Genomic DNA, 144,179 nt, shown 5'->3' with positions numbered 1-144,179 from the left:
GAAATGAGACGCTAAATGTAGGTACTTGATTATTATTTAGCCGCTACGTGTACCTGAATGAGCTTTACTAGTACGACCCCAGACTCACACTCCTAGATCACAATTACAACGTTGTTGAAATTTCTTCTATGAATTTTGAATGGTGTCGGATTTGTGCATTTTTAAAAGATTGATTTCACCCTGCAATGCGCCTGTTAATGACTTAAGTTCTCGTTCATGTCACGAAACTTTTTATTTTGTAGGAAACACAGTTAAACAATCAGGAAATTCAGTTTCAAAGGCTAATAGCTGAACGCAATAGTGTGACTATACGTCTTACTTGTACTGTGCGTCGCATGCTGTTTTATGTATCCGTGCTACGAATCAAAGAACTAAGAGCTCAGAAATGCCAAAGTTTCTCATTATTCAAATAAGCAACGAGCGATGTTTACTTATCGCGGAGCTGCCGACAGCTTTGCATGTCAGATGAAGTGATGTTCAGGCCTCGGTTCCCAGACAAACTTTGCTATTCATTGAATTGTGCGTCTCTATTTGCAAATTGAATTTACTGCTCCTGGAAAACGAGATGGTTGTTTTCGATCGATCATTTGATCATGGGTGCTCCGTCTGAAATCTAAATAATGCTTTATTTTTGGAAGAATTAACTTTTCTCTTATCACCTTAATTACTAATGCGGCTAAGATACGTGCGGTTAAAAACGCTTACTGCTAAAAACTTGCTTCAATTTACTTGAGTACAAAAATTTAAATTTTGAGTGTAAATACTTTTTTCATTTCTAATTTCATTACTCTCAGCCTTAGGTTATACATTACTACAATTTACCACTTTAAGAACCTCATAAGATAAATTGAATCAAGTCAGCATACTTGAAGAATCTGACTCCTTATTGAATGAATAAAATTAAGATGAATTTCGTGATTGCTTTGCCACACCATCACAATCACAGTTTCTCGCTCTGACAAACCCACGATCAGTGCAATCCACTCCTCGCCCGTTCGCACCCCATCACACATGGAACACTCCTTTACATCCTCCTGAATGTGAGAATTCACGTCCTGTCCTTCTGCCCTCACTCCAGGCCACAGGTCCCATCGCTGTCACCCTCATACATACATTCATACTCTGTCATTTCACTTCCAGAATGAGATACCACAGGTAATATAATACTGCGTAGGGATGGGAACAAAAGCAAGTTGATCCAGCATTAATTTCGCGCATTTGGAGGTTTTATGCCCTGCAGCATTGTAACGAGGAACTGAAGCTGAAATGCACTAGAATAAAATGTATGATTCCATCCCGATTTAAAATTTCTCCACTAAGTAACCAAGCCAAGCTAATGCCAAGGTATCTACTTCAACTAATAATGTCTGTCTATTGATATACTTTTTGATATTTCTCTCTTATTTTGAAATATTATGTAATAATGACTTCTTTGAAACTTTTACATATTTATATTTAAGATAAGACAATCTTAAAATAAAGTGGATAGATTTACCTTTTTTTACGAATCCAATGATTCTTCCTATGAAATGAAAACCTGTATGTATAAGTGCTGAATGCATCCTATGTGGAAATTAAATGTCAATGTAGAACAAACGTGAATTTTTTTGATGTGAAATTTTTGTGTTTGCAGATACAGCTTTGTGGAAAAATCGTTCGTTGTCTTTAAATTGATGAATTATTATATTTACGTATTGTTTGATCACAACTTATATTGATGGCAAATCAGAACGTGAACTATTATTTGAATTCAATGAGCTACTTGAAAAAACTATTCTCATTTCTGTGTTAGAGCAGCGCTTACTCAATGTTTCATCCTTTGTTTTAACCTGAATATTTCAAGTATAAATTTACATGAAGTTGTTTGTACTGCTTTGCCTATAAATATCATTAGGTTTCATTCAATTCTTGCATCCGAACAGTAAGATTACAAATCGGAACTATTGCATTTAAGTAAGCTTCACAATTATATTTGTTGTTATCACTGCGACATATAATTTGTTTATTTTATATCAACCTTCTTTTAAAATATTCGTAATCTTTATTATGTTCAAATAAAATAGCTTCCTCTCATTGGAGTAATAATTTGTCGTGAAGTATTATTATTCTCTATATGCAAAAGTACTTTCATCTCTAGGTTTACGTTTTTACCAGATTTTATTCTCTTCGCATTCTTTAGTTTGTTCTATGCAAGAATGTTATTTTTTCACTACGACTGTGTGGTGCTTGCCAAAGTTGCCTTTGCATTGCTTTCCCTGCTTGGAAAATTGTTTTTATATAGCTGTTCAATCTTTTGTTGTAGAATTATTCACCTTTCCCAAAATAGGTGTTCCTTCCGTGACCCATATTTTTCTATCACATTAATTTTTATATATAGACGCATTCGATATTTCATAGTTCTAGTCTCTTATTATTGCTCAGTCTACAAACATGCCCATTGCTCTATCTTTATTGTCTTCGAGTAATTCCGTGCGAGTTCGTCTTTCCTCACTATATACATACCCCCCATCCGTGCCCCAAGCAGCATCACTCATCCCCCTGGTGTGGATGATTGCGCTCCAGGCCTCCAGAATTTCTCCGAGAATATGCCTGATTTTTGCTCTCATTTTAGCGGCAGTGCTGACTCTGGTGCCCGGGGGATGCTGAGTTAGCAGTTTGTTGATAATATAGCGTCGTTCTCGCAGCGCGATGTGTTATCTCATTGGGAAGAAATGCCGAAGGTTTCGTCTAGCATAGCTTTAATATTTATGAAAATAGGCTAAAGATTGCAATTGGCATAGACAAGGGAGCTAAATTGTCTGTTTGTCTCGATATGTAGAGAATTTGACTACATAAATAAGTTTTTATGCGTACATTAAAAAATTGCGAGTGACTCTAGATACTTTAATGTTCGTTTTAAATTCCGTAGATTTACGTCTTATAGTAATTTTCACGGAATGCACATAAATTCATTCAAACTAAAAATTCTGTGAATTTGTGAATTTTATAGGGTGCACTTTCATTTCTTCTTCTTTATTTATTTTCTTTAAAAAAAATTACTTTCTTTCTTTCTTTTTTTACTTCTGAATTAAAAAACTACAAAACCACCTAGAGTGCGGTCCTGCGCACCTTTTTATTGCTTTTTGTAACACTTTGTAACTTTAGTTTGGCATGGAGGACCGGCGCTTGTTTTCCAAGGCTTAGGGAAATTTCTCCCCATAATCTAGGGGAAGTTCCGTGCTCGTAAATAGAACGATTGGTCGTGCCAAATCCGGCGCGAACGCCACGCGACATTCCTGTTATTCGAAGGCAGCGTCCGGGCGTTTTCCGCTTGTGGCGTTTATCCGAGAGACAGAGCTTTTTCTGAATTCCATTGTCCGGATTTAAGACGAGTTTCGGCATGTTGGAAGAGTTATACGTGAATTGGTTAGTTCAGAAAATGGATCCCTATATTTGTGAGCTGAAAAATGGACGAGCATGGCAGACATTCATGAGATACGACGCTCTAAATATAAGCGGAAGTCTTAGGCCGACCCCGATAGACCATAACTCGTGCACGAAATAGCGCGGGGGAGTGAGTGTAGATTTGTTCTATGGCTTTAATATATAAAACTTGGGACGCTTCTATTTGCCGAAGCAATCAAGAGGAGAATGGAAGGGGGAAACCAGCGTGGTAGACTGGGTACCCGCCAGAACCAACTCTCGTAAAGCTCACTGATGGAGGCTTTGACTGTCGTAAAGCTGGCGCTCTGCAGGGCTACGCCTCGTCTTATTGTTCTTGAGCGTCTTGTTGGGCGAGACTACTACTGATATCCGCCTGAAATATAATGGGATTTGAGTTTTTTACAGTTTAGGTAAAATTATTAAATATTTAACATAAATCCTCTTCTCGGTCAAGAATTCCTCAAATAATGGACTAATAATATAATGAAAGATGTAATTTTTCGTGATGACTCGGGTAATACCACCAAAGATATCTCTACATATTCAGAACTAGTATATATTTTCCTGCTTGAATATTATCAATTACGTTAATTATTATTATTATATATATCTTCACCGTGAATTAATATTTTATGTTTAAATGAAATTACTTCTTTCTTATATTGAATGAATATCCAGAAGCGTACTCAAAACCGAAATGCCAAATTTTATGACGTGCCCATTTCTTGTTTAAATTATTTATGCGTGCAAAATAAAATCCTTAGTTTTTCCTCTAAACGTTATATATGTACTTCTATCTTGCCACTGTCAACAAGGCAACAAGTTCGACCATTAGATGAACGGACTTCGTTCCCTGCCAGTCGTGTGCAGGGGCTTTGTTTCTTTATGAAAACTTAGCAGTAGTTCCATCGTGTCTCCAGTCCTCACCTCGAAGTTTTGTCAGGACCGTCTCTTACTTTCAAGAAAACCTCGCTTCTCACTTCAACGAAAGCTCTCGGAGTTCCAGATTTGTCTCGAAAAATCTAACGCTTGATACTAACTTTTTATTTGAAATTCACTAATTGAAATTCAGTAATCTCTTCCCCCTTCAATTCAAAGTTGAGATTCTCACTTCTAGATGTTTGTTCAGAATTGTACAATACTAGTAAGCCTAATTAATGCAATCGGAACTCTAATTGCTATCTATGAAAGCCAAAGAGTAACGTCAACACGAGCCGTCCCACTTGATTAAGTGAGACTGCTCGTGTTGACGTTTAATTGCTTTTGTTTGATGTTGCGTAAACAACAGATTTTCGTCATTAAATATCCTTCAATGCGCTCGTAAGAATCGCCTAACTAAATGTTCCGACTCGCGGCCACAGATTGGCGTCTTCTTTATTCTGCACTCTTCGTGCCCGTTTTTTATTCTACTGAAACAATTCAATACACAAAACATTCATAGACCAAATTATTTTCATCTTACTGAAGCATAATATCGTTATTGCGAACGAAAAACATAATTGGAGAAGCGCTCTGATTGTCGCGTAAGATTTTTTTCCTTGTTCAAAGAGCATCTTTTTCTAAATATGACTCACGGCATTAACGGGAAATTAACTCATGCCAAAACCCTAATAATGGCTGCTAAGGTCGACTGTGATGAATCTTTAATTTCAAAATTTTTTTCTATCGTTTCTTTGAATGAATTATAATGAAAATATAATATATTTTCCAGTAGGTGGGTACAGCTATCTATAGTCTTTACACGCCATCAACAAAATATCATAACTTTTAGAAAGAGTTAACATTATAATAATACGTTTAAGTTGCATCTGTTTTTAAAATGAATTATTGATTTAACTCAATACAAAAATTAATATTAAATAAAAAACCGACTCTCATTTTCTTGGTGATATCTCAAAAATGCTACTGTTGGTATTTTTTCTTTAAATTCTAATTATGAATTAAGCATGATTAAGGCATGTAGAAGTTCTTATTACCTGAAACCATTTGTATGTGTAGCTATGGAACGTTTAGCTCGTTACATGCCAGCTGCAGGCGTTGGCCCAGCGTTCGTGTGATGCGTTCATGCTTCGTTGGCCCAGAAATTCTGGCTGATGGATGCTTGGAGGGCTGCCCTGCACGACACCAGGCCTAATTTCACCCTTCTTTTCACCCTCACCCTTCACACCTTCTTTCTTCCTTTATCTCACCAAAGTTATTAATGTTGCTCTAGAATACTTAGTATCGTTAGAAATTGAAAGTTTAACTGTTCAAAGTAAGCAACCTAAAATGAATCTTATTTCCTACCCGCTTGTTATGAATACGTAAAAATGATTTCCTAATTGTATTCTAAGCTCCGATTCCTTCTACTAATCATCTTGAAATTAAAGTAAACTTCTGTAAGTCCTTCATACCAGGCAAATGGGTCTTAAATGACTTCGATTTAGAGTTGGCTATGTTGAAACAACTCGCAATCAAGTTTATTTCAACGTCAGATGACTGATAAGCGTTTTCTTATTTCTATCTCAATTCAATCTTCATCATTCCTGATTTTTTTCAATAACTTTCCCCCTGCGCAGTTCATCTTTCCTCTGGGATGGGGCCCAACACAGTACCCGCATTACGGCTACTCGAGGCACGAATGCATCCATCTTACTTTTGAAGTGAATTTTCATCAACAAATATGGCCCTCGAATGGAGCCAAGGTGCACCCGCATTGCGCGTCGACTCAATCACGTCCCACGAGACTCCGATAACTTACAGCGTTGATCGAACGACGCGGTCTCGACACGCCAGTCTTTTACGACTGCTCTCGAGACTGCGATAAATTATCATCGGCAAAACTTGCCTCGAGCAAGCCATCAGTCGAGACGCCAAACTTGGCTCCTCGTTATGATATCGCTGTCAAAATAAGAAGGAGATTTCTCCTGCAAGGAGAAAGCTCCTTATTAACTTCACTGCGGCAAAGCTTTACTAGGTACTGGTAATTCGACGAAGAAAAAACTTTTCGTATTCCTTTGAAATTATCACTTGGGATATTAATTGTTCTCTTCTCACACATTTCCAGCCTCACCATCCGATTTTTTTTAGCATTTTCAAAATATCATTCTTAATGAGATCAACATTCTTAATTCCGCATTATTATTTTTTCAAAACAGAGAGAACATCTGCTATTGTGATTTGATAATTGTTCAAACATCAACTCAATGAAAATCGACGCTCAGCAAAGGCAAACCATCATTCCTGCTCCTTAATGCCCCTCTCTCTTCCACCTCTCTTTCCCTTTATTTTGTGGAGCAGGCATTACAGCCGATGCCATTTCTAAATTTTCTTTCAAATATTGTAAACTTACTGTTGCATCCATATTCATTCGAAGCAGATATTCCCCGCCCATAGCTGAGCAGATTCCCACGAAAATCACTTGTGTGTTTGATGATTTTAAATGTAAGTTCTGTGCATTTTTTATTTTATTTGCTGAGAATTGCGGAAACACACCAGAAAATCACAGTACACATGTCTAATCCAGCGAATATACATAGTTGTACATAATTGTACAGTACAGCATACATAATTCTACATAAACATAATTTACGTGCAATATTATTTCATCAAATCTGGCTTGTTAAAATTTTAAGACACAAGTTCACTGAATAAAAAAAGTGCGACAAGAAATAAAACTCGCGTAAAATTTTATACTCATAAAACAAACTTCTATCAAAACTTCTATCAACGTTTTGCAGTGCTTGCAAAGAGCGTGGAAATACAAACTGAGGAATTATTTAAAAAAAAGCCTTGTTTACGAAACATCCATGAAAAATCTGGTATCTGTACGAGAAACGTATGAAAAAATGAAAAAGTAAAGGCTTCAAACACTCATACAAACGCAAAACGCTAGGAATTATCATATTGATAATTGTCTACTAATTCTCGGCCAGCTGATAGCCCCGAAATACACTTAAACTACTAATTTAATGGATAAGTGTGCTCCAGCTTGCGCCCCTCGATGCACTGTAAAAGTGCAATTTGGAAAGCGCTGTCTGCGCGTTGGATCCAAGTTTTCCTTCTCTTTGAAGTCATCAAAGCAGAAGCGCTCGTGAAAATATCCCCTTGCATTTCACGTGAATTTATCTACAGACAATAACTCCACTACCTATAGATTAAATTGCCATTTGTTCTTAACGGCGTCTTAATTATTTTAGGTTCACATGGGTTGAGCCGTGCTCTCCTCAAGTTTACTTCTTATAATAAATAAAACTATCTGATTTGCTTACAAATACAGTTTAATTCTTCTAAGTAAAAATATAATAAAAACTTGTTATATTTATTTCAACGGAATTTCTTGACTTAGCGCTAGCCTGCCTCAAAATTAAATTATCCAAAGTTTCGAGCTAAAAACTATCAAGCTTGTAAAATAAAGTGGAGAACAAGTTGAAGTCACCGCTTTTAGACCTTTAAAATACCTTTTTCCAATCTGCTCCGTGAAGTTTATGGATTACTACCATTCTTACAAAATAATTTTTTGCCAATTTTTTCTTATCTATTCACTATAGATGTATTAGGTCAAGGAAACAAGCCTCCTCAGTGGCTGCCTTTGAGTCTACATGTCATGCCAGTGTTGCCCCAACATCGCAGTTTATGAGCATCCTATCTTGTGTTTACGACCAATCTTGCGCTCATGCTTCGCGTCCTCTACGTCGCCAGCGCATCATATTTAAGCCACAAATGCCCGATAAGATAATTTCTACTATTTGGCATCTGCGCTTCAGATTTAAAAAACGGGTGCGGCTTGTAAAGCGCTTTCCGATTCCGTTTTAATTAAGTTTACTTGCAGAATAATGCGGGTTGATTTGTGGTTTTGTTTGGGTATCTGTGAGCATTGAACAGAAGACACTAAGTACTCGTCAATTCAAAAAGTTATGCTTAGGGACGCCAAAGTTTCTGCTTACTGTGGCTGAGTTCTGTTCTCAGAATCCCGACGTAGAGCGGCGTTCGCAACTAATGTCAGCATTTGCGGACCAGACCAAAGTTCCGGAATTTCATTGTGCGCTTCTGGAGGGTTCTGACGTCCATAAAAGTGCTTCCGGGACGACATTTCAAGATGCGACCCAACCTCTGCACTCATTTGCGCGATACTTAGAATTCTTGATGTCGTCTATTCTGAGATGCGTTTGTGTGCGTAGATAAACAGAGAAGCTAACTTGGATAGAGGAGATTCAAGAAAGGAATTTGCCTAAAAGCAAGGAAAAAGACTAAATTTTTTAGTTAGAAGAAAGAATTCGCCTGAAAATGTGTTTAAATTGTTGTTTGAAGACGTGGAACTCGTGTACAATTTTCCTTTTTGTTCCGAAAATATTACTCGATGTGTTTGCAAAGGTTCATGGTTTTGGTTTTATACTTGCTTAAAAGAATCGTGAAAAATGTATTGTTTTTTTTTTCTTTATATTTCATTGCGTTTCTTAACTTATAGGACTGGTATTTATACAACAAAAGAACAACGTTCCATAAATTGAAGTTTAGACCAATTTTGAAATTTATGGGATAAATTTTTTTTTAAATGTTATAATTATCTATTTCACTGTTTCCCTGTAGATTTTTTCACGAGCCTACAATAATCTTTCTAAATCTGCCCCATGTGTGGCAGCTCTTTGAGGTTTCGAATAACATTTTTCTTATTGCTGCACACTCATCCCTTTCACCCAATCTACCGAACTCTAGTTCTTCAAATGATAACTGAATATCAAGTTTTCTGTCTTTTTGAGTGTTATGTAATTGAAAATCAGCCGGAGCGACAGCGCAACCAAATACTCGAACTTTGTGAAACTCAAGTTTTAGAATAATTTCTAATACGCTTCATGCCTTTGTGATACTTGAGCTGTTGGAGAATTTCGTAACAATCTATCATAACTTACTTTTCTTGGATAGATTTCCAAATGCACGCATTATTTGTCTTCTTCACTATTCCCCGATGTAAATGCCACACAATTCTCGATACACCTAGGGCTTTATTCCTCAAGCAACACTCTCCATCGATCAAAGCGTCACCCAATACTCGGTCTTTGTTGGGCTTTAGACCGCGAGCAACACTCCGGATCAAAGCAACTCTTCCCTCAATCTAACTTTGTCGCGCTTCCAAATCCCCGCTCAATGATGAGAGCTTTGCGGCGAACGAGTGAGTGGCCGCTTCAGATTCCCGCGGCTGTGCAATAAAGACCGTTCTTTCACCTTTATGCAAGAGGGGCGCTGCTCCTAATCTCTCAGAAAAATTTTCTTTGTGTATTAAGATAATTGTGGTCTAGTATAATTGCTCATTTATCATAACATCAACTAATGAATTCTCCTTCATTATTCAGCGCACATGACGATTGGTTTTAACTTGCCTTGTGATCATGTTATTGATATTAGCTTCTTGTCGCCTTCAATACTTGATTCTCTTAGCTTCTTGTCGCCTTCAATGCATCACTAAGATAGCGGTGTACTCCACAGGCACAGCGGCCGCGGTGCCCGCAGAGTGCCGGGGCTGAACAGTGCGTGCGACATCATCTCGGTCACCAGAGAGCCCCCGGATAAGTCCATTGGTCGCACCACCTCTCCCAGGTACTTCATCAAATTTTCCGTACCTACCTGCTGAATCTCCCACTTTTTGTATTTGTTCATTCTGCCAATTTAATTTTATTTATTTCGTCACTTTTGCTTTGTAAAGGACTATTTTTCTCGTTTAAGTAGTTTTTTTGCGCATATCGTCAAGGGTCTTCTGAACATAGGTTGCAAAATAAAAGACGCAGGTAAACGTGTAATTACCCTGGTGTACGAAAATTAATGAGCTAAACTTTTGATTAAATTGAAAAATGAGCTAAACTTTTGATTAAATTGAAAAATGAGCTAAACTTTTGTATAAGATGATTTTAATTTACCCGTAAATTTACTAATAATTTTTCAGACAAGTTCATCCGGTTGAGCAAACGCAATTTGTGCCTTACGACCCAAACGACCGATGCAACGGATGTTCCGTCACCACCGACTCTCCATCCTCAACCTTAGACCCAAACTCGAACAGCAAACCTGGGGCGGAACGTTTCATCAGGAACAACGTAAACTCGTCCCTGAGACGAGACCAAAAAGATGGCTTACCTAGCAGAGGAAACTGTGATTCTGTTCATCCAGGATACCCAGCTAGAAGAGCTCAGGAACTTGCTGGTCATATTGGCTACTTGAGCATGGGGAGAGGCTATCCCACCACACCTAACCTTGTCATGAAGCACGGCAAGGTTGAAATACTGGGACAAGGTAATACATACACTGCTCCAGTTTTACCACACACATTTCCCTTGTGTGCTAGCTGCAAAGCAGTGGCTGTGGAAGTTTTATTGTCGTTGCGTAATTCAAATTTTGGTTCATAACATTCCTTCCATGTAGTTATATCAAAATTTGTTGTGTAAAACTTTAATGGTAAACACCAGCGTAAATTTTTTTTCACTAGTTTGCATTAAGTTTTGAATTTTTTCAAGTTTTTAAGGAATTATTGAGCTAATTTGAAGAAAACATTACAGCTCTATTTCCATAACTCGTATCCTATGTATTTTGAGCCTTATGCCAAGGACATTGAGATTTTCGATTGTTTGATTTATTAGGATTTTTTCGAGTATATTTCTTGGTGTTTTTGTAGTCTCTGAACTAATAACATTATAACTGTTGCCAATTTCTTGCTCTATTAATTTTGCAGGGCCTCCTGAACACAATTACGGGTACGAACTACAAAAGAATTTGCTCAATATTTTACCTCCTAACCAGCTGCGGCAAGAACAGACTCGGCATCCAATAATCACAACGGATTTGCAAGATCACATGAATGTCTCGGTGGGTGAAAAATGCCGAAGTCATTTTTGCATAGATTTTTATAACCAACTTCAAAGTTGTTCTCAGATAAATCTCTATCTTTGAAAACTCATCATTTCGAATTTATGATGTACTTTTTAAAGACATTACGGTTTTTTTCAAATTTTTATGTTATGTCGTCCTGATTGCTCGCATACAGAATAAACAATTCTTCAATAGCAAACAAAAATGCTATGAATTCTCCGAATTTTACCGTCCGCCGTTGTTTAACCATTAATAGTTGGGTCTCAGCCACTTTCTCTCCTGAAAAACTCTAATGTTAAATGGGTTAATCCCATTCAACTCGCATAGTTAAATGGGAAGCAGCGTGAAAGAGATGGAGGGGTAGGGAAGTGGCATGGTGCAGACGACGTTGTTTACTACAGTCACTGTGTGAGAGGGCGCTAGATGGCGCTCAGCGTTTGGCTGGGCTGGTTAGTGGTGTTTTCATTGCTGGGGGCTTGGCTCTATATTGGAAGTTTGGTAAGTCACATTTTTGTTAGTCTTGTCGTTCATTGGGTATTTGCTTGAGCATTATTTTTTGCTTAAAGTTTTCTCTTTGATCGTGTTAAAGTTATGAATCGGTGAACAATGATATTGTGTGCAGCAGCAGCAGCTGAGTTACTGGGCGTATCCTCTCTGCTGAGCAGCTGAGGCATGCCACTTGTAATCGAGCATTTCCGAAGCTATGTTGCTAGGGGCAATGGCTTTCATTCGGATTCACTGTTCGCATTGATACTTTTCACGTGTATTTTCCTCGGATTGACTTGACTGGATAAATTTTATTTATATTTATTATCGTATGTTTGCGAGTGCGGCGATGTTCGACGCCGGCGTGAGCCGTGAAAATCTATATTATACTATATAACACGCTTTGAAGCATTTGCCATTTGTAATTGAAACCAGAGGTTTTCTGATTGCAACGCTTCCATAGAATCAGATATGTGCAGCTCTCTGCGGACTATCTTTATGGAAACGGGATTCTGTAGATATCCATTGAGATCTGCAGTAATTTTAACTGTTTTCGATTGTCCTTCAACTGGTCTTTCGATAGTCCCTCAAAATTTGATTTAGCTTTTTTAGGTATAGACGGTCTCTCTCAGACAACTTGGAATTTCAGCTGTGCCTGTGCTTTGCTGAGTATGTTTTTCTTTCTCTTTCAAAAGCAGTCATTAATTTAGAGACAGTAGGTACCTCCAAAAACGTCGAGCATTCGGGAAATTTCTGTCACACAAGTACCTGTCATACGGGCATCAACAATTTGACCTCTTTGAAAGTCAGAGAGGTTTATTATTTATAAGTTACAGTTAGGGTATAGACACAAATATTTGCCAAAAAATATGTGCTAGGATAAAATATCAATTAACAGCAATATTAATCTATTAAACATAAAATATGTCACGTTTTCATTGTTTATAACATGTGCAATATTCTGTGTTTCCCTTACTATATTGTCCAACCCTTGTAAATAATTCCGTATGTTTCATAGTACTGAGCTTCTTCATTGAGATTTCACACCTATTTTTCGCATTTGCCTTCACCTTTTTTGAAAATTCCTTTCTCGATCGTAGTCTTAATTTTTCTTGCTTAACTACCTATTACTAAATAATATTATTTTGACAGAGTACAAGTGAACAAATGAAAACGGATAGATCAAGCTTCGACATTCCTGACCAAAGCAATGAAGCGGTGCTCCGCAACTCATCAGATGTAAAGCCTAACTTCAGCAGTAGCAGCAACAGCAGCACTCTGCCCAGCATTATTTACAGACCCAGTGGAAGGGAGCCATACATGAAGCATGCTAATGACCAGTCATACATTTCTGATGATTTTGATTCAACTCCAATCGTAAGTGTTCTTGATGTAGCAAGCATTATTTTACTGCATATTGACCGACGTTTATATTGAATTTCAACTTCTCAACTTGCTCTTTTCATCCTAAAGACTTGGTTGAAATTTGAACTTTTTCCTGAAAAAATATAAAGCTTTTATTCACTCGATCTTTTTCCGGTGTTGAAATAACCCATATTTATACCCAAAGTTTCAAATTATCGATAATTCCATGAACTTTCAACACTGGATCATTTTTTCTTTTAGAGCTTGAGCTTTATGTCTTTTATATTTCGACTTGGATTTTTCAGAAGATGAAAAAGCCTGCGCTCCGTAATAATGTAAGGGAGCCACTGAGAAGAGCAGCAGGAGACAGGTATATATTTGTACTGTTGACTCAAGATATATTTCGTGATTTATTCTTACATATTATTTCAAATGAAGTACTGAAATTTAAGATCGATGCAATCCCGTTTTTATCTTTGAAGAGCACTATGTGGAATCGCTCAGCTGACAGAAAAGAATTTAATAACCATAAGCAAGACCATCATTTCGATAACCAATTTTCATTGATATCTTTTGTCCTAAATCTTTTTTTTTATGTGCTCATGAATGTTCCACTTGAGCTTTCAAAATGATTTATCACATAAATTAAGGAAACAAAATTTTTTCATCTTGACTCTTGAGCCGTATTGTAAGATTTAGCGGTATTTTAAGGTGCATTTCATCTTGAACTCTGTTTTAAGGTACCTATATTATTTTCTGCCAAACAGCCTCTCTAGTGACTCGTCGGAAGACTGCGGTGAAGAGACAGACGATACCGCCGACCATCGCCGGCCTCATCACTTCCCTGGACGCATGCCTAACAAGAGGCGAGCACCGCAGCCGCCTGCAACTCCAAGAAGTAATGCCTCGAATGCCAGAAACGTGCCTTCACATAGAACGAGGTAATTTCCGCCACTTGCTTGGATCTTAAAAAGTGCGTATGTCGCTAGTTAGTCACAATTCTACGCGATAAACTATTTAAACTATGAATTCATTTATAATTTCATTTTCCATTTGAAAATCAGAAAGACTACCTGCATCAACTTGATCATTCTCCACATTCCATTTTTTTGGATTGAGGAAATTTTGGATTATGGAAGTCTTTCATGTATTTTTCTTTTTTATATAAGCGTATATTGGAGAAGACTTGTTGGGACTTCTGGCAATGAGCTCTAGTTGAACTTCTCAGCAGGACTATGAGAATATATAGATGTATGAAAATATGTTATATGTATATCTTCTAATAATGTATTCTACAAGGTTCTTTCCAAAACAATTTGGATTAAAAACTGTGTTTTTTTCAAAAACAGTTTTAAGGAAAATCAATTTTTTATTATTTATTAGGTTTTTACCTTCTGTACATCGTATCAATACTCAAAATAATACATTTTTTCCTGTTTGAAATAAAAAATTAGGTATTTATGTAATAAATCTACTGTTATCCCCAGAACCACGTTAAAAAGTACAATTTCAAGTCCGAGACGCGCTGTGAGCAACCAGCCGTCGTCGCGCAACACCACAGGCCGCAGCACGAACTGTGAGGAGAACGCCTCCAATGGACTCCTCATTCGGTCACCGTCCTACTATGAGAGCTACGCTCAGATGATGCACATCATTAGCCTTAATGTCGAGAATAAGGTGAGATGACACTGTATTGATTATGTAAATCATAGACAATAATGTTAAAAATCTTATGCACCACTGTTGCTACTGGTACATGCTTTTTAATATGATGCTATATATTCTAGTTACCTAGCTTGATTTCCACTTGCTATCTGATAGCTTAAATTTCTTTGTATCATGATTGGTTTTATTCATGAACTGTATTTACTATTATGCGACTTGCAGGTGTTGACAAATTTCTCTGATTTTGTTTCTCAGGACTTGCCACAGGATGATAAAGACGTATGTGGTTACTAATACTTGCATTTTTGTGTTACATTTGTGCACGTGCTTGTCAGTTTATATGTTGCAAATTTACTTGAATTTCATATTGGCTCGTGAATTTGCCACCTCTCGCTAACGTAACCGTTTCATTGTAGCTGATGACTTCATTCATCTTCATTCTAAAACCAGTATATATTTTTCTCGCAAATTTCCTAGGAAAATATGTAAATAATCAAAGATTGTGCATAGGATTGCACATAAGGCTCGCTAAATCGTTCTCAACGAATGAAATTTAAAATTTGTGGCTATCTAATTTATTAACAGAAGCAGCATCAGCAGCTGAATGCTGTGAGTCGAATCAATCAAGAACTGCTGGCTGATCTGAAAGCTCAACACGATTCTTTTGCATCATCTCTGGACACAATCATGGAGTCTCTTGTGGCCGGCATTATCAACAAAGAGGTTCCAGTATTTTTTATTCGTTTGCTGACTAATAATTTGATTTCACTAAGCACAATTGTAACTTCTAGGATTTGATAATGCTACTCCAATACCTACCTGGTAACTTTAATATGTTAATTTGTTTAAATATCTTGGCCTTTAATTGTTAATTTGTGTAGGTTTGTGTGCTGTTTCATTACTTGTGTTTGAAAATATATCAAATTGAAAATTTTTCATTCAACGAATGATCTTGATTAACTTTGAAAAGTAACTTTCAAAAATATTATCCTTTTTATTCATCATTGTTTTTTTTCTTTCAGCAATTGCGCAGCATGGTAACTGACCTACAAAAGAAAATGGCTCGTCTCAAGGCTAAGAACCAGGAAATTCCGCATTGCTCGGACTCTTGCTACTCTTCACTGCCACACAATCACTCGTCAGTCTCGAGCGCTCCTTGCACAGGATCTTTGCCTCTCATTCAGCCCAAGCACAGCAAGATGTTGTGTTCTTTCAAAGGCCCCAATTCAGATTTACCTGCGCCTCAAGAATCCTGTGAAACTACTTCTGGGGACCTCAACTACAAAATGACTCAACGAACATTACAATTTGAATGCACGGAATTACCTCAGAGATGCAAAGAGATTAAAAGTTGTGGACGTTTGCTAAGTTCCTCGGCTTCTTTGCCACAGCTCAATGCCATAAGTCTTCGAATGAGCGCTATGGCTGTTCGTGGCGATGAAGGCTACTGGACCATGGGTAGTCAAGTCCCTGGTTCCGAATCTAGATCAACGCTGCCCAGAACATCTAAAGTTCTTAACTCTAGTCACACTCATCAAGTCGTTGCGTCATCTAAAGTTCCAGACGCTACTGCCCTCCGTAGCTTAAGTTTTGTAAATAATTCTCGTACCTTGAAAACAGAGCCTCTTGATTCAATTAGGCTTTCAGAAGCGCCTGTTACCTCAGTCAATACGTCCAAGTGTGCGGGCGCCAAGTGGAGCACTGTCCCGCGTTTCTCAAGTGCCTCTCCATCCAAGTACCCACTGCCACCTAGCAAAACTCATCAGTCGATATGTCTGTCAGGAACCAAGTATCTGTCACCCATGGCATGCGATGGATTAGAACGCATCATCACTGATATCATTAAAGATATCTATGTTAAGCTTGTTCCGGAAACTGATACTCGTGCGAATATGGAGCTCTTGAATAAGGAGAAGTTTCCCATTAGATTATCATTTGTGGGGTCTCCTGAGGAGGCTTTGAAGGGACTCGCCAGAGGTGTTTATAACCTCAACTTCACACCTTGTGGAAATAACCAATGCTCAGTTTGCTCGGACATGGTCAGTCATGGCTCTTCCATTTTCGAGGTATTTTGGCCATGTCCTGAAGGTCGACGTTTACAACTTTTGCATATGACCAGAACTGATAATCGTACGCACTACATTCCTAGCCTTAATGATTCCGAGTCAGGCGACACAAGCACTTGTTCTCAAGGCACCGAGACCAGCACCACCACACTGGTGCCTAGCTTACCGTTCAATAAATGTGCATCTTCCGTAGATTCTCCTAGACTAAAATCGAGGGCTAGTGGCCCTATGCCTATGAACCGTATCGATGGTAGGTCTAACGTGTCTTTCACTTGCGAATCTGAAGCGTCGGGCAGTGTTGTACCACCAGGATATGACCCCGACTTCGTCGTGCCTGAAATGGAATGGTGTGGTGGCAGCTTCCAGCACCCAGACAAGTACTGGAGGGAGGTCAACGAGTTCTTGCCTGCCTCGGGAGTATCTCGTGAGTCACCGAGGTCGGGCTGCAGTGATCAACTTGCACTTTACCCCAACGATCTATCCTGTGGTTCGTTAAGAGGCAACATTTCTTCTAATTCTTCGAGAATCACCGATCTGGATTATCTGTCTGACCGTCTATCTGATCGCTTCCTTGATTTCCGGACAGGTTCTTGTCCAGACCTAACAAGCGACGGCTGCAGTGATCTATTGATGCCTGAAGGCGATATGGCAAGTCTGGAAAGTTGCAGTGAAGGGGACCTCATGTCTTTAGATTCAAGATTCGCCCAGTCTAGTCGAGCTTATTATTCTATCGTAGAGGTTGATGTAGATATGTTCAGCCCCACTCAACAACAAGGTGTTCTTCCGTCCCTACAATCTCTTTGTTATGGCCCCGCCTCTACCATGCTGGCTCATGACTCGCCACCTCCTTCCACTTCTCCTTTGCCTCCTCATCCTGAAGTCTCAGAGTCTATTTCCTGCTCTGAGTCATGCGACGATTTTCCCGACCCACCGTTCCCGGATCCCCCTGTAGAACAGCAAGCGCAGCCCGACGGCCAAAATGAGTATTTTTACGGACACACAGATATTTTTGCACCTACAAATCAAAGTACTCACTCCACTCGAGAAGTAGGTAAAGTACAATGCAATGGTTTTGTCGGGATTGACAGCTCTGAGCAGCCTTCTCCTAAGGAAACTACTGCTGAATCTTCTGCAGTGAAGACACCTTGCACAAAGCAAGCGAATTCATCAATAACCAAAGATGTCGGTCAGTGTGTGTACCCTCTACCACTAGGACCTTCAGTTCCCCCTCACTGTCACCCTGTAGATTCGCCAAGCATTCCAAAACGCGTGACGAGCCGCCCCCTGCCTAGCCTGCCACCACCCGGTGAAGTGATCGGTAGCGTTGGTTCTCCGACTGCTCAACAGCAAGCGGAATCTTCTGGCCAGGCAGTGTGTCAGTTGGCGGACTACACGATAGCTGAGCTTATCGAGTCTCCTTGTAGTTCTCCTCCACCGCCGGCATTGCCCATACGTGGAGGATGTACTCCTCTCCGCCCTAACGCTAGACTTGCTAACGGTAATCGCACCCTTCCCCAGGCGTGTGGTCACACAACCAGTGTGACTCGCTCTCCAACCATGAACCACTGCGTCCCAGCATTGCCGCCCGTCCTTATGCCTAATCTTCCACACATTTTACCTGCTATTGCCACACCTCCTCGTGCTCCACGACGATCCTCCTCACTCCTATGCAGCCGCAGTCGCCCTGTGAGCAGCGTCGACTACCAGTACTACGCTCAGCAACAATTTCAATTTGCTGCTGACGCCAATGACAATAAGAGAGATGGATGTGGGCCTTCAAGCAGTAACAGCAGCAGCCCGCAAGAAGGCTTAGAAAGCAGCTGGGTTCGACTCAACTCGGACGCCTTCAAAAACGTAAGCCTTTAATTACTGGCTAGATAGTCGTTGAGACGTGCAATTTCACAATGCAATAAAATGAAAATTTACCTCAAACCTCACATTTTAAACCTCTTAATTAAATTAATTTTAATTGAATTATGGTTCTACTGAGTGCGAATACTACATATATTGCTAATTCATCAGAACTAATGCGTCGAAAACATATTTTTGTTTTAAGTTTTTTATTTTGAGCGCCATGCAATTGCTGACATTTGATTCGCGTCACAGGGCGGCACGAGGGGCATGGGCTCTCCGGGCAGCGGAGAAGACAGCGCCAGCCTTCCCACCGGCACCACAACGCGGAAGATTAAAAAGGATAAAAAAGGTACATCTTCTTAGTGCATAGCTATTTGAAACAAACTTTTCCTGAGCATTAACCAGAACCAATAATAATAGCGATAGTGTTCGGCCTTATCGATGACAAAAGCACTTCATGGTAAAAACTGTTCTGTCAAAGTTTAATTTTTAGTCACACTCTTAATAGAAAATATGCCGCCACTTATTCTTTTAGCTCTTTCTTCTGTTTAACAGTTATTTTTAATATTTTACTCCGCAACGAAATGGATTTTAGGTATAGCGATGATACCCATACGCACTCACTCATTCAATAATAAACCTTAAATCACATCAATTTTTTATTGATAAAGTGTAGCTTCTAAAATATCAATAATTCATGTCTTCCTCATGTTTCTCTCTCCCTGGTACTGCGACCGCTTGATTTCGGGTTCATCTATGTACAGGTCGACATCAAGGCAACTGGTAAGAAATAGTATCTCTAATTTTCTAACTTTCATATGATAAATATATTAAAATCAACCAGATTTTTCCACCTTATTTGAGGAGACCCTGTATCGAAATCTTTGAACATTCTCACTCATAGTTATTAACGAGGAATCTTGCCACTTAACAATAATACGTGACTCCTTTGTTGGATTTTTTTTTATTTGAAAACCTTAAGATCGATCGATTCACTTGATTATACGATGAACGCAATGATATATAAATATGCATGGGGCATGATATTCTGAATTGTTGCTCTCTTTTCCAGCATATCGAGCATTCAGTGAAGAAAGGATCCGAATTTCTAGTGTGCCTTCTAGCAGTGGATAAATCTGCCTGTGCGCCGAGCTTCAGTCACGTCAACGTTAAATTTAATGCCAATGATTTTATACGTGAATACTTTCGACCTAAACTCAGTTCGATCTTAATATTCAAGAAAGGGTCGACTGCAAGTATATGCATGCTTTTTATGAGCTACATTTTGTGGTTTTCACACGACTTAGTGCAATTCTTTTAACACGAGAAGAGTTTCTATTACTACATTTTCGATTTTATTTTTTGTACTTTTATTTTATTGTTACTTCTTAAAAATTGTAACAGAGGCAACTTTCTTTCGATTGTGATGTTATATTTTCTGCATCCTTCTTAAAGAAAAGTATTGATGAACTGGAGATAATTCTAAAACTTGTAAATTCAAGCATTTTATTTATCAGACTATTTACTTTGAAAATGTTCAAAAACGTTACTCTGTAAAAAAAGAAACATTCGGATAGAGCGGAAAACTTAACAAACCCCGAGTTGTGCTATTTTCTCTTGATCACAAGTATCATAAGTAGCAAATTCTGTTTGTACCGTTGTGTGTTAAATTTTTGGTACAAGTTTTCTTAATATTTAAATTTAAATTTCAGCTGAAGGAAACGGATCTACGCTTTCGTGTTTTCAATCACATCGGCTAGAAAATTTGTAACTCTCCTTTATGTCGCACGAGGCTCTGAATCATAATACATGCGTTCATCTTATATTCAGAAAAGTTTACTCGAGTATAAACTCAAACTTGTAACTTTCAGTCCTCGAGATAAAATAATCTCGTCTAGTTTACTCTATTTAATGCGTCCATTTATATTACATAATTAGTGCGTAGATAATGCAATTCTTAAGTTATGTTTTGTGAACTTGGTATGGGATGCGAGACTGAGATAGTAACGTGCTTCAAATTTATGACTATGCCAAGATTTTCAATATCAATCATTACCTCAGTAGAAAAAATAACATTCCTGCCAAGTTTCAAGTCATGAAAATAGAAGTAGCGGTGGTGTGTTGAGTCCTGTATTTCGTATTGCAGTTCGCCTTATCGTTGTAGAGACATTCACTTGTTCGATTCCGTTATTCAGTTGGTCACGTTTGCTTTTCAACGGCGTTAACAAGCTGAGTGCATTGTCATGGATTATTTTTGTATCTGGGTCAGAACTGACGCACCAGCTGGCATTACTTTTAACGGCCATGAACTATTTCGGTGTCTCCTTTGTACTTTTCCTCGTCTTTCACCGGGGTTGAATTCCTGCCCATTAAACTTACATGTTGCTTTTTCCGTCCATCTCTATACTGGATACAAACCTTCGTATAAGTTTCGCAACTTGCAGTTTATCGCAGTTTTTTCATATACTACATTTACTACCATCAAATGAGCATACATTCATAGTTATTTTTTCACAACCTCCACATGCAAGAAAATTTCTGGTTTCATTTTTTTTTTGCCTTGAGAGTTTCTCACCAAGAAACATTGTCACATTAGTCAGAAACACTGCAATTCTGCATACAAACAACATTCATTTTCAGTGCTACATCGAAGAAAGATGGTTTACGGTTTGACTTCTAAAACTGTGATTTTTTGCCCTGTAATTCGAACATCGAATAACTCGGTTCAGTATCTTCATTTCATTTGTGTATTATAAAGTTTCGTGAACTGTGAATACGTTAGACTAGGAATCCAAGCTTCGAATTCCTCCAAGTTAAAGCTATATTGCTGATTTTTGCATTCCGCCCATGGAGATTTTTAAGATAAGGATAACACCTAAGCTATTGTGTATTGGGATTAACGGGATTTTGTTTGTACTGCCTGAATGTTGGGCACATGGATAGTTCTGAATGAATTATCAAGCTTTTATTACCTAGACTGCTATGCAACTCGTCATTTTCACTTAATCTCTGGAATATTTTGCCTATAAAATTCCTCGTCCATGATGAAACAAAATTATTTAAGAATGCTACATTTTATGTTCCGGGAAAGGAGGACCGTTTCTCTGCGATTTTTCCTGTACTCTTTTTGGCTTCTATGGCCTCACCGAGAACGCAACAAGGATTTCCTTCCGTGAGACTGAGGAAAATTCAGTCGTCCTACTTCCTATGTAGTGTAAACTGTGCGGGGCAATTCGAGTTTCCTATTTGCGGAGTAATGAAGTGCGTTAGTTGATTACCAAATAGCGCATGAGGAGCTTGATCATAGTTGACCTGATAGAGCTTTGGTGTGGAATAATGACGGTAGCTTCTTCAGTTTATGGAGCCTATCTCGTTTAGATATGGTTCAGAAAAAAGGGTGCTATGGTAATTTAAGATCAGTAGAAGGTGAAACTTAATCGTGAGGCGTCACTTCAGGATATTATCGTTTAAATTTGAAGAATTAACATTAGTATAACTTCTAAATCTCCAACCTGTTTGTCTTGAAATAATTCGTGTTCCTTGGCACTGCATAAGTCTTCTGCCATACCCATCCGTCTTTTCAATAATGCCGAAGCGTGTCAGAATATTTTGAGAACTCCAATCTGGCCAACAGTGGCGTCATTTACTTACTGAATCATACGTCCCAAGTTCCACTATTATTTCCACGCACAATAATTTCTTGAAACAATTATGTGTGCAAATAACTCAGTTCAAAGTAAGAGTTCAAATTAAGCTGCACAAGTTACTTCTACCTAGCATTCATTCATCAAGCTGGCTTGTTTTTTTTTTTAATTGAGCAGAAGGACGTATACTTCGTAGTCGACGTCTAGCTAGCATAAAATTTAGCTCGTATGCCTTTTGTATAGCATAACTTGTTTGCTCAGGTTGTCAGGATGTTCGCCTATACTCCAGGTGGTTTCCATTTCACTGTCATTAGTAATATATCAGTTTATATCCATTATTATGGAAGTCTGTGTTACCATACGAATTGAACCTTATCAGGCAGCTTTTGAAAAAGCTATATTTGTATTTTCAGTAGCGTATCTATTCAGTTAATATTGGCATTTTTCGATTGAACTTTTTTTCCAACTGCTTCTCTTGCCCTTCCGTCTTTTCTAACTCTTCATCGATTCAAAATATTCTAGGATTGCTTTGTATGGATTAGTTTGCAATTCTTTAAATATAATAAGATGATATTCTACTATTACTGGAACTCCCAATGTGTACGTGTTATTTATTTGTAGATAACTTGTCTAGCCATTAGAGTATCACCTTAAATAGATTTCGACAGTTTCCAATTGACTTTTATTTGCGGAATTGACTTTGTGAGAGAGAACGAATGAAGAGAAATCAAATTTTATATATTATGCATACAGTTATGACATTCATCGAAACGTAACACCAATCCTACACGAGAATTGTACCATGGTTTTGACATAATCCGATCAACTTTTCCATGGTAAATGACAGGTTTGCATGACACTGCCAGTAAAGAGGAAATTAAATGTCCTGATTAGCTGTATGTTCGGAGCGCGGAAACTGTTTGAACATCTCTAAATCGCCTCTCGAAGAGGAACAATCATTCGTAGCGTTCAACCGAAATTTATGAAGAAACAACGTGCGTATTACCAAAAAATTAGCTGTAAAAAATGATAGCTGTATGTTCTAAAGATTAGTTTGGAACCAATAGTTTTGGAAAATGAAAGTACGAAATTTATAGAACTCATCATTCTCTTTACTCATCAAACGAGGTCACCGATAATACAGTAGGCGGATTTCCTCGCAATGTCAGTCGTTCACTGCAGCACCTGAGGAGAAGGCGATCCATGCCTTAGTATTGAGGTCCTAGTACACAATATATATATCCACATCCAGACGAGGAGCCATCTATTGCGAACAATTGTCCAACATTCAGCCTACTGGCCAATTTTAAAAAAATTTTCACCAACACATTTTGCCTCATATACAATTTCACTTTCAGAAGTTATCTTAACTAGCCGCTTAACTTAACAAAAGTTATATCCATTTCTACTCGTTTTGTATTCATCAGCAATAAAGAATTTAGTGCACGTGCAGCGGCAGTCACACACCCGAAGTTTTGTTTCTGACAAACACAAAAGAAAGCATCGTCGCAATCACCTGTAGCTGCAGCAGCCAGTCAAGAGCATCTCCACAGCGCCAGCAGCAGCCAGTTAGAAGCCTCTAGGCACCACCTCCATCAGTGGTCGCAGTTTGCCAGGAATAACAGTTCACCATCAGCGCAACTTCGTCACGAGCATCTTCTCACAGTCTCGCATCCCATGTAAGAAACCGCATCCTACATGGGTGAAATAACAAAACTAGGAAATTGCAAACTAGATGAGCTCACAAAATGGTTCCCATATGACGCTTCTGACAATGAATCTGTAATTCTAATCCGAGAACAACCAGAAGAATTAATTCAGTTGAGCCAAATTTATTGACAAACGAAGCTACGTGTTTTCACTCCACGGCTGAAATTGCGACTTCTACGTTTCTAATATCTCACCTGTTAAGAAATTTTCGTTGCAGATAACCAGTGTAGAATGCATCGTTTTCCCTCTGAACTTGAGCCGCATTACTAGCAGGTGATCCTTCATCGCGCATCATCTGGTAGGTATATGTAATGACATGCAAATTAACAATAATAAAATTGATAATAAAAAAACTACACTGCTGCCATTTACACAGTTCGCGTTCATACATCGATCATTTCAAATTTCACGTCATTGAAATTAATGCTATGATATTGAGCAATTACGAAACGTTCAGCTGTGTTTTCCAAACGTCGTCACTGGCACCAGTTAAAATAGACTGCAGCAGGAAGAGCACTTCTAGATGGTTGAAGCGACGATGGCACGACTTCGAACTGCATAATAAGAAACTCGAAAAAAATTGTTCAACAGTAATTAAGCGACCCAGACTTCAACGGAATGGCGATGGTAGAAGACGTAATATGAATTAAAGTCCCAATACTTTGAAAACAGGAGCAACGATATCGTTACAAAAAAAAAAATGATTATTTCAAGGTTTACAATTGGAAATTCGTCGTTAAATGTTCAGCCATGGAAGAGTGCTGAAGATGAGCAGCTACAGTATAGAATACTTGAGACGAAAAATTTTTTACACGTCCGGTGAGAGTTCAGCGATGAGTGTCCGAAACATGATTAAGAGAAAGCTCTTCCGATTAGCTTCAGTTTCATGAAAGACGATTAATGTTAAATTTCTCGTTGTAAGCGTGACAGTCCTGAACACAGCGCAGCCCAGTGTTACCAGACAAGCAACACACAATTTCAGTCCTTTTGACGTGCGCAACGATTTCTGCGAAAGGGAAAAGGACAGGAGAAACAGAATCAAATGCAGTTATTAGCTATCGATATAGAGGCAACTTCTAAGCTAGCAAAGAAAGGTAAGCTAGCAACCGGATATGACAAACAAAAATATTTTTTATTGTATCAATATCTGAGAGGAAAAACTTCCTGGAAACTTTTGTAGCCGTTGCGATTCTAGATGCTTGCGCAGCCAACGACCAGTCCTGATTATGGAATACGACCAGACCACAATAGCCTGCTAATGTCTATCTTCAATGATAATCGGCGAAGTCGACGTTGCTGGACACCAAAATAGTTTTTTTTTTTTTCAAAGCAAGAGATGCAAACGGGTCATTCGGAGCCTCCAATAACGTACTCGGAGTTCGAAGCCGCATTATTCCTGAAGAGCAAAGTAACGAACTTCATAAAAATAGGTACGGCAATGCGAGAAAAAAAATCGCAACCCGTAGCAGATACGACTACAAGTCCATAGTTGTTACATTAACTAACAGTCACTGCCACATTACGGTACAACGGGTTTATATTTGAAAAAAATCGGATGCCTATGCAACAGAGAGATATAACGATAAAATCTTGTCAGACCATTGTTAAAGCATGTGATTTTACACTTAAACCCCTCCACATATGCAATTAACAATTTCAATACGTTGAAATAAACTATTTTCTTCAAGTTAGGTTCCATTATTAGGATTGATGCAGGAATATCAAACCACGGCAGCCAATGATACTAAGCTGACTGTGCGAGATGTAGACACTGCGATCTTGACATCATTGAAGAACCAATGCGGAGTGCGGAGATTGTAGAGGTTTGCTGACGAGTTCCGTCTACAAGGAGTAAGTCGCTTCAAAGCGTCATGTGGGGGACGCATCAGTTGCATGTGATGGAAAATTATTTTCATTCGCGCCAAGGCGCAAATCTTGCGTGACAACCGAATGCACTGCCATAACCTGTGAATAAGTCAACGGCCCAAGAAAGAATACATGGGAAAATTTATTGAAAATTTACAATATTATTTCATTGCACGTCATAACTTTATAGAAACTTTGTACTTTATCTCACAACACTGAGCTCACTAGGTTCAAGTAAGTTCCAGGAAGCGCTAAACTCAAAATAATCTCAGAGATACTGTAAATACTCAGCGGAAACCGAGATTATTTGGAGAAAAGTATCCCATCACACGCTATCCCACAACGCGAGTGAGATGAGAAAATCGTTGATAGAAGAAAATATTTAAAAACTGAGTACGCGTCAGGACATGTGCTGAGAGACGAGTCGTTCGATATCGATTTCCAATAGCGACAGATTCCCTCCACGGATAACTCGCCGCAGCGAGCGATATGCACAAGGTCAAACCGAGAAGCATGCCAGAGCTACCGGTGAGTGATCTGAGGAGCAAGTAGCACAGATTAAATTACACCGCTTCACTCAATTGTCTTGGACGAAGCAACAAACATAAGTACAATTTATTCCACCCATCAAGTTTGATGCTATATTTTCGGCTAGTTTTGAAACGAACACGACAAAAAGTTTAAATGTATGACAATTAGTATAATAAAACTGAACCTAGCAATCGTAGAAATGACGATGCAGAGTAAATAACAATTTATTCAAGTAGGCAAGTATTGATTCGCCATTACGGTCGGTCACGCATATGAGCAAATGCAATCTTCGACGATACAGAATATGATATGCCGTATACTTGGTGAGCGGACTGTGGCCGACTGCAATGGCATCCCAAACCTCCATAACCAGAGTCTGGAAGGTGCGCCGCAACCCAGACGTCCGCACCGGAGACTGGAAGGCGCGCTGCAACCAAGACGTCCGCACCGGAGTCTGGAAGGCGCGCTGCAACCAAGACGTCCGCACCGGAGTCTGGAAGGCACGCCGCAACCCAGACGTCCGCACCGGAATCTGGAAGGCGCGCCGCAACCCAGACGTCCGCACCGAAGTCTGGAAGGCGCGCCGCAACCCAGACGTTAAGACGTCCGCACCGGAGTCTGGAAGGCGCGCCGCAACCCAGACGTCCGCATCGGAGTCTGAAAGGCGCGCCGCAACCCAGACGTCCGCACCGGAGACTGGAAGCCGCGCTGCAACCAAGACGTCCGCACCTGAGTCTGGAAGGCACGCCGCAACCCAGACGTCCGCACCGGAGTCTGGAAGGCGCGCCGCAACCCAGACGTCCGCACAGGAGGCTGGAAGGCGCGCCGCAACCCAGACGTCCGCACAGGAGGCTGGAAGGCGCGCAGCAACCCAGACGTCCGCACCGGAGTCTGGAAGGCGCGTAGCATCCCAGACGTCCGCACCGGAGTCTGGAAGGCGCGCAGCAACCCAGACGTCCGCACCGGAGTCTGGAAGGCGCGCCGCAACCCAGACGTCCGCACCTGAGTCTGGAAGGCGCGCCGCAACCCAGACGTCCGCACCGGTATCTAGAAGGCGCGCCGAAACCCAGACATCTGCACCGGAGTCTGGAAGGCAGGCCGAAACCCAGACGTCCGCACCGGAGTCTGGAAGGCGCGCAGCAACCCAGACGTCCGCACCGGAGTCTGGAAGGCGCGCCGCAACCCAGACGTCCGCACGGAGTCTGGAAGGCGCGCCGCAACCCAGACGTCCGCACCGGAGACTGGAAGGCGCGCTGCAACCCAGACGTCCGCACAGGAGGCTGGAAGGCGCGCAGCAACACAGATGTCCGCACAGGAGGCTGGAAGGCGCGCAGCAACACAGATGTCAGCACCGGAGGCTGGAAGGCGCGCAGCCACCCAAACGTCTGCACCGGAGTCTGGAAGGCGCACCGCAACCCAGTTGTCCGCGCATGGGTCTAGGAGTAACGCTGTCTAAACAGCCTATCATCTGCAACGTCCATAAAGGGAACCGCAAAGAGAAGCTGACACTTGCCAGCGGTCCAGCAATCAAGAAAGAGCTAATAATGTAACTAATCACGCTACAGCAAAGTACTCGAGAAAAGAGAGCATATCATGCTAATGAGTATTAAAACGCGGGGCAAATTTCAAGAATTTGCAAAAAATAAAAACCAAGTGCAATAGCTAAGATTCGAGCCAAAATAATTAAGCAGGAGGTATATATCATCAATAATATCTGTTTGAACATATACGTTTTGTTTGAAAATACAAGACTGCAATAAGTTAAAGTCATAATTCAGATAAAAAAAAAACGTTTTGTTGGAAAGTTCTCAGAGCGTGCTGTCGAGATGAGCAATATGGTAAGTAGAATGCAGCACAACTAAAGGTCACCAGTTTGCACAATCTCCACTTTGATGCCGGAGTTTGCAGCTGTCGAGGCGAATACAGTCAACATCCGTAGCAGCACGCGATCAAACGGATGCAAATAACGAAGAATCGTGCTGCAGGGCCAAGAAAAGAAAACAGGAAATGCAATGCCTATATCCAAAGCCTAAAACCGAACGTGGAATACGTTAATGCTAAACGACTCCAATCACGTATGAACGCCCGTCAATATTTTCTTATCATCAACTATCTGCAATTTTATAAGTAAAATAATCAAGAATGAAGCAGCAACGCCAACATACCACCAAATCTGATATCAGAATCATATGACAAGTTGACTGTGCAATGTTGTAAAATTGGATGGTAAAAATTAAACCAATTGCGGCTATTTTAGGGGGGCGAATTAAAGCTTGGGCGATTCGTAGCAGCATCGTGATATGCAGATCTGATCTGCCGAGACGTTCTGGTGACAAACCATGACGCTGACTTCAACTCTAGTGGTATTCAGGCATGGCTGCGATCGTCACACTTCCTGTAGGTAAACCAGCACTACAACAGAAGGCAAGATCAATGCGGAATTTTAACCAATTTAAGCACGCTAGGAGGCAAACTACCTAAATATTAATAAAAGACATCGATTACGTAATATAACGACTATGGTAATACGATATAACAAAAAGTCTTATTATAACACTCTTGTGTCACGCCAAGAACAAAGCCACATAAAACCAATATTGCCTGATACCGGTCGACGTCTTGCATCCCCAACAGGGCTGCGCTGAGATTTGGCAAACCAACCGTCCTTTGCGACGGAGACGCGAACGCAATGCTCGAAATCTGGTCACAAAGATCCAAGAAGGGCAATCGAAGGAACCGTTGGAAGTTGTGCCAGACCGGGGACCAAGGCAGGCAGGCCGCATGCGTTCTCTGGAAGGCGCAGCAGGCAGGTCTCAGCCCGCACGCGTCGTTTCGAAGGCGCAGCAGGCAGGTCTCAGCCCGCACGCGTCGTCTCGAANCGTCGTCTGGAAGGCGCTGCAGCCATGCAGCCACGCGTGTCGTCTGCAAAACGCTGCAGCCATGCAGCCACGCGTGTCGTCTGGAAGGCGCTGCAGCCATGCAGCCATGCGTGTCGTTTGGAGACTTGAAAGCACTGCAGCCAGGCAACCCGCACGAGGAGTCTCGAAGGCGCGACAGAAATCTAAGTTCCACATATTTTTTTCAGTCGGGGGTTTCGCTTTAGCTCGAAACGAATGCAATATAACAGCAAATTTAGCATAATCATTTTAATGCATAAACCAAAAAACATTGTTCTAATCCGAAGAAATTGAGGCCCTCTTTGAAATGTGTTCATATAATCAATGCACAATTGATAGTGATTTATAAAAGTTAAACGCAGATAAAATAAAGAACGCTGTACCGGCATTAACGCAAAAGGTTATTTTTATTAGTCAAGAAGCACTGCGATTCAAACAAGCTGATAACGTCATATCATAAAAAATCAATGTCACACCACAAGCATGTATGGGAAGTTGCAGAATATCTATTAAAACCATATCTTAAAAAGAATTCATAAGACAAGGACGTTCACTTCACAAGGAAATACCAGAGAGTCTGCAGATTAGACGGCAGCTGAGGCATGGTGGCAAGGTACGTTGGTCTCGCTCGGGTGGCACAAACCTTCGTCATCAACTCCTGAAGAGCATCATAGGATCCGCGCACAAAGCAAATTGTAGACGAAGAGTATTGACAGAACAACATTATCTTGCACTAAACTTCGAATCGTGCAGTTTCGTAATTCAACGAGCTTTATTTCAAAGCTAGACTACATTATTGCGCAACAATGTGATAATTTCAATCTTGAAACACACATTTCATAAAAACGGTGATAGTAATCAGTCGCAAAAAATTAAATATATCAAATCAATCAAATCTACTAATGTGCATCCTGAGCTGCATTTGATCAAGTAGATAGTGTGAGTAGCGCTTCTGATGCGCTGCAACAATTCCAGGACACTTCATCCGGGATTCTGAGCCGGAGAGCTGCCCCGCTTTTGTGGAAAACACTCAAGACTCTCGCCAACCCTAGGCTTCGAACTGCAACAGCGCCACGATAATGCACTTTATTCAGGATCTATCGATCATAAAGTTTAACACAGTCAAACACAAAATTTTTCGTTAATACAGAGTATACGACAATGAATGTAAATAAAAACTAATATAATCAAATTTTCCATCATTTGATTGATTACAGAACCCTAATAAAATAACATGATTAAAACTGTGGACCCGAATCACCATACCGAGTAAACCAAATGCCATGCCATTGTAACAAACCCAAGCGAAGAGAAAAATCGCACAGCACACAGCGTAGATGATGCGCAGCTCCGTCAATGCGGACATCTTATCCGTCATTCCTTAGGCCTGTCAAAATTGTATGGAAACGCGCGCATAGACGTGACATTCGTAATAAATCAATAAGCTTTCAGCTCTGCTCAATTATGTAAGCTAAGTTGTTATGTACGCAAGGTCGGTCACAATTACTTAATTCATGGACAACAAACAATACCTGGAGCGATTCGGATCTCGGGAGTGATGGGAAGGTCGTCGCCGTTTCGATCCAGATCACTAGCTTATAGAGACAGCAGACACCTAGAACAAAGTCTACACGCGGGGTCCCTTAGTTTACGCGGAGCAATTCCAACGAAGGAACCACTATAGCCAATTGGAATCGAACAAAATAACAAATAGAATCGATTCTAAAGCGAAGACAATTGACTGCACGGTGGAGCACTGCCATAAGTAAGTGCAAGTCAAAGTATGTAACAACAAACTTCAAGATAATCGCACTTTAAGCAGAAGGTAGGTAAAGAAATTATACAACCTGCTGCAATAGACTTACAATTGAGGAACAGAAATGCATTATAACATGAATACTTGGATATTGATATTTATTTGATAATATAAAAGGTATCGTGCAGGCTAGTGTAACATTGGAACTAGCTCATCACGATCCAACTAAGCTTAGCCCACCGACGATGAAGTGGCGGCGCTGAGATCGCTTTTGGCGGGATGAATTGCTGGTCCTGGAAGCCAAATCCCCGCCAGCGCTCAAGGGAGGGCAAAGTATAATCGCAACGCAAGAGTAGACCGCTTTACGGACGCGATTATTTTCTAGCGGACGCGATGAGCCGTAGAGAATAAACGCGCATCTGTCGGTATTGGGGTTAGCACATACGCACCAATTATGAGTCTCAAAAAGAATTACTGGTTATGAATATAACAAAAGGTTCCCACGTTTTACAATTTTTAATTTAGAACAGTGGACATTAATATATGTAACACTCAAAAAATTCCATTCACTACTGCACGAAATCAAAATACTTTTTGATACCAGGAATTGCGACATGAACGTAATAATTATATATATTGCATATGAAATTGTGATATGAACGTAAATATTGCACTATAGAAGATTCAACATCAAAACGGTTACGGTGACGAATACGAATAAGAATTTTCATCTGGGCGACAGAGGGGGCAGTATTCGTGCAGCAAATGAAGGAAGACCAGAAAGCATGGCTTGCAGTCCTCGCCAGGAGTGGGCACCTCACGGCCAAGTGTAGCGCACAAACCTGCACCACAAACGCTCTCTCCGCGCATTCATGGCTTTAACACCATGAACATAACTAAAATCAACGACATCACGTGTCACGGTGAATATAATCTAAATTTAAGATGGGAGTAAATACAAATCAAAAGGTATCAGTAAAAGCAACATGAACGACGAAAAGTGGACAAAATCTTTTCGCTAAGTACCAACTGGCAGAATTCTAGTGAATGACAATTTTTTTTCGCCAAAACGAAGATTAAAATTTACCTCCACTAGCAGAAATTTCCGCGCCTCCTTTCTCGAAATTCATTTAGTGAAAGCGAGGTTCTTCCAGGTAGCAAAGTCAAATTAAAGCGCTTACAGATCTGAGCAAGTCGAAAAAAATAATGACAGATGAAGAGTTAGGCCACACTCAAGCACAGCCCAGAGATGTAGCGAGTATTCAAGATAGGCAGGAAAATGAAGTCACGCTTCAATGCCGCCGTGCCAGCTCGACAGCCCTGTAGGGCCCAGCTCTGTCAAAATTAGAGAAAGATCACCAGCACAACAAGAACTAAATGTCAATTAGCGATCACGACACAATAGATTGAAGACAGGAGATCCTATCGAATTACTGCAGGAGAAAGTTGGCTTCCATTGTGGTCCCAATGTATAAAGAATATTCAAAGATTTTTTTCCGATTTGGTATAGGTCTATGATCCGTATCCCAAGTCACAACTTAAATCACAGAGCAAACACTTCTGGTATGGTCAACTGATGAAAATAAAGTTGCTCCCTAGCAAAATTTTTAAAATTCCTCAAGAGAACGCGTTACAAGTATAAAACCTGTGTCAGCGACGTCATAGTCTCCACAGAGAATGGAATTCGATGGCGTCAACCGCAGCATACGCAGGAGCAGAATGTGGCACGCTGCTTCACACCAACCCACCTAGCAAGGAATCGTACGTGCTAGACGTTTCACTGGCAAAAATTAGATAGCTAGTCTCCTCAATCGCTGCAGCCATGCAGCCACGCGTGTCGTCTGGAAGGCGCTGCAGCCATGCAGCCACGCGTGTCGTCTGGAGACTAGAAAGCACTGCAGCCAGGCAACCCGCACGAGGAGTCTCAAAGGCGCGACAGAAATCTAGTTCTACATGTTTTTCTCGATTTTAGGGGTTTTGCTTTAGCTCGAAAAGAATGCAATATAACAGCAAATTTAGCATAATCATTCAAGTGCATAAACCAACAGACATTCCAATCCGAAAAAACCCTCTTTGAAATGAGTTCATGTAATCAATGCACAATTGATACAGTGATTTAGAAACGTTAAACACAGATAAAAGAACAAAGAACACTGTACCGGCAATAACGCGAAAGGTTTCAAGTTTACAGAAGCTCTACAGAGCTCTAAGAAACGAGTACTATTCTGATGGCAATTTATGCTGAAAATTCATTACAGTCAAGAAGCATTGCGATTCAAACTAGTTAATAACGTCATATCATAAAAAATCAGTTTGTCACACCACCATCTTTGTAAATTTACGGAGATGAATGATCTTACACGCATGGGAAGCTGCAGACTATTAAAACCATATCTTCAAAAGAACTTATCAGACGAGGACGTTCATGTCATAAGGAAATACCAGTGAATCTGCAGATTAGACGGCAGCTGAGGCATGGTGGCAAGGCACGTTGGTCTCGCTCGGGTGGCACAAACCTTCGTCATCAACTCCTGAAGAGCATCATAGGATCCGCGCACAAGACAAATTGTGGATAAAGAGTATTGACAGAACAACATTATCTTACACTAAACTTCGAATCGTGCTGTTTCGTAATTTAACGAGCTTTATTTCAAAGCTAGACTACACTATTGCACAACAATGTGATAATTTCAATCTTGAAACACACATTTCATAAATACGGTGATAGAAATCAGTCGCAAAAAAATTAGATATATCAAATCAATCAAATCTACTAATGTGCACCCTGAGCTGCATTTGATCAAGTAGATAGTGAGAGTAGCGCTTCTGATGCCCTGCAAGAATTCCAGGACACTTCATCCGGGATTCTGAGCCGGAGAGCTGCCCCGCTTTTCTGGAAAACACGCAAGACTCTCGCCAACCCTAGGCTTCGAACTGCAACAGCGCCACGATAATGCGCTTTATTCAGGATCTATCGATCATAAAGTTTAACAGATTCAGACACAAAATTTTCCGTTAATACAGAGTATACGACAATGAATGTAAATAATTACTAATATAATCAAATTTTCCATCATTTGATTGATTACAGAACCCTAATTAATAACATGATTAAAACTGTAGACCCGAATCACCATACCGAGAAAACCAAATGCCATGCCATTGTCACAAACCCAAGCGAAGAGCAAAATCGCAGAGCACACAGCGTAGATGATGCGCAGCTCCGTCAATGCGGCCATCTTATCCGTCATTCCTTAGGCCTGTCAAAATTGTAGGGAAACGCGCGCATAGACGCGACATTCGTAATAAATCAAGAAGCTTTCAGCTCAATTATGAAAGGTAAGTCGTTATGTACGCAAGGTCGGTCACAATTACCAAATTCATGGACAACAAACAATACCTGGAGCGATTCAGATCTCGGGAGTGATGGAAGGTCGTCGCTGTTTCGATCCAGATCACTAGCTTTTAGAGACAGCAGACCCCTAAAACAAAGTCTACCACTATAGCCAATTGGAATCAAACAAAATATCAACAAATCGAATCGATTCTAAAGCGAAGACAATTGACTGCACGGGAAAGCACTGTCCTAAATAAGTGCAAGTGTAAGTATGTAACAACAAACTTCAAGATAATCGCACTTTAAGCAGAAGGTAGGTAAAGAAAGTATACAACCTGCTCCAATAGACTTACAATTGAAGAACAGAAATGCATTATAACATGAATACTTGGATATTCATATTTATTCGATAATATAAAAGATATCGTACAGGCTAGTGTAACATTATAATTAGCTCATCACGATCCAACTAAGCTTAGTCCACCGACGATGAAGTAGAGGTGCTGAGATCGCTTTTGGCGGGATGAATTGCTGGTCCTGGAAGCCAAATCCCCGCCACCGGTCAAGGGAGGGCAAAGTATAATCGCAACGCAAGAGTAGACCGCTTTACGGACGCGATGAAAGAGCCGTAGAGAATAAACGCGCATCTGTCGGTATTGGGGATAGCACATACGCACCAATTATGACAGTCTCAAAAAGAATTACTACCGTAGTTATGAATCTAACAAAGATTCCCACGTTTTACAATTATAAATTTAGAACAGTGGACATTAAAATATGTAAAACGCAAAAATTTCATCCAGTACTGAACGAAATCAAAATATTTTTTGATACCAAGAATTGTGATATGAACGTAAATATTGCACTATAGAATATTCAATATCAAAACGGTTATGGTGTCGAATACGCATAAGAATTCTTATCTGGGCGACAAAGGGGGCAGTATTCGTGCAGCAAATGAAGGAAGCCCAGAAAGCATGGCTTGCAGTCCTCTTGTTGTTGTTGTAATTGCCCATCCTGGTAGTGGCGACTAGGGAGGGGGGGTGGTAGGTCAGTTTTTCCGGGCACTCGGTGCCACTGGTTGTTCTACGACCATCACTGGCTCGCTGACCCGCCAGAACCATTTTATTGCATTGCAGTACTCGCCAGGAGTGGGCACCTCAGGGCCAACTGTAGCGCACAAAACTGCACCACAAACGCTCTCTCCGCGCATTCATGGCTATTTTCACCTTGAACATAACTAAAATGAACGACATCACACATCACGATGAATATCATCTAAATTTCAAATGGGAGTAAAGACAAATCAGAAGGTATCAGTAGTCGGAGACATGAACGACGATAAGTGGACAAAATCTTTTTGCTAAGTACCAACTCGCAGAATTCAAGTGAATGACAATTTTTTCGCCTGAACGAAGATTAAAATTTACCTCCACTAGCAGAACTTTCCGCGCCTCCTTACTCGAAATTTATTGAGTTAAGGCGAGGTTCGTCCAGGTAGCAAAGTCAAATCAAACAGTTTACAGATCTGAGCAAGTCGAAAAAATAATGACAGCTGAAGAGGTATGCCTCACTCGAGGACAGCCCAGAGATGTAGCGAGCATTCAAGATAGGCAGGAAAATGGAGTCACGCTTCAATACCGCCGTGCCAGCTCGACAGCCCTGTAGGACCCAGCTCTGTCAAAATTAGAAAAAGAACGCCAGCACAACATGAACTAAATGTCAATTAGCGATCATGACACAATAAATTGAAGACAGAAGATCCAAGAGAATTAATGTAGGAGCTTGCGACTTTCATTGTGGTCCAAATGTATGGAGAATTTTCGTAGAATGTTTTTTTTCGATTATAGGCCAATGATCCGTTTCCCAAGTCACAAGTTACTTCACAGAGCAAACACTTGATATTGGTCAACTGATGAAAATAAAGTTGCTCCTCTAACAAGATTTTCAAAATTCCTTAAGAGTACGCGTTACAAGTATAAAACCTGTGTCAGCGACGTCATAGTCTCCACAGAGAATGGAATTCGATGGCGTCAACCGCAGCAAACGCAGGAGTAGAATGTGGCACGCTGCTTCACACCAACCCACCTAGCAAGGAATCGTACGTGCTAGACGTTTCACTGGCAAAAATTAGATAGCTAGTCTCCTCAATGCCGGTACGTCACACGCCTTGGAGCACACGATCAGCTCTCTGAGACAAACACGGGGCGAACAAGCGTACATGTCATCACACATTACATTTTTTCTCCAACAGTGTGACAGCAACAGATGGTTTTTAAATGATTCAGTGATTCACTCAATTGTGTTTGACAATGCAGCAACTATTATGTCTACAATTCATTTCACCTAAGAAGTAAGTTGCTATATCGAAGACCAGGTTTGACTAGAACACAACAAACTAAATAAACAAATGAAAACGGGTACAAAAAAACAAACCGAACAATCATAAACATGACGATGCTCAAAAATATAAAACAATTCATTACAGGTTCATTCTTGGCATTTTATTAAAGGCAAGTATTGATTCGCCGATTCGGCCTCCAGCAAAGATACAAAGCAGTTCATATCCTCGACGATACTGAAAACGAAATGCCATAGCCCAGATGAGAGGAATGTGCCCAACAACCAAGACATTCTCCACGCCTTAGCCGCAGAGGCGCGTTGCAGCCAAGACGCCCACGCCGGAGTCAGGAAGGCTCGCAGCAACCCAGACGTCTGCACCCGAGTCAGGAAGGCGCACGGCAAAACAGACGTCCGCACCGGAGTCTGGAAGGCGCGCAGCAACCCAGACGTCCGCACCCGAGTCAGGAAGGCGCACGGCAAAACAGACGTCCGCACCGGAGTCTAGAAGGCGCGCAGCAACCTCCGCACCGGACTCTGGAAGGCGCGCAGCAACCCAGACGTCCGCACCGTAGTCTGGAAGGCGCGCCGCAACCCAGACGTCCGCACCGGAGTCTGGAAGGCGCGCAGCAACCCAGACGTCCGCACCGGAGTCTGGAAGGCGCGCCGCAACCCAGACGTCCGCACCGGAGTCTGGAAGGCGCGCCGCAACCCAGATGTCCGCACCGGACTCTGGAAGGCGCGCAGCAACCCAGACGTCCGCACCGGAGTCTGGAAGGCACGCAGCAATCCCAGACGTCCACACCGGAGTCTGGAAGGCGCACCACAACCCAGACGTCCGCACCGGAGGCAGGAGAGCGCGCAGCAACCCAGACGTCCGCACCGGAGGCTGGAAGGCGCAGCAACTACGCAAGCCGCACGCGAAGTCGGCGGGCGCTGCAGGCAGGCTGTCAGCACGCAGTCTCGAAGGCACCACAGCAAGCTAGTTTAGAGGGATTTTACCAGTCTCCTATCTCGCCATGCAATTAACGGGCGCAATATAGCATATCACGAAACGATATTGTAAAACACATTAATAGAAACCAGCGACACCAATTATAAAAAGTTAATAACGGAAAAAAGAACGCTGGTCAAAAAGCTTTGATAGAACGACAGCCTTAATTGTGCCATTGCTGAAGCTCCACAGAACTTCAGGCGACTTGAAAAAACCATTTTAAGAACTAACGTCTGACCATGAACAACAGGTTCGTCGTAACAAGATTAGTAAATTTAAGACTTCCAATGAATGGGCATCAACGTAAACTGCTTTCCACTAAATCAAGTGCATGGGTAGTAGCAAAAGACATACCATCTTAAAAAATACTTATGAACACAAGGATGTTCAATTCGTTCCACTAAAAGTTTAAAATACCAGTCAATCCGAAGTTCAGCCGAGAGCTGGAGACACTGTGGCAATGCACGCTGGTCGAGCTCGATTTGCACGAACATTCATTAACTCCTGAAAAATATCACAGGATCTACGCAAATAGTAAATTGTGGATAAAGGGAATTGTAGGAAGAACTAGTGTTTTATTAAACTTCGAACGATGCAATTTCGTAACTTGATGAGCTTTCTAACTAGAAGAAATCTTTGAGCAACAATGAGAGAAGCACTTGTTTCTAGAAGCCCTCATTACGTCAATACGATGAAAATAGTCGCAAAAAACATTACAGATATTTCATCAATTAAATCTACTCATCACGTTCTTCATGACGAGCTGCATTCGATCAATTGATGGTGCAAGTAGCGCATGTTGTAAGCCACAATTCCAGCACACTTCCGTCCGGAACTCTGCCTCGAAGCGCTGTGCTGCATTTCTGGAAAAAAAACGCTAGAATATCGCCTAACCTAAGTAAGAGTATTTTAACTGCAGCAGCGCATGGACACGTGCATAATTCACAATCTATCGATCATAAATTTGAACTGTGACACAGTTCCATCCGTTACCACCGAGGAATAAAAAAGCAAGATCAAATTTTACATTACTCCAATCGACTACAGAACCTTAATAAATCCTAACTAGAGTAAAACTACTGAAAAATAGGCATACCAAGTGAAGTGTAAACCAAAAGCCATGTCATTGTGAAGACAAACTCAAGCGAAGAGCAAAATCGCAGAGTACGCAGTGCGCAGATGATGTACCGCTTCATCAATGCGGTCTGCAACTTATCGGTTATTCCTTAGGCCTGTCAAAAATGTAAACACGCTCAGATACACTACATTACGCAGCAAATCAAGAAGCAACCATCAATGTCATGTTTGCAAGCAAAGTTATAATGTATGCACGGTCCTGTATAATTCATTAATTCAATTGACAACAAACTATACTTGGAGCGATTCAGGTCTCGAAGAGTGATGGGAAGGATGTTGCAGCTGCGATCCAGAGCACTAGCTTTCATCGACAGTAGATGCATACAACACGACCATACGAGCAGCAGCCGTAGCATTATGCGATTTCGCTCGACAAGAAGTTTACAAAGATTAAAGAGCGGAGTAACTTCCGTCCACAGGGAGCGGGGACTATACAACTGACGGTAGTACATGGATGAATTTGCATACGCTTCGGTGAACTGGTGGCTCAATTCTCTTCTGGCTCAAGGGAAATTCACACGTAAGCCCACGCTGTAGATGAAAGGTAATGCAGGAGGTACATCACGTCCGTTGTAGCACACGATCAGCTCTGAGAGACAAACAAGGAGGGCAAACAACCGTACATATCACACATTGAATTTTTCATCATTCAAGTACTATCATAAATGGTTTCCATACAAGTCTACAACTGCACTCTGAAATAGTGATGCAACTAATGCCATATATCATTCTAGACACCGGCTTGATAACTATAGATACCATATTTCGAGCAAGTTGAACCCGTGTCGATAGTAGCGTTTAGTGACTCCAGCTTCATTCCTCATCTCTTAGAATAACTTAGGAAGGGGGGCGAAAATAGGGAACTTGAGCATTAGAAAACGTATTTCTTGACAAACCAAAATCCAGCACCATTAAAATGAGTATAGTTGAGCAGCAAATATCTTACGCTCCACTACAAGGACGGTGCGAATGAGCGCATGGCAATTGAACCCACCAAGAGAGTGAAGGTGTGTCACTAGTTAACCCTCTACCGCCGTGTGGCACTCCAGGAATATAACCTGCAACTTAAATTATATGTAAACTATTGCGAGTAGCAACCTGATGACGTTTATACGCAACAGAGACCATTTTGAAGTTGTCGTACGTGGCGCAACCATTAGTGAGTCATTTTGCGCTCACTAGCGATGTATCCTTTGTGGATAAGCTTGTGTGACAATATTGCTCCGGTTACTCATGTCAGGCGGTAGAGGGTTAAGTTCAAGATAATTCTGACGGACGACGAGCATCCAGTTCCGAGAATTTTCACAACTGTTATCTGCTGACCATGTGCTGGAGGGAAGGCCTGTGTTTACAAACTGCAGCAAGCGTTGCTTGATGCAGCTGTCGCTCCGCTCTACAGTTGGTAGAACTAGACCTGCCGCATTATAATAAATTTATGTACATTGATCTGACAACGGACAATGATCTTACACACGGGCTCTGTTCAAAGAGTTGTATACAAATACACATTTCAATGACGGTTTATGGAGATGCTGTATATATTCCAGGAAAATTTCCTCAGAATTCCAAGTAATTCAGTAATTTCATGTTCATATTGGTCTATAAAATTTTGGTTTTTGCATGCACAACTCGTTTTTCTCATCAAAACTGATATCCTTAGTCAGTACTCCGAATCCTGCAATTTCTCGAGCGAAGTAGATATTATCGTCGTCCCAAATCCGATAGCAAGGCTCGCTCGCACTGGACTCCACAAGTGATGATGCGCAGGCTGCCTGTCGATAAATAAATGAACCACACAAATTTTCCTCATGAGTCCAAACTCGGAACAGAGCACGACCCGAGTAAATATTCTAGCGAACTAAAAAAGGGCAGATTTAAAAAATGACAATATTCTGAGTAATACACAAAACAAAAATCTATGCCTTAACAAAAATACGGCACCATCAACGGGTTTGTAAATAATATCAATTAGGAACGCAGATGAATGGCAAGAATTTTCGTAGGAAGCTTTGCAGTAAGTAATCAACTTTCTATCGCTATTTCGCGGCCTGAAATAAGGCCAATTCGGCACTATAAATCAACGGGTACTTTTTTCAATACAATTACCACCCGAAGCACAGGATAGGGACCGCTCTTGACAGCATGTCTGTAGGCCATCGCAATCCTGCCGAGGGATACTTATAGTAATAACGAAACGCTCCTGAACTCGTGCATACACGACTGGAATTGTCTACATATCGCTTACGTTCTTCAGTATAACTGCACGACTGACGTCTTCAGACATTTTATCCAAACCTGAAATCAACATCAAACCGAATAGTGATGTGCTGTGTTGCTCCTCGCGTTCGGGAATTACAAACCGTGCTGAATTTTTCGATTGGGGATGAATCGTGAAGTTCCGGAGAAGACAAACATTTGGCCTCACCATGTCACAAACTTCAGTTTCCAAACCATATGCTGGGTACTTCTACTTTTATGACGGACTTTAAAATTTCGACAACGAATTTGGGGTCAATTGCAGTAAGATGATGAACGCAACTTGGAGCTCTGTGCAAAATGGTGAAAGCAGGTATTCATTTCAAATTAAATCCCATTGAACAGCAAAATTTCGAAAGTCAACATATGCACAAAAAAGCATGAGCAAATTATTATGGGTACCTGGACCTGGTATCCGTTGGCACGGTTTGCGATTCGCTCATGGCGTTTTTGTTGCCTTCCTTCCTTTTGAAACTTGAGAAATTTCAATAATTCGTGCTCAAGCCAAGGTTTTGTGAAATATATCCAAATGATCAAATTAGTGTCGATACGGTGACGTTTATGAATCAAATAATTCTTGTTTATACATTGCCGCTACCGAAAACAGTTGAGATCACATTTAAATTGAGAACATTTCAAATTTTCCAATATTTTCGATTTATGGTCATGGGGGAAAAAGACTAGTTGCAGGTAACACCACTAGCGCTACCAGATTACTTATCTGCACCGCTTGATAACGTGACTGGTGGTCAACGGTTACTCGATAATACAATAGCTGTCAGCTGAAGTAGCAGCAGGATAATTACAGGCTGTCTGTAGCTCAGCCAAACACCTGTTGAAAGAGATACAGTAATATCGACGGACAACTAAGTCAATTCTTTTTTTTTTATATTTTCCCAAGTACGTAACTTTACCACATATCAAGTATTCGCTGACAGTGACAAGAAACTTTGAATTAGCAGAAGTTTTAGCATAAATAGATTCTCCCTTTAACTGCAGATGAAAATGTTGCGCTGTCGAATAAGAAGACTGATGCTCGTGATACGTAGTTCTTTCTCGACATTCTTTCCCCAAGATCTCAAACGTCAACAGCAGAATTGCCTGCGGATGAGTAAAGATCCATTTCTGAAAGATTTCTAGATTTGATCAAGCGGACTCAATTCGGTCGAGAAATTAATTAGCATTTTTATCGAATATTCTTCAGGCTCCTAAGCAAACCCATCACGGTGGCTGTTTCGATATTCTCGAAAAGATGCTGGTTCGGACTAGGCGGAAGGAAGTTCGTTTTGCTTGGTATGGCACAGCAATGGTGGAGATGTTATGCTTTAAGGTGGAGTGTGGATGGACGCCGCAGGGGGCAGAAATCTAATTGACCATGGCACAGCTGCCGCCTGTTAGGGATTTAATCAACAAGATGAATACGAAAATTTTCATATATTTTGAAAAAAGCTCACAAAAAAATACTTGACACGAGAGGCGGAAAAAGCCAAATATAATTGCACGACGTTTTTATCAAAGGAATTAACAAAATCAACATGGCCAAACAAGGCCATCGGATCTTTAATGACTTATAGGGACAAAGAACAATATTACTTTCTAAAATATGCATTTATCACGACAAAAAAAATCACCTCTTTAAAAGTTACCACCTTACAACGACAGCATATCTGGCGTCATAGCATAACCTCGAGTCTACATCCAGAAGACGGCACAAGGCATGAAGCAACTCCAGCAGCCAACAGGGCGAGGAGCTGGGTGCTAAAGAGAAGCGAGGCAAGCCATCTCGGGACATGGTGAAAGTTGAGGGAATTTTTCGAGAAAAATTCGTGGACTCCGTAAAACATTTGGCTCGCATGTAAGTAATTCAGAAAAAAATGAAGCTAAGGGACAAATTGCGCACAGAACTAAGCCAGAACGACCCTTAGATAGCTATGGTTGCATGCAATGGCAACGTCAAGCGATTAGAATGAAGAGCGATCAGGGACGAGTGATATCTTAATCCAAATAAATCTCCATATTTTGAGTTTAAACATATCCATTACAAAAAGCACGATAGCAGACGTATGATCATATATCATAACATACTGACATGAAGAAAAGTGTTACCCCCAGAACATGGGTAGCAGCAGCTGCACGGCAGTCTTGCAGGCATGTGCATGGCAGGTCAGCGTATCAGCAAACCGGCCACCTTAACTTTACCCCAGCTGGCACGGGAGAGGCACAATGGGTCAGATACACATCACAACCATTCATACAGAAAATGGCCATAAGAAGGACATAACAATTGGATTTAGAAATCAAAACCAACAATATTCAAAATCCATCACTTTCAACAACCGATATTAATGTAAAAGTCAATCAAGCTGGTGATTCTCGGAGCCCAGGCAACCAGGTTTCTTGTTACTCCCTCGGTAATAGCGCATCTCCGATCGGTGAGATGCGTGGGACACGATTCATGGAGATGCGCCAAGACACGATTTTCTGTGAAAGCGTCACACCAACCTGCAAGATAAATTTTATTAGTTTTACAATGAACTAAGATTATGTGAAAATTGTGCACAACTATCAATGGGAACATTGATAGTTGTGCATTTCAAAAATTACTGACCACACCAATCATGCACAAGGACTTGTGTTCTTCCAGTTTACTATTAACTACACAATATTTCAACATTTTATTCAAGAAAAAAATGTCAGGAGACATCAACTATGTATATGTTCATCTAATGCATGCTAATTATTAACAAATCGTGTATGCTATAAATGTTATGATATATATTAACACATAGGAATGAATGAAAACAGGTTAACAACATTCAGGTTTTAGTTTTTTTTTTTTTTTTGTTTTTCATTGAAGATGCAACCATCAAGTATAATCAGAAACGTGTGTATTGAGATTTAATGAAAGTTGATATCTCAGCTGCTTAAGGAGAGCTTATAAAAAAAAACTTATTTACGGACGTGGCATTTTGAAACTTCAATAAAACTTGAAATAATAGAAAACAGCCAAAAAAAAAAAAGAGGGAGACGCAAAAAACAATCTCCTCCTTGGATTTTCAAGCTACAACATGGAGAGACGTATCATTTGATGCCATTTGATGCTTTGATGCCATTTGATGCGCAAGACCATATCTAAAGATACTCCTGTAATTTTTTTATTTTTTTTTTTTCAATTTTGACCCCTCCCCCATTTTTTCTATCGATATTCATAACGAAAAATAATCGAAAAAAATGTCTGGAGGATCTCTGGATAATTTTTTGTACAAATTGAATGGTATGCCTCTCAATGCTGTATTATTTATAAATCATAGGACGAGATAGGTTTTTAAGATGAAAATCCCAACTTTTCAGGAGAACAAAAAAATGAAATTTGAGATCATTGAAGGTATAAATTCAACTTGCGCTTACATGGCTCTCCTGATCTCCTGAACGAACAAATAAACACACAAACATGGCTTTGGGCTCTTTAGATGCGCAGTTTCTGAACCTTTACAAGAGCCTAAAAAACTGCAAAATTTTCTATTTCTGGCCAAGACACTCCCTTTAAAGAATAAATTGAAATGAGAATGATATTAAACTAAGTGTTGTTCTTATACGTACTCAAACAGCAGGTCCTTTTTACTTGGCAACATACAGAAAGAATTTGTGATATCAGAACGTTTTACATGATTTGAGCAAAAGCCTAAGTTCAGGCTTTCTAATCATACAACCTCATAATAAAATTGTATGTATACTTTCCAAAAATAGATATGAATCTATACTACACTTCTATTAACCCAACAAAGTTTCAAATTGCTTTTGCAGGTAATGTACTTCTGACATTAAGATTTTTTTTTCACACACAAAAGAAAAGCAGGTGAAGCCTGTGCAATTGAAGTTTAAATGGTTTTCGTACATATGATCTCATGAAATGTATGTAGATGACATCACATCATCTGAATCAAGTTTGTATAACAAAAAAAAAAACTACAGTAAGTCTTAAGACAAGCAAAATAAAGAAAATTAAAAAATAAAGAATATTTTAATCATGAAATGAAGTCTCACCATGTGAACTGGGTTAAATTCCAACAGCCTGAGATGGACTCATTTCACTTCTTGCTTGAAGATTGGAGGCCCAGGTGAAAGGAATTTTCCATTGTAATTGGCATCATTGCAGACTTCATATACATTGTATTCAGGACCCATCATCAAAAACTTGGGCAAACCTTGCCGTGTAATAATAAATTTTCACAAACTCCATCTGCAAGATCCATGAATTCATCATTAGATTAAATGCATCGAAACCATCTACAAGTTTTATGCAGCAATCTCTCAATTTGCAATGTTACATCACAAAATAAAAATATCTCAAAGGGAAAGACTAGTGTGCTCAGAGCTGCAGACCTGAACCACAGACTACACACAGGACCTCAGTCCACCCTAGACTAGTTCTAGACTAGAAAAACTGGTCATTAAGACACTAAACACTCTGGCCCACCCATGAATGGGAATAATGTCCAGGCTTATGGAAAATTTCAGCCAGTTATATACAATTGTACAATTATATAACGGTTTATTTAGTCACAAGGGGAGTGATTATTTCAATAAGCTTATTTTAATATTATGCTGAACATGTCAGACTGACCTTACTCAACAATTTTGGTAAAGGTCAGTTTCAATTTCAAACATTGAATGAAAGAAATTACCTACTGCAATTGTGATAGGGTGTAACAAGCTTTAAAAAATAGAAATTCACATCTTGATACCATTTCAACTGAACAATACAACTTCTACAAGTAAATGAGTTATAAGGCTATTGGCTAATGACCAGTTCAATGACTTCTAATTTCTTCACAATTATTTACATTAAAGTGGCTGAACTTTATAGAAAAATCATACTTGTATAATCAACCTGCTCCAAATTATCTACAATGTCAAACAATTAACAATTGTTGGTAATTTAAAAAATGGAAATCTATTTCTAGCATCATCAAACCAAAAGATGCCAAACCAGAATTTTGTAGAATCAGTTCATTTGTACAATGCTTCTCTTTAACTTTAATTCTGGTTTGGTTGTTTGTCTGCCACAAATCTTTTAATCAATATTTAATGCACTTTTAGGTTCTTTCTGTCCAATCTAATCTGAAATTTTGCACACTTGAGTAAAGTTCAAGACAATGATTGAATCAATTGACAGAATAAATAGTTTAAAAAATGAAAAATTAATTAGTGAAAAATGGAAAATATATAGGTATATAGCCTAGTTTTTAAACATTTAAAGATAAAAATCATAAAATAAATTCATTTTACATGTGTAACATCAGAGACAATTTACATGTGTAACATTAGACAAAGGCCTCTTCAGAAGTGTTAAAAAGTAATTTATATAAATTTAATCTTTTTCAACACACATCTACTAGTTCTACCTAGTACCTAGCCTACCTGTCCAATCAGGCAATTCAGGCTCACAGGCTGCTGATGAGCTGATCAATTTCTAACCACAATCCTAGGCATAGTGGCAAAGCATAGAGTTTTTTAGACTCTCCCTCAAGTTCATTTTTGAGTCCTATAAGTAGGCTAGACCAGTAAAGTATCATGGATACCAGCATTATCATACATAAGAAATTAGTTTAAATCTTAGGTAGGCTAAATGAGGAAATTGAAAATGAACTGATTCTAAAAAATCTCTGGTTTGTCACTATGATCCTAGGTAGGTATCAGCTTTTCTCATTCAATAAAGTTCATCTAATTTTCAGTCTCAGGAAGCTGAGATAAGCGATAAGGTTACATACGTTACTGGCTACAGGCCTACAGCTGAAAAATAAGATTCTAATGGGCCAAGGCAAATAAGTGTACTTGATAGGCTAATTGAATTAAGAATCAACACCAGCTGCATTTAATGATTTTAGGATTAGGTACACAAGTTGAAGTGTGCTCAAGAGTTACGACAGCATTAAATTCACTATCTAAGGAAAATGCAAATAGCTACATACAATTTGACTTTTCAGATTTGATTATAAATGCAAATCCTAATTTTGAAATTCTTTTTCAATAAAACAAACTACATACCAATGATACCATTTCCGATGCCCGATGGTCAACCGACAATTTAACGAAAGAATAGGTAATTCTTGTTTTTATTTAGTGCAAACTTGCAAGGAGCAGTAGAGCACCTACACCTAATTGAGAAAAATGTAATAAATAGTAGGCCTAATTGGCAATTGCCTCTTAACTTTAGTCCTAAGGTTTTGCCTATGACGCAATTTCAGTCCTAAAATTTCTCATTGCATCGCACAAAGAGCACACAAGATGGCGACTGCCCACCGCCACCCGTGACTCATAGGCTAGCTCAACTTCTCAAGCGAAGTCTCAATAAGTAGTGACTGTAGCGTATACCACTACAGTAATTAAATCAAAAACATTATGTTAATTTAAATAACTTGTATATACTTAAGGTTAAATAGCGTTAACGAACGCGAAAAAAAAGTACTAAACTCACCATCATTTCCTGGCGATCCGTCTCCTTTGAAATCAACTTCCCGAATGAGGCCAGGAAGGCCGAACTGCCGAAGAGAAGGGATTCAGCCTTCTCACGTAGTGATCTCAGCGCGAGCGGAAATTGACGCCCGTGCGAGGCTAGATGAGAATATAATACCTTCAGAAAGAAACGTCATTCAGTCTATGCATAATTATTTTCTCGTAATATATTCACTATTGATGAAATTAAAAGCAAGTGTGAACGGTTTAAAAGTTTCAGGTATGCAGTAAACACGTTTTGCAGATAAAATTGGGCAAACATTGCTGGAACAAAGACACAATTTTCTTGTACTGAAGTCTCTAAAAAAATATCTGCAAGATTTCCATGCCTCTTTGTTTTTTTATTCAATATGTCTATTATTTCTTAAACTTTTCAATTGTTAACTTTTTCAATTGTTAGTCAAATAAGCGGGCGTTGTAAAGTCTTAATAATTCCTGTAATTTTATAATCCAAACATATATATATATGTATAAATTTTGCGTCCTATATATTAAATGTATACATAATGATTGCACCTACGCATTCAAGGTATCAGCCTCAGGCTTCAGACACACCCACAAACAACACAAATTCTGAAAAATATAAATAAGGTGAACAAACTATTGATTGAGTGAGTTGGGAATCTGGTTCATATTTCCCTCTACATCACTCTTTAATTTCATACTATATCACAGGAGAGGTTGAGCCGTGATGCGAATGTTGATAATTCCACGGTTTACATACTCGTTCTTGGTTGCCTTCTTTCACTTCCGTCAACCAAACTTTGTTCATTATTTTTCAATCGTTCTTAGTTGCGCTTCCTTCCTCTGTCAAGCTAAACTTTCCATTCGCTGCAGAATCTAAGTGGCATCTCCTCTTATTTACACACGAAAAAATTCCCCTTATTTACTTGACATACAAACATTTTCAAGTCGTATTCAGCCTTAAATTTTCTACAGTGCAAGACAGATTTATCTTGTACGTTTGTATAATTGTTATTTGTTACTATATCCTGACTTTAATTGATCAACAATTTTAAATCTCTATCGACTTCAAACTTCACAGAAGCTATGTTTTATATCATAATATTAAGTCGAGGTACGATTACCTATGCACTACTCCGATCCAACCGGTCGGACAAAAGCGCGTGGGCGTTAGTGTGGGTTACAGCGTGGGCCAGCCCGGCCCTGAACCTGCCCTACACCTACTCTCCCTTTAGCCACGTTTTATTCCCTCAATTCGTAACCAATAATTATGAAATTTTTACAACACTTCTCTTTAACTTCACTTCTTGTTTGTTTGTCTGTCTGTCTGTCTGCTACAAATCTTATTTTCGAAATTTAACACATTTATACTTATCCTATTGATCTGAAATTTTGCACACTTGAATAAAGTTGAAGACAATGCAAGAATCAAATGACCAAACAAATGATTTTGATAATTAATTTTTTTATGTTAAAAAATTGAAAAAATAATCTTGTTAGCTACAAATCTTATAACTGATATTTGACACATTTTTACCTGTCCAATTAATCTGAAATTTTACACACTTGTGCGAAGTCGGAGGCAATGCATGAATCAACTGACAAAATAAATAACTTTGAAAAATTTTTTAAATATTAAAAAAATCGAGAAATTAATTTTTTATTATTAGAAAATAAAATAAGAAATTCATTGTACGGTACATCTTTAACATTGGAGACGCTGGATTCTTTAGAAGTGTTGTCTTTAAAAAGTAATTTTCAAATGTATATTATTATTATTACAAGACTTCTCTTTAACTTCACTTCTTGTTTGTCTGTCTGTCTGTCTGCTACAAATCTTATAATCGATATTTAACACACTTCTACCTGTCCAATCGAACTGAAATTTTGCACACTTGCGTAAAGTTGGAGACAATGCATGAATCAATTTACAGAATAAATAATTTTATAAATTAAATTTCTTTTTCTTATTATTAAAAAAAAATTAAAAATAATTTCGTCTGCCACAAATCTTATAATCCATATATGACACAATTTGACCTGTCGAATTGATCTGAAATTTGGCACAATTGCATAAAGTTAGAGACAATGCATGAATCAATTGACAGAATAAATAATTTTGAAATTTACAAAATTTTGATATCATAAAAGAATTTTGAAGCTCCACATTTAAGTTTCCTAACGTTTGATCGTGTTCACAAGCAGAAATTGCTTGCTTTCAGTTGAAGACTATAGTAATATGCCCAGTAATTTTTTATTTATTCTAGAGTATAATATATTTAAAGCTCCTATCGTTTGATCGCGCTTACTAGAAAATATCGCTTGTGTTCAGTTTAAGATTATAGTAATAAGCGCAGTAACTTTTTTTGCATTCTAAGGTGTAATATATTTATGTCTTCAAACGTTTGATCGTGTTCACAAGCAGAAATTGCTTGTGTACGGTTCATGACTATAGTAAAATGCCCGGTCATTTTTGATTTATTGTAGGGAATAATATATTCAAGTCTCCTATTGTTTGATCACGTTAACTAGAAGATATCACTTGTGTTCAGTTTAAGATTATATTAATAAGCTCAGTAAATTTGTTCAAATTCTAAGGTATAATATATTTAAGTCTCCTAACGTTTGATCGTGTTCACAAGCAGAAATTGTTTGTGTTCAGTTAAAGACTATAAAAATATGCCCAGTAATTTTTATTTATTCTAGGGTATAGTATATTTAAGTCTCCTATCGTTTGATCGCGTTAACTAGAAAAATTCGTTTGTGTTCAGTTTATAATTATAGTAATAAGCTCAGTAACTCTTTCATATTCTCAGTTATAATATATATAAGTCTCCTATCGTTTGATCGTGTTCACAAGCAGAAATTGCTTGTGTTCAGTTCAAGACTTTAGTAATATGCCCAGTAATTTTTTATTTATTCTAAGGTAAATTATTTATGGGTCTCCTATCGTTTGATCGCGTTAAGTAAAAGACATCGCTTGTGTTCAGTTTAAGATTATAGTAATAACCTCAGTAACTTTTTTATATTCTAAGGTATAATATATTTTAGTCTCCTCACGTTTTCTCGTGTTCACAAGCAGAAATTGCTTATGTTCAGTTCAAGACTATAGTAATATGCCCAGTAATTTTTCATTTATTCTAGGGTATAATATATTTAAGTCTCCTATCGTTTGATCGCGCTAACTGGAAAATATCGCTTGTGTTCAGTTTAAGATTATAGTAATAAGTTCAGTAACTTTTTATATTCTAAGGTATAATATATTTAAGTCTCCCATCGTTTGATCGTGTTCACAAGCAGAAATTGCTTGTCTCAGCAATATTTTTATATTCTATGGTATAATATATTTGAGTCTCCTAACGTTTGATCGTGTTCACAAGCAGAAATTGCTTGTGTTCAGTTGAAGACTGTAGTAAAATGCCCAGTAATTTTTTATTTATTCTGGGGTATAATATAATTAAGACTCCTATCGTTTGATCGCGTTAACTAGAAGAAATGGTTTGTGTTCAGTTTCAGATTATAGTAATTAGCTCAGTAACTTTCTTACAAGACTTCTCTTTAACTTCACTTCTTGTTTGTTTGTCTGTCTGTCTGCTACAAATCTTATGATCGATATTTAACACACTTCTACCTGTCCAATCGATCTGAAATTTGGAACACTTGCGTAAAGTTGGAGACAATGCATGATTCAATTGACAGAATAAATAATCTTGGAAATCTACTAAATTTTTATATCTTAAAAAATTTTGAAATATAATTTTTCTTTTCAATATTTGAAAATAAAATTAGAAATTCATTGTACACATGTAACATCCAAGACACTGGATTGTTCAGAAGTGTTGTCTATAAAAAGTAATTTTTAAACGCATATTATTATTCATTTTTAGCCTCATCTCCTTTGCAAATAAAACGGTAAAACGGCTACAAACGGGTGAATTCAGTCAGGTAGCCACGTTTTATTTCCTCATCGAGGGACCTCAAGGTTAAGTCAGCAAAGTTCTTTTTTTACTGAAAAAAGAACTTGGTAGACTTAACCTAACCTGCGAAGACCTCGACTTCAAAATCGTCGTTTATGAATTTTTAATGACCGGGCCCACGATCTGGTATTATTCTGGTATGGGCCCAGTCTGGTATTCTACCAGAAATGAATTGGTTTGGTATGCTCGTATGAACCCTTATGGTACTGCCTTCTTATGTAAAAATGTAAAAAAATGATCGCGACTGCGCAATAAGCATGTGACTCCATGTATTTAATTTCATAATTATTGGTTACGAATTGAGGGAATAAAACGTTGCTACGGGACTGAATTCGCCCGTTTTACCGTTTTATTTGCAAGGGAGATGAGTTTAAAAAAATAAAAGAAATCGTCGCGACTGCGCAATAAGCATGTGGAACCATATATTCAATTTCATTATTATTTATTACGGATTGAGGGAATAAAACGTGGCTAAAGGGAGCAGGAGTAGGGCAGGTTCAGGGCCGGGCTGGCCCTTGTCCCGATTCATACAAGTTCACAAGTCTTGTCCCGGTCTGTTGTATAATTGTTACTATATCCTGGCTTTAATTGCCAAACAATTTTAAATCTCCGTCAACTTCAAACTTCACAGAGATTCAGTATTTTAACAAACAACAGCTTACCAGTGAATTTTCTAAAACGTAGCACTTATCAACCAAATGAAGAATAAATCAACCAGAATGCGTTTTGGGCTTCTATTCATGACTGCCACAAAACTGACTACCTTTACTGGCCTCTTATGAATGTAGCTCATTTGAACGAAAGTTGTAGTGGCTGCAACAGCAACGTATCAATTTGTTATAAGTTGTTGCAGAATTTATTAGTTGTGGTTTTCAGTTTTGAGCTGAAAGACCATTGTAGCTGATCTAAGACTAATAAATAGCTGATCGTCTACGCAGGAGCTCGTAGTCGTTAGACTAGAGGAATGAAGTTGTACATGTATATGAAAAGCGTTCTGTAAATTTGGGCCAAAAAATTATTAATGACAACCCAATTGCATATTGTTTATTCATGATGTTGATTAAACAATTGCATATTTTTCAGTCATGATGTCGTTTTTTTCAACTCTTCTTCGAAGCATTCGAAATGTGAACTGGTGGCGCTTCACTTATGAAGGACAAATTCTCAGAACTCTATCCGCAAAACTTAGGTCCTTGCCTAATTTTATGGTTTCTGGGCTGACTGCAGAGTGAGAGTGCAATCCCGACTCCCGAGGCCTAATTTCGTAATTTATCCTTCAATTTGATAAATGAAGTTGAGGACTGAGGAGGAAATAACATATCTATCTTTTTGAGAGTCTAAAGGGCCGCAGGTTAGGGCCCGAAATTTAACATCTTCAAGTTGAACTTTTGGCAGGCTCACAGGCTGCAAGAACAGCCGAACAGGATCAATGTTCAAGCATGAAAAATGTCAATCTCTCATCTGAAATCTGAATTATCTGATAAACTATTGCTTCAAATTTTAAAATCATCCTGTAGATATTATCATATTCATAGCTCATTCTTATTCCACCCACAAACTGCACATTGTCAAGCTCAAGTTGCAAGTTGCAACTTTAATCTTGTTCTTGCTAAGTTATCAGACTCAAAATGAACTCGATACTGATAGAGAGTCTAAAATAACTCTGCTTTGCCACTATGCTGAAATGTGTTAATAGACATTAGCTCATAGTGGCAAAGCAGAGAGTTTTTTAGACTCTCCCTCAAGTTCATTTTTGAGTCCTATATGTAGACCAGTAAAGTATTCTGGATACCTGCATTATCACACGTAAGAAATTGGTTTAAATTGTGAGTAAATGAGGAAATTAAAAATGAACTGATTCCAAAAAATCTGTGGTTTGTCACTATGCATTAGCTAATACTACCTATATTACCTTAGGCATAGTGACAAAGCAGAGAGTTTTTTAGACTCTCCCTCAAGTTCATTTTTGAGTCCTATAAGTAGACCAGTAAAGTATCATGGATACCAGCATTATCATACTTAAGAAATTGGTTTAAATCTTGAGTTTTAGGAAAATTAAAAATGAACTGATTCCAAAAAATCTCTGGTTTGCCACTATGACTTAGGTACCTATTCAGAATTAAACATCAAATTATCATTTTCCATTTCCAGCATTATGATATTATCATACATATGATATTGATTTAAATCTTCATTTATCTCAAGCAGTCAGCCAAAGAGGCTATGACGATGAGCCATGACTCATGGCTCATGACTCGAGGAAGTTACAAATGAACTGATCCTAAAAAATCTCTGGTTTGCCTCAGCAGCCTGCACCCTGCAGCCTCACTTTGCCACTCTATTAGTCTCTGCAGTCTGCAAGATTGATAAGTAGGTAGACCAGTAAAATATCATGGATACCAGTGCAGTATTATCATATATACATGAGAAATTGGTTTGAATCTTGAGTAAATGAGCCTATGAGGAGATAAAAAATGAACTCATTCTGAAAAATCTCTTGTTTGCCGCCATGTTTAGGTATATAGCTAATAAAATGGATTGGAGCATCCACGGACCATGGTCCACCCTCTTACACTTCCCACTGGCCACTGTGTCTGCAATGCATAGTATGAGTAATCAATAATCATAGTCATGAATCATGATTCATGATACTGATGATAGTAGTGGCAATTTGGCAAATGAGAGATTTTTTAGAATCAGTTAATCACTACCGGACACCGGTAATTGGCGGTAAATTAATAACAGTGAACAACTGTGGATATCCCGCTCCCTGTTCAATGTTCATGTATGATCACTATGATGTATGGCAATGTCAAAGTCATTTTAACAATGAATAGATTTGATTCACACTGAGATTTAAATGATGAAAAGTTATTTAAAATTTAAACACCTCTTTATATGCAGGGCTGGAAAAGTCCTATTTTCTGAAATATTGCGGCTCTAATAGCAATAGAGTAAATGCACCATATTCCGACACTGGGTAAAATGGTAATTCTGACACCCCTCAACTTTTTCCTTTATAGTAAGCTTGGTCTTACCGTCTTAGTTCCATCATCCATGCATGCATAGATGGTTGAAATAGTGATGTCATACTATTGGGCAGGGGCGCTAGTGTTAGATTTCTGCAAAACACTAGGTCTAGGCTGTAGTGTAGGCTCTAGCGGGAAAATGTTAAGATCCGCAGAGCAAAAGTCCAAGTCAACTAGTGAGAACATTGAAACATGTATCAAAGTTGATAGTTGACCTTGCTTTACTAAATAGTGATAAACTGTTTGTGTAGAAAGAATATTATGGTTTGAGACTTTTAAATAAGTCACAGACTTATTTGTCACTGACTTATAAATATGTCACAGACTTATAAATATGACTTATTTAAATAAGTCTGTGACTTATTTACTGTGTATATAGAAATCCTTTAAGTATACTTGTATTTGCTGATTTTAACTGGTAAATAAATTAATAGATTATTGATTCAAGAGACGGTTTTAGACACATAAAAACTAAGTCCGACACGGTGTCGGAATTATGACACACAGCCGTGACACAGGGTGTCAGAATTTCAACACAGGGTGTAGGAATTACAAATTACATTTTTGAAGCGCTGTTGGAATTAGTCACACAATATGCCACATTTAGTCACACACAGTGTCGGAATTCAGCAATTTTGTAGATTTGAATTCTAAAGGCCTTTAAATAAATATGGCATCAGTTTGTGACGTTTCATCATTGCTGGCGCGTAGTGTGCGTTTTGAGAGTGATGTAAACCAATCAGAACTTCAGTTGTGCATACGGTGATCTATTTACGTATAGCCATTTATTTCTTGATACGTCCTTAAGGTGTCAGAATATGGTGTGTTTACCCTATCATATAATTTCAGTCGGTGTGAAATCTCACGGCTCAAATGTCATAAATTTTTGTTTGATTGAAAAAATTGTGGTTCGCACTTCGCAAACATGTCATTTCATAAAATTTTCCACTTCCGCAATCTGCATTACTTTACCGTTCCTGCCAAAATATCCTGCAGAACATAATTATTGCAATGTAAACAAGTCAACCTAAAGTCTAAACCTTTTGTTGAATATCATGCATAGTTGCAGTCATGCAAGACTGCATTAACACATGTTCAGCTTACAGTAAAGACAAATGTTTTGTTGCCGTTTGACTGTTTAAGGGTAAAATTAGAGATTTGGGGTAACATGTGCATGGACTATGCAAATAAATTCGCACCTCGTAAATGGCTTTATATGGCCTTGATATGGAATTCATGGCTCAAAAAAATGGAATCACAGCTCGAAGAAATGGAATCATGGCTGGCAAATCAATAAAACCACGGCTCAAAAAATTCAGTGGCTGTTCGCCAAGTAGATATATTCCAGGATGCTTGTTTATATATGTGTCCAGATATAAATTTTAATGTATGGACCCCTACTATGCTGGCAAGGATGCATTCACTATGCTTGCAAAGTTGCAAGGAGTTGAAGACGAAGAAAGAAATAGAGTATAGAAGCATTTTCTGTGATAGTGAGGCCATTGAGCATTTGAGCTCTTATCTTACATTGCACATTTGGATACCTGAATATAATATATAGCTGCCATTGCAAAGGACTGCGCAAATTATGAATTATAAATAGGGACATGCATTCAACAGTTTTTATGTAGAATGTATACAAAGGATGTATTTTGCTAAATATGCAAGTCAATGCCTAAGTATTAAAAATTGATTAAACTGCATTCCTTTCTCAGGTTTATCCATTTTCCACTCTTGTTTTTTACTAGTGTATAATCTAAAAATTGTAATGGGTAATCACCATTCATCACATGGTGGTGAACGTAGGCCCAGAGAATATGGGCAAACTCATGCTACTCCTCGTTTAGATGAGCCACCCATTAGCATAGACTCAAAGCCAGCAAGGGAAGGTCGCCTCAAATCTCAGGCTTCAGAAGATGAGGGGGAGCCTGTCTTCAAAGATCTCAAGGTGAAATTGGACATTGATAATCGGGCAGTCACTTTATTCATGATAAAATATATTGCTGACTTGTTTGATTTCAACTTTAAAGAGAATTTTTAATGTGACAAGAATGTTCACATAGAGATTGGGAAGTATTAGTGCTTATAAATTATTTATTTATTCAATAATCTTGCAATAAAAAGTTAAACAAAGCTCAGAATTATTTATTACCTTGATGTTGCCTTTTCAGTCACCTGATCCAAAAGACCAGCCTCCTCGTTTCCGTGCTATGGGACACAATAAAAAAATGCTGCCCTGTGTCATCAAGTGGCCAGGTGGAGGACAGAATGTGTCTCTCTCAGGAGCATTTAACAATTGGCAGAAACTTCCCATGGTTAAAAGGTTAGGTGACTAATAAATTTGCATCATCTATTCCATCATATCCCATCACATTTAGGTAAAATATATGTTTAATTATAGTGAAGTCTAAGAGACATTTGATTAAGTGATTGCTTAAAATGATCTAAATGTTTTATTGCCTACAGTTTGTTTGACACATTATATTGTTTGCCTAATGTTTTGCTGCATAATTTTCTTTATCAAATAAAAATTATTGTTGTTTTTCTTTCAGTGAGAAGGACTTTGTGGCTATTGTTGATCTACCAGAAGGGAAATTTGAGTACAAGTTTGAAGTTGATGGTGAATGGAAGACCAACCCTAATGAAGAGAAGGTTGTAAGCTCTGATGGCATTGAGAACAACGTCATCAGTATTAATAATGCTGACTTTGAAGAACTTGAAAACTCTTTATTGAAGGACCCTAACGACTTGAATCAACCTGATCCTTTTGAATTCAATACCAATCAGCAAGCAAAACAAGAAGGTGAGCTGGTAAATTCTGCCACTTTAATGCATTCTTGTAACTTTGATTATTACATTCACCATAAAAGTGAAAAGTTTATTTATCTCTAACAACCTTTTTTTTAAATATATACATTATCATCCTATATCTCTTCAGGTATTTGTTCTGGTAATTTCTATGTGATATATAACAGAAACTCATTTTAAGTGTAGTGAAAATTGTTCATTTCTAGATGTTCTGTGATATTAATTTAACGGCAATTGGTAACCCTGTAAACATATGGTCCAAAGTGTCACACTATTCATGGCTGCACTTCTATCATCTTTTCATTGATGTAAAATTTAACTGTTGCCATGCATTTCTTATAGATATTCGCAAAATAATTTGTTTTGATTCTTTTGCAAAAACATATTTCAAAAATATTTTTGCAATGTATTGCAGATGACGATAACGACGGTTACGCACAGACTGTACCCGAATACAAGCCTACCGACAAAGTGAAGGATCCACCAGTGCTGCCTCCTCACCTCCTGCAGGTCATCCTCAATAAGGACACGCCCGTCTCGGTACGTTCAACGTACAACTCCTAATTTGCATCAAGAATAAGCTAGTAAATGAAATTTTTATGCACTTAAAGCTCCTAAAAGCGTTTTTATAAGTTTTGATATATGCAAACGCTTAGTAACCAGTAGATATTATCATCCCATTCTTTTAATAAACGTGAATATGAAAAAAAGTATGAACATCTCCTAATTTGCAGCCAAAATTAGAAAGTAAATAGGTAGCACTTTCACTACCAACTAACCAGCTGCATGCAATCACAATTAACCAGCTGATTTGAATTTTACAAGTTTGAATACATGCAAATGCTAAGCAAACTACAATAATTAAGAGCCAATTTTACTTAATAACTATGGTAAGAATATGAATATTTGCTGATCTGTCACATAGATAATAATTTCTCCTTAGAACAAATTTGCTGGTATTGACTTAGTCTTAGTATTAATAATATGCGTTTAAAAATCATTTTTAAAGACAACACTTCTAAAGAATCCAGTGTTTCCAATGTTACAGATGTACAATGAAAATTTTCGGATATTAAAAAAATTAATTTATCAATTTTTTAATATATAAAATGTTTCAAAATTATTTATTCTGTCAATTGATTCATGCATTGCCTCCAATTTCACACAAGTGTGCAAAATTTCATATCAATTGGACTGGTAAAAGTGTGTCAAATATCAATTATAAAATTTGTTTGACAAAATTATTTATTCAGTTTTTTTACTATTGAAAATTTTTTTTTCATTCTTAAAATTATTCATTTTACCATTTGATTCATGCATTGTCTCCAACTTTAGGCAAGTGTGCAAAATTTCAGATCGATATGATAAGTAGAATGTAGGTACTAAATTTCGATTGCAAGATTTGTAGCAGACAGACAAACAGACAAGAAGTGAAGTTAAAGAGAAGTGTTGTAATAAAACGGATACAATTCTCTACTTATTTATTTTAATTTATTGTACTTCTGACTATTTAAGGTAAGTATCCAATTCTATTTTTTTCACAGTCAATTATGCATTTGTCAATTATGCATGAATTCTTGCATTTGTTTCAGTGTGAACCGACTTTGTTGCCTGAACCCAACCACGTGATCGTGAACCATATGTACGCTCTGAGCATTCGCGATGGCATGATGGTGCTCTCCACCACTCACCGCTACAAGAAGAAGAGCGTCACCACCCTCATCTACAGGCCGTTATAGGCTACAAAATGCTAGTACCAGCATTTAAAATTTCCTATGAAGTTATAATGCCATTTGTCTGCTAAAGAGCTGCGCTACCGTTACGGCTTGTCACGATGGTGTAGCGAGGCCACGTGTTCAAAATTCAAAGAGAAATCGAGAGGGCTTCTGGTTTTGTCTGCCTGAATTGCATCTCTTTAATGAATAAATTTGTAAGCATAAGTGTCATCTAGATACTTTTTCAGAAAAAGATTATTATGTCCATCGCATGTGCAATGCAAAGAAGTTTTTAGAAGTTCATAAGGGAAGCCAAACCGAAAAATGGAACCCATTTTGTTAACTTCAAAAGATGCTTTGTTCCTTCGATTTCATCTAATTTTTTATTTATTAAGTTTGTGGGTTTCCTAGTTTGTCTTTTAGATTCTCATTGTAGCTTAGTTTGGTTATGAAATTTTAAAAATTTACTTTTGGCTCTTCTTACTTGTCAGCAGTCACGAAAGTGGCTTTTGAAATTATCAGTAAGATAAAGAGTTGTATAGAGATTATCGAATTATTATTCTGAGTAATTATATTGGAATTTCTTCCAGTATTTATTATAATGAGTGAATTAAAGAGCTGGAAAGTTTGTACGCGATGCAGGATTATGTGATCTATATTGCTACGAGTTGAAACGAAAGCAAATATTACGAGCCAGAGAACAGCATTTTCCGACTCTCTTGAGCCTCATCACACGGATGAGTTCCAGGCTGAAGCACAATTATCACTTGATTACCACTTTGATATGTGGTCTTGTTTTATCCTTATTTGGGTTGCTTGTTGTAAGCGTTAATAATCAAATAGTATCACCTCTTATTATGTACATAATTAGACATTGAATTATATTTTATCTTACTTTGCATGAACTGTTTCCTCCTTGTGAATATGTGTTCGCTCGTGCCATCCCATAGATTAGTTTTGTTTGTTTTAACCTTGTAAAGTGTAAATGTAATTTTTTGTCAGAAATTCGAAGAAGCGCATGTATAGGTGATTATATCAATTGAACATTGCAATGGTGCATACGCTGTTACAGTAACACAAAGAAAAATATTATATGAAAAGTAATCCGAAGTTGAGTTGGTCCCAGATCTTACGGTGTTCCGCACGTAAAGCTTTTGATGCTGCTACGACGAGGTTTTGTGTGGTGGCATGTACTTCAAAATTTCAATCAACACCATATGTATTTTAATTCCGGTATCCATAATACTTACTGTAATACTTATCGGACCCAACGAAAAGCCAATCATTTGCCACTAAGTGCATAAGGTAACGTCGACATGTTGCCTCCTGGACATGAGTGCGGTCGGTGTGGGAGTTTGTAATCCAAGATCTTGAGCCCAGTGATGTACTTATGTCAACCTATGCCGTGCCTTTATTCTCTCGTGGTGTTCGAAGGATCTCTTATCTTCGATCCTGACGTCCTGTGTGTACCTCGGATAAGTTTTAATGTTTCAAAAATATTAGTAGCCGCACTTGGTGGTTTGGCTGCAACAAATGAAGTATGGATTCATATCTCCATACAGTTCTTAACTTGGTACAGTCTAAACCAAGTGCAGAAACCGTTTTTCACAGCTAAAGTGTTTTTTCTCTGTCACAGTTTTGATCGTGCTGACAAATTCGGAATTAATGCGCGTATTTTTGGGGATTTTGTTTAGTAAAATGAATTGTGCTGCAATCAATGTTAAAAATAGCTTCTCGCAACTTTTATGACTATTTTTGATTTTATTCAAAGATGTATTTCACTGTCGCATAACGAACCACGCCACCGACACGTCCAATTAAAACATAGCAGAAAGATCGCAGTCTGACCGTGAATTTCTTCAAAAAGTTTACTAGACCTGCACGCATCGGCGGTATTGTACACTATTCTCTTCTTAGGTTTGTGTTAAAATCCAAAACAATACGCATTTCTTGGGATGTGCGAAAGAAATTGGCTATTCTGATTGTTCTGATAGGAAACTAAATGATGACTTACAAATGACCCAACTCTCACTACGTTTCTTGCGCTCTGTATCAAGTGGTTGTTGGTTCAAAGGGCGACACATGTCTGTCAACTTTGCCTGGAATGTCAGAAGTTGTTGGCTAACTGATATGAATGGATCTTGTACGACGGGAGCTTAAATTACTGAATCTTTAGGTACATTGTTTCTACCTTAATTAGATTTTCATGTATCCATTGAAAACGAACTAAATACCCATTAATTGTGAAGGGAGCTTGACTTCGGCTAATATTATATAAAATTGCACCATGAAATATGCTTATGTGTCGGCGAGTAATAGCGACAAATCGACTTTACCTTTTGGTGCAATCAAATGTGAAGGATAGAAAAGTGCGTGCAATCGTGCGCTAAATTGAAGAGGTAGAACTAAAACGTACGACTAAGATATCTGATATTTTGGAATTACGAGTAACTGTTATGAGTATAATATCCATTTACTGGAGATGAGCACATCGCAAAGAAGTGAGCGTTTTATAGATTCATTTAAATTGTCTTAAAGAATTACCAATCGCAATTTGTACAAAATATCTTTGTAGGAATCGTCCACTTATTGTGATGAATATTGTTTGATAGTCCAGAATATATTCGACCTTCAATTTGTGTTTCATTGCTGATTTGGGTTCATAAAATAGTAAAAATGTGTATGAAGTGTAGCGTCATTTAATGACTTTTTAAATACTTTCCCTGTGGGCCTTTCCCGCAAAATAGTTAAGTGATAAGTTTTTAAAAAATCTGTGTAAATAAGAATTTTATTAGTTGATGATGAAACTCTTGAAATTTTATTGACAGAGACTTTATAACTCCTAGAAGTGGTTTGTTACATCGAATTAAAAATGTGTGCTAGGATATTTTGATCATAGATGAAGTTTCTACGGAGAGCCGACGAACTGAGAAGAAAGCTCGGGCAAATAAGCCTTGGTTCCAGTATCTTTTTTATTAATTATTTCAAAAATCATGCGAAATGAGATCCTAGTGATGAACTAAGAATCGATGACTGTGAAGAAGTTAGTTATATCTTATATGAACAGTACGAGAATGAAAGATAGTTTTTTTCAGTACTAACTCATAAGATCTTCAAAATAATTGTCAGGAATTACACAGAAGTTTTGAAATACGACTGGACACTGCACAAGTAAGGCAAGAAGAACCGTGTTTTATTGAACAACGATTTAGTATAACAATGCATTGGCAGCCGACCACACAATATTGACAATGAACCCTACCGGAAAGCTGGGACCTCCATGGTAATATGTAGCGACGGCGATCTTCCATACATTCAATAAAAGAAGAATATAGAATAAAATCAACCGAAAACGTAATCTCTGAAATACGAGTAATCTTGAAATAATAAAGCATGAATTACCACGGACATATTTTGGCATGAAAATAGATGGTAAAAGCAAAATTGAAATTCTTACTTAACTATTAAGAGTAATGAAACGAGCACCAACGCAAGAACTACGATAAATGCATGACCAACTAAACTAAAACTCAGAGAAGTCAGGATATGCAGCAGGTTTTCAGTCAGTATACGATATCCATCACAAGCAGGTGTTCTTAAGCACCCAAGCGAATAAAGTTGTAACATTGTTGACACGCGACGGCAACGAAGGGAGGAAAGTAAGGCTCAAGATTCTAAAAGTAATGAAGCATGATTTTATCGATGTACAAATGATGCTAATTAAGTACAACTATTTACAGAACTTCAGTCTCGCTGTCATCACTGCCAAGGGAATGCTTTGGTAAGTACAAACTGAGGCCTTTGCCCTGCATGCTGCGCAACAGCAGAACGCTTTGCAAAGGCTCGTATTCTTTCCTAAAGTCACCCATGGACGGCGAGAAGCTCGCAACGGAGTCAGAATCCTTGACAGACATGGACGAGTTCTCCGCAATCGAGTCGGTCTCCGTGGGAGGCAAAACACTGGCTTCATCAGACTTAGAAGATATTTTTTCGGCTGCCTCTCGTGACTCGGGAAGGATAGAGCACGCAGTTTCAGGATGTGGTTGACGTGTCGATTGGTTGTCTGGAACGATGCTTTCCCTCAACGTGAGGGAAGTGAGCGATAAATCTTCGTCTGAATTTTCAGGTAAGGCGTTGAGGATGTGACGAGGAGCGTTCACCGAGTGACCGGAGAGCCGGGGTGCGTAAAGTGGCGTCTCGTACGCTGTTGCGCACGCTTGCTGCTCGCACGCCAACGAAACGTCGTCTAGACGACGAGGCAAACACCCACGGAATAAACCTGCATACACAAAATAAATTAATATATATTATCATGTATGTATCTCATAAAAAGGCCGAGAAGTCTAGGGAAAGTAAAATTCAGAAAGTATATATAGGAGCCTAAATTATGGGCACGTAACATTAACTTACACCTGAACACAGCATACCGATTTTTCAATCATACATGTTCTGCATGCACCTCCTCCCCGCCAAAAAAAAAAAGAGTTTGATTAAACTTAGACTAAATTTTCTCAGTATGAGTGGCTTAAAACGGTACTTTATTGTTCAAGTTGGAATGAAATGCAAAATAGTAACTAGAATTGCAAAAAACAGTAATATATTAGAGCTGCTAACTTCAGAACTTGTTAAATCGTTGGGTTAATGAGACGAGAGCTGCTAGCGCGTGACAAGAGCAAACAGACAGGCAGGTGACACAAGCTTGAAGCATATTGTGCTAGCAATAACTCGGGGCATCTGAGAGACACAAGTGAATGATACACGACGTGAGAAAACATGTAGATTTAATTTCAAGGGAGAGCAAAAAATTGCAAGCGAGTGTATGAAAATTTTGGCCTAGCTTAGAATTAGCATCATTCCCCCTACAAAAAAAAAATTAAAGGAAATATTGCATTGCAAGCAGAAGATTCGTCAGCAAGAGATGATTAATCGCTGCTTACAACTGTGCTTTCATAGGCAAAGAAGATCAGCTATTCAATAGCTTACAGCTTACTTTGTTAACGAGTAACTCAGCATTGATTTGTTATAGGAAAACTTGGCGCGACAAGTTAAAACTAACACAAACATATTAGTTAAGGGTAGCTGCTACATGATGCCGATTCAAATAATATGATTAGTTGATTACAAACTTAAACAGTAATTCAAACCTAAAATTACAAGGGCACAGAGAAAATAAGTGGGAACTCATGGAACCTGCATGCATCTTTTACGTTCGTACTTTAGTTCTCAACAAAAAGGAAAATGTCAATTTAATTGTTAACATAAAAGTTGACTTCCACAGCAAAATCATGAAGTTTCCCCCACGAGATCCCCGAACGCGATTAGAGTAAAGAACCGAAGATCGCCATCGCAGAAGCAACAAAAAGTCACAATCTCACAATTTTGTTTTCACGATAAAAAACCTGAACATTTAAAGAATATATGTCAATATTAAGTTAAAAACGTTAATGAACCTGGAAATTGTTATCACGACTGTAGTTAAAAATACAAAATTAAAGATGCAACGACGTTATTAGTTAAGAAGCACACCTTAACAGAGATGAAATTCAGGATTTTTACCATGTTCTAAAGATCGTTGGCTGCATTACAGCAGGAACCAAATATTTCCTGCAATGAAAAATGAAACCGAAGATAACCGGAACGTCGGAACGTCAGCGTACAACGTCAGGCAGCTCTTAAACTCTATGTCTATTAATGAATCAACTGTCGTTTGTAGTATTCGTATCTGAGGGTCTGTGAACGAGATCTACCCTCAGTATTTAAGAAGTTACTACCTTGCCTTTAGATACATTAGCCGTCGTCGATAGTGTTTGTACCAGTGGCCTGGTAGAAAGATATACCGACTGTAGACGAAAGGTTACCAACTGTTACCATCTTGTCTCGGATACATTAACAACCGTCTATGGCATTCCTTTCTAAATGCCTGGTAACGAGAGTTTCCATGCAAGGAGTAATGACAAAAGGTCAAGGAATCTTCGTGATTATTATGATAAACTGAAGTGGAATTTGTGCTTCACAGAAAAGTACAAGAGTGGCTCAAATAAAGCTTTGAAAAATATGCATTCCATCAGATTTGTGCTTCAGTGAGGAGATAATAACAACGAATAGCTCTCTAAACTTTGGTGCAGACAAATAGTGAAAGAATACTTACGCGACTAGATATTAAATCAACTCTGCGGACATAGAGAAAAATAAGGAGCTCAAAATAAACGTACATTGTCAAATTATGAATTGCATTATCCAACCGACACAGACTTAGCATCGCTGCGCGTGTGAGAGCATTTTCACGGCGCAATACAACTATGATTTTATACGTTGACTAAGAAAAAACTTAACTAGACAAACTAAATACTTTAACTAGATTTGCTATTACGTATAGTGCAAGCGTCAATACAATTTCGATCACACGATCGAAATTTACGGAAACACAGAAGTACATATTCAAACATGAAGACTACACAGCAAATATCGCATTGAATTGATCGCAAATGCAGTCATCTAGTACGTCCATCTACACAGGTAAATTTGTTCTAAGATAAGAACTCACTTAACTACAATCTGAGAGCTGACGTCAGCCAAGTCAAAGACACTAAAAACAATAATATAATAATAATAACATATGACAAGAATCAAAATAAGGAGAAAGACTAACCTCTGTCGTCAGCCAAATCAATGACACTAAAAACAATAATGTAATAATAATAACATATTAAAATAATCAAAATAAGAAGAAAGACTAACCTCTGTCATCAGCCAAATCAAAGACACTAAAAACAATAATGTAATAATAATAACATATTAAAATAATCAAAATAAGAAGAAAGACTGACCGCTGTCGTCAGCCACGTCAAAGACACTAAAAACAACCGTAATTTAATAAAAACAAATGCAAATAATCAGAATAAGAAGAAAGACTGACCGCTGTCGTCAGCCATGACCGAGGTGGTGGAGAGGCGGGAGTCGAGCAGGTTCTCCGAGGAGCCCACCGAGAGCTGCATGTGTGGCTGCTCGTACAGCGCCGCGTTGAACTCGTCGTCGATGAACTCTTCTTCTGGCTGTCAACAGCCAATGTACAGGCAGTAAATAATTTGCTCAACTTCAACTCTTCATGTCAATGAAAATGTGGTGCAAGTTAAGAGAGGATCAGAGGAAATAATTTACGGATATGAGAAGAAAATCAATAGAAAATTGCATTCCGCAAGATTTAATCGTGGTCGTTGCTTTGAAAAAATAATACCTAACGTATTATTGGACTAGAATAGGAATTTGAGGAAACTAAACTTTAAATTATGAATTTCCCATGCAAAACTCGTGTGTGTATTTCAATCACACATTGTGCAAGCACGTAAAACGTTGGCAATTTAATTTGCGTCAGGTTCCAATTTGCGACACGTACTAATTTTAGTTAGGTTACAATTTGCGCTAAGTTACAGTACTTGTAACTTTTATCATCTCCAGTCTAACGGTATGCATTGTAATGAGAACAGAGCTCAATTGTAAACGCCGTAAGCATAAGTAATAGACACGAACCAACCAACCTAATCCATCAACGCTACAGTTTCTAGATTCACAAGAAAATTGTAATAGTTTACCATCCTTCGTAGGAACGAAGCCATATTGAAATATGTATGGAAATTATTATAGTAAACTAAGATACAAAAAGTCGAATAAAACCAGTGTAAGAACTGCCTCGCTACCTCGATGTGAGCGCTGCGCTGCCCCCTGCGATGGCGGTGCCGTGAGCCGTCGTGGCGCGGGTTGATCCTGACGGACTCCGTCAGGGCCACGGCACCGACGCCGTAGTAGCTGCTCGGCCGAGTCTCGCTCGTCTGTGGCGAGCGATACATGGTTAGCACTACCCAGCCGGGGCAGACATGATGCAAGACGCGATAAGCGAAACGCAGGGAAACAAAATAGTAATAATTCGACGAAAATGTGATACGAGATATCAGTAGGCGAAGACATGGCGCAAATAACCGAGTCCCATTTAACGAACCCCAGTATTAATTTGACGGAAACCTGATTGTAAATATCCCACAACAAAGAGTAAACCAAGACATACATGTTTTTTTAGCAAAAACATCGTGAAAATTACGCCATTGACTATTGCAACTTGATAATTACCTTAGCCGTTGAAGTTTTGCGTTGCGGTGAGGTGGGGAGAGACGAGCCACTCCTGGCCTTGAGGGCGGCGGAGGCGAGCAAGCTGTGCCCGGGCCCCCCCACGAACTGGTGTACGGGGGACGGTGGCCCCCCACTCGACAGCGAGCAGGAGGACGAGTGACGAGTGAGCTGGTGACTCGCAGGCTTGATGGCCGTCACTTCGTCCCAGTGACGAGGGCTGACGTGCCATCATGGTTATGATACGTTATATAAATAAGTTAAATAGGTTACAGCACTGCACATGCGATTCTTCTTTTAGATTACTTTCTAGTTTGTGAAACGGTCACTTCCGTCAGACATGGAAATTGGCGATCAAAAATCAAGTGAAAATTCAAATATTTCTATATGTTCAACAATCGAAAGAGTGTTTGCCGAAGCAATAAAAATAAAAAGCTGAAAAGTCCATAGTTTTCTCCCACTCATAAAAAGTGCGCGAAATATTTGTAAAATCTTGTCAATTCACCTATAAACATAAGAAATTGCTTCTGTATTTTTCAGAAGCAATTGAAAAAATTGCTTCAGTATTTTTCAGAAGCAATTGAAAAAATTGCTTCTGAAATTTTTGTTGGCGTCATGAATCTTAGCACCCAGCTGTCACTCATCAAAATGCCATGAAAAGATTATTTAAAAGAATAGTCGCGATAGTTTTATTCAGCAAGTTAAAAGAAAAAATTGAACACCTACGCCAGCTACAGTAGCAATAGTCGCCGATGATCCAAAACATATGAACAAGTGAATATGTATACAATAACATACACGCGTTCTTGCGGACGTATTTCACATGCAAAATTGAATAGAGCGCCTACCAATAATGCAGGAGAATTTCTAAACTCCTGCAAATTTAGGTAAAAATTTCAAATTAATTAAATTACCCTCGGAATACCTGTATATAAATGTTGAGAAGGCTGAACTTAAATTACCCTAGGAATATATAAATGTTGTGAAGGCAAAACTGACCTCTTCGCCTGCTGTTGGTTCTTAGTAAGGGACGTTGAGCGACGGTAGTGCTGAGTGTCTCTGCGGTTGTCTCCTTTGACGGCTTCTTCGAGCTCGTCACGACTAGACGACGAGGAAGAGTCCGTCGTGCTGAGTTTCTTGAAGGTGAGCGTCACTTGACTGATGGTGCGCTGTGGCCGACGCACCTCCCCACCAGGAGAGGCAGCGCCCTCAGCCGAGCATAGCGATATGTGCGAGATTGTCCGTGTCACCATAGAACCGCCCCCGATGTTCAATAAATTACTTAAACTAAGGCCTTTACGAACAACATCGGTTCTGATGGATCTTTTTACGTCCTGAGCCTCGAACTTATTGTTACTTTTATTGTATATTACTCTTTCCTTGACCACCTCTTTCTCGACGAAGGTTTTAGGAGACGATGTTTTACTGCCATCGACAGAATGCCAGTGATGATTCACTCGAGGAGGCTTATCGTCCACAGGACTAGGAGCTTTGCTGCTGCTTTCACTTTCAGAGAAGAAGGCCCGTTTAGCCCGATTAGATATGTAAGCAAACTCTTGCACGTTGGCGCCATCAGCATCGAAGTTTTCCTTGTCGCTGCCTGTCGAGACGGGCGACGCAGCAGATCTTTCCGCAGGCTGGGAAAAAGGCCGAAGTAAGGACCCCAGCTCCCGACTTAGGATGTCGGGTGTGCCGGGCGGCATGTGGGGCGCGGGACGGAACTTGCTGGGCAGCAGGTCGGGGGGCAAATCTCCTGCACGACCAGCCATGGATCTTGCAGGAGTCGAGGTCATCAACACTGAGGATGATCTGCAAAAACGAAAACTAAGAGTTTAAAGGCCTGAAACGAAAAATTTTTTTCCCGCCGAAGAGCGGGAAAAACCGGCGTAGCTGTGGAACAGGAACCACTATCAAAATGCTATTAAAATAATACCATGAACATTTTTACTTCATGAAACGAAATAATACATCTATAATACAATTCTAATAATGAAGCCTAATTTCAACAATATAACATAACTGATAGAAACAAAAATCGTCCTCACTTGATGGCATTTCTAGGACAGGAAGTGACGTGAGCAATATTTTGGATCTCGACGCATCTTTCGATGGGCTTCTCGTGGACCTGCACCGCTGATAGCTGATGGTTCAGGTGACCTCTGCCACCGCTGCTCTTGTTGATCTCAACGCTGACTTTAGAAGGCAACGTGGTGATTCCTTCAGCAAGATCCTGCGGTATTTGTTGCCCTTGTAGATGCACTGATGAACAAGATGATGACGACGACAGCTGGTCTATGGTAACGAACTGAAGGTATTGTGATGGGTGAATTTCAGATGAAGATCTGGCCGAGGTTGACGGGTAACTGGACGATGATGGACGGAGGTTATCGTTGGACGCTATCGAGGATCTGTTCCTCAAGAAATGGGGATTGTTGGGATTATGAGCTGCATTTTGTGGCGCGTTACGTCCAATGATGGGCGTGTTGGGCAGCGATGGAGGAGCCCAGGCAGTCACGGCGGGCACCCTCTCATCTTCCTCAACCTGCACCTGCAATTTTGTTCACTTTCAATTAGTATAGGAAAGATAAAAAATGCAGACAGAACAAAAGATAAAAAGATAAAGAAAGATAAAAAATGCAGACAGACAGAAAAAATCCAGAAGATAAAAAATGCAGTTTGAAAAGAGGAAATTTTTCTCATTTCTAGCGTGAACTAACGACGTTAAAACATGCATGAATAACTGAATATCAAGATAAACAAGACTAGTTGGAAATAAAGTGATATCTTAATGTGTTCTAATCATTTGCATGCAGAATAATTATAGAATCTAAAATACCAACAGTTGCTGTAATTCGACCATAGCAGCAACACAACAGACCCTGAGCGAGCGCAACATGGTGTGTATCTCATGGAAGTCCAAGTCTCGCTCATGCGCGTTCCACTTGAGGCGATATCTTAATGTGTTCTAATCATTTGCATGCAGAATAATTATAGAATCTAAAATACCAACAGTTGCTGTAATTCGACCATAGCAGCAACACAACAGACCCTGAGCGAGCGCAACATGGTGTGTATCTCATGGAAGTCCAAGTCTCGCTCGTGCGCGTTCCACTTGAGGCCGTACTGCGTGAGGTACATCACCAGCGACGGCGGCGCCCCCGTCAGGTAAGGCAGGCTCTCGCCCTCACTCACGCGTCGTTTGATTTCTGAGTCCGGCACACCGCACCACGGGGGCATGCCTGAGAAAGTTTAGAGTCAAAAGTGAAATTTAATGGTTTTGTTCTTTGAGGATAAATTGAGATTTCGTCATTCCGCACCAACGAGGCTTGTGAAAGTTGTTCGTTGAAACTAATTCAGTGCGTAGCAAAGCTGTAGTTCCTTATGGCTAAATTACTATTTCGTCATCTTGCAACACCGAGGCATGCTTGTGAAAGTTGTAGAAATTGAAAAATCCAAACGGACATGGACTGTTAAATTTGCAACAATTAATCAATCCGTAATATGCTATAGCTGGAGATTAATACTATATCAGAAGTTAGGTCCCAGATTTAAAATTTAAAATCTTTCAGTATCAATAACCAATAGTGTAGCTTAAAGCTCGTCAGTAAGCAAACTTCCGATAATGTAATAGTTAATACGTTACAACTCTCATCTATATTAGTATGCTGATCGCTGGAACACCCAAAGGGTTAATAATGTCGCAGACTATTGGCACGCACCAGACCAGATCTCCCAAATGATGGTCGCGAGTCCGTAGACTTCAGACTTGATGGACACCATCGCCTCGCTGATGACCTCAGGCGCCTGCCACGGCACCAGCCACGTCGCGCGGCCCAGCTCGTCCGCCTTCATGCTGCATCCACCCTGCCGTGACAATACAGCTTTACAATACACAAAATACTCCCTAAAATATCTACATGCCGCGACAACACAGCTTTGAAATACACAAAATAGTGCCTAAAATATCTACATGCCGCGACAACACAGCTTCAAAATACAGAAAATAGTGCCTAAAATATCTGCATGCCGCCACTATACAGCTTTATAATACAGAAAATACTGCCTAAAATATCTACATTAATAAGAAATAAATGTACACTAGTAATAAATATAATAAATTCCTGCCATATACTACAGCGCTAAGATTGAAAACTCAAGAAAACGATCTATGCTTGAGAAAATATTGTATTTAGTGTCGAATTACTTTAGCTTGCTGTTGGATGGCGTGCTGGAAGCTGCCTAATTTAGCGTGGCTGGTGGAGACGAGGTGGAGGGCGTGGGATGACAGGCCGGAGTGCAGCCACCCGTGCGCGTGCAGGAACAGCAAGCCTTCCACCACCCCCACCAGGATGTCCACAGCTCCTCCCATGCTGAGGTCCCGGTGCTGTACAGGGATAACTTTATTTTGAAAACTAAACTTTTTACAGCTAAACTTTTTATGAACTAACCTTGTGTCACAGGACGTCACCGCAATTTTTCGATGCTGTCAGACGGCCACTAGTAATACGACCAAACACCGGTAACTATCTAACTATCTTGTTAAAAATAATGATCTGAATAAGTTTCAATCGCTGGTATTTTATTTCACTTTGATTCCGTTAATCAACTGGCGCTGAACGGAATTTCTTGTGATTAATCTAGGCATTGATATCAGGCAAAAATTTTATTGAAATCTAACATTGTGGAAATAGAATTCAGACCCTTATTTTACTGAAACTTCTATTTCTTATCCACAGTGCAGTTTTATTTGCATATTACGGGAGCTTTAATAAGCCGTACAATTCGCTGGCAAGTAGAGATTAAAGTGACAGTTGCCTTGATATTAATGTTGCAGGGAAATACTGCAAGGCTTCTGACCATGACATGGAGGTGGTGGTAGAGGGAGCCATGAGGGACGTGTTGGAACACGAGGGTGACGTGGTCAGGGCTTGGGTCGGTGACGTGGCACGCCGCCATCACCTCCAGGAACGCAGGATGACGAAGGCGACGCAAGATCGCGAGCTCCTCCAGCAGCGACAGCACCGCGTCCTGGTCGGGCTTCCCTTCGCTCCCGGGGCCTGGGCAAGAACAACGTCAGGTTTAATTCACCAATCAGCGGAGTCAGCGGAGTTGCAGTTTCGAACAACCAATCAACCATCAATATAATTACGGAGAAGTACATTGAAGCTGGGGTTTGCAGCTTCTAAGCGTAGATTATTTTGGTTCGGTACAATTGAGGCGAGACAAGAAACTCACATTGCTATTTTGCAGCTATAATTTTCGAGCTTCTAATGACTCACTTCTGTATTAATGACTAAATTCTGTGTTAATGACTCACTTCTGTATTAATGACTAAATTCTGCACTAATGACTCACTTCTGCACTAATGACTCACTCTTATTATCCTTGGCGATGGTGAGGGCGGGCGTAGGCCTCCTGACAGTAACGGGAGTGCCGAGCCACGAGTACGGCGAGTACACCGTCGGCCCGCCGCACCTGCCGCGCCATTATGATTAATTAGGTCAATTTAATTAATTAGATTAATTAGATTATTTGTAAGAGTTAACTGTATTCACTGGAACTGTCCCTGTCTTCACTAGAACTGTCCCTGTCGTCACTAGAATTGTTCCTGTCTACAAAAGAACTGTTCCTGTCTTCACTAGAACTGTCCCTGTCGTCACTAGAATTGTTCCAGTCTACAGAAGAACTGTTCTTGTCTTCGCTGGAACCAATAACTACTAGTTTTTTACGCTACATGTCACGATATTTCCATGCTAGCGAGCAAGTCACGTCAATGGCACTGAAGTAATATCAAAGTTATCAATAACAGTAGCAATAGAAATAGTATTGCCGATGACTGTCTACATAGAGAACAGCTTCGAGCTTCGATGAAATAATAATTGTCAAGAACGTATTGCATCGATGAAAACTGTTATCACTTTTACAAAACTATTCCATATACATACAAATTAGTTAAGATCTAAACAAAATAGTACGAAATTTTTCATATTAATACAAACCGTATACATAAAAATATTTCATATCCTTACAAAATAATACATATTAGTGCAAAATTTTCCACATTAATACAAAACTTATCCGTACAAGTATCCTACCGTGTACAGATCTACGTATCCTGTCGTGTACAGATCTACGTATCCTACCGTGTACAGATCTACACTTATTTATTCATTCACGATTTATTTCGCAATTGTCATTATTATATTAATACAGAATATTTCATATAGAAACAAATAATTCTTCTAAATATAAAACTGATGACGCAGATGGTGCAGTTGGGCTCACGTGTAGGCGGTGCCAGGTACAGTTGGTCGCTGCAGTTGGTCAGGGCTGAGCAGCGGCAGCGAGGTGGTCACGCACAGCTGGTCCAGAAGATGGCACGATACCGTCTGAATATGACCAAATTCAATGAATCAATAAATTATATTGTTAATAGTATTGTGAACCTAATGAGAAAATAATAGGTTAACGGAGAAGTGGAGTGTTAAACTTTCTGTAAGTTAATGAGGAGATGGAGTGTTCAAAGTTTTATTCTGAAGGTTAACGAGGAAGTGTAGGGTTAAACATTTTATTAGGAATGTTAACGAGGAAAAGTATAAGGCAAGGAACCTTGTTAAGGTTTGCGACGGAAGAGGCTGGTTTAACAGCCCCCTGCTCCGTGGTGGGGCGGGCTGGGCTGACGGGGGGCCGGTCTCGGGGGTCGCTGATCCCCACGCACGCCCCCCACACGCTCGACACGCTCCCCACACTCTTCCTGGGGCACCACATATACGATGTACATAAATAACTTCACGTTATATGAGCCAAGAATTTAGAGAAAAAACATTTTTTAATATTACAATAGCACATATGCAAAGCCAAGAATTGGGAAAAAGGCAGTTCAAATATTTTATAAGCCTAAATGCAAAATGATTCTAATATGAAATTTCTCGTTAATGAAGGACGAGATCTTGTTCATCTTGGTTAAGAAAAAGTATCTGAGAGAGACACTGCGTTAGAAACCGCTTCAAGCTTTTATAAATTATAGTGTTACTATTATAAATAGGAAGACATAGAACACAATTGTGCCATGTCGAAATTATTAAGAAACTATCAACATAAAGAATATACAATAGAGATAAAACTAGAACTTTTATGAGATATAGAGATAGAGATAAGCCAAATACTTTTAAGTTTATAGAGATAAGCAAAAACTTTTAAGTTTCTTTTTTTAGTCATTATAATAAATTCTGAGCAGATAATTGTCTATTGACAAAACTAAAAAATCAGTCCGTACTTGGAGAGACTGAGGGTGGACTTGTTTAGGGCAAGACGTGACTCTGAGGGGGCGAGCGGGCGCCTGGGGAGGGTGCTGGTGTTGGCAGAGGGACTGTCACAGTCCACACCCTTAAGACCACTCGACCTGTGCAGGTCCAGTCCACGCGTCCTGTGGACACTCGCCGTAATGAGGACGGTAAACTTTAACGCATGTTTCTTCATATATTCCGCCATGGCTCCCAAGACTCCAAGGCAAGCGAATCTCAACGTATTTCATGTAATGTGAAAAAGGCATTGTTTTTAATTTAACATGTCTTTATGGAGGCTTCTACTATAAATTTATGTAATTTGATTAGCATATAAGACTGAATTATTTATTGTTTTATTTCGCTTTTAGAACTATGGGGGTTCTGGCTAAGAAGCAAATGCAATGCATAAAAAATGAAGGCCTTGATAGTTTGTGAATTCAAACATTAAAATTACAAAGAAAGTGGGACTAATTTCACGACCATCGAAAGTATATCAAATGTTAAGTCTTTAAAGTAGAAAATAATTAAGAGAATTTCGCAAAGTAGTTGAGACGTCAATGGCCATCTCACGACGTCTCGTTCGGCTATCTCATAAATACAGTGTAAATTATAGATAGAGAGTTCTCTAAATTTTTTATATTGCAATATATTAAATAAATACATATAATGCGGTAGGAAGAATTCATTCACCTGTGCAGCGTCATGCTGAGGACCAGGTCAAGGAAGGCTAATATTTTCTGTCGACGAATCGGATGCGGCTGACGCTCAGCGTAGTCCCTTGAAAATATACATCGTCAGGCCATATTATTAATATACACCGTCAGGCCATATTAAATATAATAATATAAATCGTCAGGCCATATTATTATAACATGACCAAATTATTATAACACAGCAAAAGCCATATTATTATGACGTTGAGTTGATTAAAAAATTACGACGGACTAGATGGTTTGCTATCATGAAGCACGTCTAAAAATGTCTAAGGGATAGTGTTGTAAATGGACAATCAATCCGAATATTTAATAATTTTCGGGAATTCGAGTAATTTATGTAAAATATTAGATGATATTCACCCGCGACTAATTGACACCGTCGTGTTCCAGCAATGTTACTCGCTCAGCAACTACTTTCTTTGCGCCAATTAAATCTATTAACTGTCCTAATTAAAAGCAAGCACGCGTAGTTATTACAGGTTGCAGAGTTTGCGTAAGAGCTCTTGTAGCAGATGACCGGTAGTGAGGAATCAAGATCGAGGAAATACGATGAAATAATCTCTCCCTCGTATAGTCATCGAGCAGTGCACGTATAAAAATACGCAACTTGACCTACCGACATCCCAAGATGAAGTTATCATGTTACGGTAACTATCGCACATCCGTCAACTTTCTTGAAAACTTCTATGTTATATTATTGGTGTTTTGGATAATTTCGAGATGTATTAAAGATATCGTGGTACTCAGACGAATTTCGGTTGTAATGACGATTTATTTCGCAATTGTAATTATTATTATTAATTAACTTCAGTTAAGAAAAGGGGACACAACAGAAAGAGACAATTCAATGCAGAAAATATACAGTTTTCTTGTGGAAAACACTTTTATTTTAAATCGCCATATTGCATCTCAAATATACTAAGACAACTGCCAGTAATTTTAAAAACTATGACTTCTCCCCGTGCATGGGTTCAAAATGAGACATCATAATCGCAGTTTGTAATAGATAAACATATCGGATTTTATTAGACATAACGCACAATAATAACACATTTTTATCTAAATGCAGAACTCTGGAATGAAATTAGAATACCACAGAGAGTGCGAACCATTTAGTGAAAGTGGAACAAAGCCAATAAAAAAATAAGAGAAGTGCGTGTCAGATTCTGCTATACGGAATCCATTTATGATCACGATCTCAGCTATCATCATCCTAGTTGATATTTGAAGAGTAGTTTCAACATAGATGAGGAGTCACGTTGTGAGAGATCCGTTAGAACAAGACTCGCACTGCTGCAACGATGGATTATACAGTTCAATGCAGGCAATATCGTGATCGATTTGCCGGGAACGCGTTATCAGGAAGTCGAATGGACCGCGTCGATCGTTCCCTACATGTGATCCTTTCTCTCACTCGAAGTAGAGTGAATTACACTGCAGTCGTGAGCTTCCAACGCTGCAAGAAGTCAATCCAGAGAATGGCGAAGAGATTTCAGTCTTTCTATTACTTTTAAGTACATTCTTTCAAAGGAGGTAGATGTCTTAGCGCGACAAAATCTTTTCAACTATTTACTTATTTAACTGAGTTTTCAGGGACTTAGTGCACTGACAACGTTCACAGATCAAAAGAAGCCTTTACATGGAATTCTTTTACAGTGTATTAAACAACGATGTATCAAAGAATAATTACTATCTTCAATGTCGTGTTACCCTGTGTTTCAACGCTGCAGGTCCTCAATCGGTACTGCAACAACAGCGGTTACTAGTACATGAAGTTGAAGATAAAATTAACAAATTTGTTCAGCGTTTGCTTTAATTAAAAAATTAACAGAGAAACAATACAGGGACGAGAGCGAGACACAGATCCTGTCGTGTACAGATCTACGTATCCTGCCGTGTACAGATCTACGTATCATGCCGTGTACAGATCTACGTATCATGCCGTGTACAGATCTACGTATCCTGTCGTGCACAGATCTACGTATCCTGTCGTGCACAGATCTACGTATCCTGTCGTGCACAGATCTACGTATCCTGTCGTGCACAGATCTACGTATCCTGCCGTGTACAGATCTACGTATCCTGCCGTGTACAGATCAACACGTGCATAAGTCATCTCACCTTGGCGTGAGGTTGGCTGAGTCCCTCACGGAGAGGTCAGCTCCTGCTTCTATGAGGAGCCTAAGGACGCGCCGAGACCCCCTGTAGGTGGCGGCATGGACGGGCGTGGCTCCCGAAGACCCGCACCTCCTGTTGGGGTTGGCGCCGAGACCGAGCAGCAGCTGCACCACTTCCACGTCACCGCCCCACGCCGCGCAGAACAGGGGAGTCTGACCGTGGTCGTTCACGCTCTCTATATGCACTCCTGGGCAACAAGAACTTGCTTTAAGCGTGCAGAACAATAACATGTTTTTTATTAAGCACTATAGTGTTTGCCATGCAGGCCCTAATTGATTTTCAACAATATATAAGGGGAAAAAATTGGTCGATATATAATTTTACCGGTTGCTAATGTCCAAGGAACAATTAAAGCTAACTAACAGATCTAACAGGCCAAACTTGGGCTATTCTTCAGCACCGAACATATTATACTAGTAAACATTTTGTCATGTAATCGCACAATAGCTGACAAATGAGAAAATAATTACCTACAAATCATATTGTGAACGGAAGTTATAGTTAACAAAAACACAATTAAAACTTCAACCTAAATGGCGCGAGCACCAGATGCCTGGGAGAAAACTTTTCCGTCTAGACCACGACTCAAGCCACACTCAAACACTCATGTCGACACTACATCTCTGTGGTAATTGTCTCTGGAGCAAAAACGTGATAAATCTCGTAATTGCATTGATCGAAAATGGTAGTTGGCACCGTAAAAACCCACACAATTGACGTTTTCGACGATGCGCGCTACAATCCATCAGTTAGCTGCTGAGGGCACGAAGGCGCAAGAAAACTTGCAATGAAGTCGATATCTCAGGGCAAAGAGCACCGTTTTAACTCAGTCCGTTTTAAGTCAAACCGAAGACGACGTCGCAGTGTGCGGATGCAGCTTCCTTCGCCGCGACCTCCGGCGGCTGGGTTCACTTATAACGCTTACGTTAATTAACGCGGACAGTTACGGAGGCAACATTAGTGAAACCGAATCACTCGTTAAATCTAATTCGAGAAAACTGCCACAAGATTTATTAAGACGCACACAAGTCAAGCAATTTATACTAACCGCATTACGATTTCAGGTTCAGGAATGTTTCCATTTACAGTGGACCAAAATTTGAGGAAATTAGAGAAATTTTTAGCAACATTATTAATTTCGATAAGCTTAATTAAATACTGAAAGTGGCTTGAAAATAAATCTCATGGAAGTGTACGAAATGTAAAAAAATTCAGCTGTGAGATAAATTACAGATAGCAGTTATCACGAAGCAATATACTTCGAATGTATACTTAACTTGTGATGATAATAAAATTAAATTAAATACAAAATAATAATCAAATAACAAAGAAACCAGGGTCAGAGATCGCCAAGCAGAATGTCTCTGTCGCCGATGACGGCGGCTGGAAGTGACGCTGCACCTAACGGCGGTGGGTATAAAGGCAATTAATCGCTCCAGGGCACGACCGTTCCATGGTTTCCGACGCATTTTTCTGCTCTCGTCGGAAAAGCAGTCAGCTAATCCATCGTAAAAGAAACAAAATCAGAGTTTTGTAACGAACACAATACAATACTCAGGAGCGCTGCAAGACAGAGAGTTCGATAAGTTCGACAGGGGCCCACGAAAGTCGTGTACTTTCCCAACAGCAGAAACCCACGGAGCTGAAATCGATTTTCTAATGAAATTAGATGGAAAGTGATTCCTGCTTTTGGTTACGCCACCTCCAAGTAAACATAAGGAATCTCAGTTAATGGCTCACATGCCAGAACTTTTTTTAAACTTTTACTGTACGAAAGATTATAATTTTTTGTATTATTAACTCACTAAATAATCGATTAGTATAAATGTAGATTATTACCGGGTTCATCATACACGTTCGGATGCTATATGATAATAAGTAAACACTTAATCAATTATTTTTCTAATCCGATATGAATAAGGTCGCTATAACACAAACCACTTAAATTCAGTTGTAGAGGTCATTAAGCAAAGTGAGGCTTGAACATATCATATCGAAAAGAATAACAAAGAAAGATACTTCTGTATAAATTGAACTTGACAATGCAAAGCTACAAAGATAACAGCCAAATTTTTTTAACCCACAGATTATTTAAGGTTACAAAACTGAAGAATTCTTTAAATAAAGTTATTATATCGTTATTATCTTCAGGGAAGATTATGACGTCAAAATAACAAGCGAAAAATGTGTTTTTAACTCTGGACGAACAAACATACATCTGAATAGACTATTGATGGCAAGGACTTATAAGCTACGTCTTCATAAATACTCACAATTCAAAGAATGCTCGGCAAGGCTGAGTAAGTTATTACAGTTTAAATTAAGTGTCAGCATACGACAAAAAACCACACTCGCCTACGCAGGTTCGGCCTTGCGCTCAAAGAACTTCAGATGGCATAAACTTTTACGATTGTGAATTTAGTCAACATTAGTTCTGTTGTAGCGAAGGTTTCGTGCCGGGAATTCACGCCTCTATTTCAAGTTCAGTTTCGCAGTAACATGAGACGTTCAATGAATTCAAATTCTCTTACAGGTGGATGTTTTTATAGAGAAAATATTCTAGTATGGAATTTTAGTACACGTTTTTCGCTCAAGTCATAAATATCTCGGATGATTATGGATGAAATCAGAAATTAAATGCCAATGGAAAAAAAACACAGCCGTTTGTAAGTTATTGTCATCTCGACATCTGAAGGAACTTTATATAAAAAAATATAACTCTGCAGTACTCACTGCAGTGAGTGACAGAGAGCACATTTTCTCGTCGACGAAAACTTGAGGTCACGGACAGACGGACGGACAGACGGACAGACAGACAGACAGACGGACGGACGGACGGACATGGCGAGCACAATAGTGCATTTTTTAGCGTATTTCACAATAGTGCAAAATACGCTAAAAATGAATAAATTTGAAATTTCAGACTATAAAAGCTAGCGAGTAACTATATGATTTAAATGATACAAACAGGAAGGGTTAAGGGTTAAACGAAGTTTTGTAGATAATATATAGAAGTGAGTGCAAGTCTGGGCTCAGCAACGGGCCAGCAGCGTTGCACGTCCTCGACATCCTGCAGCTCGACCGCAGGAATGTCGCCTTCTTCCTCAGCCCGAGCAATTTGAGACGAGACACAAAAATTTACCTCAGACCTTCATCTCCAAGCAGAAATGAACGCAATCACAGACTCAGCTGGGACCTTTATAATTTTCCTCATGAACAGAAGTTTCCTCGTTATTTTCAGGAGCAAGAATAGTGCTTAACTTTATTACTTTAACTTAACAACTTAACTTAACTATTACTTAACTTTATTAACAACTTTAACACTAACTCTAACTTTAACACTATAACTTTTAAAATAGTAGTCATTGATTTGCCTTCATATGCAGTTTATAATACAAACATTTAATTCACCCCAGAAACAAATGAAACAATAATTCTAAACAGCATGTAAAACCAAATATTCATAAAGCTGAATTTAAAAACTATTTAAAGCTCAAAAATAAGGCTTTGAAATAAGTTTCTTTAGCATTTAAGCAAAAAATTTTCAACAGTTATTGTGTGAAGTGTCACATCACACGTTACACTCGTCAGTACAATGCATATCAAACCAGTTTTTTTTAATATGCATGAAAATACAGCGTAAATTGCTTTAAATGCGTAGATGATTGCATCTCGTCAAGTTGGAGTATTGCGAACATTAATTTTCAATGCCACGATGAATAGCCTAATGACAGCAAGGGCTCCGTTTATCGCTTACCAATATTGGGAGTTTTTATACGCATACACTGCAGGGGTGCGGCTTGCAGCCTTGACATGAGCACTTTAGGGGACATTGCTATCACATCTCCTGACATGTAAAGTATTCAAGAGAACGCCGCATTACGCTTCCATTATTTCGCAATAATTTTCAGTCGTCTTACCCAGACGAAGTAACTGCATAAATATATATATGTAACGAGGCATGCGTAGAAACACTACTCAAATGAATGCAAATGCGACAACATGATTATAAATTGAGTGCCGGCACCACAGCGATGATTGGGACATATTTTCAGTTTCATACGGACGAATTTACCGTCAATTAAACTGCATCTAAGCTAAAATCGTAATTTGAAGCAACTAAAATGAATTCATTATAGTGCAAATAAGAACAACTTAAAAGAGTAAAAATGTAAAAAATCAAATGAGAAATAATCTTCAACACTTCACAAATGAAAAAATATGGAAAACATAACATGTATTCATAATAACAAGAAACGCCGAAGTCAAAAATATAATCCAATTAAAGAAAAATAGAGCTGATATTACAATCACAGGAAGCTCTGCTCGTATATCCGTCGGACAATGCCACAATTCTCGAAAATCTTCTCAACACAAATGCATTACAAAATTAAGGTAATTTGTAGAGCAGAACCAAGATGGGGTTTTCCTTTATTGAGCATCACAGGAGACCAATAATTTGGTACCCTCGCCTTGTGGATTACACAATGCGGTTGAGATGAGAGCGCTACAGCAGCAGTTCTGTAGCACATAATTACAAGACTCGTAGAGGATGCGCCGGTGACAGTGAAAGTCGAATGACAATCACTCCGTAAATCAAGGTCGGCCATAACTTGATGACAGAAACAACAATCGCTTGAATAAATTCGTGTTTCACGTTTAATTGAACTTGTTTCACGCTTACGATGTATAACTTTGCGGAAAAAAACTAACGCTGAAATAAAATTTACTTAAAAGTTTAAGCATCAGATTTTCGAATTCCAATTCAAACAACTTAAGTAAAGAAAATGAATTTATTAAATAAAAATTTTGAAGTGCGCCAGGCCTAAGTCATTACTTGGAGATTTTCGGTGAAAACGTAATTAACACACATACAACAAATTAAAACAATTAGACATGCCAACATCAATAAGTAATTATTCATATAAGCGAATGCATGAGGCGAAGTGTTTAGAAGATAAACATAGGGTTTGAACATGGGAAAAATAGCTAGGCGTAATATGTGTGGATACTGAATGATTATGATTACACAATGCGACATTACGTCTTAACCGACGCGGCAAGACTATGACAATCGTTACTCGGAAGACTTCCTCAATGCAAGAAATATATAATTTAGAATATAAAGTTGTGCTTGCTGACCTTCAGTATAGATCTTTCTACATTGAACTCCGTCTCTTGAAAGATGTTTTAACGATCTTAAGTTTGACAATTAACACGTATCGAGGAAAGAATCAATCTGTATTGCTGCAGGACATTAGGGATTTATCAAATAAATTTGTCTGTAAGATGCCGACCAATATCATTTCATTCAATCAATGTTTTTCAATTTGTGACGAAGGTAATCAGATATATTTGATAAAAAATTTCATTTAATAATGATGCGTTGGTTAAATTGTAGAATGAAAGGTTTTTTTTATTACTTATAAATGAATTACGGTGATTTAATTGAGAGGTGCGGGATTGAGTGTAATTACAGAATTGTTAATTATACACCAAAACGCCAGAAAAAAACATCATGGAATAGTTTGTAAACAATTAAAAAATCTACAGAAGCTTTAGAACAAGATCATAAACAATAATCGGTAGAAGAGCAATTTTCCAGGGGCAGCTTCAATATACATTTTATTTTACCTAACTCTTATATCAGAAAACGTTTGACTTAATTGGTGTCTCCATTGTGTGATTTTTCAATGAACAAACATTCCGACCTGCAGAGCATCCAAGATTATTTTGCTTGCCAGCACGTGAAAGCTTAACCTCCATTAGACCCTCGATCAACATTTTACCCTCTGTACCAATTCATATAATTTTGTGCCATCGAATCACGATCTTTAACGGAAAGGCAGCAATTTTAAGTGTCTTTCCATGGGTTAGTTCCATTTGTATGCATTTAGAAGTAATGATTTAAACCTATTAAAAAACCTTTCGAAGACAAGTACCCAGTATCAAAAGAAAATTTATCAATAATTATATTTTCGTAGGAGAATAAATACTTTCTCGTTTTATTTTTGTAATATTGAAGATGTTTTTCTGATATTTTAGTGTATAATATATAACAAAAATTGATAAGAAGCTTAAACAAAGAATGGTTAAGGATTTTCGGATTTTGGTATTGACGAAAGGACATGGCAAAGAGAGAAAGGATTTAAACTGCTTCAGTGGATATAAATTGAGTAAAAAATGTGCAGCTAACAATGTAGCCACAGAATATATAAAATTGCATTAGATATTCATCAAGATTAATTTTGATCAAAATCAAGATTGAAATCATCCCACAGGAAAAATCAAATAATCAAAAGGTGGACGAAGATTAAGCGGCGTGGAGTAACCATGACTAAGCAGACCCGAAATATCGCTGTGAAAATTTTATATTGCACATTAAATAAGAAGGGACAACTTTTTAATAACGCTCTCAAATCCTCGTAAAATTAGCAGAATTCACAATAATGTTGTGAAATAAAACATCGGATTAAATGGTGCGACAAGAAGGCTGCTGCGATGTGGTTCCAGTTCTCTTGGTGTTGGACACGCGGAGGTCAGCGCAGGGAAACCTCGCGCCGGTCGCCTCGCGGCTAATCACTTCACCGGAAGTAAACGGACTCCTGACAACGACGGTCTGCGACGTTGCTATTCTTGCTGCGAGGCTATTGTTATTGTCGCCACATGTGTTATTAGAACCAACCATCGGCGCTCTTATTTCTGTCTTTAGTGTTTCTACTATAATACTTTCTTATAGAACCAAGAGCTTGACCAAGGCCATTGGCTTTAATATAGCAGTGATGCATGATGCATGGGGCCAAGGTGAAATTAAATCTCAGTTAGCGAGAAAAATCGAATGAGAGTGAATTGCGTCAAAATTGGTCTGAATTATGTGCATCAATTTAGTTGTACCTGCCGCTCCAATTGCACCTATATAACTGTAATGGTCGTTGTACAATAAGTGAGCCACTAGACGGCCGAGGATGTTTGTTTGCGAAAAATTGTTAACGTAACACTTTGCATTCATTGACAAAAGAAAATTAATGTTACCACAAATTAATATAAAGATGATTTAGATAACAGTAGTAAGTGGAAACATTTTTTACTGCATTTTCTGTGTAAGTATCTAAAGAGGCAGTATTTGCTCGTCAGACGAAACAATTATTGACAAAGAGAAAGCGCATTAAGTAAAACTACTCTACTTTTGAAAAAGCTTCTGGAGTGAAACGAAAGATCGCTTAAATTTTTGGGGATCGGCGAATGAGGTCAAAAAATCCGATGATCCTCATGAGGGCGTGACTATCAGGATCCATGGAAATTTCGGATAGAAATAAATTTCGATGCGATCCCAAAAGACGCAATGAAAGCTCGTAAACGTGATGGCTGAAGAACGAGTTGCTAATTGTTGCACCGGGCGCAAGCATCGGAAAAGCGTAAAAGCTGTCGTGACGTTCTCAGCAACCTGCAGGCAGCAACGGCGTCGTTTCGACTAAAAATCTAGTGCATCTGTTTCGAGTAAAGAAAAGAAAGTGGCCTTTATAAAGTACTAGAATACGCAGAATAGAAAGAAAGGACCTTTTTCATTACAACCGTCGAGATTACGACGAGAATGAAGAACATTTGAACTTATGAAGTTGTTCGCAGCACTAACTACCATTTGAGTTTCACGAACTTTTCGCAATACTGCAATTACGTACGTAATTCTATTAGACAATATAATATTCAAATTGATTGTTGCTGTGCATTTTTTGATGACTAAATGCATGAGCTATATGTAGTTTTCTTTTCCAAGAATTGAGCGAAGCTGCAGAAATTAACAACACCGTCGACAAATTGAGCGCAAGAAGGTATGAAATTCTTCCCAAGTTGACAGTCGCTGTATTAATATTTAAGGAGCAAGAAGTTGAGACGCTGCAGAAGCTAACAACCGAAGGCGATTAGCTGGCCTTGTGCGCCATTGAGGAAGGGAAGAACCGTTTCCTTATCAGTAATGAGCTTGATAAGCGACTGCCTAAAACATGGGTCACGAGTACCAGTCTCGCGTTCATATTTGCTGCATGAAGAGAACCGCGAGCATGAAGGAGAAATCCCGCAATAATGAATCATTTCATGCACTCGTCAGTCGAGGCAGCCTATAATGTTGATAGTGATTTCAAGCACGCAACTACCGTCACTGCATCTGCATGCGAATGTTTTCCTTCAAGCTTGAACGATGCAGGTTAGAATTTGCAGCAAGTCAGCACGACACAGCTCTTACAACGAACTCGAAGCAAGATTCTTAATTACACGTTGACGAAAACAGAAAAAGAGCTCCAGTAGAAGTCATGATTGAATTTTTTACGCCAATTCGCCATCGCAGATTTAATTTATTGAGCATCACATTAGTGAACAACTAAAAAATACTTTTATTATCTTTCAATGTCCATTTAAGTTCAGAAAAAAACAATAAACTTAGAAGATGCAAGGTTTGAAAATATTTGAATGAGGAAACATGTCCATGACAAATGCTAAGCACAAAGAACAAATAGCCCAACTTGCATCTTACATTCAGCAGTAATATAACTCCACCTTTACTCCTCATTATGGCTGTACATACGCGCGTTTAGCTTCGCCCCCTCGACAAGAACTTTTCAGAAGGTTCACAAGGACCTTCTCCATGAAGAACTAGGCGGGTAAGTAGAGTGATGATGGCCGCAGGAACTCCACTCATAACGGGACAACGGTAAGACTAAAACGGCATAATGAATGACAGCAAGAGCAAGTGTTTTTAAAAGTACCTAAAGAACTATAACTTCTTTTGGATCACGAGTCTAACATTTAAAAAAAACATAAATCAAATAAAACAATATAATTTCATGTTATGGAAATTAAATGTTCAAAATGTTAACGATAAAAGCCTTGGGCAACTTTTAGTGTAGAAATTAAAAACAACCTAAAAGTCCTCGCCCCCCCAAAAATTCTGCATAGTCACAACAGAAGAAAACTAATGAAAATAAAGTAGAGTTAAACTTTATTTTTTTTAATTAAGGTAAGGTAGGTACTAAACTGAACGTTCTTCCTTTTGCCGTTCGTTAATAAATCATCAAAACGCCATCATCGAAACCGAACAACCCCCATTCCAGAATTTAGCAATCGTCAAGAGTATTTTTCAGAAAATAAATGTATTACTAATAAAATAGATTCTTTCCTTATCCTTTTAGCATTCTCATTATATTAAATTATACATTGGCGTTCATTTTCCTTACCACTGAAGGTGTGTTGAATTTTACCAAACTAATTCTCTTTAGATCACGACAATATACTTCGTCAAGCAACTTCCGTTGCATTAAAAAAGCCGGACGGTTTGTTCCTCGCTGTGATTTGTAGTTGGACGTCTCCCACGCCCCTCCAGGTATCCAGGATACATGCCAGCCCTCAAGGTATCCTCGCCAAGAACCTATTAAACCGCATAGGAAATACCTTGCCAACAGAGACCCTGCAGCTTCCTGTACTAAATATTGCGCCTTTGATAAAGAAGTCCGGGGCACCAATTGGATATGTAATTATTTGTTCGCTGAGCTTGCATTTCTTCCTAGCAGAGATGAAGAGACAATTAGGTTACCTCAATATGCTGCTTTTATAGTTGTCCTTGTTATAGATAGAAGGAAGGGTTGATGATGATTGTTTTGAGGGAGATTTCTCTAATCCCTTGTGCAAGTAGCATGAAATGAAATAATCCATGCGAAAAACATTCACGACAAAAATTTAATATTGATTAAGACAGACTTCTTGCAAATCGTTTGCTGTTTTTGCTGCACTTGCGATAAGGCGGCGAAATTTAGCAATTTAACACCCGGGAAATATAATCCACTAATTTTGTTGAAATTTGCACCACTTGCAAAGGAAATTTTCCTATAATTTACTCATTTTCCATTCCTCTTCACAAAAGATTCACAAAAAACATTAGATTTTGTATATTAATTAATAATTATACTTTACAACGGACAAATTTTCACTGTTAAACCAATAGAATATCCCTGGTGCCACACTAGAGGCAAATATTGGTCCCAAATATGACATGGTCACCTGGAACTGAGCTCGTTTAATTTGGCCTTGCGATGGCCTGCAGAAAGGTGCTGAGAAGGTTCCCTGTCTACACCGGCCGGAGTCACCCACCGTGACTTATGTGCACTCGGCGGTTTCTTGGAAACACTTCCGACTTCTGACTGTGTCTCAGAACAATTAACATTCAGTTTTGTGATGCATTTCGACCACAACCGAACAAGTTCATGAGCATAATACTATAGAGTTCTTGGATTAAACGTTATTCTATTGTTAGGTATTAGGCTTTCATTAAATAAATGTGTTGCCAATTTGAAAATAATCAGTGTTTAAATTGCAGGAAGTATATAGTATTGGAACCGTGGTCATAGCAGACTAAAAGCTGATCGCTACCGATTTGTCAACACATGAAAATGAACATGTGCTACGTTCCACGAATGAATATGTCTTGATGTGAAGTGATTTACGTGCAATAAAGTATTTTAATATGACTATTAATTTCACTTGATTGAACCTGCCCTTATACCCACGACAATACGACAGAACGCAATATATAAAAATAGAAACCTCATCTAATTACTCAACCGGTACAAGAGTAAAAAATTACAAAATGTTTTCGATTTAGCAACATCACATGACGAATATTTTCAAAATTGTCTGACTCTGTACAGCGTTTTTGGCATGGCTAACTTTGTCCCCTCACTGGCTGAATGTGCTGAGCTTTCTGCTAGAGATTAGTAGTTTCGCTCTTAACTTTAACTTAACTTTAACCAGAGAAAAGAGATAGTTTTGATCAAGAAAAACAAGATGTGTAATACGTATACAAAACAGTTCGTAATTAACCAGAAATCTTAAATTAACAATTAAAAACATGCTGGAATGAGTTATAATTTAGTAGTAAAACAACCAATCGAAAATCATAGTGAACACGCTATTGACAAACAGACAAGCGAAAAGTTTACGGAACCAAGAAAACTCAACAATTTCTTAAAAAAAGCCGATTCATTATGCTTTTCGGTCAATAATCCAGGAAATTCTGCCCGTGACTTGATCACGAACAAGCACTAACTACATGATAACATAAAGTAATGCAATACCATAAATGGTTCGATCAAGCTTTAATTAGGCCCGAGGACGTACAAAAACACAACATGAGATAATTTAATATCATAAATTAGGCACCATTCTTAGCTACGTCACAGCAATATGTACAGGTATAATAGCAAATGTAATGCCTCAAGTTTGGTCACAGTATTAAAAAAACTAGCGATTGGTTTTTTCGATTCGATTCAACCAAGCAATCATTAGAATATAACGTGGCATATTATGAGGAGACACAAGTTTGATGATACATTACTGAACACTTTATATCATCAGGGGCATTATGTCGTATTTACAGGTTCATGAAGTTGACTCGACGTATAAGTTTACACCGCCGTTTTCCCAAGACCTTCGGCAGGATGCACATTATCCTTCTATATGTCAGACCGTGGGAATTACTTGCATTCCATCCGCATGTTTATCTTACGTGCGCGTATACATTCTACCAGATACTCAAAAATTATCCCAAACGTTGCAAGTCGATCGTAAGTTCAACTCAAAAATTGTAGAGGTTAGCTTCGAACGATGATGGGTCTCAGCTACAGGATTTATGACTTCATTATCATCATAGCCTCATAAGGATTCGTCGTGTTAGTCGTGTGCAAATACATGATTAAGTGCGCGAGTTATTGCTTACATCATAAGTTAGGTATACGAACGATCGCAACGAATCTCTTCCCAGAAATAAATAAGTACAACGTATGGATTATTTGATGAGTTGACGATCAGTGATCGATATTTTCTTTAAAAAAATCTAGACACAATATTAACGACCTTAATCACTCTCCTGTCCAATTCTAATAAGGTAGCAATAGAGTGAAAAAAGGACAAGGCTTTTCATGCACTGCTAGAAGTTAAAAGAAAAATACATAATTTCGGTGCCAAAAAACGAGCGACAAAAATAACACGGAGATTTTGGGACCAATTCACGGAATGATGAAGTAGTTCCGCATAGCGATGCAGTGTCCAGAAAGCAGTGTTTTACGATGTGTAACACGATACTGTCGCTCTTTTTAACGGTAAACGTTCCTATGTTCAAGGGCAAGACTGAGTCTTCATGAGCAATTGAGACCGCAACACGTACGTAAAACCGCACAGCTTAATCGTTAATGGTCGCAATGGAAGATTTCTGCCCATTCCACACGTATGAGTTAACCAAACTGGAACATAAGGGACCTCGAAGACAATCTACAACACTTCATGACGGTAAATTTGACAAATTTGTTACTTCATGAACAAATTAATAAAATTAATTAATTATACAACTTAACGATGTTCACGCAAGTCGCGGTATCGACATGAAACATAACATTTAATTCAAAATTTCGAAGGTATATTACTGACACATTTGTTTTAAATACCAGTGATTTAGTTTAAAGAGAGTTACATACTCTATGAGACATGGTCTCTCAATAGATCAATAAGTAATATAAAGAAATAATTCGACTACACACTCTTTAGTTATTAGCACATCATCCTGTTTACACTGCTATACGTACGGACATCGGGGGGAGCATAGATAAATTTAAGAATATTAGGTCATTATAAAGAAGGTAGGGTCTGCATTGGCTGCCGGAAAATGATGAAGTATAGATCGCACTAATTCCGTAGATGCCATCGTAAGATCCCAATTCGTAAATTTCATCGTAATCAAATAACAAGATGGCTCAGTATATCGATGCTAAACTTGGTGTTACAGCTTTAAGGAAGACCTTATAGAACCTTATAACCTAAATGAAACGATGATCCCAAATTTCCCAATTTCTAAAGGGACGTGATGTGCTCAATTCTAGGTGGGCAAGTTAGATGGACTGGAAATTAAATATTTTGTGGGTGAACAACAGAGGATATTTTGTCGCCGCCGATGGACGAAATGAAGTCGGAAATGTGACATGGGCGACAGGCCAGGCCCGGGGCCATACTTTTAAAACTCGCTAAGTGAACGTAAGTACTTACGCTCTACCTTCTTGTTTTTGATTGGTGGATTTTGCTTGAAAGGCCGTCAATGATTGGCTGATGAACTTACGATCTCTTAACTTTTTTTGAAAGTATAGTGAACGTAAGTACTTACGCTTTATTTTCTTGTTTATGATTGGTGGATTTTGCTTGAAAGGCCGTCAATGATTGGCTGATGAACTTACGATCTCTTAACTTTTTTTGAAAGTATAGGCCCAGGTGGACCGACGAGACATGCAAGCGGACGGAGTGGGTGGCCAAGTATTGTGGTTCACTGGCCTCTCCACATACGTCCACCGAGCATGGCACAAAAATAAGTCTCCAGAACTCAGGAAACTGACTGGTATCTACCATCAAAAAACGACCAGAAGTCAATCCCATTTTTCTTATATATAATTAGGAACGCGAATTGAGGCGTGAATTTTACGATCAAGTGAAAGACAGAACCCTACCATACAAAAATTATTTTGTAAAAAAGTACACATGGTACTGGCGCGGTAGAGATGTCTCGCATCAACAGTCAAACTCAAAATACTATATTTGACCGAACAGCCTTTAATACTATGTTCTAAAATATGCAATGCTCATGAAAGAAAAATCAAACGCCCATAGAAAATAAGGTTAGGTACAATTTATAACCTTTTCATTGTGTCCACCAGCAAATAATCAATCAATTATTTTATCTTAAGTTCCCCCTGAAAGAGCTATTTGCGATATTGGCACGTTAACAGCCAATAAGTATTGAATTTGGATGGCATACCAGAAATATATAACCGATCATTCGCTAACTCACCGCAAGATAGTAAATGATAAACGGTTAACTATGCTAACTACTATTTGGATCCGGAATAATGCTCTCAGCCCTGGGTCTTGCCACACTGGAGATGAGATGCGAATGCACCGACAAAGCCGCATGGTGACGACTCGAGCGAGACTCCACGGACCGCCGCTCAAGCGCTTCCACCGCCGATCTTGTCAGATCCCCTACAAAAAATCTTGGCTGCCGATGCGGTTGCTCTGAAGAACTGACATTCAACAGCAGATAATTCTGCTGGGTTGCGGTTATCAAATGTGACAGGCAGACGAGGCTGTGAAGCACCCGCCCAACTTTGCCAAAGAAAAGCCACCCACCAGTGATTAAAGTTCACTTTTCAAACTCAGTGTGCATGTGTCCTCTTGCTTTGACTAGGCAACTTATTTAGTTATGAGTCAGATGGCGGACTCGTAGATCAAAAGCTTCATAACGTGCGTGCGACCAGTTGGGTAATGTTGCGATTTTTTGAATACGGTATTATTGCGGATGCAGCTTAGATAGCAGATTTTTCAAATTAATATGTGCGATGAACTACGCAGATGACTTTAAAAAAAATGCGGGCGTAAAGGGTAAGCGACCTTATTAGATCGAAAAGTTGAAAACGAATGCACAGACAAGTCAGCGTTGAACATCAATATTCTAAATGAAGGAAAAATGTGATAAATTTATGTTTGATGGGAGAAAACAGACTTGCAACAGCCACACTCCCACGGCTGTCGAGCTCTGTTGTCATGTTAATAATGATGCGGTTGTGTGACGACACGCCTGTCAACACAACAGACATTTGCCGACAACTTATTTAAACTTAACTAACGCAGAAGAGGAATAACACTGAAAAAGTGACGGGAACTCCATAAGTCACTAAAATTCATAAGCATTAAGCAGCCTACCGACTGCAAACCGCATTCAATATCATCAATTTGAAGAAAAACATGTCTGGAAAATAAGGATTATTAAATTAAAATCTGTGTCATTTTTAATTAATGACACTGAAAGCGATGAAAAGTCGATCAGACAGAGTGATTGGGTCGTTCAAGATTCGTTTGTGAAAAAGTTTAAAATGACTAAAAGCCAATTGAACGACCCGTGATTGGTTAAAAAATGAACGTACCATGAGACGATATTGAATCCGAGCGAAATTTTGTTTCCGCTTCAGATGTTTTTATGTCAAATTAAAATTTTCAGTGAATGCTAAATATTGATTGTTTTCTGATATTGATCTTAATTTCAACTGGAAGAAACCTCAGCGAATAAATAGAAAGTGGCGTACATTGCTGCATTTGGACCCAGGCCATGATAACGTTGGTACTGTTCGGTCGCTGTCTGTCGAAAATTAAGAAGCTCAAGGAGGAAGTACTGTTAGTCGAATGCAATCAGCGTGCCGAGCGCTAAAGAGCAATTGAAGCACGGCTGGAGCAGCAACGGATAGGGAACTTCATCAATAAACCTGCAGTTTTTAGTGTGGGCTTTCTCGTCAAGAACGAAGCTTGAACACGTGCGTTTTCGACAATTTTCTTTAGGGGTTTAATGCACTCCGGCGTCTCGTCTGAGCGCCGTTGAGAGGAAGACCAAATTGTCCGTATCGAACATAGACATTTAACACGACGGCGCTGTGGTGAGTCAAATGCAGCCCAAAATTACTCATTACATCGATTCACTCATTACATCGATGATCACCTGACGAAAATGTAAACTTTCCCATTTAAATATTTTTGATGCAGATTTAATGCAAAATACTTTGTATATACTCTATTTCAATATGGCTGCGTGTTGGCAGCAGAGAATCCGAAACACAATGAATTGTGTCGATTGAGGTTTTCTGTCCCAAGTACACTTTCTCAAATTAAAAATTTGTGTTCAAATTTGTCAAAAATCCAAAAAAATGGCTAAGACGCCGGCAGTAAGAAGCAAATAAAACGTAACACAAGAAAGGAAAGTGAGCGATCCTTTGAAGTTAGGGCAATATATGTGCATGAAGATGTTTTCTCTCGAGTTAGACTCACATGGTTGAAAGGTTCGTGTAGTCGATTATGATGTAGTTTTAAATTTAAAAAGCGTTGTTAATATTAAAGATCCAATGAAATGACTATACTTGCCGCACATACCTATCACGTGAACAATATCATTCTATTGAGAAATCAACTTCCTACCCGAAAAAGAAAATAACATAATACTTTGAAAACGTGTCAGATTATTCTCATGGCGATTCGTCACCAATAACCTCTGGCAATAAGTGTGATTTTTACTTTCATTTCAATCATAGCAGAAACTGAACCAGCAAGGCAGGCGTGTCCGTGAGAAAGTCAGCTGGGAGATATTCGCCGCGACAGGATATGGGCGCCACGATAAAAAGAACTAGCAAAGTTCTCAGGAAATGAAGCAAGAATCGCTCAGGTTTTGCTTCCGATTGGAGCGTGTACAACTCTCCCTAGCCTAAGGTACACGACAGCCGAGCATAATTATAAGCGGAATATTAAATAAGTTTTTCAAGTTGAGTTATAAGTTAAGTTTTTCTTCTTTCTGAAGCGATAGAACATATAACTACGATAGTTAACCAATTTGACCATCGTAAAAAAATGGAGAAAATACAAAAAGTTGTTCGGTACGAGTAAACCCATCAGTTTTAATGATGAAAAACTTAATGCCTCTTAGACGGCACTAAAACTCATATATGTATAATAATTTTCAAGTCATCAAATAAATTGTAAGAATTCAAAATACCACAGACTGAATATTGCGACTCTGAAATATTGAACAAACTTTCATTACGGGCAAATGGCGAGCAATTTGTTCTTATCATTGTGTATGAAGGCTGAGAGAAATTGCGACGTCAAACAGTCAATAAAATTCATCTGAATTTTTCGTACGTTAACAAGACTTGTTAGCTAACTATTCTGACATTTTGAACTGGAACAAAATAGTGACGGGGGATGATTTAGTTTGAATCATAAATCGGAATAGTAGCAGTCATCGAAAAACAAACACCGCTGCAAGCTGTTAATTGAAACTTGTGGTTTCCGAACTTTTTCTAGTCGCGCTTCACTTGTAGGTCTACATGTTTTACATGAAGGCGTGGTGTGGCATCAGGTTCCCGTCGTAAACCAGTAACTTGTATTGCATATTAACCGTCAATATGTAGTACTGAACGCAAGTTATTCTATCTTATGAGATAATAATTACAAAATTACTACACGTAATGTTTGAATTTGAAGGTGAGCTGCAGGGACCAAGTGGACGAAGTTTGGGAACAGTAGCAATTAGTTGCCAGATTATCTGCTGTTGCGCAGTAAATATTTTTATTAAGTATGAGGGCACACGAACTGAAGATCGCCATACTCTCTTAGTGTCACGCGTATCACCTATTAATGCCCTCACGTACCACTTGTGGTCCGCGGACCACAATTATTGAAGTACTTATCTAATCGCAGGTCATGCACATGTGGTTGGGTCTTCCCTGATTTCTGGGGATACTCACCAGAAAATGTTGATGAATTTGTGGGCTTTTCGTGATGATTTTTGCTCAAATCAAACACAAATTTCGAACGACGAATGTTCTCTTTGCCAGTACACCGAATTTATCAGTAAAAATGCCAAAAAGAGCTTTGAGTTGAAAGGAATGATTAAACTGTAAAAAATTTACCGTATAAAACAATTAACCTAGCAAATATATTATTAAAATTCGAAATAAAACATCAAAAAAGCATTAAATGCGGTCTATTTCTGAACACTGGAAAACTATTTGAAAACAAGCAACGAAACTCTTGAAAACTATAAACAGGGAGTTTATTCATTGAGAATAACTTAATTTTATAATAGCGATAATACGCAGGCAAATCTTCATTCTTGAAAAATTTACATTTATCTCATCATAGCTTGATAACGTCAGTGATTGCCTACAACCTATTTACAACCAATCATACTACACTATTAAATTTTATTATTGTTTTTCAATTTCATGTAAATAAAATATTAAATGCCTCGCAATGTCAATAATCATTTACTATTCAGGATAAAATTCAATCCAAGCACTACTTTGATTTTACGTTACAGCATGACTAGGGCGGCCTCACCTAAAAAAAATATTCCTCGAAATTAACAGATTTTAACATCAGCGTCAAAATTACAGTCTTCAGAGCGAGCCGGGACAGCGAGGAGCAGAACACCACACAAGCTCACACAACCGCCGCTCTTGCGCGACTGACGAGCGCAGCCTGAGCAGCATCGAGCTGACTTCTTATTGCCGACGTGTCTATTGTGCGCAGGTCCCGATTGCATGGGAGTCCCTCGGACGATTATAGTCAAGACTTTGGGACGAGATCAAGGAGAGGCATTGACTATAACTAAAGATTTCATAATTAAATGACGTAATAAGTATGAGCGAGTAGGACTATACGTGTAGCGCAGGATGAGAGGTTAGAACCAATATCGATATCATTAAAATCTTCAGAAATGTCTTGAAGAATTATATTAAGAAAATAAATTAAGTTAGACACAGCCTCTCCTAACGCATTGTTGCATATATTACCTGAGATATTGTCGTGTCCCAAGATGCGATTTATTCCTTTTCCATCAAAAAACTGAATAAGCAATATTTAGCACCATGAGCGATCAATAGGATTTTGCGTGTTAACGTTCGCAGAGCGTGTGCGAGTTGACGTTAGCAGAGCGTGTGCGAGTTGACGTTAGCAGAGCGTGTGCGAATTAACGTTAGCTGAGCGTGTGCGAGTTGACGTTAGCAGAGCGTGTGCGAGTTGACGTTAGCAGAGCGTGTGCGAGTTGACGTTAGCTGAGCGTGTGCGAGTTGACGTTAGCAGAGCATGTGCGAGTTGACGTTAGCAGAGCGTGTGCGAGTTGACGTTAGGCGTATGCGAGTTGACGTTAGCAGAGCGTGTGCGAGTTAACGTTAGCAGAGCGTGTGCGAGTTAACGTTAGCTGAGCGTGTGCGAGTTGACGTTAGCTGAGCGAGTTCCTTTTCATTTACAGAGGTTCATAATATATGTTTTTAAAGGGACTTATTTTGATTTTACAGAGCGCGCAAATTTACGTTTACAGAGCACGCCAGTTTACAGAGCACGGCAGTTTACAGAGCACGGCAGTTTACAGAGCACGCCAGTTTACAGAGCACACATAAGGGGATCGAGAAGGCCTGTAGCGCCGTGACTCGTAGATTTCCATCCCTCCAAAGACCAAACCAATCACAAATGAGATTCCCGAGACGCATTCGACCGCAGACAACGAACCCTAGGTTGAAAAAATTAGGAAACACCAGCAAACAAAACGAATGAAAGAAATGGAATCATCAAGTCACGATTCGAGAATATATAATGGATGAATGAGTGAAAGATTTGAATGTTTTTCGAGATTACAAGAGCTATATCGAGTACATAAACGCTTTCATAATCCTTCTTTTTCAGGATCAGTCAAATACTTTTGAAACTCAATCACAAGTTTTTTTGCAAATGGTACATTGAATTTTACTTTTTCGTGTTCAAATGATAATGTTCTTAGGCCAATTAATGCATATTAATGCACGGATAAAAAGCCTTAGTGAGCGAGGCTGATTATATCAGAGATTCCCAGTCAATACAACTTGAATGGTTAATCGATCCAAAACTGGTCGCTGCCAGTTTACGATCAAAGTTGAATAGGTACGAAAATTAGCATACACAATAAATTTCTCTATATATAAGCCGTCATAGTTCATGCGTATAGGCAAAAATAGCGCGGGGATTTAAACGCCATACAGCAAGTGATCTGCTGGTAGTGTCTATACCAGTGCTCTTGCTGAATTAAAGAGTTTATTGGTCTTCGATTACCATAGCACCTTCATCACAATTATTGGTCATTGATTATCATAGCACCTTCATCACAATTATTGGTCATTGATTATCATAGCACCTTCATCACAATTATTGGTCATTGATTATCATAGCACCTTCATTACAATTATTGGTCATTGATTATCATAGCACCTTCATCACAATTATTGGTCATTGATTATCATAGCACCTTCATCACAATTATTGGTCATTGATTATCATAGCACCTTCATTACAATTATTGGTCATTGATTATTATAGCACCTTCATCACAATTATTGCTCATTTCGTGGTGTTTCATCCCATTATATTTCTCATATAAAATTCCCTAGCTTGAAAATTACAGCAGATACTAATTTTGACATAATTGCTTATTTAGATTTAATTGCTGATACACGGCGCAGAAAACGTGCAAAAATTTATCAAATAAGACAAGAAGAGAAATTTCAAATAAAGGCATTTAGAGAGAATGAGCTTTTTTGTATTGATTAATTTACCGATGAATCATATTCGTGATTTTGAACCACGTTTTGGAGCGAGTCTAAAATGTCTAGAGCGTTAATGACGAGTCTGTTAAAAATGACGGACTATTGCCGACGCTGCATGGTTTCAATTATGATGGCATCAATACATAATTGTATGTATGAAATATATGATAGTATGTACGTAAAGATACACAACAAATCTATGGGATTTCAAAAACATGTTGATACCTTACAAAAACATGAGAAACAGTCTTATGCCGCATTCACGGAATTACACAAAGGCACACCTCATGGACACTTGCACATACACACAAACATCCCTATAGGGCACACTCACCTCAGACACCCTCACGTACACACTAACAACCCTAGACCTCGTATACCACCGAAATTCACACGCAGGTCGTGAAGAAGTTTGCCTGTTCGTCAAATTGGTCAGAATTAGGCGCGTGCGAGCAGCCGAGCAGTGAGATGAGACGGGCCGTTAGGCAGGCGCTGGAGGCGGCACTCAACTCTAGTACCGACTTTAGGCAGGTCAAGTATTGGAACAAACGCTGCGCAAAACCTACAGAGAGAACACCGAGAATGCTACTTAACTGGCCGCACAGAAGCATCACGTGCTTACAAATTTTTGTTGGAAATTATTAGAAAAAGACGAGTTGGAACGGTCATGGAAGTGTGGATAGTTCCACTTAGTTAAATTATTCGAATTAAGTCTGCTAATCAATCAAAGTTTCCGCACGCGCTATGATAATATAACTAGAAACATAATAACATTAGAAACATAATAACAATACGAATTTATGCACTATCGACAAGAGCCTTCAAAATATCACATTACACATCCGGCTAAAGTTGCAGGATTGTTTTCGCAGTAACACTTAAAAATGACGCGCAGCTGCGTTGAAAAAATTACTTGTAAAACGCTGGAACAACACCAAAAAGTCGCATTTAATTAAAAACAATTATGGAATAGGTTAATTTTAACGAGAATGCAGTTCGAATGAAAGATTATCCTATCATCTGCATTATCAAACGGAGAAGTGAACACGACAATCGAAAAACGTACAAACAAAACATTGCCGATCTACATAAAATCTAAAATCAGTCTACCTAAAATCTCTTTCCAGCCAATATAAAATGTTTCATATGAAACGCACGATCATGAAGTCGATAACAACAACTGCAAGGGTTTGCGTCGGGAAAGCATCTTTTCACAGTTGATGAGGTAATGAGGTTTACGGCGCACTGAAGAGCGGCTTCCTCGCGTTCGCAGGCAACGCCCGCTTGCCACAAAATACTGAAATATTTCCAGTGCGCAATAACAGCTAAAGGCTTAGCTCTGCAGTTAAGCAGCCTGCATCCGTTCATTCCAGAGGCCGTGTAATAAAACAGTTCGATTATCGTCAGCTCGAAAACTGTCAATTCACATACTTTTTTTACTCAAACGTGATAAGAACTTTTGAACGATGTATCAAGATGAACTTTCAATGATATGTATCTTAAAAAATTCTGTAATTTAGGCATCGAACATCGAAAATAACTTATTACAGGCCATTACTATCAGAAATATTCAAATTATAAAACGTCCCTCTACTATAGAATACTCACAACTTTTTTTGGGAGCTTTTACTGATGTGCAAAGGAAGAATGCAGACCATTACAGCAACCGTAATTTATAAATTAACCAACTGAACTCGCGAATTTTTAATACCATATATAAAACGTCCTAATCGAAAAAGTTGACTACTACTAAATTTAGTGAAGATTTTTTCAAGATATTTTACCCAATGCACGAGAGCATAGAACAGTAGCGGTGCGGCGTGAGATGTCGCATAATTTTCCCAGCGCTGCGACATCAAAAGATCCTTTGTTGGAAACACTCGAGCTGAACGTCAGCTTCACTACTCCGCACTGATGACAGCTCTGCACGATAACTTCTCCTCGGGGACGTTATGACCTACTTTATGCGTGATCTCTGGTGCAGAACTTGAATTTATTCAACTTCTGAAGGGTTAGCGAAGTCAGAATTCAGTAAAGACGCTGCATCACATTAATTTATAATTCAAGTGATACAAAATACTAATCATATTTAACGGATATAGGAAACGAAACTTAGAAACAGTGTTTGCCTGTCTATGCCAAACTCCCGGGACCAAATGAAAGACTCAAAATAATTACTAGCCAAAGCTCTTGATACTTCAATACTTAAATGCTCACGATTACTGATTCATGAGATGAAAATGAACAGCGGCTCTTGGAAACATCACCGAATAAGTTTGAAATTCAGTTCTGAAATTCTATATAAAATTTTATATATTCTATATAAAATTCTATATAAGATGCTAAGAATACTATGTGTCTAAACTGTCAATCGAATCAGAAAATTATTTGAACATTTATCGCGGTTGAACAACATTGTTAGGATATATGAAAACATTTAAATCATATTAAAAAAATTATAAGCCGCCCAAGATTGTTATAATGAAGATACTGTGCACAGTGATATAATAAGTGATATATATATAAGATACTGTGCACAAAGAGTGATATACACAAACTGTCAATCATAAAAATATCAAACAATTTAACAGAAATTCGAAACATCAAAATGCTTCATCGCTATAAATCCACATTCATAAATTAGGCATTTAATTCGTGTGTCCAGAATTTGTTCCGAAAAACTTTGTGTCCGAACGAAAAGTTCTGACTGGCAGTACGTGTTGGAAATTGAAGGCTGCAATTATACTTCTAACAAAGAGATAAAGAAACTACGACTGTTTTTCGTTCGGTAGCGCTATAAATGAACACCAAAGCAACACGGGTCTCAAGTTTCCAATTTTGTCTCGTGGCTTTGTTTTCAACAAACGCCAGTAAACTGTGAGAAGATTCCGTGCAAATGAGGGCATCTTCAACTGACATGAAATTTCATACGTTTTTAAGAGATCAGCTGTTACCAGTCGAGTTAGTCTTGTTCCATATTTGTTCTTAATAAAGATGTTCCATAAAATGCATAAAATGCATTTACCTCAATATATAAGGCCTGGATTCAAAAGATATATACACTTATACAGGGATGTAATGAAAAATCTAAACGCAAAGAAAGAACGCAACAATAGACAGAAAATAAATGGGATTACAGTTAAAAAAAATCGCGAACAAGAATTATTAAGAATAAGTACAGGTCCCAGCAACAGTTTAGCAGCAATAGAATACGTGTTGAGGAAGAGGAGAACAAGTATGAACGTAGGGCCACCACAAGCGCATTATATGTGGGAACACAACGATACCATATCGAGGCAACACGCACGTAAAACAGTTCAAAAATCCCACGACTTTTTCGTTTCAGCTCAGTAATTGTATTTGAAGCCCAGATCACGGTTTTCAGACAAAAATACTCAACAGTGATTCATTGCGCTCAACAGTGATTCATGGCACGTCTCAGAAATCTCACGACTTATTCGTATCATCTCCGCGAGACCAGAACATTTTCGGGAAGAATAATTCCCAACGATTGATTGCGCATTGAAAAGAGGAAGGAACGGTTGCCTCCAAAACCGCGAACTACGCGAAAGCATGGCGTTTTGGTTGCAATAATGTACTATCCTCCTCATTCATGTGTAATTTTACCGGGCGAATGGCCTTTTTATTACAGTTATTATATTGTTAATTATAAAATATTTAACCGCATTATACAGGGTGATGCACGGAAGCTTCTTTCGCACCAAGCAGCCTGATGTTGTAGGAAGAGGACGGGGAGTATTTCATATGAAAGGCAGGGTAATAAAGTTTTGTGTCCCGCCAAGTGAGTTGTCACTATGCATTGGACAAGTGAGTAACGTGCGTTTGCTGCCGAGGCGTTCATTTCTAATGACCGTTCCATATTGTCACTACTTAACGAGCATTCCGTACTCGGTTCCAAATTCGTCCTTCAGGTCAGATTCTTGATCGGTAATCGATTGTTACGAGAGTGAACACATTTAGGGCAAGTTATCTTAAATCAATTGTTTACAATGACCATCCAAGGTCCCTACCTCATTTGAAGAACAGCAAACGCAAAGCCATCGCCAACATACCCGACAATATGCTCCAGCGACAATAGGGCATCGACAATAGGGGCAGTCATTTGTCCGATGTCATCTTTAAAACTAAGTGATATAAAAATTCAGGTAATATGTTCTTCAATTAAATTTATATTGTAATGATATCTTTACTAGTTCATTTTTTATCGAGTTTTTAAATCAGGAAGTTTCCGTGAATCACCCTGTAGTTCTAGTAAACTCGAACCAATTTTAAAGATACAGCAAGGCTAGCCTACACAAGTACAGATATGAATATTTACGCACGGAGAATTTGAAACGAACAGGCAAATAGAATAATGATAATCATTATTGCTCGAAAAAGAGTGTTGAAGGCTCATTTACGGATTGACATTGTTTTTGCGGAGTTATTTGAGCGCGTGTGCACAATACTAATTTAGTCGAGTTTCCTGGACATGAAATGTTAGTGATGGAATCAAACGACATCGTAAAACGGGGATTGTATTGAAAAATTGAAACACAATTTTAAACTTCGTTAAACTAAAAAATAATAAAACAAAAGCGAATTTCAAATAAATTTAAAAGCGGCTTTAAATGGTGTTGCACAAATGTTTGAATATTTCGCTTCAGTTAACACGACTTAAGTTTTAGTATTGTTATTATAACTGAAATACTACTACAAATTAAGGGATCTTCATATATAAGTGATTATCTTTTTCGGTGGCGCCCGGAGAGATATTGCTCGTTTTATAAGAATTATAATACAATTCTAATCTGCCAACACGATGTCATACTCATCCGTGCAGGTAACCGAGTTTGCCATTTTATTTCCAACCGGGCGTTGAAGCTCGACCACCAACACGACCCGAAGGCTAAATCCTAACATCGTGAAGAGCTGCAAATGAGATCTGAGGGCCCATCAAGTGTTAAAATTTTTTATGAAAATATAGAAACACGAAGCGGTCGCGCACAAAGAGAACCGTAACTCGAATCAACCGCTTACGCTTTTTAGGGAAAGTCAGACCAAGGCAGACCAAGTGATAACACGTGGCTACGATAGACGGGAATTAGAGCGCGAGATACAGCCGAGCATTTTGCGAGAGGTTGCTATAAACGCGCCTGCAGGGTATGTAGATTTTTCTAAGTGTTGTATTATAAATAAATAAACTGTCATTTTATGGTGGAGTCATGGTGAAAGATGTTGATTTCAGAGTGGCAGTCAGAAATGAATTTGTGGTTAGAAACGAGATGAGAAAGAAATCCCGATCAGAATCAAAGATAATTCACAATTTTTCTAGATAAAACTTCAGTGGGATATAAAATTTACAAGACGCTTAAATTTAAAAATATTTTATTATGATTGTAAAAAAATAAATAAAAGACCTCCATTGCCAACAAAAGAATGTTAAACCTAATAGAATGAGCAAAAATTTAGCGATAGCAAAAATACACAAATCATCACATCGTAAACTAAGCGATGCTTAGGTCGTTGGTGAATATTTATTAGAGAAGGTATTTTCTTATCTGTTGGCTGAATTCCCAGTACGTTAATATTTTCTACAGAACTGAACGGAAATGCGTTTAAGAGATATCAAATTAAATAATGAAGTAATATAGGCTATCAATAACATGATATGAAGGCACTGGTTCTTTAACATGCAACGCGCTTAACATTGAAAGTGAACTCAGGATAAGGAAATATGAATTCACGAGATTGGAATCAAGTCGCATCACGACGGAATCAATGAAATACAACCTGGCAAAGTCAAGAATGTACGTAAAATCCCAAAATCTATCAATATGAAATAATATTTGTAAGGAATCACTCATGATTATCTAATTTAACTTAGTTAAGCAATATAATAAACAAGCAGTATAGATCAGTTGCTACTTACTACAAACTCTCTCGCGTGTTGTTTGCTCTGGAGAAGTTAACGCAGTTATACGTAGCGTCGCGTTCAGAGAAAACGACGATGAATAAATCTACGGAACCTTTACCTGAACTTTACCAGGTTCTAATCTCATACTGCTACAATACCGAGTCATCGTTCAATAAACTGTCCTCCATCCATAATTACGATTGAAAATAGCAAGTAAACTATGGCGCAACAAGAATTTGTAAATTAAAGAAAGAACAACATCGCACAAGTTCACTTTGTTTCGTCATAAAAAGCTATCAATAGAAAGCAAATCATATTCATATGTCAGAGAATGCATCAGGAGATCATGTTCGAATAGCTCTATACAAGAACAAAATAACTCTAGCAAAGCAACTTCGAAATTTCTGATCGTATCATCGCCATAACTATCATTGTTCGCATCATCAGCGAACAATATCATCGCTAAGTCAGCTTGTCCTGGAAATGATAAGGCCATGTTTGCCAGCGGCCAATGTTTCGAGGAACGCGCGGGTGCCCCGCTTGTGTGCGCAGCATCTTCAGCCCACGCACTCCAGCTACAGGGGCGGGCAAGGCTGGTGCGTGCCTGACAGGTTCTCACAAAAAATTCACTGAAAAGATGATACTTGAGTTGTTAAAGTGAATGTAGTAGTCACATATGTGTGACGATACAAGCGTATTTACGTTCGCCTTTGCATAATTACTCAATACTACGAAAAGAGATAGTAACAAAACTGGACTAGTAAAACTGATAAAGTTAGCAACATGGGTGTAATCGAAACGAGATCACCTGTCGCCCCAAAGAAATGATAAGCAAATGTGACATGTTTAAACAACTCGTAGCAGTTACAAAATTTTGCTTCAACAACAAAAAAAAAAAAAAAACAGTCGCTATTTCCGTGAAATGTGCAGCAGAATAGAACATTGCTGTTGCACGGCAGCAGAATAATAGACAGCTATTTGAGGAGCTCTCATGCTTTAAGTCACTCCGGCGATGGTGCGAACAGTTACGCCAGCGGTGATCACAGAATTTGTAATTGCAGCACAAGATGATTTACAGCAGCACAAGCTGGCAGCTGCAGCAGACATTGCAGAGGCTGGTTCGCTCTGATGGCAGACAGCGGGAGAGCAGCAAAACAGGTCGCATGTATCGCTGAGCATGTTAATGAGAGCTACTGCTGCAGTTTTCCACATAAATGCGACCTCACAAACACAAATCTCTTTAATAATGGCACACCGGGTAAATCACTTGAAATTTATTCTGAAGCGCATGTTCCTGCATCAAGCCCAGCTCTGGGCGTATTTTTTTCAGAAAGGTCCAATCTTATAGCACAAGGTCATGGCAGTTCATGCTGCGGCACACTTCTTCGAAATTTCGACCCATTCTACAATAAAAAAAAAAAACGTTCTCAGCAACTATACGAAGGAATTACACAATTTTTTCGCGCAGTACCGATTCAAACTCGTAATATACATGTATAGGATCAATTGGAAATTCAGGTAATTCAATAATATAGGGTACGAACCTGAATTTAGCATGCAGTTCATTCGTTAAACAAAACGATTGCTGATTTCAGAAATATACTCAAGAAACTTTAATAACAACAAAATGTTCTTTTTTTCAGTAATTTTTTCATTTCAAAGTGTTCATTTGTTTTTATCATAACATCAATTAACAGCGCCGGCCTAGATTACAAAATATTCCTCAAGAAGCATAAAATCGAAGTAAATTTGCTTTGAAAATTCTGACTCGAAGCATTATTCAAGTCAACAAATAGAACGTGTACAGCCGGAGCATGCGGGCTATGGTAGTACATACCTAGAGGACCACGAAAGTTTTCGCAACACACATGGACAACGTAAGATGTTTTTGGATGGGTCAGGCTCTTTCACTTTTGAAGAAGTATGCCTAGACGATCGAAGAAAATGAATTTATCAGAAATATGATTAGAAATTAACGAACTGCAGGAGCTTCATAGAATAAAAAAACACCTCCAATCAAGCTGAAGTAGCTCTTAAATGATGGAAACGTCTCTATTGAATTTGGAAAAATAGGTCACTTAGTTTTGTTGGATGCTATCATCCATGACATGAACAAAATAATTAAATAAATACATTGATAACAAAATAAAGATTCAGGCATACACAACAAAAAAAAATATAACTCAGTACTCACTGCAGTGAGTGGCAGAGTGCACATTTTCTCGTCGACGAAAACTTGAGGTCACGGACGGACCGACAGACCGAAGGACATGGCGAGTACAATAGTGCATTTTTTCCATAAATGAGAAAATGCGCTAAAAAGTAAGCCACTCTATTTTGGTGGATGCTATCATCCATGACAAGAACAAAACAATCAAATAAATACATTGACAAAAAATAAAGATTCAGGCACAGACAACAACAAAAGATCACTGCAACAGAAAGTGACAGCCAGTACAGCAGTAATTGAGAATATCCTGTACTCGACGGAGCATCTTCTAGCGGTGGCCGGGCACAGCACGTACGCTGTACTTCACAGGAAAATTGAGCCTTCATCCTTCAGAGCAATAAAAAATAAATTCTCAGAAATATTGAGGTGGTTTTTGCTGAACCAACTTCACTTGCGAGGGTTAGTAGGCAATCAATAACATATTTACGTGGCTATTATAATTAACAGCTTTAAAATGCAGCTGAGTAAAGTATATACCATGTGCAACCAGTGCGACATTGTGAAGATTTAACGATACGCCGCATATACTTGTAACATTTCAGTATTATTTTCTGCTAGTGAGAAGGTATTTCAGAAATTATTATTAACTCCCGGCAAAATATTATCTAAACTGGATTAGATGACGTAACAATTTGAAATTTTTCAAAACTCCGAATGCGACGCTAACAAGCAAAAAAATTTAAAAAGTAAATGAAACGTCAAAAGCTTTAATCATCTCCTTTCCTCATAACTGTTAATATTAAGACTTAAATGTGCCTGCAGAGCATTGTTTTGTTATTATTCTATTATCGTTTTTATGCAGTGCAGTTCTTCTTGGTATAAAACCTCAATGTAGAATAATTTCGCAGTACAACGAGACGATAGGAACTCGAGGAGTCAGGGACAAGCAAGCGGCAGGAGGCGGAGACGTCTGGAGGATAAATATTGACCATTACCAAGGCATGCTCAACCAGTCGAGCAGGACATGCAGGCAAGTCAACAGGCAGGCAGTCGCACCTTTATCGTGCACGTCACAACTTCTCTGCACTACACACTGCACTGGATGTCGGTAGGAATTGCACGATCAAGTATGAATAACAAAATAAATAAAAATAAATTTGTCTTCTGTATGGGTGGACGGGTGAGCAAAATGTGCCTGAGCAGAGACTAGCTTGAATTTGTTTGAGCAATCCTGTTTCGTGATTATATGACGAAAATATATTATATATATAGTCTTTTTTCGAACTGTTTTTTCTTACAAAAAAAGTTGTTACGAAATAAAAGTGTATATGTATATAACAAAGTGGTCAGCGTCTATATATGTGAGCGAAATCGATAGGTTGAATAGATGTTATTTTAGATGTTGATTGTTGTTTTAATATACTTTTCAAGTACAGATTTCCGTTAAAGTAAATATGAATTAAACTGTGATGAAAAACAACCCCGATAACCAATCCAATAACAAAAGAAAAACATTTAAATCTATTGGAATAACAACATAAATTTTCAAGTTCAACGTGGACGGTGTTACACTCTTCTCTGGAATAACAGAAATGCTATCCTGTGGATGTCCTCAGTAGAAAACACTCAAATGCCACGACGCGTCAGATTAAAGGGCATTGTTGGCCAAGTCATGAATCTGGAATAAGAATTCGCAAATATAACTGGAACACACGAGGAAGTTCGTGGATAATACAGACCGTGATTAGGCATTAGATTGTATCTTGACAGTTCTATTTATTTAACTAGGTGCGTTCGTAAATATAATTGCGTTGTGCGTTAACAAATCGCAGGAACTTGAGGGATAATTGTTTATATTCTATGCACAATTTTACTTAGAACCCCTAACACAATCATTTAATTGATATGAATTCATTTAAATAGGTATTTAAAAAACGTATAAAGTACATTAGTTGCTAGGCGTCGGTCGACACGGTGGATTTTCTCCAGTTCTCACACGCAAAATAAAAGTTTAGCGAAAATCAAATAGAACAGCAATATTTGGAACGTGACCAAAAAATGCATGCCAACAACCAGCCAATTCTCACCAAATCGTGGCGTACAGAGGGCCGATTTTTAGCATTTTTCCTGACGCCGTGCGATCAGCCCGTTATTGCGGAAATGCGGGATAGAGAATCCAACATCCTTTATTAGCCCTGATAGTTATAAATGGTTTAGGCGTCAAATATTTTTTAAAAATGTAATGTAGGCATAAGTTCATTCACGAGCATAAGTATAAGAAGCATGTCAAGCATGGGTGTTTCCTAAATAAAATAAGTCACCAAACCAATATCATAAGACTAGATTTCGAGGCGCGCATAGTGTTCGAAACAGTATAACTTTGAATTGATTATACTCATATTAATGGGCTGATGCAATCCTGCATGGACTTCGAATATTCTTCCTATTGTTACAGGCCTTCATATGATAAAGAGACGAGTCAAATCGTGAATTACATTTTTTTTAATTTAACCAAGATAATAAATAATGATAAATCATTCACAGTGCTTACAAAATACATTAAGGAGATTTTCTATACGCATTACTCGAACCAATAAAACAAATACCTGTGCGCTTTAACGTCAAGAATTTCGATCCCATTGTTACCTAGTGAATGAGGAATATGCGGCATAGAAGTGCATTTTGTACTTCGCTACTCAACGATAAAAAAGCAAGCACAAAAATCTGAATGACAGCATCTCGTGTAAAGCTTCAAATTATACGTCATTCACAGATACCGCGTGAGTATCCACGATACCTCACAACACACGCACCAATTCCACTGCATTAATACCAGCGTGCCGGAAACCGACTCCTGTCGACAACGGAACCAAAATTGCTCCATGGAATGCCGGGGGGCAACGGCCAGGCTTGTGTATGCGTGTTCAATCTTGTACGGCGGAAGCATCCGATTAAAAATGTTCATCTGATACAATTATAAACATGAATAAAATAAACAGTTAGAAAAGCAATTCGAGCGTGTACTTAGGCTTACGCTAATTTTGATAAATTAACTAATATTCTTACATGAATAAAGACCATTTTTATTCTGCCGTGATTTGATTCATCCTTGTGAGCTCTGAAATGAAGGTTAATAATTAACTACTCGTACCAAGCAAACCATCGTTGATATTTTTCGATCGACAAACCCACTTTATAAGTAACACACACAAAAACAATCATTCCCAATAAATTAGAAGCACAATATAAAAACAACTACTTACAATTTTGCTTTCGGTTAGCAAGCAGAGAATAAATCATCTGAATGTAAAGTGAGGCACCGAATCATTTGTAGGACAGCATGCACAGCTGTGATGTGGCTAGAGGACGTATGTGCGCTGTCACAGTTGCTGCATATACGCTGCTATATGTATGCTGTCACAGCTGTTGCATATACGCTGCTATATGTATGCTGTCACAGCTGCTGCATATACGCTGCTATATGTATGCTGTCGCAGCTGCTGCATATACGCTGCTATATGTACGCTGTGACAGCTGCTGCATAAACGCTGCTATATATACGCTGTAACAGCTGCTGCATATACGCTGCTATATGTACGCTGTCACAGCTGCACCTCGTTGTGATGCACATCAGCACATGTGGCTGAAGTGTTGTGCATACGTCCAGTTCAGTGCCATATTCATACACACTCTCAAGTTCATAGTAATATGCATGACAATCGAAAGTTCACGGTGAACGTTTTGATTTGCAGATTAAGTAATGTGTTTTAAATACCGACATGAGTGGTGTACCTTAAGTTAAGAACTAGAACAAAATTACTTATTAATTTTACCACTTACACTGATTAAATTAATGTCTAAAGAAGCACACTCGTGTCCATTGGCTAATTTAAGAGGCATAAATTAATGTGAGAAACTTTCTGTTTTTGGACGTGAAAGATTAATTTCAGACGACAAAACATTGCCTTTGAGTGTGGGAAACAGACGACGGTTTTTAACAGGCGCCTCGCTTTCAGTCGGAAGAACATTTAAAAACTTAAATGAGTGAATACAGAAAGTTGTACGATATTATATGCTTACGTGATTCACACATGAAAGAAAGTCCAACTTTCCTCTAGTGGAACACGAACGTTAAAAACGCGAATTGGGTAAAAATACTATGTACTTTGTAATAACAAATAATTAGAACAAATGTAATTTGTTCTAATAAGATCACCTCGATACACAGGAACAAATAATCATGAATATACTTGAATATTATTTTGAAAGAGATTCAGTCAATCTTCACATTTCAAAATAATTAAATAACATATTGAAACGCCATCAAAATAAAAATATCACTCCGATGCAAAATGTATACCTACGATATAAAAATGGGCAAACAGTCACCTCCAGTTACACAAATTTTCTTGCTCCTTATTTGACTTAGTTAGAACAATACCTACAGTAAATAGACACTATGAAAGTCTAGTACAATAATATCATCAGATACGTGAATATTTAATTCAGAAATGTGTTTAAATCTACGAATAAGCGTCCTCTCTGTCAGTCAATACAATATGATTTCGAGCCACAACAGCTGTGTAAATATTTAAGTTCTAGCAGAATACTATTATCACAAGTGAAAGAACACGATGCAGCAACATAAAAAACTTTAATAAAGCAAACTACGGAAAGAAAAGTCGTGCATGACAATTATATAAAAACTCGACAACAATGGGAACTACAACAAAAAGCAGAAACTGACAGAACTTGAGAAAAGGACATGATCTGCAGAAATTCGGTGAAAACAATGACAACACAGACAAAATTATTCGCAACACCATACCGATAACAGGATGGTAAGTTCAGAATAGCCAACAAAGAAAACAATGACAACAATATGATGCTGTATATATAGGGATGCACAAGCGGCGCCTAGCTATGCGCGGCGAGCCGGCGACCATCGGCCGTTGTCATGGAGACGAGGTATACAGCACGCGGCTGGCAATGATCTGACGACAGACATGCAGTATACTGCGACAATCTGCTTATCTTGTTGAAATTCCATACATAAGTGAATAAATCCAACTCATTTCGTAATGCGCATAATATTGCAACCCACTAAATGCAGTCAAGTATCAAAAACAAAAAATCTAGCTACACTTTAGATACTTTGGTGCTTTTTTAAGCAGTACAAAATGTTTGACATGATAGAACACGTTTCTTAAGAATCAACTAAAGAAGCCAAATATTATAAAATACCGGTACTACTGTTTTTACTGAGTTAATCAGAAAAATGAAATCACGTACACGAGGTTAGATTGCGAGAGTTTAGTTACATGATCTCACATTATCATCTTCGGAAATAAAGTGAATGTTTATACATAGATCTGAAGTTCTCAACAAGCACTAAAGTGAAATTCAAGTTAATGAGATGTTTAACAAGTAATGGTGTTAACACAAACACGATCGGGTAATGCTGGGAGAAATCCAATATCAAAAAAATTTATGTCAGCCTAATATAATTATAATAAATATAATTAAAAAATTGTATGCATGCATACTGACACTAAGCCTAAAACCGAACACGTCGAACGAAGTGCAACAAACTGTCAAAAATAGCATTACACATGAGCGAACGAGCTATATAGAAACAAACCAACTACGAATACATGTACGAAGGCAGAATGAAAAGTGTAGTATCTAAGTTAATAAGTTTGCTGCAGCCGTGAGCACATGTGAGAAGTGAACATTACATAGCATCGCGTCACCATATTGATCAATTGGGATGAGACTAAATCAATTTGATTATTAATTGGTATTTTTTAAACGTCGAACAGCAAGGAAAACTAAGGACAAAACTACACTGCTGCGAGTACGAATAATAATGGAGAACGCACGGACGGTAGCATCGTCCGATAGCAGCTATCGTAGGAACGATGTCTACGCGCCCCCTGACGGCACGGAGACACGTAACGGTACTCAGCGCTGCTGCTGATTAAAGTTACCTTCTCAGTATAGGATACTCTGGGCTGCATCCACTCCGGTGTTAACTATAGTACAGTGGATCCTCTGATCCTCGGTGTAACACGCTCCTACTTGTAACGTGGCCCAAAGGCATCCACGTCAGTGTTGACTAGACTCACTAGAGTACAGTTGATCCTCGGTGTAACACGCTCTTACTTGTAACGTGGCCCAACGGCATCCACGTCAGTGTTGACTAGAGTACAGTTGATCCTCGGTGTAACACGATCTTACTTGTAACGTGGCCCAAAGGCATCCACGTCAGTGTTGACTAGAGTACAGTTGATCCTCGGTGTAACACGATCTTACTTGTAACACGGCCCAAAGGCATCCACGTCAGTGTTGACTAGAGTACAGTTGATCCTCGGTGTAACACGCTCTTACTTGTAACGCGGCCCAAAGGCATCCACGTCAGTGTTAATTGAATTATGCAGACAGTAGCTCTAAGCAATCTGCCGCCCGCAGGAGTCGGTCAGTCACACGCTCCCTCCCGAGGCTGTTAGTAGCTGTTGTGTCAGCATAACGGCTTATACTAGCGTGCTCACACACTGTTCATGCACTTATGCTTCTAACGATGTTATGTAAGTTTTTGAAAGCATTCAGATCTGTACTTTATCGGTCTAAATGAAGTTATTGTGACATGTGCAATATTCTGACATTGCCTTCTTGATAGTATGTCGGAATGAAAACCTCAAAAACGCTTCACGTGTCCGCAAGTAGAAAATTCTCTTATAATTATCAAATTCGTTTATCAGTAGATTGATAAACAAAAATAGTGCTGAGTTGAAAAATTCTAAATAAAACACGTTCGGATCAATAACTGCTGAATGTTTCCGAGAACAATCCACAGCTCAGATTCAGCATATTACAAAGAAGCCCTTGCAAACAATAAAGCAAAACGACTAACATGTCATACACATATTTTTAAACTTTATATAAGTTGTTTCAATGCTGCTTACATCAAATAATGCTGCTTACATCAAATGCAATTTCTACCATGCATAAGTACGTATTGAATAGTTGAGCAAGAGACCAAACGATGTTAATTTTCAATCTTTCATTCCTTCAAATCTTTCAATTAATCTTCTCCATGATTCACTTAGTTTACAATTGTCAAGAATAGCGTTAATATTAATTAAATTACAGCGACACGCGTACTGCAGGACGTTGACCGTGAAGAAACTGAAGATCTGGACCCAAGAATGAAGCTTTTCTATAAGAAAAAGAAGAACCGCGACACTTGTCGAGATTTGCAAGAAAGACCGATAAAAGAAGCGTAGCAACAAAGGGTAGAATTTTTCTCGTCTGAAGGTGGCGTCGGAATGTCAGGGATCAGAGGAGCGTGAGGCTCTTCAGCGCCCACCCACGCCAGACGTGTCTGACTCAGCATTTCTGGTCGTTCGATCCTGCGTACAAATTACCAGCCAAATAAAATGGAGCTAGAAAATTACTGACTTTCACACGAGGATTTGCAATCGTACAGTGAGAATGCCGGCGACGTCTTTTAAAGCTCGTGAGAACTCGCAAGCGATGAAAAGCATGGCAGTAAATGTTCTTGAACGCTATTAACGTCCTCAATTTCAAACCTTTAGTTCCTGCAATTGTCTGGGATTTAGCACGACAGACGCTCTATTAATGAACTAAAACAGGATAAATCCCTACGAAATCATCTATGTAGCTATCAATCTACTAATGAAGCATACCAATTTCTTAATAGAGCTACAGGAGCAGAACTAAGGGCTCGGACCAGTTCGCCTAGGGATCGCTATAGTATCTGCAAGGCGATGATGCGTGCGTTCTACACGCAAGCTAAAGATAGAAAGCTACGAAGGCACGTTCCTCTCGTGCACAAATACAGTCTATTTGCACGCTACAAAAGAGAGCACAGGAGCAGAAGCGTGTGCTGTGCATAAAAGTGTTCGTAACAAAGTAAAATGAAGCTATGTTTGGAAATAGGTAATTGTTCTCCAGGTACTCGTTATGGGGAGCGCCCAGGAGAGACAGAAACTATGTTTGCCATCATTTAACTTTACACTCATAGGGAAAATAAAATAGGTAATTGTTCTCCAGGTACTCGTTATGGGGAGCGCCCAGGAGAGACAGAAACTATTTTTACCTTTATTTAGCTTTACACTCATAGGGAAAATAAATTGATTCACTACCACACAAATAGTGAACATCTCAAAGCCTTTATGTTTCAGAGTTAAAAATCATAACCCTTTTGTACATTTGGCGTTATTTTTAAATAATGTAATCGGACACAAAATTGTTAAAACTACCGACAGTGCTCTTCGATGTCAAGACCCCCAACTTGACTACACAGCAATACTATAAAAAAACAACTACCAAATAACCATATTCATAATTGACATTTATATTAAATGCAATATAAACAAAAATAATAAGAATTTGATTATCTAAAAATTCTACAATAATAAGCAAAATTAAAAGAACAAAGCAAAATCTAACACTATTGTCGAGATCGAGCTTATTTCTTTGTCGCTGTGCATGTCAATTTTAGAAGGTCTTGTCAAACAATTTAAGGGGCGACCACAAATTCAAGTTGGTTACACAGTAATAAATTCATCCTACAACAAGTAGCGGAAAAACTGTAACGTAAATAACGCCTTAGTCTAGACGGAAGAAATGTCGAAGGGGGTGACTAGTGATAAAAAAATCTAAATAGGTCCGCAGCGTACACGTGAGGTTAATACTTACAAGGGAGATCTTATGTGGAGAGATCCACATATAATGGCAGATTTGCATAGTAGACAGGAAGTGCGAGACTTCCATATTGATGCTGTCTTGCATATACTCATGCCATCTTACTGCCATGCCATGATAATGTTAGACAATTCATGTGGAAGACTATACGGCTTAAAAACTGTACACTTAACGCACATAGTTCAATACATTTGGTTTAAGACTGTAAAATCAAGAATCTATCACAACAATCTGAATATGTCTCCTGCTAAGACTACAATTTGTATCTACTTATGCAAAAAAAATTACAAGGTCACGAATCGTGTCACTAGATTAATATAAAATCATAATAAAAGCCCACGAACTCGCAATGATAAAAATTTTAATTGCCATCATATATATAGTAACCTTATTTTTGGATGACGCTGACACGCTAGTAGAAAACACATTAAATGTTAAATATAAAACACGCTAGTGGGAAATGCGCGCACATAAAATTAAGCCAACATTTTCGTGGCATGGAATAATCTGTTTGTTTATAGTTCGTTTCTAATGAGGACGGAAATGCAAAGGCAGACACAGCCAAGGGGCTGGGAAGGCCGGATATCCGGCATGTTTTCAAGCCGTTACACGGACGGATGAAAGGATGAGCGCGGGCACTTCAGGATCCGTTCTAACTGCTTGTGAATAAATTACTCTATTTATTTAATATCAAAACGTGTCTCAAATTCAATAAAAAAGAGTTATATATTACTACAATCATTCCTATATTCTCCCAAATTAATCCGCAGCTGTGTAATTTAATTTTTTTACTTAATCAAAAATGAAATATTTGGAACTTAAACATTAATTCACACAAATGCAAGAAGACAAGTGAAAATTGTCAATACAAACGAATAAACATTTACATGTGAAGTCGAGAAAGAAATATGATTTTTATTTTAACAGTTTTATTAGTTTGTATGTTTCCTTGAGAAAATTCACGTTTCACAAGACGATCAATAACGTCGATCGAATCGTTAAATTCAGTAAATTTCACAGGCATCTAATACACCCATAAATTTCCCTTCTAATAGCAAATTTACACTTAAAATTCAAGGTGATACATTCAGTACAACTCAATAGATATGAACACACACAACAGAGGTAGCGAAAGAAGATGACGCACGAAAATAGGAACCTGCCTTATGAAAAAGACAATAATAATTTACCTTCATTAATACAAAATTTCATCGCTCGCAATCCTTAAATGATAATAAAATGCGCGCAATCCTATACTAAAGTATACACTAGAAAAGACGTCTAGTGTATAATCTCTCGCCGAGATACATTGTTGGCGACCCATAATAATTGATGATTCTGAGCTTGGCTTGGGACTCACAGACGATAAGAAAGAGATAAAGAGCTTAACATTCTCAAGAAAACAGAATAGCTATGTTAACTCAGGGGCCTAACGTGCAAACGAAACCTCTTACGGAAATAATAAGCCTCATATAGAACATAATCTACGTAACAAATTGCTAACTTTTAACAAGATATAATGCATTGCCGATATTCAAAATAAGACATTGTGGCGTTTCTGAGCTCAAACTTAAGAAAACAGTAATATTTAATTAAGTAAATTTCATGTTGTACAATTGTCAACATAATGTTGACATTTTTTTGTAACGCGACCTTCTGCCAATGCTATCCTCAGAGGATGGTTTTCTGATTAATCTGTAGATCGAAGTTAATCGTCCCGCACATGTGTTTTCAGAAATGTATTCTTTCAGGCTGGGGATAACCAACATGAACGTATTTAAGTGAACTCGGCTCGTCCAACAACAGAGATTGCTATCGGCAAAACGAGTCGACTTAAAGCACATAAAAGTTCTCAATGCAAAAGCACTCGAGTTAAAATATTCTGTGAAGAATAGAAGACGAAGTCAAGTAAAAAACATCGAGTAAACATTAATGAGATGCTTTAATTAAGTATTGTACGCAAAGTAATGTACTTATTATATTGCTGCGCGATAGCTACGCAAGAAAATGGTGAGTTTGAGAAGACATTTTCTTTTGTTAGTCTCGGTTGGGTTGGTCTCTAGGTGATGTCACTGATGCATATGGTTAATGCACGGCGCACGCACAATGTTCAGCGATTATGAGAATGTAATTATTTAAATTCCTGCCTGATAAATAATTTAGATCCCATTACACCATAGATAAATAATTATAATTGTCTTTCGTGTATTTCGTGCGGTATTTTTTGTGAAGTAAAACGATCCATTTGCTGTACTGAGGAAAGGTACCTATACAAGATGAACGAAATGCGACGACTAAATTTGCGGTTTGCATACTAATTTGTTCTTCGGTTCATCCGTACAAAAACAGCATAAAAATCATACTCCGTCTTGCATCACAATTTCATAGGCTTATAGGTTCTTATAAGATTTATTCCGGTAATGTTTGGGTGTTGATTTATGGAACATGCAAAATGAGGTCCATTCAAAGATCGAATATGGTTTTCTGACTAATCGTTCTTGTATAATCTTAGTATAGTTGAACTTAAAGGTTTCATTAGATTTTAACCATAGTAAACAAATATTGCGACTAAACTTGTAAAGGATAAGACAAGAAGAAGGATAAGAAACTTGTTCAGATTTGATTCACTTACCTAAAAAGGCCTCCCTCCATCCTTGCACTAACGCAGTTGTATTTTTTTTTTCACAAAATTAAGGCTTTGAGAAGGATTTCATCGTAAGCAATAAAGCTCATATAAAAATGAAAGCTCACGTTAAAAATCAGAAAGTAATCTTCATGTCTCAATTTTAATTCAAGGTTATCGTATCTTCGAACCATATTTTTGAAAGAATGGAGATGCAACAACTGTTCTAGAAAGGTTTATTGATAGAATATATCCAACCAGAATATATATCAAAAACATATATGATAATCACATACGTAGATATTATTATGGCAGCGAAATGAAGCCTACGTAGATCTAGCAGTAGTGGAAATTTTAATGGCAATCATCTCATTTTAATGACCAATCATAGCCGCCTCGATGTGCAGAACTAAGTAGTCCATCTTCGTCCGCGTGCCTATTATTGAAGGACGAACTTTACGTTAACATCGGAGAAGCATTACAGTCATGGTTGAAATAATTCAATCATGCATTACAGTAACGTGAACGAAACAACATTCATTGAATCAACTGCATTCCGCCAGAAATCTTATGGAGAGTAATGAACAGCGCCGTTGCAAGAGCACCCCATTGTTTTATAAGCCATGGGAGTCATTTCAATGATAATGTATTCCATTCTTGAATAATCCTTATTCTTCCTTACATAAACTTACATAAAACTTTAACTTCAATGTTTTACTCTGAAGTAAGTTGATCCCAGTTTTATTGATAACATTATTATTTAAACACACATATATGTACATAAATATTCTACGGCCGAATAACCGGTTGTCTACAATGTACGAGAATCTTAATGAAGCTCACAAAACACCAGTCATGACGGAAAGGATATATTACAAAGGGAAGCTAGGAAATCATACTTCAAATTCAACCTTAAACTTGAAGGCTAAAACTAAACAAGGCATAACAGTTGGTGTTGTATTCTGTGAACATGCCTACATCAATTGAAACCTAATAAAAACTATTATGACATTTCACAATATATGAGAGGATAATTGTTTTAATTTTGTTCTACGGCTCTCTTTCAATCAGATAAAATTTACACTTAATTATTTACAACATTTAAAAGCAAATTGGTAAGTGTTCAATAATCTCTAATTTGGTCTCCGTGTGCTATGGTATTTTCAGACGCTTAAAATATAACTATACTCGTTAACAAAAGCCTTAGTAGTAGCAGTAGTATAATGGTTTGCTAGCGCTTCAGCTATCAAGCTATTTCGCACCGAAGGTCAAAATATAACATCGCCAAAGAAGCGGAAGGTCTCAATTATTCAAAATCTCAAGTTAATCATCGCCCACAAGGGGCGGAAGGTCTCAATTGTCCAGCCCGCTGAAGCTGGCTCGAAAGAAGCAGCGTTAGCATCTCAAAGAGACGAAGTGACAAGGAGGGACAGGTGAAAAGCAACAGAAACGAAGACACTCGAACAAGAGGTCGCTTACACGGGACGTCGGCCGCCCGCACGAGAGAGACAGAGAAGGGAAATGTAAGGAATCCTACCTACATAATAACTTAACCCCACAACTAAGATCTGCAGTCAGACACCGCGAGCTCAGCGGTGGGGCGCTCAGGAACAATCCCTCTATAGGAGCGCGAGATCCCATAGGACTTCTGACGAGCACAGACACACGTCAGAAGTCCCCCCTGAGGGGACAAAAGCCTTAATAAAAAAGAAATTTACGTACCCAAATTATATCATTTTGTGTAGAATTTTCAAAATTACACAAGTGATCGAATTTTTTCAGCTAAAAAGCGAATACTTTCTAAAATTATCCGTAATCTGAATATCAAATGCAGCTCAAACCTAGTACGTGTTGTGATTAAAATCATTGCTATAGCAACGCAAAATGGAGCGTCAGGAGTTATTTTCGCGAATATCGCTCTTGTGAATCCATGCATGGAATCCGTTCAAAAAGAAAACAACGTACCCTAAAATTGAAGCTCACAACAGTTTTTTTTAGATACTTGATCGAATTAAAAGAAATATTGGCAATGTTAAAGTGTGATCGATAGTCATTCAATTTTTTATAATTTTTTCCCAACTCCAGCGTTTTTTCAGACAGACTCTAATAAAAGCATTGACCGCATCTTCGGCATTCGTAAAGTTTCTGCTGGCAATTGGATGGTGGTGACTTATAGAATGAATGGCGTGTACCTAAGATAAAATTACGGCTAGTCGATTGAAGATTAGTTGTGTATGCCCGCAATTAATAAATTTACGGGCACACGACGGACATCAAAAAGCAACATTACGATAGTCAAAGAATACTCCCTGGTAACAGATTCTACACCATAGATCCATTGGATCCGTTTTCAGCAGGCAACTCATCGACGAGACTATATATGGTGATCATGCAGTGAACTACCTACAGCATTGCAAACTCTCCCGTCAGCCGCTATTTCGTGCACTCAAATTTGAGCCAGCGGACATCGTTTACGTTTAGTACCTGCTGCTAATGTAAACCGATTTACCAATTCAGAGCACACCCATGAGCACAATGGCATAAAATATACTATCCGCATTCCCAAAACCCCACCCCTATACCAAGGAGAAGTGGTATTTGACCTGACTGATATGGAAGACAAGTCCATGCTAAGCTACTCAACAGAAGACCTGATTGCCCCGATGATGCACGAAATAGCGGCTGACGGGAGAGTTGGCAATGCTGTAGTCCACTGCAATGATCACCATATAGTCTCGTCGATGACCTGATTGCTCCAGCACTTTACTTTTACTACAGAGAAGTATTGTGGATACAAAGTCGCGGCTGAGAGACGAAAAGCATTCCCAAAATAAAGCATATGATATTCTCAAGTGGAGTTTGGTGTTCGTCAATAAATTTAGAAATAAACGATGCGAGTGCAAGCTGAAAACTAGCACGCACCGTACCGCCTGAATTTATTGACTCTCCAAAATGACTGCGTGCTATCTGATGAAGGAGATCTGTTATCATCATAATGAAATTGTGCCTGCCGCCATCTTGAATATTAATTCCCTTATACGGATTGTCATCAAGACTTTCAGAACCGATGATGGAAGCCGAAAAATATCATGAACCCATTAATATGTTAATTTTCATTATATTTTTTAATACTTCTCTGAAATTTTCCGAATTTTTGCATTTTTGGGGTAAATATTGCCAGTTAATTTAAACCTGACATTATATCGTTCATAACCCAACGTATGATAGCTTAACCTAGTTTTGTTATATAGAAGTTATATCTCACGCCATACAGCGATATGAAGACCCAGGTGGTGTAGTGTCAATAAAGGACTGGCGCTTGAGGGTCAACCATGCCGCACTGCTGCCTTTCACCGCCGTCGCAGCTCGAGCTTCCCGCGTGCTATCAAATATGGCCTTACGCGCTGCATATTATTTGCAGTTGTGATCGAATACGACTGTGAAAAACGAAGGACTCACTTTGAAACACGTAGTATTGACTTTGGATGCATGCAGTACTGACTTTGAAAAACGCAGGACTGACTTGGAATCACGCAGTAGTTTTCCAAAGTCAGCTCGGATTCATGCCAAAAATTTGCATGAGCCTTGTCTGACTGCAAAGGTGCAACTATTGAACTCGATTATAACATGAAATTATGCACTCTGCAAAGCATACAAGATGCATTGAACGGAGTAAAAAAGTAAAAATTCATGCTATCGGTACAAATGAACTGTGTGTCGTCTTCGTTATGTAAGTTTTGTTTGCCAGCATTATGAATCTCAGGTGCACTGGAAAGTGAGAACCATGACCGATGCACCACCAGGATTCTTCACTGATCTCAGCACGCGAATTGGGCTCTATTAACAGTGGCGGATGCTATACAACTCTGTCAACGTGACAACAATCGGTCGACCCATGGGTCGACCTATTGTACTGCCCATAATTGCGTGTCACGCAGTGTATACCTATAGATTGCAGGGCCTGAATTACAAAGCAACTTGTATGTAGAGCGGAATTCAGAAGAGGTAATAAATGAACAGGTACTTATATAATAATTAATGGATCACAAAACCTTAAACTCAGTTGACATTTTATTATCGAACAAACAAACGAACCAAAATCAAGGGAACGAACAAGAGTCAATCAAAAATGCAAGCGCGTTATATTCCAAGCGTGTATTGGAAAAGAGCATGTGTTGCGCAAGAGTTTAAGAAAGAATTGTTGGATACTGCATGCAAATTTATCAACAAATAATATAAAACAATTTCAACACATGAAGCTACATTTACGCTGAAATGGGGGCTTAAAAATTAGGCCATCGGGCAATTTGCTTCGCGAGAACCGACAGCTTGGCGAGAAGCAATACTTTAAAACGCATGAAATCAAAATAAAAGCAATATATGCATCAATATTTTAAAAACGCGCTTCAAGTGAAGATCGTACGAGTAATGGCTACGAAGTACATAGAAAACATTGCATTTATCTCGCATAAATAGATAGCTATAAACCGAAGTGACTGGGTCAAAGTGGTGAGCTTACGAAGTGTGTGCCGCTCAAACAACCTCATTAGCAGGAAACCTTCTGAGTAAAATTGTTTATGATTTGGCTCGTTAAGGCAGGTAATGTAATCGTTCGGCAATTCCTACTAAATTTATTGCGCATGCCTGCTTTTGAACGATCTGGGAATGCTTCCGGTAGATTTTGGCTCACATATCATGTTCGATGCTCGAATTAATAAGAACCATCATATAGCATGCTTCACTTAAAAGAGTCAAGCAATTAAGATAAGAACTTAATGAAATTGACAAGCTTCTTTTCGCTCAACGAGCAGGCTCTTCACATCAGTGACACGGAAGTAGTACAGTCAACTTCAGGTAATCTAACCTCTTGTATTCTAATGTCTTTAATGGATCATTATTTACTCCTACCTCCAATTTTATTGCCTATAACTTGCATCAAATATATTTTTCGCTCAAAATTTACACTAACAATTTATGCGAGCCCTCAATTCAATAAAAATTTTTAATTTTGCTATAGTCACATAAACATTTATTTGTATCTGAACAAGCAAGTTACCGTAACATCGTTATATTCATATTGAAACATTCACCAACAATCTCAATTAACTCATCTTGCTCAGGACTCCAGCAACTTTACGTAAACGCCGAAGTGAGTAATTTTAAATATTGAATCAAACAACCACCAACCTTAACTCATTAATTATATCTGCTACAGTCACCTCGAATTAGATTCATGTATTATACGGCACGGAGGAGCGCTATAGATCGCTGTTATGTTGACGTGCACGGACAGCTTGACGAGAACTGCGACACTTTCTCTCGTGCCAGAACAGTGAACAGTGTAGACAGTGTACGCGCTCGTATCGCACGGTAACGTGGACTCATTCTCATTTACTTAATCGAAAATATTTGTGATGCTTCAATACATACTTGATTATTTTTAATAAATCTAATCTAATCTAGGCCGGCATTTTAATAAAATCATGACTAATCTTTGAATAGAATAAGATAACGATAATAGCCCGAATACGCAGCTAACAGGCTGAGATGAGGTCGGGGTTAGCTAGAAATTGACTCAGGAGCTAGAAATTGACTCCAGATTCATTTTGTACTCAAGACGGAATGTTCATAATACCAATCATGACGATTGCCAGTGAAATACTATTGGCAAGCTCATAATGTTACCATAAAAATACGCAAATGAAATTATTTTGAAACGTTAAGAAATTGAAATGGTGATAATGTTGAATGCTCATAATTTTTAGGGTCATCTTCAACAAAACAAAAACAACGATCGCAAATCGTATAAATTTAAGCTGCAGCAAATAAAGCCAGAAAATGTATTTCGATGATATATGCTCTATTTGTCATCATAAGCACCCGTAATACATATGCTTTACCTCGCTAACATCTGCTGTCCAACTCGGTTTCAACTTTTTTTGGTACCTACAAGTTCTGTAACGGAAGCATTGAAAGCAACCGCACGGTCGTCCATGTTCAAGTTCAGACAACGAAAACCGCAAACATGCGGCGGGTCAGAAGAAGCGTTGTTACTGTTGCATCATGAAATGCACGTAACGATAGTAACTGCATGACTATCAAAGATGTTCGGTTAAGAATGTTCACAATGTACACGGTACACCATAACAAGTAATATTCGGAAGCAACCACCCGAACGTGTTTCAAGTTTGAGCAAGAAACACAAGCGCAGGTCAGAAGTCAGCACGAAGGAGGGGCCAGCTGTTCCGATGAGGATGTTTGTCTGCCTTGCAGTTCCCACAGCTGAGCACGGCTGTTTCCGGCGGCTGCAGAGACATCTACCTACCAAGCCGCAATAACAATCGATCGCAATGCAATTTCTATGATTCACCTCATATAACTGTTTGCATATACTGTGAAGTTTATACCAGTAGTATAAGAATATGATAATCCCAGGATATGGTAAACTATCGAAAAAAATATTCCGCAACAATAAAAACCTTGCGAACTTGAGTAGGTGAATTTAAACGAGAAATTATTTTTCGGAGACAATTACAGATTCAAAATAAAACTTTTCGATGTAATACTGTCAAAATGAAATGAATATAAATTAGATAGATGGGCAGCTGGCCACGACGGAGGCCGGACATGGACAGCGCAGCAGACGGACGACGGTCATGCAGAGGCAGGTGTTGCGGTGGACTGATCGACATATTGACCGGCCAGCCGCTATCATCCGAACGCCTGGGCGTCCTGTCGTGTTTACACGAGCTACCGCAGCTACGCTGGTCCGGAACTGCTTTAGTGTGAAGCTTGGGTTAAGAGTTCATGATTACTTAAATTTAGATTTCATGTATGGATAGAAAGTGCTAGAAGTTATTTATCATTTATCGGCATTGGCTGTAAGCGGTTGAATCATTCTCCGATCTCGTAATGTGAGTTAATTGCCAAAGTAAAATGATACATTTCTATCCGTTGATATAGGTGCATTATACATTTCCAGGTGTGCAAAACGGCTTTTCAGATTTGGTACTCTGTAATCGAAGGTTACTAAGATTAAATTTTATCCACCTATTTAAAAAAATGAGCGCGTAGTTACAAATTACCACTTCGATAAAAGCCGAACATCATACATGCACAACCTCGGATAATGAAGAACAGTAGAACATTCACTCAGACTATATTATGTATTCATGGCCACCTTTATTTTTGACAGCTAAAATGGTGTGTTTCGTTTCCACATACCGGTATCGTAATAGTTACATCCCTGAACGATGTAATTTTCTATCACACATTGAAGGTAACAATGAATTCCTTCTGAATGGACTAATCACGATGAAATTAGCTAATTCCACACACTTGTCAAGGTCGAGGGCGCTCTAAACCCGTCATCACCAGTACGTAACGCTTGACGAGTGGACAGAACTACGTTCATGATTAAACAATATTTTATGTCTTTCTAAACTAATTTATCGTAATTACTGAGAGTTGGTATACAGCCAAAGATTAAAATGAGGGATGCCTTATTCATGTGAACCCGTATTTTCAAGGTTAATGGTTCTCAAGGTTAATGTAAATTCTGTTACCTATAAATCCCTACAATTCCCGATCATGAAGGGATAAGAACACATGGAAAATTCCAAAAGGTTAAGGTATAGGGAAGTAAGATTCTGTCTACTTGTGAATCAAACAGCCTTAGGATAATAAAGTAACATTCCATGAATATCTCAGAAAATCGGTGATAGATATTTAAGGCAACACCTTTGCTATCGACCCTCATCGACCGGAGTAAAGTTCTCTTCCTTAGATGAAGGATGCGTGCCTTAGAGTTTGGCTCATACCAAACAATATTCAGCCAGGACCAAACGTATAGTAAAAGAGGAGAAACTATATCAATAAATCATTCGTATAGTACACAAACTACAAACCAAACAATTCAAACCACCCAAAAGTTTTGGGAGATGAAACCTAATACAAACAGTAGAAAGGAAACGCGTAGTTGTATATCTTCGATTTTGGATCAAAGAGCAGCTCCACGGAGATAAAAATGCACGACACGTAACACGTAGGGAGCGGAAGAGCGCACTTCACGGCTTCTAAATCCAAAGTCACGAAGCGCTTGAATGGCGCAAATGAAACTCGAGCCGCCAGCTCAATCAACGGGCGGATAATGGATTGAAACGTCACTCACACCCTAAAAAATTCAGCCTTTTCATTCCCGAAAACATGAAAATAACATGAGTAGTAATTTCTGCAGGAATATTAGAATTCGTAGAATACGCTCCAGGATAACCTATTTATAGACGAAAGATAGGCCAATAAGAGAAAAGTATGGTCTTCAGAGCATCTTAGATGATAGATATGTTTTCATTCAAATAAAAAAACTATATCTGTAGGTAATATCTCATTCTCATAATACTTCTAAAATCACTATTCATTCAAACAAAAACAAATAATCATTAAAACCGTTAAATAATTTTTTTTAAAGTAGAGTGTTGCATCCACATGCAATTCATATACCGGTACATCAAGATCGTTTTTCCAAAATGTAAAATATTTCCAAATTACCGACACTCACCAACTACATATAACGTTGATTAAATGTTGTTTTAACGAAATCAACTCCTAATTAGCATTGTTTTACCAAAATCAACTCGTAATCAATGTTTTCTAACGTAATTCACCAGGGTATTTACGATTTACTCACCCTTCTTGAGGAGGTTTTTGATCCTCTTGCAGCGTCCGGTGAGCACAGCCACATGAAGCTCGTCGGGGTAATGGGGCCGCATGGGCCGACCGCCCCCCTTCAGGGGCACCGGCATCATCATTGGGAACAGAGCTCACCTTTACACTGATTCTCCAAGGTCAAGTGTCGATAGTCTGTAGCGTACGTTGCTGATTTATAGTCACAAGATCAAATTCACCTCGGGCTAATGCATAAGTCCAAGATTCAAAGAAAAAGTACACTGATGGGTGCAGCGAATTTCACAAAGAAAGTCCAATCAGAAACGACAAGAGCGACGTTTTTTCAAACATACAATGATAGAGGTACTTTCGTTCTGTCGCAAAGATTTAGGACACTCAACAGACAAAAAAACTTCAAAATTGTAAAAGTTCACAGCTGACAAGTTTTCGATGATCCCTCCTCAGGAGTAAAGTTGTAAATTCTAGATATCACGTGCGGCACAAGTGAACACTAGATGTGAGCGCTTTATTCCGAACGGTTCTCACCAAAAACAAACCAATGCGACAGCCGAGGCGAAGTCGCTGTATGGCGGTCGGGAGTGTCACGTATGCCACAAGAAGCGAAGTCGAAGGTAATTGTTCAGCAGGCAGTAGGGAGAGCAATAATCGCCTTACTGGTTCCCTCCTTTACTGCCGACCAAACCACGGCTAACACGGCCACACAGCCCGTGACCAACGAGGCTACACGGGGCCAGCTCTAGATTCCTCGCGTCAGGCTTCATGTAGCAATGGGCCTGTACCAACACAACGACTAAGCTTTAAGATGGATTTGACGAGATCCGTTCTTGGAAGCAAAACAACTATAAACCTCAACTGGTCACGCACATTTGCATTGAAAGCTGAGTTTTCACGAAGTGTCAAGTTTACAATTCACAAACAATCGGCAGTGGATTTTTCGCCTCATTAAAGTTACCACAATAGCTTCGCGGCGTTTTCCCCAATTACAAACTCACGGTCATAATGTCTTATTTTACTGTCACAATATCCGAAAATGGCAAAAAAACTAAGAGGTCTCTAAAATTTGAAAAAGTTGCAGCAAGATGGGGACTAGAGAGGGGCATGAAGTAAAATTTAAGCATGAAGTATATCAAATGATAATTTAATGAAAACTATCTTAATCAGTTACAAAAACAGTAACAGTTGCAACGTCTGTCAACTACCTTTATTAATTTATTTAATTAATAACTGAGCGATTTGGAGGAAGAGCAGCAAAGCGAATGTGAAGAGCAGTAGGGGTCGTTGCCTTCGTTCCTCAGAAGCCGTCACTGCCGAAACAAACCACAAATTTCTTCCTTGCCGCTGCTACTAAGCGACGAGCTTCCCCCGCAAGACGGACAATTGAACGCCAGCGACTTCTTCAATGGCGGGCAAAAAACTGTGATCGTTGTGAACGAGCGCAGGAGTTTCGAGACAGAAAAACGAGGCAGGTATGGGGCGGAAAATTGGAGGTTGACGAATAAAAAACTCAGGTCTCACTCAGAATTACAGCCACTAGATCGACAAAAACACACTCTAGTTGCTGAATCCCCATACAAGATGAGCAAGTCCAATCGAAGTCGAAGAACGAATCTACGAGTCGTTTCGATAATCGAAACCCCGAGATCGTGTTAGATAAACGTAAGCCTGGTCTGGGTTGTCACCACGCTGTCACATTGACACAAAGATCAGCAGCGCTGACCAGACACTGAGAAGACAAAGGCGTCTGAGGTACCTACAAGTGACTTGTATAATTCGTTGAGATACCCAGACAATTATGAACTTTACAGTGATAATGAGAACACAATGGGATCTGTGATTGAAGCTCATTTGCAGTCCGCGATATTAAGATCGTGCAAGTGAGCGGTGATTGTGTAAATCGTCATTGTCATGTCTAAGTAAGTATGCTTTCTTTTGTATCCATCACCACAATTGAGTTCCAGCGATGGCGACACGAGTCACAAGAAGGAGTTGCGGGCCGGAAGCACCTGCGTGAAGTCACTGGCGGTAGAGGCGGTGCGCGTTTAGGCGCAGTCGTGTAGAGATCCTGCGTCGCGACTGCTACATAAGAGAGCCTCGGCCGAACATAGTACGAACTCACATCAATAAATCTCTTCTTCTTAAATAAATCTCTTCTTCACGATCTCATCACAAGCGACGTTCAATCGCATGGTAAGAGTTCTGGTGCGAATCTTAGTAACACAACCAATAGAAGGAGCACCAGACTAAAATTTTATACGCTGGATCTCCTGGAATCAAGAATGGAAATGTTCTCTCACTGAGAGTAAGGCACTCGCAGGAATCGTTGGGCTTCAAAATAGCATGAATAACTTGACGGAATGACATAGAGATGCCATTGACTCGCAGCAGTGTCCATCTATAGCGGTGCAAACAACAATCTCACACACGTCAGTATGAACAATATTTACAGTACTGCTGAATCAAACGAATAATTAAAAGTGAGGCGCAAAGCAAAGCCGATAGCTCCACCCGACTGCAAACTAAAGCATCATTTGCTTCAGCAGTAACACCTCTGAAAAACAATTTAAATAATTCAATACATTGGAAAATAAACACACAAAGAAACTAATTTACAAACGCTATATTCAATTTAGTGCACTTCAGTAATAATATATGGTTAAAGTCTAACAGTGTGGAAGTCTTTCACCTCCAAACAACTAAGACTTTGGTTCTCGAAACTAAGAATCTGGTTATGTCAATTATTTTAGAGAATAGGGCTCCGGCGCAATGGGATTATGGGAGCCGAATGCTCGACGAAGCGGCAGGCCGAAAGGAAGCCGCCCGCACCAGGCGCGTCAAACTCAAGGGGAAACCACACCAACAAAACAGCAATGATATCCCTAAAAGAGATAAATATTAAAATGAAATGTTTTCAGGAGTAAATGAGAGAAGGAAAAAATATAACTCAGTACTCACAGCAGTGAGTGACAGAGAGTGCATTTTCTCGTCGACGAAAACTTGAGGTCACGGACGGACGGACAGACGGACATGGCGAGCACAATAGTGCATTTCTTCCATAAATGAGAAAATGCGCTAAAAAGTGTGAATCTTAATAGAATGAAATAAGGTCACACTATCAATAACAGTGTACAAGTGTAGTAACCACAAGTTTTAAACAACGAGTTTTGGACTTCTTGAGAACCGGAAGGAAATTGACTAGTATTTTCAAACTTAACTCCTATCTTCATCTTGACTCTTCAATTCGTTTCTTCAAATATGATTGAAGATGAAACTATGGCAGAGAAAAGTACGGGAGTGGAGGTAAACTGTATGAGGGAAAGTTGAGAAACACGAGAAGAATGAAAGATGAGGAGGCGGAGAAAGATCGAGAGTACCGGCCATGAACGGTCGATTGTTCATGGACTGTGAGCCTGAGAAGCCGTTCGTCAGCCAGCACGGCGTCTACCTGCACCTTCACACAGCTGGCCACCCAGAAACTGTACCACGCAGTCACAAGAAAATAAATGATGAATAACATTTACGGGAGCTGACAATTAAGTACATTTAGCCTAGTCGATGATAACACGAACCATTAATATTTATTTAAGATTTTGAACATTAAGTTGCGAGATATCAGATATAATTAATTTTAGCATTCCAAGCAAAAAAAAAAAAACACACACGGAAAAATGAACACTATGAGAACAATCAACACATTATAACAAGTGAAAATTGAAATTGATAAATATGAATCAAACTGACAGAGAATCCTTCGCCGGACAGCCTGCACTCGGCAGTATAAATTGATGAAATGGTTGATTGTCTCGCATGAAACTTCTTCATGAAAATGTAAATAAAGGTTCATAAAAGCTCCCAAGAGAACGTTGGAAAAGTTAAGGAAACCAAAAGAAACCGTTACATACAAATTTTAATCATGTACCTAAAATTCATAGAAAAGATTAAAGGGACAAGATTGTATTCACTGAAGGTTCAAAATTATATCTAAATCTTAGGAAAATATAAAAATGTATTAATCGCGACCAGGAATTACAGGGCAAGTTCCATTGTGAAGACACTTCTTGCAGTAAAGATTTTCATGTTTACCTGCATAGGCTAGCTAGCTATAAGTCGGGCCGAATCCCGCCATTCAGCGTAATAATGCAGTCAGGCAAGCAAAAATACAATAATTTGGACATGTTTCATCTAGTCTTATGGCAAAACATCTTAAAGACTTTGCAATAAATGCCATCAAATTAATTGAAGTCATTTCCAACCACCGTTGAACCACGCGAGAAAAAAACATCGAGAGATAACTAATCAGAGACTAAGTAAAATAAATACATAAAAAATCAACTTTTAGTTTCAGCCGGTACATTGTTCTATCCTTATTTCTAAAGACGGGCAATAAATTAAATAATATTCTAGTCTTGTACATCTCTCATGTCATGTCTAGTCTAGCACCCGCAACCTTTTGGCCTTTGAGTTGAGCTGGCAGTGACTTGAACCATGCTAACCAAATCACTGGAATTCTCTTCTAAACGAAAAAATATAAGATTTTTACACTTTACTATTACATTTTCTGTTCATTTTTGAAAGGCACCGACTTGATAAAATTTATATTAGATATTCAAACGAGTTCAAGTTTAGCTCCAAGCACACAGCGTTAAAACCCCGTGGGTTGTTATCGCCAATCTGCCAAGAGCCACACACACCATCCCCATCGAACGCGTGCGTGCAACTGATCCAGCTCGAGACTCGAGAGTCGAGTCTGACTCTGAAGTTCCGAACACGAAGAAGTTACTGGCGAGAAGTACAGTGCCTGGGACATGGGTATCAGACGCTAAAAAAAATTATCAGTAGGCTCAGACTCTCAGTATGGCCCACACGCGGTCAAACTCCATAATAAGCAGTTGAAATAAGAGATGGTTCTAACCTACACATCAGCTTTTTGTTCATAATAGGCTTTAATTAGCCGCGTCTTTAAATTGCACCTTCAAAAACTTTAGGATCGCAAACTCTGGGAAGGATATCAGAAGTGTCTGCCCGCATGAGGAAGTTCTTGCAGTCACTATATTGAGCACGTAGTAACCGCTAACGTCCTCTGCAAGTTGCCTCGTGTAGAGAGACTAATTACTCTCTGCATCAGGGGCTAGCAGCAAATAGCGGGTACAAAAACAAACCTGGGTGTGGAGAACAATTAGAAGTGCGAGTACATCGATGCAATGTCAAGTGACTTTTAAGTTCATATATTTTATCCTAAGTAAATACAAATAATCTTCAAGGTCAAGCAGTCTTTGGAATATCCCTATTACAATCGAGAAGAGGACTCGCAATCACTGAGGAATTTTAACATTAAAATGCATCACTTGAATATTCGTTAAAAGCCACTATATATATTCAGATTGGTCAACATACATCTTCCTAATTTTGCCTTCTTTTTCCGTCCTTATCTCCGAGCTACGTTTTTTCTAAGACAGGATATATATATACGGCAGACACTCGCCCGCAAAAGAAGAACGCGCTTTACAGAGGACCTTTAAAAGGCTAACTCTCAGTGTGCTTGTGTTGCCCTTGGCAATCATTGGATAATCGTCGCTAATGTACCTCAGTTGTGTTGGCTGTGAAAAGTTTATCAGATTTGTACGAGAAGTATCGTTTCCTAATTATTTCCGAGCAAATCAATCATATGCAAAAAATTTACTTCTCCGGAAATGTGGACGAAATATTTGTTGAGTATCAGGTATATCTTTTTCACATGCAGATCGCGTCAGTTGTTGCTCTTCGTCTAATGAGTCATGTTCACAAGCCAAGAGAGTCCCACAGCGCTGTATTTTGAACAGTGTAAAAGGCCTCATGAGTGCGTTTTAGATTGCCCGTGAACATCCATCAGTCCACTGGTGCCAACTGCCAATATACTCCGGCATATAGCATTATGCCTAATGATTTACAGCTAGGCCACTGAAAAAACGGAGATACACCCGTAGTTAGCCCGCATACAGTAACAACCCATTTGTGACGCTTCGTTTCTTTTAACCTCACAAGCTCTTTTACGTCTGTGACTGGATTAATTTCAAACTTGGAATCTTTCTTTAACCCTCATTTCCTCTAAGTAGTCATCTAGTTGTTCCTCATCGAGCAATCGTTCGTGACGCCTCATTAAAAGTCAATGTCTGTCTTCTTATTTCAATCGATCAACATAATTGCGGGCTAGGACAAACGGAAGTTTCGTTACGTAATAAACGTATTCATCTAGTGTCATATGTTAGGAAGTGTCCTTTCCTTCATTTTTGGCCGCTCAAGCCAAGGGCGCGTAGTGTAAACCATTCAGATCCTCCCTCAATCGGTGAGCATCCTTCTTCCATCGTTGCGACAGTGCAAATAAAATAAATCATAATTTAGTACTCCAAAAAGTGGTTTAATAGCGCATCAGCAATGATGCTATTTGTATTTCAGACCATAAGTCCAAGATAGCTTCATTTAAAAATTAACGTCAACATCAATGTTGCAAGACTCGGTACCTACAATTTTTCGCAATATTTCTCATATCTCACGCGCGCGGGAAGGTCTAAAATCATCAGCGTTCTGAAGCTGGCGAGGCAACATCGTCTGTTAGTAGTAGTAGTAGTAAAAGATTTACTAGCGCTTCAGATAGCGAATCTATTTCGCGCCGGAGGTGAGGTCTTCAGCTACGTCAAAGATGTTTGGCCTCCTCCGTCTCCAAGGCTTATAGCCTGATCCATTTTAGGCGCAGGGGCTGGGCGGTAGATTCCCTGCTCATGGAGCGAGGGTCCGCTCCGACTTCATGTATCAACTCCAGCGTAAGTTTAGTGAGGCTTGGTCTAGGTGATGGCAAGGTGCGATTATAGTCTCGCTAAAGGCGGTGGTTCAAGGAAAAGGTTTTTCATCGCAGTTGCCTGCAGCTCGGATTTTAGTGGGAGATTTTGATCCGGGCAGAAGGTGCTGATGGGGATTCGCCACGTGGGAATGTCTTCGAACGTGACGGGCATAACCTGCATCTGTTGGGCCTGTGTCTGTTAGAAACACCAAGGAAAGATTGGTAAAATCATATAGAAGGTCGCTCACACGAGCCTGCGGCTGCCAGTATTCGGGTATACGGTGATGAAAAACGCAAGGAGTCTTGACTAAATAATAATTCACAGATTTGATTAAGATAATAAGCACTAGAGTTTCACTGAATTAAGTGTATTTAGGACTTGAGGAGGAGAAGAGCACAACAAAAAAATATCGACAAAGAGTACAAATAATGTACACTAACGATGAAGTCAAAAAGAACACAAAATCTAGAAAGTAGTTTATTTGCCTGCCGAGTTATACATAGGACTACTCCGAATCACTTGAAGATTCAATGAACACCTAACATCTCCTTCCTTCTTAAAAGGTACAGAAAAACTTGAAACTGCGCTGAAAATATCTCGGTAGAGGGAAGTCATCACCTTTTGTAGCGCATGACAAATATAATGCTGTTGTTTGCTCAGCATTCACCTACCTAAGTTGAATATACGAATGCTAACTTGATAAAAGACGTTACACAAAGACTATATTCGAGAAAAACTACAATTTTCAGCGCTGAGCAAAGACACGCAGCTTAGGCAGGTACTTGAGAGGGAAGGCTCGGTCCGGACCCCTGAGAAAAAAAAAATATTTTGTTAAAGAACCAATACTGAAATAATAATACATTTTCTGCATAGCACCACAACCAGCCATGAGCACATATCTGTAACCTAAACAACTATTTATTAACTAATAAAGCAGTTCAATTTCAAAAAGCTACCTACAGTGGGTGCAAAAAGTATCCAAGACAAAGAAAAAACTTTATTATTTTAAACCTTAACTTTAAAAAAATTGCAATTTTCAAGGCAACATTTAATGATATTGTTGTTTTGATATGATATTCGTTTTCCAATGTAAATTTACATTAGAATAATGTTTATTGATGTTATTCTGTTGGATAAGCTTTAATTAAATAATGTTTTTCCTTTGTGTCGGATACTTTTTGCAACTACTGTAAGTAATCTCCTAATCTCTACCAATATGGAGAAAAAATTAAATAAAAAAAAAACTACATGTACCAATGAATCTTTTACGAAATCAACTCAGATTATAATATTACATAGGTCTGGGAAATGTCTGAGCCGTCGCGAGCAGCGTTAGGCAAGTCAGACCACGGGGAACAACTTCCACCGCGTCGAAAAAATTCAGGGACATCGAGCATTCTCCAACACTTAAACATGCCGTTAGCGTTAATTTGCACGATAAAGTAAACTCCTCGCACACCTGGCAGAACGGAAGAAAATTTTCTCCTTATGGAAGTGCATTGAGTCATCAGGTAATGGCCCCGCAGCGTCTGAGGGGTTCAGCCTGCTGCTGACAGCCTCAGTGTAGACGTCGAGGCACATGGCGAGTCTGTAGAGCATCAAGGGCAAGATGTGTGCCTTGTCCGTGCCTCCGACCAGCAGATCAGACCAATGCACGTTGACCTCAGCCTCGAGCTGCTGCACATGGGCGTGGGGGCAAGGCTGATCCCCCCACTTGAGGTCGAGGGCGAACAGCGGAACAGTGTTGGGGTAGTCAGCGGACACGCATACATACGCAGACATCTCCACTGAAATACAAGTCTCAGTTACTACGCGTTTATCCATCAGAAAGTAAATTTTAGCACGTAATTTTATTCTAGATAGCCCAGCATACGAGTTATGCCTATAGTATCACGAAACAAAAATCTCAAACATCCAAAATTTACAATTTCCAAGTTTCCAAGATAGTAAAAATAGTGACATCACACATGTGATATCGACATTATTTAAGTAATATCGATCTTAATTATATGATAATAGTATGCACTGAGAGAGCTAACCATGGCGACGCTGGTACAAAGCGCGGAAGAAGAAGGAGGTGGCGACGGCGAGACCAGCGTCCCTGAGGGCAGCGGTGGCAGACAAGGCGTTGTAGTCCTGCCAGCTGACCGGCCGCCAGGACACAAGCTCGCAGCTCACCTTGCCAGGAAACAGCGCGCTCACGCTCCCGCTCGGTACAGGGATGCAGCTAACACACAAAGAAATATTTGATGTTATGCCTCCAAATACATTTATTTTATAGTCTTCATTGCTACTCGTACGTAATGGCTTAGGAACGAGAGGTCAGGTCAGCACACAAAGGGTTAAATATAATGAAGTGTTGACTTTTAATTTAGCTAAGCATACATTACTGATGGCAAATATCTGTAAAAAGGATAAACTGCTTATTGAAGTATGCTTAATTGGGTAGTAAAATGACGTGACGCACCTGGTGGAGTTGGCGCTTTGCAGGCTGAGCAAGTGTTGCTGTAGCACGAGACGAGCCTTGAGGCGACGTCGCAGGGCGCTCAGTGTGACGTGAACGCGCTCGCTGCTCACCTCCGTCCCTCCCTGACGTCACAGGAATTATGTCATCAACATGTTAACGGACATCAGGGATGGTGGGAGTAGAATGATTATTGCTCTGCAAGTCTAATCATTGAGCAACACATTACGGAAAAACATGCATGTCGGGTATGGTATGGTTATTGCTTAAGAGGTTTAAAACAACATCTTAGCACAATTTATTCCAAAAAGAACGTCGTTGCAACAGTTTAGGTTGCAAAAGATATAGATACACATATAGTGTATCATCTCTGCACCTATAACCAGCCGCCACCACAACCAAATCTCTTAATGGGCCCCTGGGGTGAGGGGTCAACTTGAAATCGTAATTTGGCAATTTGCCTTGAGCGGTTGAGCCCACGACAGAGAACAGGCTGGGCCCGGGGCGCCGGTCTACTTTCAGAGGAACCGGGACAGGATGTGGTAACTAAGCTAACTAAGTCAAAAAGCTTCGTTCATCACCTTTCATTATATTTTAGTAAATAATAAAACATAAAATAAGATTCTAATAGATAACCAAAAATCAAAGATGTAATCCAATTGAAAACAAAACAAATAGTCATGCTGTGATTTGCAGTGGAAATCTGTAATTTTAATACAACATAATAAGGGCGAGCAAACGATTTGCAAGCTCCTGTCCTTTATTCACTACATTCATTACCCGGGCCAATTTTCCACTATATTACGCGACCAACTTTGCCCAACGAGCTCACCTCGTGCGCGATTTCCTCCGCGACAGTGACGAGGCCGTCCTTGAGGGCGCGAGTTTCCTCCTGCTGGAGGGCAGGGAACGCGAGCCCTGCTAGCTGCTGCGCCCACTTGTAGGCACGGCCCAGCTGCAACACATAGCAGTGTTAGGCAAGCAAACTGAGTGCAACGCAGGGCAGTGTTAGGGCAGGCAATGTTAAATGAGGTAACTGCAACACAGGGAGTTGTGGGCAGGAAGTGTTTATAACATAGTGACAACCGAGAGATTTTTTAGAGACTACTCGTACTTCATTTCTAGTTTCCTCATCTACTTTGAGATTTAGTTCAATATCCTATTTATGTTAATGCTGGTATCCATGATACATACTAGTCTACTTATAAGAGCCAAGTTTATTCAGAAAGAAAATTCTAAAAAAAATTATCTTTTCAGAGAGTCTTATAGCTTTTACATTGTTCTGTAGCTGCGAATTGTTCAGATATGCTATTTTAATCGAATACGATACGAAACTTTAGGATCAGGTATTAAGGAAGACGGAAATTGCATAGAATTTTCGGCGACGGGGTACTGGGAGGAGGGTGTGATGAAGGCGGGGGCGAGGCGGTTGCCACTATGACAATTGCAGGAGCTACTGAGGCGGGATGAGAGTGGGGCGGTGCCTGATAGCATGCATCTGAGGCGGGATGAGAGCGAGGCGACGCGTGATAGATAGCACGCACCTGAGGCGGGATGAGAGCGGGGTGATGTAGGAAGGCGGAGTGCGGCTGCAGGCGGCGCAGCTGGTGGATGGTGGCAGGATTGGGCGACACGACGCCGCCGTCGCCAGGGAAGAGCTCGTCGAGGAAGTCGGGGCCCGTTAACACGTCCCTACCAGGCAGTAACATGGTGGTCATCATTTACAATCTTATTGACTTTCCAAAATTACTTGCATTGCTGTTTCCAAATAGAAAAATGACAGGGATTCATTGTAAAGCACGTCGTGAGGTCACTTATCAAGATGTGGTTCATTACGAAGGTGCACATCATACCGCCGACGTACAGCATGACGTGAAACAGCATGACGAGGTTCGAGGACTCACGTGTAGACGACGGCGCCAGGTACAGGTGGCAAGGTCTTGGCGAGGACGAAGGTGCGGGTGGTGACGAGGCGAAGCTGCATCGCGTAGTGGAACTGTATCACCACACTGCTGCCATCTGCAACACGGACACCACAAAACCATACATAACCATGCACTCTAAGATGAATACCGTATCAAATATTAAACTATGTTCAACATCCATTGTTAGTGATGACGTAGAGAGTAACAAGAGATTACAATGACGTAGAAGAAGTTCAGTACCACATACCTGGAGTGGACACGGTGACTTCGACATGCAGAGGATGTAGCTCGAGCATCTGCTGCATGGGGTCAACAGCTGCAGCATTACTGCTGCTGCTGTTGCTGCTCTGCATGGGGTCAACAGCTGCAGCATTACTGCTGCTGCTGTTGCTGCTCGGCACGTGAGTCTTCCCTCGGCCAGAACGTTCGCTGCGGTCTCGACTCTTGTGGCTGCTGACGTCGTTGCTGTCCTGATGCATAAAAAAAATGCTCCATTTAGAATAAGAACCACCCAATACTACGTCAAAGAACCTGGCAGCATTTTGAATAATATGAGCAAAATCTAATTGTTCTTTAGAGCTCGTTAATCCAAACAAATAATTTTTATAAGAACGTTTAAAAAACAAGATTAAAATGATTACAGTAACAACAAGTAAATTGAAATTTGTTACGTCACAAAGTTTAACCATTCAGAAAATTAGCATTGACGCCAAGTGCTTTTCGTTATTAAAGACCATTCTCAGACCATTCTGAGACCAGGAGGACTCAAATGACCAACGCAGTGAGGATAGCAAGGAAGAAGCATAAGCATCCACGACAGAAGAAGTGACAGGTTAGCAGCAGCGGCAACACTCGCACCAGAGGTATCTAACACAAAGCCGTACGCATGATTATCAGAGAAGATAAATACAAAGAATGCATCCTGCCTAAATAACAACTAAACCCCACGGCAAAACTCGAGTTCAGATAAGGCTTTGGGGCGCTTAGAAAAATAGGCCACGAGGAATAATAAATGACATCCGGCACTAACTTGGAAAGGCACAAGTTAAAAGCCCTTCGAGAGGAAGGGTGGACTTTTTAAATGTAAAAAGAACGATTATGGTCAACACGCGAGTCACACTGAAATGTATAATACCATATCCTCAATGACAGCTAACCTCAGGATCGTTATCTGAGTCAGCATCGCCGGGCGCCGCTTCTGTCGCCTCTGCAGCAGCTGCGGCGGCGGAAGTTTTGTGCTGTTCCTCATGCTGTTGCTGCTGCAATTTAGCAGCGGCGTCTGTGTCGCCTCTGATCATGCTGCACACTAGCGGGTCGCCGGCCTCACTATATGCGCTGCACTGCTCAAACATATCCCAATAAGATGACTGGTAAAAATTACATACAGAAATACCATGCAAATCAGTATTCGGATACTCAAATATTTCTTTTATTGACCGCAAACTTTCAGATAAAACACAAGTAATGATTAGAAATATTTCCATCATAACGGCTGTCAACCAATAGGTTGGCAACTTCTTCCTAATACACAGGGCATACAGCCGCATTATAAACAAATGCCGAGATAATGGAACAAGTAAATAATTTGATGTGTGTCAGACAATGCATATCAAAAGGTCAGCAACACGCTTATGAAATAAATTACAATTCCGACCTCAAATGCAATAGATTTAAATGCACACTACCATGAAGAACCCAATCACAGCCTAGAATGGTAGAGGCTGCGGACCAATCACATGTATTGTACCACGATTTTGTGCGAGAGTTCATATTTCACTTTAGCTCATGTCTTGTTTATCGCATAAGACTGGCGAGCAAAGTGGATCAAATTAAAATACCTGCATCCAGAGAGTGTAGAGTGGCATGGGCAGGAGCTGAGCTGCCTCTTGTTGCTTCCTCATGGCAGTGAGAGGGAGCCCCAGGGCTTCTTGAAGAGGGATCGTCGACTGCAAACAAATAACATTATGCGATGCTTGTAATATGACGTGCCTAGACAAAGCAGAATGGCAATTCTATAACCTAAACATTCTACTTGAGTCAACATAGAATCATATAAAATAATGGTATAGCATGGTTTACTTCAACCATTCCGGTTTTTGGAGCACATATCTGATGCGTCCCAGATCAAAACATCACCTGGAGCACATCATTGATGCAGGGTCGTATAGCAGCCAGCTTGGTGTTCAGCTCGCTGATGTTGACCTGAACGCTGTGCAGCTCAGAGGAGAGCTGTTCGCCGAGGCTGGTCTGACCGCGGCGCTGTTCCAGCTCCCAGTGCAGGCGAGCAAGACGCTGCTGGTGGGGGTCCGACCGAGTCACGTCCTGCAATCAATACAAATTCAATACTGATAGTCCTGTGGGCTAATTTTCTTGGAATACACACGATACAACCCAAGTTATTAAATATAAATAAATAATATTAGAACTGCCTGAATGTTTCCAATATGAGGGACAGAAGCCCAGAATATGAATATTAAAAAACAACAATAGTCTTATAATATTACTTTACCTGATTACTTTAACACAAGATGTATATTTCTATTTTCTAATCAGCCGGAGAAGAAACAAACAAAAGGTATTTATGAACAGTTTCAAAAAAATTTAATTATAGAGAAGTTTGGGACAAAAAAAATCATAATATGAAAAAAATTAGTCCATAGAGAGATATGCATGAACTAGAGCTTTGATGAAACCTACGTTCAGTTGCCGATCTTGATTGAGTGAAATTAATAGACTATTAACAAAGGAATTCATGAATTATCACAAGTTCCATGAATAAGCTAGCAGGATAAAATAAGACTAACAGGCCTGGAGATGCTGGGTGGGGCTTCCTCATAGAACTGCTCGACAGGCAGCAGGTCTACGTCCTTGTCTGCAGTGTGAGCAAGCAGGCAGCGCTGGGCCTCTTTCTGCAAGTGCAGCACTTCGTACAGTAAACCTTGCAACTGCAGCGTCACGCCATCCACACTCTGACGAGCATCCAGGGCTTCCTCTCGGGCAAGACGAACGCGTACCTGCACAGTCAAGCAACTCAGTATACTTGGACTATATAGTAATTTTAAAAAGTTGATTCACATTAATTCACAAGTAAGAATGCACCAAGCATATGAATAGAATACAAAATAAGTTGAATAGATCTAAATAATTCATTAGCAACATGACATGCATGCAATAAAGTTTGAATATTCATACAGACTGTTGAGCAATGACCTTTTGTCATAATTAAATACTTTTTAAAGTTAGTTGATTGCTTAAATAGAAATCTTCCAATTTCAAAGTTTTGCAATTCCTGCATATTTTTTTAGGAAAAACGTTTTTATAAAGATTTTCATGCAATGGTGCCCATTGTTGGTCAATTCAAGTTTTAATCTTCACTGTGCAAATATGAGTAGTAAAATTTATTATACTCAAGACTTTCTGTGGAGAATACTATAAGTAGTGATCTTCCTAAATAATCTGTCATATAGTCCAATAATAATTTTCAAAACGAGCTACATTTATGTATGAATAAAGTACATCTTTCTACCTATTCAACCCACCTAGCTCAAGTATTGCACATATGTGATAGTTTCTGCATTCATTAAATGCTGGCACCACAATTATATAAGGATATGAGCTAAACATTTGGCATTTATAATACACAATGCTTACTGTGGATGGTTATATAATACCTTGATCTGACATTAATGGGTAACTAAATAGTACGGTAATTGTGAAGTACATATTGCAAATGTGGAAGAACTGTGGAATCATCTCGATTTGAATTTATTGGACTGAAATTAATAAAATGGATTTCCTTTGAACTGCAACACATGATTTAGAAGAGAGCATTATCTATTATTGTTATTCTTTTTTGCAATGGTGATCCTGTTCTTAGCGATAGTAATTCAGCCTGAAAATTAGCACTGGATTTAACATAACAGTCTTTGGTATAACAAGAAAACTTTATTCTTCTTATGGATTATCAATCCCTAGCACCGCTGGGTTAACCAGCTAATATAATATTTTTGATGGCAACCTGAAGCAGTTAAACTATTACCTTCTGAGTACGGCTAAGTTTGCGCATGTTTAGTATGAGCATCATGGCCTTCACTCGTTGCTCTTCAACAGCTTCTGAACACTGGGGATAATAGTAAAAGATTACTTTCAGACAGTGTAGAAATTGGCACAAGACTAAATTTGGTTTTCGATTAAAAAAGCATCAACAGTCAAACAAATAATACTTGCAGAATGAGAAAATAACAAAATATTTTTCAAGAAACGGGCCATGGGCCTATTTCTTCAATGCCTACACTTCTATTCTATTCTAAGTTAAATTTCCAATGATTTACTTTTTCAGGCTGCTTCAGTTTAAGTTTGAGGATTTCCTGCATAATGCTCCTGATTGCACCATTGGTCTGCAGGAAATGTTGTTGGTCAGCATCAGCTTTGCGCTGGGCCACCTCAGCCTCTTCATAGGCCAGGGCATCCTGCAAAGCCAGGTATCAACATCAGTAATCAAACATGGAAAGTATAAAATGTAGGCCAAATGATAAAAATTACACATAATTTCTTCCATTAGGAGCAAATTTGATATATATATATATCCCAGTAATTCTTTATATTATTTCTGGCAGATTATTTCTGACATAGGTATATATATATGTATACCTATTAGCACTCCATTTTTATTTTACCATATTTTGTTTGCCTAATGCATGCACATGGTTTTGGCTGCTGGGAAATTTTGACACAAGGAAAAATTCTTCTAAAAGCCCAGAAGATAGTGCGATATAATTACTGGTAGTTTGGAGACCCCATCAATACCATTTAATACCATAAGATGGAAAAAATAAATTTTATTTACAATGTCCTCCAACTCTTAAAATTCCTTTTAATTTCAGTTGCTCTTTAGTGTATTTTGATAATTTTAGCTGAGATATCTAAATATACTTGACTAAGAAATTATTTCATCTATAAAAAAGTTAGAAGGTGCTTGTTAGCCATTATGAGCCCATTTTGAGTGAGCCAAAATACTAATGATAAAATAAACATAAGTAGAATAAACTACTCTAGATTCTACGAACTGACGATGGAGCTGGACTCCGAAACGTTTTCTATAAAGATATGAATTTTTGTGGACTATTCTTTGCTTTTAAATTTTTAGTCAACTTGCGATTTAAGCAAATAAGTGACATTAATACTAGAATAAACAGGTAGAATAAAGAATATGACAAGAGGTAAACTTGATGGAAAAATTCTTTCAGATAATGCTTAGTGCATTACATTTTTGAAGTACTGTAATAGTAAGTTTTGAACTGGGATTCTAATTATTGGCTAACAAGGTTACAAGATAACAATTAATGCATTCATTCAATTATATAAATTTGTAATAATTAACTTTTTTATACAGAAATCCTAAAAAATTATACTAAAAAACAGTAATGGAACAAAAATAATAAATTCAAAGAAATTTTTGACAAAAAATATAATGAAATAGAAATACTAGTAGAACAAAAAGATTACCTTATACAAATCAATTTGTGATTTGACAAGGTCTTTCGCAGGCCCTTCATTGGCTTCTTCAACAGTATTACTCTTCTTTGTGACAGAAATAACCTCTACTTCATCACTATCTACTTCACCAGCAAGTTTTTTAGAATCTTCAGATGCCATTATCACGTAACCTGCATTGACAAAAAAGTGTGAGAGTGCTGGAATAAACTTTTTTCAAAGATTGTTTGAAATTTGTATGTAAGAATAGGTAGGTTTTGTAAGTGTTAGCTAGGGCTGATGAATGAGTTGGCACTGATGACCAAAATGTGGTTAATCAAGTGCTAAGATGTTTTTGAAGGACACATACCGTATCTAAGAGGATGTGACTAAAAGATGCAGTTTGTTCCATTGCCAGGTGTGCATCAAGATTCAGTTGCTAGTTGCTTGCATGAGATTTTAGAGTGTGAGGGAAATCATAGGATCCCATGATGGACAAACATTACAGAATCCACTAGTGGGCATTTGAAATATGTAGTTTGAATACAAAGCTAGAGTATTTCTGTGATGTCCAAATGTTCATAGGAGGATTTTCGAGCATTTATCTCGAAGAAGCAATTTTTATAGTCCATTAATATGGTCCCCAAAACATTGAAGTTGTAGTTGACACCCTTTATTACCACGTTTTTCTGAGCTCGCTTTTGTGTCCGTCTGTCTGTGATGATCAAATCTTGCAATCAATATTTCACCAACTTTCCCGCTAGCTAGCGCTCTGAAACTTTTAGAGACGCTCAGCTCCCGATGACAATACAATAATCAATAATTCGTTGCACGTTTCCAGGCGTATTTATTCAATGAAATGTATGAAATGGAATATGGGAACAACAATGTATCTCCTCGAATACAATTTTCTACAGAACTTCGAAAATAATTTTCTTTCGTGCATTTGCGTGGCCAACTGAAATAAAATTATCATCGTACGTATCATCGATACGTACGTCAAGTCAAGTAAATTGGCTCGCAACAATGTTTTTCCTGTGTAGCAACGGACTAAAAAGGAGAAAATAAAATACTTTAAAAAAAACTTTAAAAAAAACACGTTTTTCTTGTGGACTAAAAAGTAGAAAATAAATTATGGCTCGTCCCAAAAAACATGGGTCAGGCTGTACATTCACCATCAAATTTCCAAAATTCGTGTGTTGTGTGCTTTTTGCATTAATCATAAATCTGCCCAACACACGTTTTTGGGGCGCGCCATAATTTATTTTCTACTTTTTAGTCCACAATAAAAACGTGGTGTTTTAAAAAGTTTTTTTAAGTATTTTATTTTAGTATTGTGTAGAGGTTGTATGATTGTTTAGTGAGAATATTAGCAAGTATAAGACTGTATTGGAGTCCCTAAATCTAGTTTGTTGATAGTTTGCTTATTTGTTTGACAAGGTTTAAAAGGTTTAACTTCTATTTGCATTAATTCTAAGAATGCTGGATTGCTGGTTTATGTATGAAGTATTGATCCACTGAATCCAGCTAATAAATTTCATTGAATTTATTAAGGAATGCTCTAGTTTTATGTCATTTGATCAAATATGATGTATATGTTTTAATTTTTCACTCATCTCATAATGAACTCAGATTCAGGCATAAGTTGTCCTTCAATTGTGCCATTCATTAACAACTACTGTCAATGCTGACAATGTCACCACAGCATTC

At 38.8% G+C, this 144,179-nt stretch overlaps 4 protein-coding genes and 2 long non-coding RNA genes across 13 annotated transcripts in view; 2 read left to right on the top strand and 4 right to left on the bottom strand.

The window, feature by feature from the left end:
• Positions 1-23,014, top strand: part of LOC108672574 — a 103,340-nt gene extending 80,326 nt beyond the window's left edge. The window contains exons 2-14 of one of the 3 annotated variants that reach the window (XM_018160270.2): positions 9,886-9,996; positions 10,340-10,686; positions 11,123-11,256; positions 12,898-13,122; positions 13,416-13,480; positions 13,878-14,051; positions 14,598-14,787; positions 15,031-15,054; positions 15,361-15,498; positions 15,798-18,695; positions 18,948-19,044; positions 19,460-19,478; positions 19,768-23,014. In XM_018160270.2, the coding sequence (XP_018015759.1) occupies positions 9,886-9,996; positions 10,340-10,686; positions 11,123-11,256; positions 12,898-13,122; positions 13,416-13,480; positions 13,878-14,051; positions 14,598-14,787; positions 15,031-15,054; positions 15,361-15,498; positions 15,798-18,695; positions 18,948-19,044; positions 19,460-19,478; positions 19,768-19,786 (4,441 nt within the window). In that variant the 3' untranslated portion in view covers positions 19,787-23,014. Of the gene's footprint in view, positions 1-9,885; positions 9,997-10,339; positions 10,687-11,122; positions 11,257-11,645; positions 11,758-12,897; positions 13,123-13,415; positions 13,481-13,877; positions 14,052-14,597; positions 14,788-15,030; positions 15,055-15,360; positions 15,499-15,797; positions 18,696-18,947; positions 19,045-19,459; positions 19,479-19,767 lie in introns of those variants that run through there. The other 2 variants (XM_018160271.2, XM_047879673.1) reach the window with 2 other exon arrangements.
• A 415-nt stretch (positions 23,015-23,429) lies between these two features.
• LOC108672569 lies at positions 23,430-26,983 on the bottom strand. Its single transcript, XR_001930901.2, has 3 exons — positions 24,244-26,983; positions 23,856-24,033; positions 23,430-23,524 (listed from the first exon to the last, which is right to left on the bottom strand). It is a non-coding gene; the product is annotated as an uncharacterized LOC108672569 (long non-coding RNA).
• Positions 26,984-40,096: 13,113 nt separating this feature from the next.
• LOC108672576 lies at positions 40,097-47,696 on the bottom strand. Its single transcript, XR_001930903.2, has 4 exons — positions 47,642-47,696; positions 45,208-45,403; positions 40,575-43,665; positions 40,097-40,321 (listed from the first exon to the last, which is right to left on the bottom strand). It is a non-coding gene; the product is annotated as an uncharacterized LOC108672576 (long non-coding RNA).
• An 8,666-nt stretch (positions 47,697-56,362) lies between these two features.
• Positions 56,363-61,807, top strand: LOC108672579 (5'-AMP-activated protein kinase subunit beta-1). Its single transcript, XM_018160276.1, has 5 exons — positions 56,363-56,597; positions 56,821-56,972; positions 57,202-57,452; positions 57,873-57,997; positions 59,050-61,807. The coding sequence occupies exons 1-5, from the start codon at positions 56,418-56,420 to the stop codon at positions 59,194-59,196; spliced, it is 855 nt and encodes a 284-aa protein (XP_018015765.1). The 5' UTR covers positions 56,363-56,417; the 3' UTR covers positions 59,197-61,807.
• A 323-nt stretch (positions 61,808-62,130) lies between these two features.
• LOC108672575 lies at positions 62,131-128,347 on the bottom strand. Of its 5 annotated transcripts, none has more exons than XM_047879675.1 (18): positions 125,798-128,347; positions 77,414-77,657; positions 75,267-75,353; positions 74,567-74,716; positions 73,900-74,044; positions 73,576-73,679; positions 72,665-72,765; positions 72,148-72,347; positions 71,495-71,674; positions 71,010-71,154; positions 70,366-70,529; positions 70,169-70,195; positions 69,336-69,838; positions 68,290-69,099; positions 67,294-67,510; positions 66,867-66,998; positions 66,089-66,224; positions 62,131-63,451 (listed from the first exon to the last, which is right to left on the bottom strand). In XM_047879675.1, exons 1-18 carry the CDS (start codon positions 125,916-125,918, stop codon positions 62,907-62,909), a joined length of 4,011 nt encoding a protein of 1,336 aa, XP_047735631.1. In that variant the 5' UTR covers positions 125,919-128,347; the 3' UTR covers positions 62,131-62,906. The 5 variants fall into 5 exon arrangements, with proteins under 5 accessions (XP_047735631.1, XP_018015761.1, XP_047735632.1 ...); XM_018160273.2 differs by lacking the exon at positions 70,169-70,195 and adding an exon at positions 64,729-64,776 and having other exon boundaries at positions 63,388-63,451; positions 70,339-70,529; XM_018160274.1 differs by lacking the exon at positions 70,169-70,195 and adding an exon at positions 65,321-65,342 and having other exon boundaries at positions 63,391-63,451; positions 70,339-70,529.
• A 4,612-nt stretch (positions 128,348-132,959) lies between these two features.
• On the bottom strand, positions 132,960-142,701 carry LOC108672581 (THO complex subunit 5 homolog B). 2 transcript variants are annotated; one of them, XM_018160278.2, is made up of 16 exons: positions 142,503-142,701; positions 141,329-141,466; positions 141,037-141,117; positions 139,802-140,011; positions 139,134-139,319; positions 138,836-138,943; positions 138,155-138,337; positions 137,388-137,467; positions 137,245-137,336; positions 136,977-137,091; positions 136,617-136,764; positions 135,905-136,027; positions 135,076-135,197; positions 134,648-134,835; positions 134,068-134,395; positions 132,960-133,417 (listed from the first exon to the last, which is right to left on the bottom strand). In XM_018160278.2, the coding sequence occupies exons 1-16, from the start codon at positions 142,650-142,652 to the stop codon at positions 133,354-133,356; spliced, it is 2,316 nt and encodes a 771-aa protein (XP_018015767.1). In that variant the 5' UTR covers positions 142,653-142,701; the 3' UTR covers positions 132,960-133,353. The 2 variants fall into 2 exon arrangements, with proteins under 2 accessions (XP_018015767.1, XP_047735633.1); XM_047879677.1 differs by having other exon boundaries at positions 137,245-137,345; positions 137,394-137,467.
• Positions 142,702-144,179: the final 1,478 nt, after the last annotated feature.

Source organism: Hyalella azteca, unplaced genomic scaffold (assembly GCF_000764305.2).
Source record: "Hyalella azteca isolate HAZT.00-mixed unplaced genomic scaffold, Hazt_2.0.2 contig3603, whole genome shotgun sequence".
Taxonomy (NCBI): Eukaryota; Metazoa; Arthropoda; class Malacostraca; order Amphipoda; family Hyalellidae; genus Hyalella; species Hyalella azteca.
Note: the sequence above shows the minus strand (reverse complement) of the source record. Positions and strands in the feature narration are given on the sequence as shown.

Bases quoted from the DNA above. Each gene is read 5' to 3' on its own strand.
- LOC108672581 (XM_047879677.1), bottom strand. From the start codon at position 142,652: ATGGCATCTGAAGATTCTAAAAAACTTGCTGGTGAAGTAGATAGTGAT. The intron at 141,118-141,328 runs GTAAATCATTGG...TATTATCCCCAG, and splicing joins AACTGAAGCAGCCTGAAAAA to TGTTCAGAAGCTGTTGAAGA. The intron at 137,468-138,154 runs GTTAGCTGTCAT...TTTATGCATCAG, and splicing joins ACTCAGATAACGATCCTGAG to GACAGCAACGACGTCAGCAG.
- LOC108672575 (XM_018160272.1), bottom strand. From the start codon at position 125,918: ATGATGATGCCGGTGCCCCTGAAGGGGGGCGGTCGGCCCATGCGGCCC. The intron at 74,045-74,566 runs GTACGGACTGAT...GTGGTGCCCCAG, and splicing joins TCCACCCTCAGTCTCTCCAA to GAAGAGTGTGGGGAGCGTGT. The intron at 71,155-71,494 runs GTAATTCGACAC...TTGTCACGGCAG, and splicing joins CCATCCAACAGCAAGCTAAA to GGTGGATGCAGCATGAAGGC.
- LOC108672579 (XM_018160276.1), top strand. From the start codon at position 56,418: ATGGGTAATCACCATTCATCACATGGTGGTGAACGTAGGCCCAGAGAA. The intron at 56,973-57,201 runs GTTAGGTGACTA...TTTTTCTTTCAG, and splicing joins AAACTTCCCATGGTTAAAAG to TGAGAAGGACTTTGTGGCTA. The intron at 57,453-57,872 runs GTGAGCTGGTAA...AATGTATTGCAG, and splicing joins TCAGCAAGCAAAACAAGAAG to ATGACGATAACGACGGTTAC.